This window comes from Convolutriloba macropyga, chromosome 9, assembly GCF_964194025.1.
Source record: "Convolutriloba macropyga chromosome 9, txConMacr16.3, whole genome shotgun sequence".
Taxonomy (NCBI): domain Eukaryota; kingdom Metazoa; phylum Xenacoelomorpha; order Acoela; family Convolutidae; genus Convolutriloba; species Convolutriloba macropyga.
In genome coordinates, this window is record NC_134476.1 from 26,099,726 (window position 1) to 26,243,904 (window position 144,179).

The following is a 144,179-nucleotide window of genomic DNA, read 5'->3' on the forward strand; positions in this document are numbered from 1 at the left end:
TCATGCTGTGCCCAAGTGGCTCCAATCTGTTTATTTCATTCCTCTCAATTTATGCAATTCAATTCAGTTTGTAAAACTACCTCTTGTTCTCTCGCTCTGCAAGTAAGCGAAACAAAAGTTAAAGTAGATTTCGCTCCGCAAATCGAGCATAAACATTCCGTCTGCATACTCGCAACGCGAATCACCACAGCAAAATAATAAAGTACGACAACTCTATATCACAAATAATAACAGATTACAAAACAGAACCAGCGGATCAAATATATTTCTCTACTATGGATCTCAATTATGCGTATAGCCAACTAAATCTTCACCCTGACACAGCCAAACATTATAGTTTTAATATCGTCAGTGGTGATATGACAGGCACATATCAATTTAAAACGGGTTTTTACGGCCTTACAGACATGCCTGCCGAGATTCAGAAGGCAATGGATTATACGTTAATCGGCCTTAAAAACACATTTTGTTTTCGGGACGATATTCTTATTTTAAGTAAAGGTTCAGAAGAAGATCACTTTCAACTTGTATTACATTGTCTTGAAAAACTGGATGCAGATAACCTTTGTATCAATCTTCCCAAATGTCATTTCGCGAAGCAAAAAATTTCATGGTTGGGGTATAATGTTACTCAATCAGGGACATCACCTTTAGAATCTGAAACTTCGGCAATCTTTTCATTGAAACCACCTAATACACATAAAAAGTTATTCTCTTTTCTTGGTTCGGTTCACTATATATATAAATTTATCCCCAATCTAGCTCAATTGTGCCATCCTCTAAGACCCCTTCTTCGTAAATCTACAAAATACATCTGGACTGATGAAGGCACTATACATTTTAATGCTATAAAAATACGAATCGCGAATCACACAGACAACACTCATTATAATCCGCAACTCGAAACACGTATAAAATGTGATGCTTCTCGCTCCGGCCTAGGAGCAGCATTAGAACAATTGACAGTCAAGGGTTGGAAGCCGATTTTTTTTGCATCTAGATTTTTGAATAGTAATGAAGAACGCTACAGCATCAATGAACTTGAACTTCTTGGAATAGTTTGTCCCATAGAATAAAAATTACTTTTGTAGCAAAGCATTTTCTATTATAACTGATCATCGAGCTCTTCTTTTAATCTTAAAAGAACATAGATCAAACAAAAGCTATAACAGTCGTTTATCACGATGGGTTGATTGACTTCTACCCTACCAAGTTAAAATAGAACATTTGCCAGGCGCAAAGATGGGACTTTTTGATTATATAAGGGTTATTGATGTGTATACATCAGTATGTATACGGGATAATGTTGCAACTAACAATTCTTCATCATATTTAGAAATACTTTTTGCCGGTTGATAAGGGTTGTGAGATCCCGTGAGATCGCAAAAGTCACATACCTTAAATAATTCACGTGCCCAATTGACAATCAACAAAAAGCCGCTTTTTGCCCAAACTCACTCTGAAATTCAGATGTCTTCTTCCTCAATTAATTTAATTGAAAATTCAACAAATTCATCAAAAATTAGTCAACAAGTGTCCGCAATGAAAAGCAAATCCACCTCTACTCCTTCTACCGGAACCTCGCATCGCATTTCTTTCACGGATACTGCAAACCCAAACACACCTCGCCCATCACCATCTCATTCCAATATCAGCACCCCGCTCACTGATTGCTCTCAAGTTCTCTCCCTTGACAAAGTGGTTGCTAAAGTCTTCAACAAAGGTCTAATCGCTTCCCTAACGTGTAAAGATGCAGTACTCAAAGAAGCCAGGGACTGCATCATCCGCTCTGACGAGGGCCGTTTGAAAAAGTTAAACCCCTACCTACACAGCTACTGGCGGGACTTACATGTAAGCGGCGGTTGCGTTTGCATTGACGAGAAGATGGCCATCCCCAACGACTTAAAGGATGCGCTCATCGAGGATATCCATGCCAGTCACCCGGGTAGCTGGGGAATGGTTTGTTTGGACCAACATTGTTGGTGGCCATACATGAATAGAGACCTTTTGGTCCGGGAAAAAGAGTGCAAACCTTTCACTGCAATCTATAAAAATTTAAAATCTATAATTCCCTCAAAGCAGTTTCAAGCACGTAAACCATGTGTAGTGCCAAACCAAGAGATACAAATATATTTTGCAGGACCTATTAATGATGAAAAAGATCATGAAGTTTACATGTTAACATGCATCGATAGATTTTTTCCAAATATCCCTCAGCTGAAATTTTTGATAACGCAAACGCATCTAAGGTCATAAAATTTTTAGATAATTACATACACCTTCACGGAGTTCCTCGTTCGTTGCGAATAGATCAAGCCCGTTGTCTTATAGGAAACCAAGTAAAAAACTTTTGCATAAGAAATAATATTAATCTAATCCCAGCCCCAGCAAATGATCACCGAGCTATAGGTTTAGTAGAACGATTAATTAGTACAGTTAAACAGCGCCTTGTATGTATAAAAGAAGCAAATAAAGAATTGAATTTGTTCACCATTAAAACAGCACTAAACTCGATCCTCTACCAGCTCCGCAAATGTAAACATAAAACTACTAAGATTTCGCCTTTCGTATCCAACTTTGGGCGTCAAGCCAATACTCCGCTTAGCAATAATAGTACTAAAACACATTCTTCTGATTTAAGTTATGAGAAAATTTTAAATTATTATTTAGACGAAGAGACGGTGACATCCAATGAATTGCTTCCAGAAGATCATTGGGGGAATTATCGCAGTGACGAAGGTGTTGAGGAAGGTGTTGAGAAGTGTTGACATGTGTGCGGCCAAAAATGACGCTCTCTCTCGCGAACGGCTTGCGGTGACAATGAGTCCAGATTCTTACGCTCGACGAAAGCCCAAGGCCCTATACCTCTCAAGGAACACACAGTACAACTCAATATTGCCCGTAAGAAGCATCCAAATAGACGCTCGAAAAAGAACCTTGACGGGTTATAAGAAGTGTTGGCCCCTGGTTCCGTCGTATAAAAGACATATCAGTTTACGTCGGCGGTTCGTGAACCCGGGAAGCTGGAAGTCACAGTCAGAGATAGCAATATTGCCAAATTTGGCACCCGTGATGAATGGAAAATGAAATTAACAGAATACATCAACTGTAGAGGACCCAGAGTACACGAAAAATCAACGGAGGCCAAAAATCTGAGTCAAAGAAAAGAGTTCACACGAATTCAGAAAGGAGATCGAAAGTTGAGACACCGCAAACGTGATACGGCAAGCGGTGTCTCATCTAACAAATCCTATATTGATCGCGCAATGCGAGTAAGAATGCTAAAAGTGCCACCCAACTTCGTACAGCCAAAGACTCCATCGCAATCAGAAACCAACTCCGATCAGCAAATTGTTACTTCTGAAGTACTCATTGCACCCCCACCAACGAGCCAACGATCGGAACTAACAATACCCTCTACTTCAGCACCAGTAGAAGCAGTGCGCCACGTCCTCCCACGTGCAACTAAAAGGACACGAAAAAGCCCGAAATACTACGGTTATGATAATGAAGGTTGATCAGGCGAATCGACCAATTCGTACCCGCCTGATTTCGTACAGCCCCACAGGCAGGAAACGTCGTGCAGGTGACGTTGAATCTGCGCAACCTTCGGTGATATAGACGATTGTGGATACTTCGGCTCAAGTAGAGCCGATTTCGAATCAATTCCCTTCGCCAGTCATAGGAGAGATGTCGACTACTGACCCCCGCATCTGGCACGCCAATCAGAGTTCTCCAGATGAATTGATAATTGATGAAGAGGATATGTAAACTCAAAACTCTGAATGCTTAAAACTTGATACATTATTAATTATGACTAGCTATGATAACGATTAAATTAATTGTTGATAACTATTTAACCGGTGAACAGGTATTAGTCTATAATCAATATTGTTATTAAAATTTTTATGTTATGCAATTTTAATTATCACTCAAAAGGGAGAAATGTTTTACTTAATCATTTATTTGGTGCAGTAAAATTATTATACGATGTACTTATTTAATGTTGTACCTAATCTTGAAGGACGTATCATAAAATCATCTTAAGTTCACCGTCTACCGCCTTTTATTTCACTTAGTATGTCTGTTGCCCTAATTCCCGCACTGGGAATTGTTTGTTCATATTCTTTATGACTTCTGTCTTGCTGACTGACTATACTTTTCATTCTCTTAGTTTTGAATCTCGAGTAAAGTTGCTCAAATTAATTTATTTCTTGTCAGCCGCATTTACTATCTGAGTAAACTAGACAAGTATTAAACAATTGATTCGCTAAGCGATTCCAAGTACAAAACTGTGTTAAGTGCACTTGGCGCACGAGTAAACGAAACAGAAATTCTAAATGTGATTTGCAGCGCATGTTCAAGTACATAATATTGAACGTGTGCGACAGAGAAAGAGACGAGAAAGCAAAATAAAGTTTATGATTATGGCGCTGCGTTCAGTGAATGAAAGTTTGACTTTGAAAAGAGTTAACCTGAATATATATTTAAACGATTTTAACAATTTTTTCGTCCAACTGGCACCTTTATTTGAATTGCAATTTGGTTTTTCTTTCCAAATTAGTTTTAGTGAATGGTTTTCTAAGTTGTCACCCTCTCAAAGTGATACCACAATATTTTTGAGTCTAACAAATATTTTGAAGCGTTAATTTGGCAGTAGTTCAACTTTTTTTAGTGAAATGTTATTTTTTTCGTTTAGTTCTTCTTTTTGCATCTTCAGGAGTACTTATTTCGAAAATCAATACCTATGGCAACTTCCTTTCATTAAAAGCCTCTTTTTAACGTGGGAAATTTTGTTTCAATAAATTCCGCAAAACAAAATTATCAAAAGTCTACTTTCACATGTCAAGGTAAATCTGAGCGATCTAGCGGTTTTTCTGAGTTCAATTTTCTGAAGAAGCGCAGAGAAAGGATCGAAAAATTTTTCTATAAGCATAGAATAAAGATGTCTCTTTCATCTAAACTAGTATTAGCGTATTTGGAAGCCTATTTGCCCTTCTAACAGAAATGTTAGACTAATAGACAGAACTCGAATTTTTTTCACCATCCCCTCTTTTAACCGTTTTTGTAATTTTATTTCCTTTTTATAGCATCGGGGAGTTTTCAGGTTGAGCTGATTTGCTTTGTGGTTCAGGTTATCGTCGGATTTTATAGATTTTATTTTAAGCTTTGTCCATGGAGAAAGGGGGCATTTTGATCAGTATTTGGCCCATTTTCGTCTCTTTTAAATTCGTCCCATTTTTTCCTGAATTTAGTTTTTCGCTTTTCTTTTAATAAATTTATTGGTACCAAAAATTGACTGTCCACAGTCATCTGCCGCAGTTTTTATTTAACGAAATTGAAAAAAGATATTGAATAACTTTTTGACTAGTTATTGAATAAAGGTGGGGAGAAAGCGATAAAGAGAGTTAGATGAGTAGGCTTCAAGTCAATTTTTCAAACTTCTTTCAAGTTGCAATGAAAAATTACCATTTGAACAAAGTTTGGTTTTTGATATGGCAATATTTCACTTGCATCAATTTGGCATCTTTTCCTGTAATTTTTTTTTGGGTTCTGTTTAATTGATCTATAATTGTTCTTATTGCAATTATGTAATTTTGTTTGAGCTCATCATTTGAAATTTATTGTTTTTTATGATTTGGGCTCTTTATTTTCTTGATATTTTTATGAATATTTGGATCTTACCCTATTTTTTTGTCTTTCTGTTGTTTTAGAATCTTTATTGCCTAACGGTCTTATCACTTAACACTCAGACAGACAAACCTAAAAATTAATGGTTGGACTTCAAAAATAGTGGCTTTAATCGCAATACGTACATTTTATATAGGTGTCTATTCGATTTTAATATTTTTTTTCACAGCTAATGTTCTTTAGCTTTAACAAAATTTAATTCTAAGAACTACTCTTGATTTGTGAGCTTTGCAAAATTTTGGAAAACTTTGAAGTACTCGTTGAATGTCTTTATGTTTTATGTTTATTCGTGGAGTTTTAAGTTATTTAATCAATTTAAATTTGTTTTTGTAGATTATAGGCTACATTTGAACAATTTTTTGGGTTAGTTTTCCTGTTTTGGGGTTGGTTTTTGCTGCGTTGCTTATTCTGAAAAAGTGCAGGATAGGTGGGTACGAAAAAATTTTCGTAAAACGCAAAACGAGCAAGTATTTGTTTATGGGCAGAATTTATCAAAGCAGTTTAGTTTTATCTGAAAACCCGAAAATATTTTAGTGCATTTGGAAGCCTTTTTGACAATGTCACAGAACTATTAGGCAGAATTCGAACCTATTTTGCCACCTTTATAACAGTTTTTGGAAACATTCGATTTTTCCAAACTAGTTTAGGATGCAACGAGAAATTGCTGTTTGAACAAATTTTTGATTTCTAATGTGAAATTTTTCTTGTGCAACATTTTGACAGTTTTTTCCTGTATTCATTCTCCTGCATTCTGTTCAATTGATACTTACATTTTATACTTGCGCCTATTTTTTATACAGATTTAGCTTTGTTTTACAGATTTTGGTTGTTTCATTAGATTTTTTAGACTTCGGATTTTTTCTCTGTCTGCTCGTATTATCTCCACTTTGATATGTATTGTGAGTTAAGCATTCCTGTTGCCTCTATGTCGTTTCTGAAACACATAACTAAAAACGGCCAAAATATTAAAACAAAGCATCTGTAATTAGAACTTCTTAGCAAAAGATTACTAGCAAAAAATTTGTGAATTTGCCTTTCCCCTGATAGTTTATTTTCTTGGTTTGCTGTTTTAAATTGAATGAAATAAAAAGATATGTAGTTTTAGCAATTAGTGTTTGGCTAGGTCGTAGGTTAAAGATTACTTCGAGTTTTTTCTGGAGTCGTCATCTGTCTGTTTGCTTTGTACTTTTACAGGAAACAGTTTTGTTCATGCGGCATTCCTGTATTTATTCTCCTGCATTCTCTTCAATTGATACTTAAATTTTATTCTTGCGCCTATTTGTTATTCAGATTTAGCTTTGTTTTACAGATTTTGGTTGGTTCAATAGATTTTTTAGGCATCGGATTTTATTTCTGTCTGCTCGTATTATCTCCACTTTGATATGTATTGTGAGTTTTGCTTTCCTGTTGCCTGAATGTTGTTTCTGAAACACATAACTAAAAACGGCCAAAATATTAAAACAAGGCATCTGTAATTTGAATTTCCTAGCAAAAGATTACTAGCAAAAAATTTGTGAATTTGTCTTTCCCCTGATAGTTTATTTTCTTGATTTGCTGTTTTAAATTTAAAGGTATAAAAAGATATGTAGTTTTAGCAATTAGTGTTTGGCTAGGTCGTAGGTTAAAGATTACGTCGAGTTTTTTCTGGAGTCGTCATCTGTCTGTCTGCTTTGTATTTTTACAGGAAGTAGTTTAGTTCATGCGGCATTCCTGTATTTATTCTCCTGCATTCTGTTCAATTGATACTTAAATTTTATTCTTGCGCCTATTCGTTATACAGATGTAGCTTTGTTTTACAGATTTTGGTTGGTTCAATAGATTTTTTAGACATCGGTTTTTATTTCTGTCTGCTCGTATTATCTCCACTTTGATAGGTATTGTGAGTATTGATTTCCTGTTGCCTCATTGTCGTTTCTGAAACACATAACTAAAAACAGCCAAAATATTAAAACAAGGCATCTGTAATTAGAACTTCCTAGCAAAAGATTACTAGCAAAAAATTCGTAAATTTGCCTTTCCCCTGATAGTTTATTTTCTTGGTTTCATGTTTTCAATTGAATGGTATAAAAAAATATGTAGTTTTAGCAGTTAGTGTTCGGCTAGATCGTAGGTTAAAGATTACTTCGAGTTTTTTCTGGAGTCGTCATCTGTCTGTTTGCTATGTATTTTTACAGGAGGTAGTTTTGTTCAAGCCGCATTTTGACATAAACACAAAAATCTGTCTCGGAGAAGAGATTTACTTTAATCAATATAAAGTGTATGATCATGGCGCTGCGTTCAGTGAATGAAACGTTGAATTTGAAAGTAGTTAACCTGAATTGAGCATATATATAACCAATTTTAACCCTTTTTCGTCCAACTGGCACAATTTTTCGAATTGAAATTGGTTTTTTTTTGCAAATGATTTTAGTCGATGGTTTTGTAACTTGTCACCCTCTCAAAGTGATACGAGAATATTTTTGAGTCTAACAAATACTTTGAAGCGTTAATTTGGCAGTAGTTCATATTTTTAGTGAAATGTTGTCTTTTTTAGTTTAATTCTTCATTTTTGCATCTTCAGGAGGACTTAGTTTCAAAATCAATATCTGTGGCAACTGCCTTGCAATAAAAGCCTCTTTGCATTGTGGGAAGTTTTGTTTCAAAAAATTCCGCAAATCAAATTTTTGGGATGTCTACGTTCACATGTCAAGGTAATTCTGAGCAATTTAGAGGTTTTTGTCTGATATAAATATTCTGGAAAAGCGCAGGAAAAGTAAGACAACAAATTCTTTTGCTAGCAAAAAATTTTATTCGTGGTCAGCTTTTTCAAAACAGGTTTTTAAGTTTCAATTCCTTTTAATTGGATAAAGATGTCTCTTTCATCTAAATTATTATTAGCGCATTTGAAAGCTTTTTTGCACATCTCACAGAAATATTAGACTAATAGACAGAACTCGAAGGTATTTCACCATCCCCCTTTTAACCGGTTTTGTAATCTTCTTTACTTTTTATAGCATCGGGATTTTTTCATGTTGAGCTGATTTGCTTTGTGGTTTAGTTTATTTTTGGATTTTGTAGATTTTAATTTAAGCTATGCCCGTGGAGAAAGGGGGTGATTTTGATCAGTATTTGGCCCAATTTTGTCTCGTTTTTGAATTCTTTCAACTTTTTCCTGAATTAGGTTTATTGATTTAGTTTTTGTTATTATATAGTTATTGATGCTAAAAATTGACTCTCCAAAGTCATCTACCGCAATTTTTAATGAACTAAATTGCCAGAAAAAATTAATGAAAAACTCTTTGACTAGTTATTGAATAAAGGTGGGAAGGAAGCGATAAAGAGAAATAGACAAGTAGGCTTGAAGTGTAATTTTTCAAACTTCATTCAAGTTGCAAAGAAAAACTGCCATTTGAACAAACCCTTTTGGTTTTTTGATATAAGATTATTTAATGTGCGTCAATTTGACATCTGCTCCTGTATTTCTTTTTTTGCGTTCATATGAATTGATACAAAAATGTTCTCATTGCGCTTACTGGCTTTTGTTTGAAACTCAACAGAAAGTCATTTTTTTTATTCTGTTCTTTGTTTTCTTGATATTTTTAGGAATATTTGGTTCTCGCCTGTCTTTTTTGTTTTTTTTGTTTTTCTGTTGTTTTAAAATTTTAATTGCCTAACAGTCTTTTTATTTAACACTCGGACTGGCAAACCTAAAAATTAATTGTTGGATTTCAAAAGTAGTGGCTTGAATTTCATTTCACTGCAATTAGTTTTTATGTTTATTCGTGGACTTTTAAATTTTTTAAAATCAATTTAAAATTGTTTTTGTAGAATATAGGCAAAATTGAAACAATTTTTTGGTTAGTTTTCCTGTTTTGAGGTTGGTTTCTTCTGCTTTGCTTATTTTGAAAAAACGCAGGATAGGGGGACGAAAAAAATTTCTTAAAGCAAGCAAGTTTATGTTTCTGGACAGGTTTTATCAAAGCAGTTTAGATTTAACTGAAACTCTAAAAATGTTTTAGTGCATTTGGAAGCCGTTTTGACCATTTCACAGAAAGATTAGGCAGAACTCAAAGCTATTTTGCCACCTTTGCAGCGTTTTTGGAAATGTATGATTTTTCCAAACTCATTTAAGATGCAATGAGAAATTGTTGTTTGAACAAATTTTTTGGGTTCTAAAATGCGATTTTTCTTCTGCGTCATTTTGACAGCTTTTTCTGTTTTTATTTTCCTGTATTCTGTTAAATTGATATGTAAACTTTCTATTTGCGCCTATTTGTTATACAGAATTAGCTCTGTTTTACATATTTTGGTTGTTTCATTAGATTTTTTAGACTTCGGATTTTAATTCTGTCTGCTCAGATTAACTCCACTTTGATATGTATTGTGAGTTATGCTTACCTGTTGCCTCAATGTCGTTTCTGAAACACATAAATAAAAACGGCCAAAATATTAAAACAAGGCATCTGTAATCAGAACTTCTTAGCAAAAGATTACTAGCAAAAAATTTGTGAATTTGCCTTTCCCCTGATAGTTTTGTTTTCTTGGTTTGCTGTTTTAAATTGAATGGTATAAAAAGATATGTAGTTTTAGCCGTTAGTGTTTGGCTAGGTCGTAGGTTTAAGTTTACTTCGAGTTTTTTCTGGAGTCGTCATCTGTCTGCTTGCTTTGTATTTTTACAGGAGGTAGTTTGGTTCATGCGGCATTTTGACATAAACTCAAAAATTTGTCTTGGAGAACAGATTTGCTTTAATCAAAATAAAGTTTATGATCATGGCGCTGCGTTCAGTGAAAGAAACGTTGACTTAAGTTGTTCATCTTTATCTTTTCTTGGTTTCCCGCCTCGTGATCAGACATGTCTGATCACACCTTCTTTCTTCAGTTGCTTACAAGCTCTTGAGTTTCATAAGTTCACTTTCTTATTTCAAATTCAATTGTGAACCTCTCTTTGCATCTTGCACCGCAAGTAATGAAAATTGAATAACTTTGGATATCGCTCCGCGAATCGTACTTTTGAAAGAAGTAAGCTAACGCGCTCTGCAAGTGACGGCCGAATCTAAATAGTGTATGACATGGCGCAGTTAGCAAACAAGCGTACACCACTCGGGATAGACGCTCTCTGGGACAAGCGAACACCCGATCCCCCTCTTCGCTGGGAAAAATGGAGAGAGCAATATAAATTGGCGCTGCTGGCAAAGGAGAATATAATCCTAGACATTCTACTTGGACCAAAACCCGAGATGGTGGATCTCCCGTTGGAGCCTATATATGTGGAAACAATAATTTGTTCATCTGCACAATCAGAAAGAGAAAGAAATGCTTGCAAAGCTCAGCAAAAGATGAATTGGCAAAACAAATGCCAACGACTAATCGAAATTGGCATAATGTGTGGAGACAAGCTATGCCCACTGGCGGATCGAAAAACAGTGTCTCTAATCTACTTGAGCATTGGGATGGAAGTACGTCGAAACTAAGCTGTAAGAGCCCGCACATCATGATTGATATATTGTCCACTGTAGAATTTTGGAAGATCTTGGAAGACGCATTCATTCGTCCTCGAAACATCACTTTCGACCGAAATGTCTTTCTCATAACAAAACAATTTCGGGGAGAAACAGTAGAACATTTCTACGGTAACCTAAAAGAATTAGCTGAGAATTGTGACTTTGAGAATAAAGAGGACACCCTGATACATGATGTGTTCATCACTAACTCCTTTGATCCGGAGATCCGAAAAGAACTCCTCAAACAGACAGTAGAGCCGCATCAAGCATTAGAGTTGGCTATTAATATGGAACTCAGGATGCGAAACCAGCATCAAATTCAACAGCATAACAAGACACTAATCCCGGACGCAATTCAGTTTCCGAACAACCCCCGATCATCAAATTGCTCCTTTTCGAATAATTTCTAGAAACCAATCATTAGACCACCTCTATATTGCTCAAATGGTGGTGGGAACTGGCTTCCGAACCATCGCGATAAGTGTATCGCGAAGGGAAAAATTTGCAATAACTGCGGGTTAGTGAACCACTTCGCCAAAGTTTGTAGAAAACAGAAGAACGTAAAACCCCGAAATTCCAAGACGAGAACAGTGAATACAGTAGATGAAGAACCTCACCCGGAAATTTCCTCTTCGGACCACCAATTTATACGAATCTGACTACAGCGGTGGGGAAGGTAATACGGTTGCATTAATTGAGAATGACATAGCAAAGATCGAGCCCGTCAATATGCCTATCAAAATTGGTAACATCTCCAATACTCTTCTCGTGGACTCCGGGAGCGCATGCAGTATTCTTAATAGATCATTCGGTAACCGAATAGTGAAAAGTATTCCACATGCTGTCTGGATTCATGAGAAAGTCAGTTCACACCTTCGAATATTCTCAAACGAACCGATTCATATCGAAGGCAAAATATAGACTCCTATTACAAGCAACGCCTGGTCATCAAATTCGGCAATCTTCACCATCGTTGCGGACGGCCTCAAGTCTTTCATCGGTAGAGATCTGTTTGATCATGTGGGTCTAGTGGTAACACAATCTTCTTCAGAGCAAGGTAATCAGGTCAACACCATTTCGTCATCGTCAGAATTGAAAGAACATATTGCTAATAACTTTCCTAACCTGATTTCGCGTAACGGAAGATCAAAAAATTGTGTGGTTAAATATAACTTTCAAGAAGATTTTCAACCTAGACACCAAAAGGGTAGACGCTTACCAATTAATCTTCAAGATAAAGTCAACAAGGAACTCAAAAAGTTATTAGACGAAAAACACATTATAAAACTTTCTATTTGCCCTGACAAATATTTTATATCCCCCATCGTAGTTACCATAAAGGAAGACCAATCGATTAAACTGGCACTGGACTCGAAAAGATTAAAAAAAGCTATTCATAAAAATTAATATCAAATGCCCAATATTGATACGCTCATCGAATCTATTTCTCAACCAATTATTGCTCCCGCAGCGCAGGACAACATATTTTTCTACGTTGGATTTGAGGTATGCGTACAGCCAATTTAACCTAGATTCTAAGACAGCGAATCACTGTAATTTCAATATAATAATCGGAGACATGACCGGCACATACAGATTTAAAACTGGATTTTATGGCCTAACAGACATCCAGGCAGAATTTCAAAAAGCCATGGATTTTAGTCTCATTGATTTAAAAGGCACTTATTGTTTCCTTGACGATATTCTCATTGTAAGCAAAGGATTGGAGGCAGAATATAAGCAGTACGTTTTGAAATGTCTTAAACGCTTGGTTGATGACAGTCTTAGGATCAACCTTCCAAAAGGTCATTTCTCCAAACTAGAAATTGATTGGCTCGGTTATCATATTTCACAATTAGGTATCTCGCTCATCGCGAGCAAGACCTCCACTTTTTTGTCTCTCGAGGCTCCAAAGACATTAAAGAAACTCCGTTCTTTCTTGGGTTCAGTACGATATATCAGTAAACTTTTAACAAATTTAGCTCAGATTAGCCATCCACTCGGGCTTTTACTAGGAAAGTCATCTAAATTTATCTGGACTGAGGTACATAAGAATTATTTTAATGAAATAAAGAATCGCATCGCGAACGCCACGGAAAATAGCCACTAAAAGCCGCTACTTGAAACGCGCGTAAAATGCGAAGCCACCAGTTCCGCTCTCGAGGCAGCTCTTGGACAATTAACAGTTGATGTGTGGAAACCAATTGAATTTGCATCCCAATTTTTAAATTCACGTGAAGAGCGATATAGCGTCAATGAACTCGAAGTTCTTGGGGTAGTTTGGTCTATCGAATAGTTTAAAAATTATCTCTAAGGCAAACAATTTAAGTTATTACAGATCAAAGAGCTCATCTTTCCATAGTAAAAGAAAATCGATCCAATAAATCATACAACAGCCGCTTAACTTGCTGGATTGATCAGCTACTCCCGTTTCAATTTGATATTGAACACTTGCCCGGCGCAAAAATGGAACTGGTAGACTACATTTCCCGGCACCCAAATCAAAAAGCTAAAATGTTTTCGGCCTATGATGAGGAATTTATTGTGGCAAAACAAAAACTTATCTCTGCATCAGTAAATTCTCTCAATTCAAAACCTAATGAATCTGCTGTTTATTTCAACAAAATAATACAAGCACATGATCTCGCACATCAAATCACACCAAAAACTGATTAGCACACCCGCAAATTGCGTATATAAGCTTGATTCTCACTTATCACCCGCGCCGGGAAATCACATTGCAAATACTAGCGGTAATTTCAACATTTTAAACGCATATCCCGCGTCTCAAATACCAATTACCACTTTACCTGCTAAGCAAAATACAACTCATTGTAAACAATCCTTCCAAAATCGGAATGAATTTTCTGCCGCAACGCGCGAAGCTCAATTCACTCAGTCTAAATTCCCGCCAAGTAGAAGACATTCCACAAATGTCTCTAACATTCACCACCCAAAAATAAAATCAGTGCTTTTTGCCTTATTTCATCTTAGAAATCAGTTGCCCACCTCTTATTCAAATATTTCTTTTCAATCCAAACACACTTTAGAAACTAACTGCATTAACAAAAATAAATACAGCATGCCTTCTAAAACACGTATCACTAGAGTTCGCTTCACTGACGCCTCTCTCACTGCGAATCAACCCTCTACGCCTCCAACTACACCTGGCACCGCAGATCAACGCTCTAATTCACCGAGTAATAGTCGTGCCGCAAGTTTCACCCAAATAATAACACCATTATCCCCAGCCAAGTCTTCTAACGTCAGTACCCCTCTTACGCCTAGCCAACAGATCCCAACATTTGATCAAATTTTAAATAAATTATTCAGTAAGTCTCTTATTGCATCTCTAACAAGCAAAGACGCTGTTTTTAAAGAGGTACGGGATCGTACACTTACAAACAATGAAAACCGCCTAAAAACACTCAATCCGTACATCCATTCCTATTCGAGAGACCTACACGTCCTTTCCGGCTGTGTGTGTGTTGATGAAAAGGTCGCAATCCCGAACGTCTTTCGAGAGGCGTTGATTGATGATATCCGCATAAGCCACCCAGGTACCTGGGGTATGATTTGCATGGCCACGTACTGCTGGTGGCCATACATGAATCGTGAGCTTATTGTTAAAGCAACAGAGTGCGCGCATTGTACAGTGATTGGTAAGAACCTTAAGTCTGTAATTCCTGCTAAGCAATTGCGACCTCATGTACCGTGTGTTGAACCAAATCAAGAATTTCAAATTGATTTTGGAGGTCAAATTTTCCATGAAAAGGATAACGATAATTTTCTTAGCCGCTATTGATCGTTTTTCTAAAAATCCAACTGCATGACAAAGCTATTGGACCGAATGTTTTAAAGTTTTTGGACGTGTATATTGAAAATCACGAAATTCCCCGATCTATTCAACTGGATCAAGCGAAATGTTTGGTTGGTCATCAAGTAAAGAACTTCTGTAACAAAAACAATATTTAAATTATTAAATCTCTCGTAACCGATCATCGTGCTATTGGTCTGGTAGAAAGACTCATTCAAACGATTAAAAGTAGTCTTGCATGTATCAAAGAAGAAAAGTCAGCTAGAAACTTATTTAATGTAAATTATGCATTAAAGATTAACATTCACCAATTGCAAATATGTAAGCAGAAAACAACAAAGATCTCGCCCTTCGACGAACACTTTGGCAGAAAACTTAATGCTCCGCTGAGCGTAATATCGACTCAGCCTAAGTTCTCTAACTTTTCATATGAAAACATTGTAAACCACTATTTAGATGAAGACACAGTCATGCCTGAGAAAATTCTCCCGACGAGAAGTGGATAAATGGTTATCGGAGGGACATAGAGGTAGAAGCTGGAATGACTCGGGCTTCGCAGGAGGCTTATAACAGCGCAAGAAAGAGCACGGACGGCCAGTCTTCCTTTCTTCGAAAAAGAGCCTGCCGACCACTTCCACTTAAAGAACGGGCTGTTGAAGGCTTATACAAGTTTCTCGCTCCTGGTTCCAATATTTTAAAAGTAAGCATCGACTGCATCGACTATAAAAAAGCCTTGCAAAATTATCGTCAAGGTACGAAATAACGACATCGCTAAAATTGGAAGTTTGCAAGAGAGACAGACCCCTTTTAAAGTCTTTGCAGATCGTCGAGGACCAAGAATAGGCAAGAAGTTGGTGGAGGAACATATCCAAAGCCACATTAAACATCTCACCAGGAAAATCAAAGGGGATAAAAATATGAAACATTGCATGCGTGAACCGGGCAGCGGAGTATAATCCTCGAGATCAAACATCTAACGTGTGATGCAAGGGCGCATTCCCAAAGTTCCCAATTTCCTCGCTTCCGGAATCAACAAGGGGAAGAAATCGCTATTTCCTATAGCGAGCAGCCAACTCTCCCTCAGCCTATATCATCGTCCGCACCAGCAGATCCTACTACACAGGCTAAAAGATCTTCGGATGGAAACCGTAGTAGCCCTAGTTACTACGGCTTCGATAATTCGTCATCGGATTCGACAATCGCAGCCCCACCTAAACGTCCGCGCCGAGTGGGAGACGTAGAGAATTTTCAGCGTCGGTTTTCAGCGTCGGCACCTGCATCGGTTGTAGGAACGGTACAGAACATTGCCGAACAACAGCCGGATGGAACTAATATCTCCCCGATAATCGGAGAAGTCTCGCCACCCGCCCCGCAAGCTCCTTCACTCCTAGAACAAGACACCCCGACATTGGTGCGATCTATGGCGGTTTTCGAAGCTGAAAATCAAAAGACACTTGATGAGTAAATTTCGAAAAAATAACTGCATAAGCTATAAACTTTTAATCTAATATTATTCTATTTTTAGCTATGATAACGAGTGCATATATTGTTATTGTTTTTTAACCAGGGACCAATTATTAATGTGTAAATATTGTTACTATTTTATAAATACGAAAGATTGCTAATGTCACAATTTTTTTGTCGCAACAAGGGGTATGTGATACCCATGGATATCATATTTCATTTATTTATTTGATGCAGTAAAATTTCATACGATGCATTTAATTTAGTTCAATTTCATCTGCCCTTGATGATCACAACTTCTACAGTTGCTTACAAGATCTTGAGTTTCATAAGTTCATTTTCTAATTTCAAATTCAGTTATCAATCTCTCTTTGCATCTCGCACCGCAAGTAACAAAGAAAGATTAACTTTAGATTTCGCTCCGCGAATTGTACTTTTGAAGGACGTAAGCTAACGCGCGCTGCAAGTGACGGCCGAATCTAAATAGTGTAAGACACCCCTGATAATTTATTTTCTTGGTTTGCTGTTTTAAATTGAATGGTATAAAGAGATTAGTAGTTTTAGCAGTTAGTGTTTGGCTAGGTCTTAGGTTAAGGTTTACTTCGAGTTGATTCTAGAGTCGTCATCAGTCTGTTTTTTTTTGTATTTTTAAGGCAGTAGTTTTGTTCATGCGGCATTTTGACATAAACACGAAAATCTGTCTTGGCGAACAGATTTACATTAATCAAAAAAAAAGTTTATGATCATGGCGCTGCGTTCAGTGAGTAAAACGTTGACTTTGAAGTAGTTAACTTGAAATGAGCATATATATAACCATTTTTAACCGTTTTTTCGTCCGACGGCACATTTATTTGAGTTGCAATTGGGTTTTTTTTTGCAAAATAATTTCAGTCGATGGTTTTGTAACTTGTCACCCTCTCAATGTGATACCACAATATTTTTTAGTTTAACAAATACTTTGAAGCTTTAATTTGGCAGTAGTTCATTTTTTTTAGTGAAATGTTATCTTTTTTAGTTTAGTTCTTCATTTTTGCATCTTCAGGAGGACTGAGTTTCAAAATCGATATCTATGGCAACTGCCTTGCAATAAAGGCCTCTTTGTATGGTGTGAAATATTGTTTCAAAAATTCCGCAATTCAATTTTATCGAAAGTCTACTTTCACATGTCAAGGTAATTCGGAGCAATTTAATTGTTTTTTTTAGGAAAACTTTTTATTCGCGGTCAGCTCTTTCAAAACAGGTTGTTAAGTTTCAACTCCTTTTAATTGGAGAAAGATGTCTCTTTCATCTAAACTATTATTAGCATATTTGGAAGCCTTTTTGCCCTCACAGAAATATTAGACTAATAGACAGAACTCGACAATATTTCAGCAACCCCGTTTTTAACCGTTTTTGTAATCTTCTTTACATTTTATAGAATCATGGGTTTTTCAGGTTGAGCTGGTCTGCTTTGTGGTTGAGGTTATCTTTGGATATTATAGATTATAATTTAAGCTATGCCCATGGAGAAAATGGGGATTTTGATTAGTATTGGGCCCATTTTCGTCTCTTTCTTAAATTCTTTCAGTTTTTTCCTGAATTTTACTTTTCGCTTTAGTTTTTTTTTATTATATAGTTATCGGTACCAACAATTGACTGTCCAAAGTCATCTGCCGCAGTTTTTTTTAACTAAATTGAAAAAAGATATTGAATAGCTCTTTGACTAGTTATTGAATAAAGGTGGGGAGAAACCGATAAAGAGAGTTAGATGAGTAGGCTTCAAGTGCAATTTTTCAAACTTCTTTCAAGTTGCTATGAAAAATTACCATTTGAATAAACCCTTTTGGTTTTTTGATATAGGATTATTTAACGTTCTTCAATTTGACATCTGTTCCTGTATTTCTATTCTTAGGTTCTGTCGAGTTGATGCATAAATGTTCTCATTGCGCTTATTTGCTTTTGTTTGAAAACCTCAACTGAAATTTATTGCGCTTTTATTTCGGCTCTTTCCTTCTTGATATTTTTATGAATATTTGGTTCTTGGCTGATTTTTTTGTCTTTCTGTTGTCTTAGAATCTTTATTGCCTAACGGTCTTATCACTTAACACTCAGACAGACAAACCTAAAAATTAATGGTTGGACTTCAAAAGTAGTGGCTTTAATTTCAATACGGACATTTTATTTAGGTGGCTATTCGATTTAAATAATTTATTTCACAGCTAATGTTCTTTAACTTTAACAAAATTTAATTCCAAGAACTACTCTTGATCTTTGAGTTTTGCAAAACTTTGTTTACTATGTTGTCTTATCTTAGTCCAATACCTGAAAATTAATGGTTGGACTTCAAAAGTAGTGGCTTTAATTTCAATACGGACATTTTATTTAGGTGGCTATTCGATTTAAATAATTTATTTCACAGCTAATGTTCTTTAACTTTAACAAAATTTAATTCCAAGAACTACTCTTGATCTTTGAGTTTTGCAAAACTTTGTTTACTATGTTGTCTTATCTTAGTCCAATAATGACAGGTCGTATCGGTTGCTAAGGATTCTTAATTTGTTTAAATTAATCATTTCAGTTCGTAGCTAATGCTATCTATGACAAATATACGCTGTTAATTTTCAAAAATTATTACAAAAGTTTTTAGTTTCACAAATATTTGATGTTTTTACTGCTGTCTTATCACTTAATCGCATTAATAACAATTCTCCTTGTTAACTAATAAGATTTTCTTTGATTGAAAATTTTGTTTCAGTTTGCAGCTATTGCTTTCTGTGACTTCATATCAAAAATTACACTATTCATATCAAAAATGTTCGGCAATTTTTTTGGTTTTTCTATTATTTGTTTTATTCATTGATTTCTTTCGATATTTCATTAGTAACAAGCTTCGTAGTTGCAAAAGCTGCTTTAGTTTATCGGAATAATTTTTTCAGGTTGTAATCATTACTTTGTGAGATTTTAACACTATTCGGTTAAAAAATTATTTTGAGTTTCTGCATTTGATGCTCTGCTCTTTTCTTTGATTTTCACCGGAGAAGCTCGTTGTGGTCCAAAACACAAGCGGAATGTCTGTAGAATTGTCAGTAAAAACTTGAAAAAAATTAAAACTGAAACACCGGAAGCAAGCTTTTCACCTCATACTCTACTCAAAAAGAACTTCCAAAAACTGTCTACATTTATCCTCCATTTTTTGTTTCGTAAATGCAGCCTTGCTGTACATTGAAGCGAAATTCATTTGATATGACTTCAGTGCAGTCAAAAAAAGCTAGAGGGATTATACTCAAAGTTTTTAGAGAGCCGAAATTAAATAGGAAAACGATTTTCTCATCGAAAAAGCGTAGCCTGAAAAGTAAGGAACTAAAATCAGAAAATTGAAAAAAAGCATCTGACTACATTGATTACGATTAGTTTTTGGTTTCCAATAATGAAACTAAGCTCAATCAATTAAGAATGAGGAAACAAAAAATGTAATTAAAAATTGTATTAGGTTTCTTAGCTTCCGTATTTTCGCTTTTATACGTGAGATAATCTGTTGAAGCTCAAGCTTCAATATTTCGCAAGTTTCTTAATTTGACTTTTGCATGATTTGATTTCTAACTTTAGCCCATATGTTTCCATGCTAATTTACCGCTGAAACCAAAGTTTGTGAATTTACTATTGTCAAATCGATCTTATAAGCAAGTTGGTCAACATTGGTGACCCCGAAACAACGAACTGCAACTAAAAAACTTCTGAGATAAAACTAAAATTATAAAAACATTAAAAAAATTAACGTAAAGACAGGGAGTACCTTTGAATTCTTTTCAAAACCGAATTTCTGTATTCACATAACTCAATGTTTTCTTTATTTTAGAACAATTTAGAACTGCAACTACAGCCCGTCAACGAATACGAAAAAAGAGAGAGGAAAAATTCAAAACTCACAAAAAAGAAGGAGAACAGAAAAAATGCAGAAATAGCATAATCATATACAAATTCCAAAAGAGTTTCGGAATATGACAAGTGAAGCATAGTTTGCCAGCAACTAATTTTTTATAGTTCTATCTTTCTAACAAAGAACTAAGTAACAAAAGTAAAAGGGTCTCAATCCGAAGTAACCTATATCTATATAAGCCTATTTTACCTATATATATTTGTATACCTAATATCATATTTATAAACAAAAAGACTTTGTCCACGCGTCTTTGTTATCATTGAAAAAGTTTTATTGTGCAAATAGGCCTAAACAGCATCACAACTTATTGCAAAAAAAACCACTGCCTTTTTTAGAAAACAGTTTAATAGCTGTAGATGCGTGTACATCGTTCTTTGCTTTGAAGTAGATAGTGTTCAATCACATACACACATAAAGAAAATAACAACACAATAAAATTTGTTTTTTATCGTAGATAGATATCGAAGTTTTGGAATTTTCAATCTCTTCAAAATGTAAAGCAAGAAAGAACACGGCAATTACAGTCAAACACTTTCTACTTCAGAGGGCACGTTAAACAGTAGACAAAGCTTCGGATTTAGGTTGTTCGTTGCAGAGAAGATTTAAACGTCAAGTAGTAACGCCACGTATCAGAAGTCGGTAAAAATAATTTCTTTTGACATTAATTTTCCTTAAAAAAATTGACGTTCTCTGACCATCTGCAAAGTCCAACAGACCCAACCAAGTTTAGGATAAAAGAACCTCAGACCATACCTTCACTAATATCAGAACAATATAAAAGCACACTCGGGTCTGAGATAAATTTTGCTCTTTTAACATATCACCATAACAAAGGAATTTTCTTCGAAAAAAGTAAAAATAATCGTATATCAGCAAATAGGCTGACAATTAAAAGAACTCACAACCATTACGCTGCATACAGATTGGAGAATACTAAACAAAAAACAGACAACTGAAGTAGAAAGAGCAGCTTCTTTACCAACCTCAAGTAACACTGAATACTCTTGAGCGCAACAATACAGGGGCTCTCATTGATAGTGCTGTTTAAATTTCCATAGAAACTGAAACTGTTCAAAACTGCAAACTAATTAAGCACTAAGCAAGAATAACCCGAACAATTCCAAACAGCAATTAGACCGAAACAAATGGCACCAAAAACAAATAAAAGGAAAGAGACGTTGATCCAACAAATCATGAGACGTGAAGTTGAGTGGGGCTCAGCAGTTAACTTTCTTGAGGAACAGTATCAGACCGATGACGTTGACGTTCTTCAACTCACGTATGACACACTGCTGGAACATAAGGCATACTTGGACAAGCTATTGGATAGTATCTCCGAGTTTACCCTTACAACTAACGAGAACATCACACTTGCCGAACGCTCAGGTGAACGCACAACAACATTGCTGAAATGGAAGAAAATTATAAATGGTTTGTCTAAATCAAAGATGAACACAGTTGGTGCTTCAGGAGACAATCCTATTACAAAAACAACAATGTATGCGCCTTCATCGAAATTATATCAATCAGATACACCAGGCACAAAAAAAATGCAGCCCAAAATCACACGGAGGTACAACTTACGCAACAGACATAATTCATCTAACAACTCGAGAGAATCATCATCAGATAGAAGTCTGCGTAACGCAATCTCTATATCACAGCCACAAGATTCATGCCCGACACTGACCGAAAGAAACAATAACAGTTGTTCTGTCTCAAATGAAATCGGACTCAGCATTGATAGATATCAATCACTGAATTTTCGAAATGACACCGACAATTCTTCACCTGACAGTCATCGAAAAAACGGCAGGGATACAGTTGTGTCGAATAAATCCTGCAAACGTATCATTAGAGAAACTGTAGAAAACACAGCAAACAACAGCATAGTAATTAGTAATCAACGAATAGATTGGGACCGGAACAGTTTACAACAGGGGTCTTCTCGAACATTTGTTGAACAGACCTCCAATAGTGCACCTAAAGATTCAAACGAAGGAAATGAACGACAACCTGAACTTTCCAAGGGAACCCAGAGCAATCAACATAACGAGTGCATTGGAACAAATTGGCATAATCAATTTGCCGAACCATTTCAGTTTGTGAAATCCAGCAAAAGGAATCAGGACCCCCAAACAACATCAATAGTAAATCACTCAGCAATATTTAAAAGCCATCAGCTTCCAGATAAACAACTCAGAAATTCAAAACTGCTCATAGCACAAAAAGGTATTAGCAATTGTCCCTCAGAGGACAGCTGTGACGACAGTGACAGTGACAGCGATGAAGAGACAAACCAACGAAACGATTCGCGTGCAAAAGTTTCCTCAAAGAACCAAGCATCCAAACTACAAATTATTGGGGGAAGCACAACTCACCAACAATCAACACAACAGGAAAGTTGCCTAACAAATTCACGAACTCTTGCTTCGAATAAACAAAAACAAACAAGGGATAGAAACATTTTCTCACCCGAAAATCGGAATCAACCTCGTTGCAATGAGATTACCATGTTAACACAGACAGCCTACAGCCGTCCAACAGTATCAGCAGACACATCTGACACGGAAATACAGACAAGGTCTTGCCGCAACCAGTCTCATGCAATACACGAAATCAGAGAGAACAGTATGGAGAGATACGAAGACAGCTCCAATGTCAGACAACCCACAGTTCACTTCGAATCTGCTACACAACTACATGAAAATCACACAACCAATTCAATCAACGAACATTTTCGCAATCTGCAATTTGCACCAAATCAGAGAAACCCGCACATAAACATCAATTTGCCAAAGACACAACTGAAGACATACAACGGAGACCCCCTCAAATGGCACGAGTGGTATTGTTATTTCAAATCAACAATACATGATAACGTGTATCTTTCGGACGCACAGAAAATCACCTATCTCCAAAACGCTCTCACAGATCGCGCAAAGGAAAGCGTTTTTGGATACTCATATAATGGAGAATTTTACCACGATGCAATAACCGAACTCAAGAGAAGATTTGGAAGACCACAAACTGTTATTGCAGCACATGTTGACAAACTGGAACGCTGGCCCAAGCCTTCGACAGACAACCCACACAGCTTCATTGCATTTGCAGCATTTCTCAGACAATTAGTACAAACTTTTCTTCTTCACGAGTTTACGCCGGACCTGCAATCATCCGCCGTTCTCAGAGTAGCCAAAGAAAAACTATCTCCTGCAATGATAATAAAGTGGAACGAAAATGTCATCCGCAAAGAACTTGTTAACCCAAATTTGATTCATTTCAAAGATTGGATAGACAAGTATGCCGAAGCGTGCGAAGATATGCCACGCACTCACAACAGAAATTCATTCTATGAGAGAACACACCAACGTGGAAAATCTGAACAAAGGATCAACGCCAGAAAGAATTGCCCGCTTTATTCACAAAGCCACAATTTAGGTAAATGTCAAAAATTTTTGAGTGAAAACGTGTACGACAGACAGCAGACAGTGCGACAACTGCACTTATGCCCAAATTGTCTCACCGAACATCCAAAAGGACAATGCAACAGCAAAAACAGATGCCAGGTAGACAATTGTAACGGTTTTCATCACTCAACAATACACCGTAACAATTTCAACACAACACAGCCTAGTAATCAAGGACAAAACCAATCAATATCTGAATATCGACACAACGGAGATAACTTGAACAGAAACCAGTTCAATTTCATAAATAACAGTTCTTCGTGGAACAAAAATTTGAGCCGCAGTAACCCCAACTGCAATCACCAAACTAGACAAAATGGTAACAATGGTTACAACCGGCAACGCAGCAGAAGCCGATACAACAGCAGCAACAACAACAACTACAACAACAGCAGCAGCATCAACAGCAACAGCAACAATAGCACAAATGGTAACTACAACAATAGTAACAGCGACAACAGACATAACCGGAACTTCTATTACGGGCAATCACATCAAGTGCCCAATACGTCCAATGTTCAACAACAGCAGCCAACATCAGGAAACTTTAATCAACAATATCAGCACTCAACAGACCAAATTTCGCAAAGCTTCTCAGGCAGCAATAACCGACACCAGAACTACACTTGCAGTAATAACCAGCCGAGCAGTTGGATCCGACCACATGTTCAGCTCCAAGCAATACCGGTAACAGTGTTTTCGGAGACGGTCTCCATTGAAACTTACGCTCTCCTTGACAGTGGAAGTGACAATACGCAAATTACCAAGACAATAGCAGATGCTTTAGGAATTCGTGATAGGAAATGTGTTACAATACCCGTAGCATCACTATACCAAGAACACACGATTGAAACAACAGAAATTTTTCTTGGGATTGGAGCCATCGACAGCAGTAGACCTATCATTAACTTACCAGTCTTTGCGACTTCTACCACAGACTTTCAAATGCCGACAGTGCCAATTCAGATGCTCAACAGCGTTTGTAAGGACTTCGGTCATTTAAGCAATATCAATTTTCCTCAAATCAGAGACAACAAAATAGGTATTCTGATAGGAGCCGATGCTTTTACAGCAACAGTTCCACTCAAGTACACAATCGGACCACCGGGAACACCGTACGGAGTTCTCACACAATTAGGATGGACAATAACAGGACCAGTCCCAAACAAGTATAGACAAATTACAGAGAAGAACCAATGCAATCGTAATATAACCTTGTTCAATAGGGTTAAGTCAGAAGAGACAATTTTGAACGAAGACATGCTACAATTATTTTGGGCCTGTGAAGGAACAAGAACAACAAAGGCTTCACCTAATACAGTAAACCAAGAAGACAAGAAAGCCCTACAAATTTTCGAGGATACAGTAAAACATAACGGAGAGAGGTATGAGATTGGATTACCCTGGAAACAAAACATACAATTACCTAACCATTACTTTCTAGCAAAAGCCCAATTACGATCATTGGAAAAGCGCCTCAATGAAGACAAACAGCTAGCCGACTTCTACAGCAGCTTAATTCAGAACGATATTGTAAAAGGTTACGTTGAGGAGACGGACCGCGAACCTTCCCCAACTTGCAGCCAATTATGGTATCTTCCTCATCATCCCGTACAGCACAAACAGAAGAAAAAGATTCGTCGTGTAACAAACGCAGCATCTATTTATAAAGGACATTCACTGAATAAAGCGCTTCTAACTGGACCAGATCTTCTCTGCAGTTTAGTTGGACTCCTACTACGCTTTCGACAGTCTGCCATAGCAGTTACCGGAGATATAGAAGCCATGTTTATGCAGATAGCAGTAAGGAAAGAAGATCAAGACGCATTAAGGTTTCTATGGTACAAAAACAACACCGAAACAATATACAAATACAAGTGACTCATATTTGGTGCAACCTGTTCGCCCTCTTGTGCTATCTATGTACTTAGAAAATGTGCTATCGAGAATCACCATTTATCACCTGAAGCCAGTCAATCAATAACGAATAATTTTTACTTGGACGACTTTTTACAGAGTTTCGAGACAACAGACGAAGCAATTGAACAGACAACATGCATCAAAGAAACACTTAAAAAAGGAGGATTCAATTTAACGAAATTCTTCAGCAACGATTCGAGTTTTCCTTTAATTGACGACACTGAAGGAGATAAAGCATTAACGCAACGAGTTCTGGGACAGACGTGGGATGTCAAAAACGACACCTTCATATTTAGGAAACCCAATTTAGACATCAAAATTGAACGTTTACAACAAAGAGAACTCTTGTCAACAGCAGCTTCGCTTTTCGACCCCCTGGGGATGATAACGCCATTTGCGATACGAATTCGAAGCCTTCTTCAAGCAGTCATAAAACAAGGCAAGAAATGGGACGAACAAGTACCAGCCGAATTTCATATTGACCTGAAATGGATTAACGAATTCAACAGCATGCCAGATAATACAACAAAAAGATGCCTTGTAACAGGACCAACGACCAGTCAACAACTTCATGTCTTCACAGATGCATCAAATATAGCAACTTCAGCGGTTATTTATATGAGATCTACAACTACTGAAGGGAATGTCATTGTGAACTATGTCATTAGCAAATCCCGAGTAGCCCCTATAAAGCACACAAGTATACCTAAACTTGAATTAGAGGCAGCCACAATGGGAGCCGAACTAGCTAGTTTTGTAGTCACAGAAATGACATTAAATTTTTCCTCTGGACGGATAGTACTGCAACACTAGGATGGATAAACTCAGACAAACGGCAAAAAGTTTTCGTAGCTAACCGTGTCAACAAAATTTTGGAACATTCTAAAGCAGAGGAATGGAAACATATACCCGGAAAGCTCAACCCTGCCCACCATGGTACCAGAGGTTTGAAACCATCAGAGCTTGAAGAGAAGTGGCTACAAGGACGAAAAATTCTTTTTCAAGACCCTGAAAACTGGAACTTTGATCAAACAAAATTTTTAACAACGACAAATTTAGTATTACCTAAATGTATGCGCCCTGTCATAGAACCATCAAAATTTTCAATTTGGAAACGATTGCTCAGAAGGACAACAACCGTGTACAACTCAACAAACATTTTACGGAAAAGAGATACACTAAACAGTCAGAATGAAGCCCAAAATTACCTGATAAAGATTTCACAACAAAACACTTTTAGAAAAGCAATTATCAGAATGCAAACTGGACAACAACTGGAACGAAGGGATGCAATTCTTCAATTCAATCCATTTTTGGATGGAAAGGGAGTTTTGCGTGCCAAAGGAAGGCTGAGACATGCGCCAATACCTTGGAATCAAAAACACCCCATAATACTAGACATAAAAGACCATGTCACTCAGTTAATTGTTCAAGACGCTCACACTAACAGCTGTCAACACATGGGAACGGAGTTTGTCAGAGCGCACCTACAACAGACATTTTTAATCATTGGACTTCGAAGGTTCCTAAGAAGACTCAGCCGGACATGTTTCATATGCCGCCTATGGAGAGCTCAGAATATTACACCAATGATGTCTGATCTTCCGCACTTTCGCTTTGCTGATGCCGAAAAACAATACCCATTCATTAATGTAGGATTAGATTACTTTGGACCTTTCTACATTGAGGATAATACTCGCAAGCTTGAAAAACAGTACATCTGCATTTTCACGTGTTTAGTAACCCGTGCAGTGCACTTGGAAGTTTGCCATAGTCTAGACTCCGACAGTTGTTTACTTGCAATTAGACGTTTTGTTTCAAGGAGAGGATATCCAGAGAAAATAATCTCCGACAACGGAACAAATTTTACAGCATCGAAAAAGGTTATGAATTTGGATAATATCAGCATTGACAACTCCTATATTGCTCAACAATTATCGCAGCAGAACATAGTTTGGAAAATGAATCCACCACTTGCTCCACACTTCGGAGGTATTTGGGAAAAAATAATTCAAACAGCGAAGAGAACTCTTCTCATAATCTTAGGAAGTCAGCAACTGAAAGCAGAGACTTTCCAAACAATTGTGACAGAAACGGAAGGCATCCTAAACTCCCGCCCCATAACTTACGTTTCTTCTGATAACAACGACGATGAAGCCCTAACACCCAACCACTTCATTCTTCGACGACCACATCTAGCCCTAGCCCCTCTAACATCAAAACTGAAAACTTTCAGGAAGAAAGATTTCAACTATACACAAACGCTTTTGGACCACTTCTGGAAAACACTTCAAAGAGAGTATACTTCAGACCTAATAAGCAGAGCAAAATGGAGAGAGCAGTCAAAACAACTCAGAGTGGGCGATTTAGTCTGGATTCTGAACGAATTTACCCCGAGAGGTATTTGGCCCCTTGGACGGATAACCAAATGTCATTATGGAGCTGACGAAATACCAAGATCATTTGACATTCACACAGCAACGGGTACACTAACGCGCCCTCCAGTAAAATTGTCACGAGTCATAGATGAAGAAGAAGCGGACATCACAAGGAGCGCAGCAACAAACCCAACTTGATTTAAAACTATATTAAAATTATCACCAAATTGTTTTCTTACTCATCTCCTGGAAACCAGTCATTTAACTTTCAATAATATTATTAACCCTTTTCTCTCGTTGTGTGGTAGGATTGTGAATTTTGTCAAAAATTCCAATTAGCTTTTAGATGTCAAGCCACCGCGAGATAGCGAATTGCAACTCAGAACAACATCAGAAGCCAAATAGATCAAACCGGTCCATTCCAAATCAAGTAACCAGCAGCTCACAAGATTGCCTATCATATAATGCAGCTTACAATGCAAAGAGAAGATCAACAACTTCGAAAGAGATTACAAGTCACAAACTCAATATGTTTTATATTAGTTTTAAATTGGTACCAGAGTATTCAGGTCTAGCCCTAATTTTAAAGCGCGCTCTCCTCTCCTCGCGGAGTGTTGAAGCTCAAGCTTCAATATTTCGCAAGTTTCTGAATTTGACTTTTGCATGATTTGATTTCTAACTTTAGCCCATATGTTTCCATGCTAATTTACCGCTGAAACCAAAGTTTGTGAATTTTCTATTGTCAAATCGATCTTATAAGCAAGTTGGTCAACATAATCTTTTGTATGTTCGGTTTCCGAAATTTGGTGTGTTCTGTTTCTCAAATTCAATATTTTTGATATTATCCGAGAGAAGCAGTTAATTTTGTCGGTTTCAAACCACAGGAATTAACGAGAAAATCTCTGATGTATTTAAATTCTAATGGTAATATCAATACTCAGTCAATGTCATTTATTAAACAAGCACAAAATATCCAAAGTGTAAAAGATTTTTTAATTTTAAAACCGGAGAATTCGAATCCCAGGTCTTTGAACCAGAATAGACCAAATTTAAAAGATCAAAAAATGTACTGATGTCGTATGTTTTAGTTCAAGAAATAGGATTATCATATGTTAGTTTCCAGTTGATAGCTTTTTGATCCTTGTGATATTATTAGAAGTCCTTATTATAGAATGCCATATAAATTACTGTATTCAACGTCTTTACGTAGATCTAACGACAAGCACTATTTTCTGTTTTGATACTTTGCCATCTTTCAAAAGTCCAATTAAAAACCCCACTGTTCTTGTCGCACACTGCTTTGCAACTTGTCAATGTTCGAGCTTCACTCTTTATGATTGTTTCTCTTTAACAAGAGGCCAAATCAAACACACTAAAAAACGTGCAGGTAAAATTACCTAAAAATTCAAGTAAATTTACGTGAGCTGTCCATATATTTTGGCGTTTCTGCGCACCAGCTGGACGATAGCTGCACGTACCTGCAATTGCAGTTAATTTCACCTGCATGTTACGAAGTAAATAAAAGAACGAATTTTAGCCAATCACATTCGAGTATTTCGAAACTTTAAAATAAGAATTAAATACGTTCTAATATACGTAGAAAGTTCCGAAAAAGTTCAATTAACCTAATTTTAAGTTGTTGCCAATGTTATTGCCACTTTCAAGATGATTCAAAAACCGCCAAAATTGCAACAAAAACTTGACTCTTTTGTCCAACAACGTGAAACTTAGACGTGCTCTTTTAACAAATTAACAAATGATTAGACTAGAGATATGTTTTAAAACATAATTTTGGCGATCATCCGCCTTGATAATAAGGACATAAAACCTTCTGAATTAAATTTATTTTTTTTTTACAAAGAGGGGGCATGAGCACACCCCAAGACTAATATCCAAGACTACGACAGAGGAAGAGTTTCTTATTGCAGACGAGCCAACCAAAGACGAAGAGTTTTTTTTTCAAGGGTTTTCAGACGTCACCCGATCAAGAAGGCCTGACATTTTTTTGGTTACAGATGTCACCAAGAGATGATCGCCCGAGGTTCCAGACGTTACCTTAGAAGTCCTTTCCCGGGTTAGACGTATCCAAAAAAAACGTGATTTTTTTTGCGACGAAAAATCTCAAACACACAAAAATTGTCCCCCAACGAGCTTTTGGTAGATGGTTTATGAAAGAAATAGCCGTGAGCAAATACAAGTCAGCATGTAACGAAAAAAAAACACAAATTGCCCGAAAAAACGATATAGCGTTTTTTGCATCGGAAAAACTCAAAAACAATTTTCTCAATTTGTCGCAAAAAATCTACATGAAAGTACAATTTTTATTTGAATAGAACACTTCTGTTGGACTTAAAATCAACTTTATTTTGGTTGAACACCTTATGTAAATTTTTTGCTCAAAAGATGAGAAAGTCCCAAAAAAAAGCTTTTTTGAGCGTCAAAAATCAAAAAACGTTTTTCTAACGTCTTAATGAAAACTTTTTATTAAATCCAAAAACCCATTGATTAGCCCCCCTGGGTTCGTTGGAAAAGAAGCTTCAAAATCAATTTATTGAATTTGCAATTTTGTAAAGAAGCAACTCAATTTTGACAAAATTTGCTTCCTTGACTATAAAAAATCAAAAAACGTTTTTCTAACGTTTTAGGGAAAACCTTTTAATAAATCCAAAAATCCCATTGATTAGCCCCCCTGGGTTTGTTGGAAAAGAAGCTTCAAAATCAGTTTCTCGATTTCACAATTTTGTAAAGAAGCAACTCAATTTTGACAAAAATTGCTTCTTTTAATCAAAAAATTCAAAAAACGTTTTCCTAACGTTTTGAATAAAACATTTAATAGTTCCACTGAAACCCATTGATTAGCCCCCCTTGTTTTGATGGAAAACAAGCTTCAAAATCAGTTGATTGAATATACCAACTTATAAAGAGGCAACTTGAAATTTGCAAATTTGCTTCTTTTACTTAAAAAACTCTAAAAACATTTTTTTAATGTTTATTGGAAATTTTCAGTAGATAACAAGAAAGTGTTCGAAATAGCTCCATCTGTTTGTTTAAAAACAATCTGAAAATTTATTTCATCCCCTTGCAAAACTGCAAAGAAGCAACAGAAAAGTGGTAAAATTGTTTCTCTGTTATATAAAATTAAAAAGCGTTATTTCTAACGTTTTTTTTCTTATTAAAGAAAAAATCAATCAATTTTCAAAAAAAGAGCTATTTTATATACCTCCGCCGTTCATTACAAAGCTGAAAAACTATTTAACCATTCTGCAAACCCAAAGAGAACAGACAGAAAATTACTGAAAAGCTTCTGACAAAAAAAAACTGCAAAGAGGTTTCTGTTTTCTTTGATCTTAATTGCATACTACTAGCCGCGAGCCTAGTTAATGGGGTAGTATGCTTTCCTAAGAAAACCCCACATTTACACTTATTTTGTTTTCATTTTGCATACTACTAGCCGCGCATCTAGTTAATTGAGTAGTATACACTGAAAATACCTTCTCAAGAGAAATAAAAGAGAAGATAAGATCTGAAAAAGAAGTAAATCAAAAGCTCTCGAATCATTCCCCACTCAAATTCATTCACGCATATAGTCCCTTTAAGTTGGAAAATTCAAACGTCTCTTCTTTTTTGTCCGCGGTCTCAGAAGTTGCCGAAAGAAGTCCCTTTTCCCCCTTTGGTCTCAGTAGTCACCAACTGAAGAGTAGTGTGTTTCCGTTGGGCCGCAGTAGTCACCAAAGTAAAGATGAGCAATTCATAGGTGGCAGATAATATCCAGAAACAAATACAAGCAGTTTAATGGTAGCAGTTGTCCTTAACTTCATAACAATCGCAAAACAGAATTTCTTGGAAAAGAGCTTCGAAGTAGACCCAGCTTTTAAGCAACCAGTTTTCTCTGCTTGTCTGTAGCTCACGTTGCCTGGTTGCACCGCTTTTTACATTCTAAAAAAGTTAACATATTTTGAAGAAGTTTCAACATAGATTTAGTTTGTTTGGTTTTAGGTTTTGTTTGTTCCTAAAACTCCACACACAAAAAAAAGAAAACACTTCAGTAAAATATTTTCTGGTACTTTGATTGTGATTAAAGGAGAACTAAAATTTACAGGAGAATCGTTGCGAAGTCATATATGTAAAAAAAAATTGAAAGCAATTATTTGGTCCTGTTCAACAAATCAACGGTACACAAGCGCGAACGCTTAGTTTTTCCTTTTTTTAAGCAAATTTTTAGCTAGATTTAGCACCAAAAAAACACCCTTAGGATTCCTGTTTTTGTGAAAATTTGCTTTGCTACTTTTGAACGAAAAGAGCTAGGCTGATTAGCCTACAAAAACTTAAGAGGTTTTTAATTTACCAAAAAGTCGTCGCTCCGTAAATTTCGAGCCGTTCTTTACATTTACTTTAAATACAACAGAACCATTACGAGTTGACTACAGCCGGTTCATCAAGATGACAAAAGAAAACAGCCAGAAGTTACAATACGCATTGAACAAGTTCAAAATGACTGAGCTCAACATGAAAAATTAGCTTGATCTGTTACAGACATCCGTTGAGCAGAGAAAAAGCTTCCGCAATCTTTCTTTGTTGATCAACAAAATCAAGGAGAGCGTTGAAGAGCTGAAGACAAACCTTGACAGCATCATGATTGAAAAAGTAAGCTCCAGTAGCATAAATTCGGTCATGAAGCGTCAATCGAACTTGATCTCTCGTCTAGAAAATTTGGAACTAGAAGTCAACAGTCTCGACGATGATGGTCAATTGAGTCAATCATCAACTCGAGTGCGCGATGACATCAGCTGCATCTCACAGTACTCAAGAAGACAACTCGAGTTGCATCAATTGACACCGGTTTCCCAAAACTCAGAGCAAAACAACATGAGAGTAAAGAACCCTGCCAGCGATTTCTCCCCTCCAGTGCCCCCAAGACCGGCGAAACCATCGTTTTTCCTTCCGCAAGGAGAAAATAAACCCAACCTTCTCTCCAAATTCCTTCAGAGCAACAGCCAATTTGCGCAGGATACTAGAGAATTGACTGAAGAATCAGTAAAAAATTTTACGACAGTTGAACACATAAATCAGTCAATGTCGTTGTTAGCAGCCCCAACACCAGCATCAACCCTATTATCCAGAGCAAACATTCAGGACAGATTTGTCTTGAGTAATCCTCAATCCCCAGTACACAAAGTTGTTCTCAGAGAGCAAGAGAACACTTTCAACCAGTTTGCTTCAATTCAACAACCCTCCATTCCAATGAATCAAACTGCAGTCTTATTTCCTGTTGAATCTATTGATAACCAGCCGGAATTAATTCACTCATCAATTGGAGAATAGGACCAGTTCTCTAGTTCAAAGCTGATCACATTGCCCGAAATTCCAATAAATCAACCAGCAAATGCCACAGTTAGACCAAAAGAAAAGTCTTCTGTTCCCTTAAATAACAAAAGAGAAGATCAAAGCATACAACGTCTTGCATTAGATTTACAAAACTCAATTCAACATAACTGCCCAGTTAACAAAACCAATACATACCAAACATCAAGTTCATGCAATTTGAATGAGCAAATGCTTCAGCGTCAATTTCATTAAGAAAAAAGAACAAATAGAGTGACAAATGAGACCACGCCAAATCCATATTGTTACGAAGACAGTCGACACAATCCCCTACATTTTGACAACAATCAAAGTGCAACTGCTCAAACTGTTTCAAACACTCAATTTTCAGCTGTTCCAATAAGTGAAAACCAGAACAGCGTAAAATTGGCGTCAGCAATGTCGTTACCAACATTAGCGCAAACAAACGTTTCCCAACAATTTCAGAACCCACTTTACCCAACTGGAGTTCATTTTAGCAATGGAAATCGAACGGAAGAACCAAACAATGGAATTATTTTCCCCTCCAATACAGCACTCAACAACCAAGGTACCAACCTTGTTTGCTGTACATCATCTCAGCCACCTAATTGTCCGCTTACTCCGGAAAAACCCTTTACAAACTACCAAACAGCCATTCTTCCCCCTTTACTCAATATATTAGACAACCAAACATTTCGGGAAATTCGAAACAAATTCCAAATTGGTCTTTTTCTGGAAAGCAACTGTTTCAGCCACGAACTGAAATACAAACAGAAACAATCCCGTTTGAAAATAATTTTAATTTACAAACCACAAACAAAAATTCCATTAAACTTCCACCAATAACAATATCAAATTTCAATGGTAACCCACTGAAATACCATGAGTGGATAAACAATTTTTTCAACCTAGTTCACAATAATACTAGCCTTACGGATACACACCGTATAACATACTTACAGAACTCGGTCGTAGGAAAAGCCAAAGAAAAAATTCAAGCCTACTCGTGTGACCCAGCTTACTACGCGATTGCTTTGAAAGAGCTCATGGATCACTTTGGAGATCCCAGCATTGTTGTGAATGCTTTCACCAATCAACTGGAAGCCTGGCGTCGGAACAATGATTACAACAAACAGAGTTTCGTATCTTTTGCTTCTCTTCTCAAACGATTAGTGCAAGCTTTTGGATATTTAGGCTTCAAAGCCGACTTGCAAATTTCAACATTGATGAAAAAGGCAAAAGAAAAAATTCCACATAATATTCTGATAAAATGGACAGAGTATACAATAACATCAATTGGAAATCAACCAACCGTCTCTGATTTTCAGAAGTGGCTTGAAGTACAGGCCCAAGTATACGACAAAATCAACAGAGAAAATGTTCATAAGCCGTTTAATAATTGGAACACTTTCGGTCACAACAGTAATAGCATTAGCAGAATTAACAGCAACAATGATAATAGGAACAGCAATGCTATGAATCAATTTTCTAATACTTCACAAAACAATTGGAAACCGAATTCATTGCACTCAAGTCGCCCTGCAAACCAGCATGGTCAACCACCTTTTCCTCCGCGTAAAGATGCTGATCAGTCAAACAGGTCTTGCGAGAAATGCAAAGGAAGTCACATACTCGCAACATGCCCTGAATACCAGAAAAGTGCGCCAGACCAAAGGTATGACATTGTGAGAAAGAACAATCTTTGCTCGAACTGTTTAAGCAACAAACATTTTAAGCAGTCATGTCCGTCCACAAAACGATGCCAAACATGTAAAGGATTTCACCACACAACTTTGCATGATCGTTCGAAGCAAGTTAAGCGGCCCACCGCTGCCTTCTCAACAAGCAATCCCAATCAGCCGACACAAAATCTAGCAAGCCCCCAATCACAGCCATCCTTTCAACAACAAAATCAAAACAAAAGTACTGACACTGTCAGCAGTACAAAGAGCCAGCAGACCAGATACGGTCAATCGTTTTCTGGTAAAAGACAATCACAGCAACAAAATTTTCAACGCGCCCATTTGAGTGCTTCGAATCCGACCCAAAACTTCAGTATCAACCGAAATACAATTCCTCCTCCTGAATGGTATGAACAACTACAAATAATACCAGTTTCATTTGTAAACGGAAGTAAAGTGTTTGATACCTATGCCTTGATTGTCCCCGGAAGCCAGTTCACCTTCCTGCTGGATAAAGTTACTAGCTTTCTTGAGCTTCCCTGCGAAGCACAAGCATCAACAACTCTGCAGTACCTAAACACCGACCATGAAATGCCACTGTCCAAAATTAGTGAAACAGTGACAGTAACGCCCTATGACAAAATCAGTCAACACTTCAGCATTGCAAGAGCCTATAGCACGCCATGTCTCAATGTATCACCCGCTAACGTTCTTGAACTCAATCAATTATGCGACACCTTCAAGGAACTTAGTCACATTTATTTCCCTGACATAGCCAACGGTGCAATAGGCGCCCTTCTTGGTGTCAATACGTTTCCCTTCACATATCCAGTCGAGGTAATCCAAGGTAGCAAAAGGCGTCCATTCGGCGTAAAAACAAAGCTTGGTTGGACTCTCGCTGGAGAGTACGAGCTATCTCCTAAAACAATGAACTCAAACAAGCCCCCTCGCCAACCATTCATTTACCATGTCTGCCGGAAAGACACTGAAGAGGAACCATTGCACGAATTAGTTCAAAGATTCTGGAAAATAGAAGCTGAAGGTACATTACCCGAACAGAATGAAGACAGCTCACTAGACCAATTAGCAGTGCAAACAATGGAAAACTCAATCTGTCACAACGGTGAAAGATATCAGATTGGCCTTCCTTGGAAACCTGTAAAGAAACTCCAGAATAACTATTTCTCAGCAGTCAGTCAACTAAAAAGTCTACAAAAACGACTACAAAACGATCCCGGTCTCTATCAGAAGTACAACCAGACACTCCAAACAGACGTGGATAAAAATTTTGTCAAGCCAGTCGAAATGCAAGCACCACCCCCAGAGTCAATATGGTACTTACCTCATCATCCAGTCACTAATCCAAACAAACCCGGAAAAGTTAGAAGAGTTGCCAACGCAGCATCAAAATTCCGCGGTGAATCACTGAACTCAAATCTTCTAACTGGTCCTGATTTGCTAAATAACTTAGTTGGAGTGCTGTTGAGATTCAGAGAACACCCGGTTGCTGTTTTGTCAGACATCGAAGGAATGTTTATGCAGATTGCCGTGAGACAAGAAGACCAGTCTGCTCTTCGTTTCCTTTGGATGATAGACAACTCCATTCGACAATTTCAATTCACTAGATTAATCTTTGGCGCAACATGTTCACCATTTTGCGCAATTTATGTGCTCAATAAATGTGCAGAAGACAACAAAAGTGAATTTCCAGCCGCCTTGAACGCTATTAAACACCACTTTTATATGAATGACTACATTCAGTCCCTGCCAACAATTTCAGAAGCCAAAGAAGTCATATCACAGACAACAAGATGCCTGAAAAATGGTGGCTTCAGGTTGACAAAATTTGTTTCGAACCAACCAGATGTACCTGCTGAAATCTCTTCCGACGACAAAGACGAAGCAAAAGAGATCATAAGAGTCCTTGGTCAAAAATGGAACATAACAACTGACGATTTTCTCATGTTTCCCCTACAACAATTTCCTAAAGATGCAACAGTGTACACACAAAGGAAAATTTTCAGTTTGGTATCTTCAATCTTCGATCCCTTCGGCCTGTTGTCTCCCCTGACAATTAGAATCAAAATGGTTTTGCAGCAGATTTGGAAACTTGGAAGAAAATGGGATGATTTGATACCACATGAACTACACCATAACCTCCAGAAAGTTCTAAACAGCTACTTTGCCATGCCCGAAATCCGAATACCAAGAACTGTTCACAATTTCAGTAAAATCACAAGCAGCCAACTTCATATATTTGTGGATGCCTCAATGGCAGCTATGGCAGCCGTTGCTTACCTCCGTACAACCAATAGTCAAACCACTCCGCCACAAGCATGCTTTCTCATGGGAAAATGCAAAGTTGCTCCCATTAAACAAATAAGTATGCCAAAAATGGAACTAGAAGCCGCTGTTATAGGAGTGCGCCTTCTACAACTGATCCAAAGAGAAATGACACTGACATTCGACCAAATTTTTCTCTGGTCCGACAGTCAAGTAGTTTTGGACTGGATAGCCTCAAATAAGAAGCAAAACGTTTTTGTTTCAAACAGATTGCGAGAAATTCATAAAAGTTCTTCACCCCAGCAATGGCATCACATCTCAACTTATCTCAATCCCGCCGATCACGGAACTCGCGGTCTTGAGACAAACGAAATTCAGCAGAAATGGTTAGATCCACCCCAATTTCTTTGCCAAAGCGAGTCGACCTGGAATGAGATAAACAAACCACGCGCAACATGTGCGGCAGTCACGAGAAGTCCCAAGACAATTAAACCTATAGTCGATCCGAGTAAATTCTCAACATGGAACAAACTTCTTCTGACAGTTGCAACAGTTTTCAAACTAATTAATCGTGCAAAGAAAATGCGAGCGAACAATCACCAATACACAACTGAAGGCATTCAATTATCAAGAAATTATCTCCTGAAATTATCTCAGGACAGTTTTTTCCATTCGACCGTTAATTCGTTACAACGTGGAATCAAACTAGATTCTAAGTGCAAAATACAATGCTTAAATCCGCGGTTGGATGAGGACGGATTACTCAGATCTTGTGGTCGATTGCAGTATGCACCAACACAACTGGATTTGGAAAAACGTCCAATAATTTTGCACGCCAAGGACAAAATTGTTCGTTTGTACTTGGAACATGCCCATCAAATATGTATTCACCAGTCCACAGAACCAACAAAAGCATTCATTCAACAACGTTACCAAGTGATTGGCCTTCGGAAAGCGTTAGCAAGCGTACGGTTTCATTGTTTCTTATGTCGACGCGAAAAACACGAAAAACACTTTCACACGAAAAACATTCAACCAATTATGGCACCATTACCTAGTTTTCGTTTTCCAACAACAAAAACACAGTTCCCCTTTGCTAATTCTGGTGTAGATTTCTTTGGACCCTTCTACATCGAAGATTCCAAAGGCATTTTAGAAAAACATTATGGTCTAATATTTACATGCATGGTGACTCGAGCAGTTCACTTAGAAACGTGTCCAGACCTCAATACAGATACGTTTCTCAATGCCTTCAGAAGATTTTGCAGTCGTCGATGCTAGCCCCAACTTCTCTACAGCGACAACGGGAAAACTTTCGTTGGCGCTTCTGAAGAACTGAAGAAAACTGTTAAAGCCTTGGACAATGACAGAATCTACAAAGCTTTAGCAGTAGCCAATACAACGTGGATATTCAATCCCCCATACGGCCCTCATTTTGGCGGTGTCTGGGAGCGTTTGATCCAGAGCGCCAAAAGAACGCTCCTCCTCATTCTAGGATCCAGAAGACTCTCTTTTGACACTTTCCTAACAATTATGGTGGAAACAGAATCAATCCTCAACTCCAGACCACTGACTAATGTTGCTGAGCAGCCTGACAACGAGGAACCTTTGACTCCAAACCACTTTCTTATCCAGCGTCCCTTCAATAGCTTGCCACCAGGACAATTTGGAGACCAGCAACCTGCAAGCTTGGACGAGATGGAGAAACGAGTCGTAAAGGTAAAAACGGCTTACGGCACGTTCGTTCGCCCCGTCTCCGGTCTCGCACGCGTTTTTTCTCCGTAGTTTTTTTTTAGATTTTTCTCGCTCCGGTTTTAGGCAACGTGACTTACCCCTTTCCCACAAATTGATGTACTGACCATATTGACAACATTTCAGCCTACAGTTTCAGAGCCAATTTCAAAGAAGATGAGAAAAGACTTCAATCAATTGATGCCTCCGAAAACCCTTGATGCCCCCTTTGTGCCCTTGCAGCATGTTGCCAATGTTATTGCAACTTTCAAGATGATTCAAAAACCGCCAAAATTGCAACAAAAACTTGACTCTTTTGTCCTACAACGTGAAACTTAGACGTGCTCTTTTAACAAATTAACAAATGATTAGACTAGAGATATGTTTTAAAACATAATTAAATATAACCACGATATGTACCGATTGAGGTGGTTTTCGGCTTAGTATTTTTAGGTTTTCTAGACAATTGCCGATTGAATACGAACTGATTTTACGTCAATAACATCAGACAAAAAACCAGTAAAAGAGCATCGAAAAAACCTTGCGGCCTAAGTTTCACTTGCTGCATTGATCGTTAATGCTTACGTTGTATGATTGTTCGTTTGATACTTATACGTTGCTTACTTTTTGCTTTATCTTTTACAGATGAATTGAACTTTCGAACTACAGGTTTACTGATTTAATATGGTACCGCGATAATACTGTACTTTCGCAGGAAAATGAGGAAGCTTCAGATTAATGACCTTTCATTTTGCCTAATAGTTAACAACGACCAATCGACAAATGGTAGTGTATCCAATCCCCCGTTAGTAACGGCAAAGAACGGACACGCGCCTCTTGCAATCTACTTAATAAACAAATGCGCAAATGTCAGACAAGTGGATATGGAGGGAGACACTGTTCTCCGCTGGGCAGCTTATGCCGTACAGACAGACCTCGTCCAATTCCAATGCAGGTTCGAACTCAATCCAGCCCAAGTGGACACTTTTGATCAGACGCCTCTGCACAAAGCGTGCGTCAAAGGAAGTGTCAATACCGTCCGAGAAGCATTAAAAAAGATCGAAAGATGTGTGATTCATTGGTTGCCTTCTAGGATAAGACTTAAGTTTATTCTCGAGTTACGGTCTCGTTGCCTTCTAGGATAAGACTTAAGTTTATTCTCGAGTTACGGCTGGATTGCTCGTGACTTTTCCAACTGTCTTAGTCTACAAATACACTATTGTAGTTTTTTCGATTTTGACGCAGTTTGTTTAATACCGTTAGCATGCTGATTGTTTGTTTTGGTTTGGGTTTTGCTAGGATGTGACTTAAGTTTATTCTGGAGTTACGGCTAAAAAATTTCTCGACCTTTTCATCCTTTTAGTGTACTCCTGCATTGCCGTAAATTAGTTTGTCGTTAAATTTGTCGTTATAGCCCCATAATGAACTATATTAGATTGTCTTGCAGTAACTTCTCTCCTTCTTCCTAGAGTGTGACTTAAGTTAGGGCTTAAGTTAGGACTTAAGAGTTACGGCTAGTTTGTTTGGATGAGTTTTTGCTGTAGTCTGCTAACATAGTTCTTTCCAACCTCATTTCCCGCCCGTTCTTTCCCACCGTCCCGTTTCGTTGCGTTGCACGTTTTTTACCCGCTTTCCCGCACATCCCGTTTCCGTTCCGTCGCGCACTGCTTGCTCGACTTCTCGTCTGTTCTGTTCCCGTTGCGTCGCGCGTTCCTCGCTCGACTTCCCGTGTTTCCGTTGTCTCCCTCTGCGTTGAGCGCATAGCGTTCAGCGCTCCACTTCTGTTTTTGTCGGGCACTGTGTGCTCGACGACATTTTCTGCTCTTTGGGCGGTTTGTTTTACAGAATGTCTACAGTGTGCTGTGTTTGGTGTCTTTTGCGTTGGGTTTCATTTGCGTGGGTTTGATTTGTTTGGAGTGTGCTTATAATAGATAACCGTGTGCAGTGGTAGTTTTGGTGGTATTTGAAAATAATAACCTCGTGATGTCTAATAGTCTTGATCAAAAAGTCAAAAAGTTGTACGCTGCCAGGTCAAAGCGTGAAGCTGAATTGCATGCTATACATGAAGATATTCTTCTTTGTATAAATAGTCAAAGTAGGCGAGTGAAAGTTGAACGCCTAGTAACAAAGTGCAACGAAGCATTTATGACTGTTGTAGACAAAAATGAGGACCTGATTGCATTTGCTGGAAAAATGGAAGATCCAAGCGCACTTGTTCCTTCATTAGAGTCTTTCTTGGAGGCAATGACAACTAAGAACGACAAGATACTCGCTTCAGCACGAAACTACATCAATTCTGCTGATGATAAAGTGAGTGAGTTCCAGGAACCAAGGGCTTCCATACGTTCTAGACTTCCCTCACTGATGACCTCGTCAAAAACATCAAGTCAGCGTAAAAATTATTACGTAATTGCTAAAATGAAGCGCGAAGAAAATGAAAAACAGAATGAGGCAGCCATTCGCCTTGCTAAACAGAAAAAGCAAATGGAATTAGATGAACTGGAGGAAAACAACAGGAAACGTTTGGCAGAGGCAACTCTGCAAGAATTTGAATTGCTGGACGCCGTTTCTAAAGGTAGCCAATCTGAAACAACTGGAAGTACTAGGAGCTCAATGAGAAGTTAAAAGGCTGTCCAAGACTGGATCAACACCTCACTTGCTTTAAGTTTTCACAATGAGGAGAAAACTAGCGAACCACAGGTTATGATTGACCCTCCAGAATGTTCTAGCCACAACAACGGCAAAACAGTGGAAGATCAGAACACTGAAATTTCAAGGCATTCCATTCCAAAAAATTGTCGAGGCAATTACATTTTAAGCATTGAGACCTTGCAGCAACTCGACCCCTATTATACTGCACCTGAAAATTTTTTGGCTGCTGCTAACACACAGGCGTTGCACCAGGCGCACCTAAGGGCGCAAATGAATCAAACAGGCCAGCAAGGCACGGCGCTCCCAAGCATAACTAACCAAGGAACCGCGGATAGTCAGCCGCCTTCTGTACACGCCCCAGGGGCTTCTTCACCACCCATTCAACAGCCCATTCCACAGACGTTCGCACCACAAGAAAATCAAAATAATGCATCCGAGTTTTTTCCACACGCACAATCCAGGGGACCTGAAACATCAAGTCTGCCGAAGAATAATTTGGCCCAGCAAATATGCTCCCGACAACAAATTAATTGTGTCCCCCGAGCCACTCTTCCTCCTTTCCCGACAACAAATCATCCAGCTCCCGTAATAAACGTTCCCTTGCACCCAAGCGCCCCACCAAGTCCAAACACTCAACAGCACAACACCGTCCCGCTCATCCTAATGACCTTCCCATTCCGAACCCAGTCTTTGCACCTAACCTCACTGCTCCCATCCCACACGCCCCTTTGATCAATCAGCCACCCGCTCACAACAATTTTCAAAATAATACTAGCCAAGTACACAAAGTCGTACGTTCCGTTGCTCCTCCTTTCCCAAATATGCCCAATATCCCTCTTGGCCAAAGTTTTGTGCCAAATTTGAGTCATTGGCGTTTTCCACAGCACAGACCGTCATTAGTCAACCAAGACATTACTACCGTAAATAATGTTGCTCCAAATGTACAGGCACACATCGCACCATCAGTTACTAATTTTCCACAGCAAATATATTCGAATTCACCCCTTTTGATTGATATGCAATCACCATCCGGCACACATCAGGAAAACCCGATTGCAACTACAAGTATTATTGTACCTGGTCTGGCCACTCCGGTTTTTCAGCCAACATACCCTTATGTTGGGCCCACTCCGTTGAGTTGGAGTGGTCCGCAGGTGTCTGCACCTGCCCCTCCGATACCGGACAATGCGTCATTGATTAGGGAATTAGCTGATGCAATAACCAGCAAAAAAATGACTCCTTGCCAGAACGGAAACTTGCTCAGTATAATGGCGATCCATTACAATGACACGAGTGGTATGGTCAATTCAAAAGCGCGATTGACTCGCAAACGCTCACTGATGACGTTAAATTGACATACCTTAAAACACTCGTCACCGGTAAAGCAAAGATTGCAATCACCGAGTTTGCTTAATGTGGTTTAATGTACAAGGATGCACTAAGGACTTTAGAACGTAAATTTGGCCAGCCACAGGCAGTTGTAAGTGCACACTTGGATAAACTAAGCAATTTTCCGCCTCTTAAAATGCACAAAAGTGATAACATCATCAACTATTCTGCAGCCATATCCAGCCGCATTGGGGTTTTCAAGTCACTATCATATGATGCTGACTTGAAGAGCGCTTCCCTACTTAACCAAGCGGTACAGAAGTTACCACCAAACATGAAAGAGTCATGGTCGATCTTTACGGTTAAAAAGCACTGGATTAAGCCTACCCTCCTTGACTTTAACAATTGGCCTAAAGAAAAGGCAGAGGCCCATGATCTTATGAAACAAAGCGCAACCAAGGCAAAACCTGAAGATAACAGCACTTCAGTAACCAAGACCAAAACAGCCTCAAAACTGTTTGCATCAAATTCACAACAAAGGGAAACAAAGAAGCAATTGCCATCTTCTTCCACAAACACTTACTCTCGGTGCATTGTATGCAAAGGTAACCACCGGCTATGGGAGTGCCGAGTTTTCAAGGAAAAGACTCCAACCCAGAGAGCTGAATTGGTGGCGGATAACAAACTTTGCTTTTCGTGCTTAAGGGACAAGCACACGTTCCGCCAGTGCCCTCAGCCAAGAAAGTGCCGAGCAGAGGGGTGTAATAGTTCGCATAACTCACTATTGCATGGAGCAGATAGGGTTTTCCCAACAAAACAGTCAACAAATCCCAATACTATCCAGTCTTCTGGCAACACAGGTCAAAGTAAAGCAACTACTAGTCAACAGCCGTCTAATAAGACCACAACAATGTCATATGTTACTGATGTTAAGGGGCTCCTTCAGGTAACGGAATTGCAGTTGGTCAATTCGTCCGGTTTAGATACAAAGGCTTTAGGTTTGTGTGATACCGCCTGCAGTAACTCTTGGGTGGCCGGTAGTCTCATAGATAGACTCGGTTTGCACGATAAAGCACTAAAGCTAACTGTCAAGGGTATTAATACCGAAGAAGTAGTTGATACTAGGGTTGTTGAAGTTACTGTGAAACCAAGAGAACATCAACATTTCGAACCATTCACCGTCAACCCTTTCGTTAAAGAGAGTCTGAACGTCGGCGCTGATATAATTAATGTACAGGCCCTGCAGGAGACTTACCCACACTTAGCGGTCCTTGATCCCGTGACATATTCCTATAAAGACATTGAGATAATACTCGGACAAGATGTCTATCATGCCATCCGCCCGTTAGAATACTTCTCTGCCGATGAGAAGCGTTCACCCGTTGCCGTACGCTTACCCATAGGTTGGGTCTTAAGCGGTCCGTTACCATCAAGTTCTTGTTTAAACTCAACGTGCTTTAAAGTGAATATCGAACATGACAATGAGTTAGCAAGTCAAGTAAAGTCATGGTACGACATTGAATCATTCGGGGCAAACAAGCAGGTCGACTCAAGATCTGCAGCAGACGCAAGGGCTCACGAGATCCTTGAGAGTACCACCATACACAATGGCCTGAGATACGATGTCGGAATGCTGTGGGCAGCAGACAACATCCAGCTCCCAAATAATTACTTCTCCTCCCTTGTGCAACTAAAATCGCTCGAAAAACGTTTGGCCAAGGATGAAGACCTCAGAGAGAAGTATACTAGTACCATCAAGGAATACGTAAATAAGGGGTAAGTAATTGAGGTTCCGGACGCTCACAAGGTTGAGAGCCGGTCCGATAAAGAGTGGTACCTACCCCACCATCCGGTTTTAAACCCGAACAAACCAGGTAAGGTGCGTAGGGTGCTCAATGGAACAGCAAAATTTCATGGCGCCTCACTGAATAAATCTTTGCTCACTGGCCCTGATCTGCTCCAAAATCTTATTTACGTACTTCTTCGCTTCCGACAACATCCATATGCCGTCTCCGCCGACATCGAGGGAATGTTTCTACAGGTTGGCGTGTTACCATCGGATCAACCATCACTTCGATTTCTGTGGCGGGAGGACCCCACAACTAACGTTGTAGTGTATCAATATACGCGCCATATATTCGGGGCTAAAGACTCGCCCACATGCGCCAACTATGCATTACAACGCACTGCGGGAGACAATGCCAAGTTTTACCCCGAAGCTGCAAAAGCCGTCCTTGAAAATTTTTACATGGACGATTACCTTGACTCAGTGGAGTCTCCTGAGAAAGCCATCAATAGATCGAAGGAATTGGTACATCTTCTCCATCTCTGTGGGTTCAAGCTTACAAAGTTTGTAAGCAATGTGCCAGATCTAGCTGATCGAATTGATGGTTCTTCTCAATCTACTGAGCACAAGGTTATTGTTTTATGTCAAGAGGATTCATCGCACGTGCTTGGGCTAAAATGGGACCACACTAATGACACTTTAGGTGTGAGTCGGGGTACAAGCTGCGCTATCACCAAGTCCCTCACGCAACTCTTGGTCCTAAGTCTTGTTTCGAAAGTCTTTGACCCCATTGGTCTTGTCGCACCGTTTACCGTCGGTGCGCGACTGCTCTTAAAAGACATCTGGCGTGTCACAGGACAACAATGGGATGACGAGCTCCCACAGGACATGGTTCAAAGATTTTTTATTTGGAGTGCGGACTTACCAAAGCTTGAAAACATCAAAATTCCCCGAAGTTACTTTAGTGGATCCTTTGATAATATAGAGTTGCATATGTTCGATGACAGTTCGCAGGATATTTTCAATGCGGTCGCATTCTTGCGAGCCCGTGTAAAAACACCTACGGGCGAAAAAAAACAGAGCTTGCGTTTGTTTTAGGGAAAGCGCGCGTGGCGCCAATGAAAGTAATGACTGTCCCAAACTCGAATTACAAGCAGCTCTACTTGCCGCTCGACTGAAAAAGGAAATTACACAAGCACTTACTGTAACTGTTAACCAAGTATTCATGTGGACAGATAGCACGACCGTTCTCCGATGGATTAACTCTAATGAAAAGCAACCAATCTTTGTTGCAAACCGCGTTTGTGAAATTTTGGAGTATACCAGCGTTGACCAATGGAACCACGTCGCAACTAAGGATAATCCAGCTGACGTTGGCACGCGTGGAATGTCCGCTGAGGTTTTGCAACCAAGCAGTTGGGTCAATGGTCCACATTTCTTAACTAACTCAAGTTTCCCTTTCGTGCCGAACAAAGACGTCATTAATAACATCAAACTTGGCGTCAACCAAGTAGTCATTATAGAAGACACTGTTTCTCTCGCTACATCTGTTAAAAAACAGACAACTCCCGTTCCGTCGTTATTCCCATTTGATAAGTTTAGTTCTTATCAAAAGTACTTGCGCATTGCCGCATACGTTCTCCGGCTTTTGCCGAAACATGCCGGCTACCGTAACCCCGATGGTAGCATTACCAACCCTACTGAGCTTGACGAAGCCGAGCGTCATCTACAGTATTTGGTGCAAGGAGAGTCTTTTGAAGCCGAAAGAAAAGATCTTCTTGGCAATAAATTCGTTAAATGGAGTAGCCGAATTGCTCCACATTCACCGTTTATTAGTCCAAATGGGCTAATCCGTTCCTCGGGCCGCATCAAGCGGTTAATTGAAGTTGGGTTTAACGTAAAGTACCCAATCATCTTAGATGCACGTCATACGATTGTAAAACTGTTCCTTGAACACACGCACGTAAAGCATTATCATCAGGGCGTTGAATACCTAAGATCAATTGTGCAGGAACACTATACAGTATTGAAACTAAGATCATCCTTGCGATCCATCAAAGCACACTGCCTGAGATGCCGCGAATTCCAAGCTGTAACTAGGCAACCAATCATGTCTGACTTAGCTAAGGAGAGACTTGCTTACCAGTCTCCTCCCTTCACGAACACTGGCGTTGACTACTTTGGGCCGTTCTATGCTACTGTCCGCCGTACTACTGAGAAGAGGTGGGGCTTCCTCTTCACCTGTCTCACTACTCGCGCTGTCCATGTCGAGATAGTTACATCCATGGACACCAGTTCTTGTGTTATGGAAGTTGAGCGGTTTGTGTCACGTAGGGGTACACCTGCCATGATTTGGTCAGACAATGGCACTAACATTATTGGAGCGGAGAAAGAACTCCGAGAAAGTATTGAAAAGTGGAACGTTGTCAACATTGCAGCTGAGCTCGCTCACAAAGGCATAAAGTGGAGGTTCAATCCACCCAGCGCACCACATCAAGAGGGTATCTGGGAGAGGTTTGTACGCAGCTTCAAACGCGTGTTGTATACTATTCTTGGCACGCGTCGCCTCACGGATGAGGTACTGCATACTACCTTTTGTCTCGTGGAGAATGTTCTCAATTCGCGTCTTTTAACACCCGTAAGCGCCGATCCGTGCAATTTGAACGCTTTAACGCCCAACCACTTTCTTTCAGGAGAACACTCTGCCGGTATTCCGTCTGTTGTCGGCAACAATGAGTTCGACCATCGTAAACGTTACGCCCGTGCGCAGTCGTACGCTAATGCAATCTGGTCCCGTTGGATCAGAGAGTACGTACCGACGCTGAACCGACGCTCTAAGTGGCAGACGCCTGCCGAGCAACACCTTAAGACCGGTGACTTGGTTTGGATAGTTGAAGAAACCAACCCTAGGGGTTACTACCCAACCGCTCGGATTGTGGAACTCCGTTACGGCTCCGATAGCGTCGCGCGCTCCGCCGTTTTACGTACGTCGACCGGTTCACTCGTCCATCCGCTTGTAAAACTTGTAACAGTTTTCCCAACATCGTCTTCCGGGCCCGAGGATGTTACGAAGTGAAAAAAGAACGAATTTTAGCCAATCAGATTCGAGTATTTCGAAAATTTAAAATAAGAATTAAATACGTTCTAATATACGTAGAAAGTTCCGAAAAAGTGCAAATAACCTAATTTTAAGTAAATATAACCACGATATGTACCGATTGCGGTGGTTTTCGGCTTAATATTTTTAGGTTTTCTAGACAATTGCCGATTGAATACGAACTGATTTTACGTCAATAACATCAGACAAAAAACCAGTAAAAGAGCATCGAAAAAACCTTGCCGCCTAAGTTTCACTTGCTGCATTGATCGTTAATGCTTACGTTGTATGATTGTACGTTTGATACTTATACGTTGCTTACTGTTGAATACCTTTTGCTTTATCTTTTACAGATGAATTGAACTTTTGAACTACAGGTTTACTGAGTTAATACCTGCATGTAGTCCTCCTGCACAATTTACATGAAAATTACCTGAAGAGTCCGAAATTCAGGCAATTTTACCCTGCACAAATTTCCTGAACTTTTCACGTAATTTACCTATATGGTGTGTGTACTGTAAAGGTAAATTACCTGCTTTAAAAATAAAAATAAAAGTTGCAGCTAATTTACCAAAATAGTGGGCAGATAAGCAATTTTTGGCAAATTTGTGCAGATAAATTTTACATGCACATGGCCTTACCTGCATTGTGCTCAGGTAAATTTACTTATACATTATTTAGCGTGCACAGCGAGCAAATGACAACCAATGGCAACAGATAAAAATCACACAAACATGAATGAGTCCTGACTTTAACGGTTCTGGTTTTTTGCTTTCTAAAAATGGGGTGTAGTGGATTGGCCAAAAAAAACGGTCAAAAACGAATGTTGTCATAAATTTGATGTCTAAGCAGAAAAAAGTTCGGAAATTGCTTTTTGTCTGTCATAGCAAAAGGAAGTTTATTCAGTGTTAAACCTAAAACAATCTTCAGTATGTTCGGTTTCTGCGATTCGGTGTATTACGCTTCTTATATTTATTATGTTTGATTTTAAACAAATGAATTAGCCGGTATGGTTGGTTTCAAACCACGAATAATCTTGCGAAAATGATTGATGTATTTAATTTCTCAGTATCTTTTTGAGAGTCAGTGATTGTGATTTAATGAAATGAATCCTCGTCCATGTTCAACTGTTCTGCTGTTATCCTGAGAGACAAACAAAAAGTTTTTATTTGTTCAAATAGTTTTTTTAATGAGCTCAGAAAGAAACAATCAATTTCCATTTTCTTTGAACCTCAAAAACTCCTCCAATTACAAAAAAAAAATTAAAACATTTGAGTACAAAATAACCAAAAAAATTTTATGTCCGTATGAAAAAAAAATTGTTACGTTTCAAACCAAACTTATTGAATGTAAGAAACCAAACATCCCGAAGATAACGCCGATTTCTTAAGTTTGGATTGGAACATCAGAAGACTAGGAAACTTAAGTTTCTTAGTCTTAGTAACTTCTTAGTAACTTGTGTTTTTAAGAAATTACATAATTGACAATCAAGACTTTTCAAGTTATTTCTTTTAAGTACGTCTAATTGTAGCCCCTGCACTCAATTATCGGTTTATTTATTTTTTTTTGTTTTAACCATTCATGATTTATAGCTCAATTACTATAGTAATTTTTCTTTCGGTTCGTAATCAACAGTTCTTTGATATTCCTACATTGTGAGGCACCTGAAAACGGATCAACTGATGATCTAATGGTGTTCTCTTTTTTCTGTTGAACTTCATTGTACGTATTTTGGTGCACAGTAAATAAACTTCTTTTGTGTTGCTCGATAACAGAAAACGAACAATTTATTATTTATTATTATTAATTTATCAACGATGAAATAAGTTTAAAACCAAACATATCGAGTCTCAGGAACCCTTTATTACCCTTTATCATTTTCATAGTAAAAAACAATTTGAGGATAAATTATAGTTGCAACTATAATTTATCCTCAAATTGTTTTTTACTATGAAAATGATAAAGGGTAATTAATTAATAATAAAACCAAAACCAATTTTACTGCATCCTTGTCATCAAGAGAGAATTTTGGTAATAAAATTGATTAACTATTTCATCTTTTTATATGTATTTCTTTTTTTCATCATTTGTTCTCTTTTTTTTCATTCAACTGGCCTTGATCCAGTAAATGCGAGTAAATTTCACAGAAGCCACATTCATACATTTCTGGAAATGAAAGAATAATTACTATGCAACGTTTGTTGCTAATTCAAGTTCGAACACCAGCGTTTCAAAACTCCGTCTTGTAATAGCTGAATGCTTGTGGGCAGTGTTTTGGACCCAAAAATGAATAGGCATCTTTTGTAGGATCACCAGATACCTAAAAGGAAATACTCCTCAATTTAACATTTCCATCTTGTCTTGAATGCTGACAAAACTTTTCGGAAAATATTGATTTGCATTTGTTTAGCATAGAAAGGCAAGTAAAACCTCTGTAGCAAAAGTTTACATTTGTTCACGTGCGCTAAAAAGGGAACTAAAACAGCATGAGTTAGGAATCTAAATTAGGTTCCAAAGTTTACAAGCATAGTTTTTTTTATAACGATACCTTACGGAGAGTTAACTATTCTTTTTTGTAGAACAATTGAAAAATCTAATTTACTGGCACTGTATTTAAACTATTTTAAAAAAGAAAATCCAGATATGTATTTCTCGCTACATTTCATCAATTAAGGAAAATCTGCTACATCGTCCGAATAACTTTTGACAAACTTTTTTAGAATGCCACCTGAAAAACGCGTAGTGACTACTGACTAGACGCTATGCTATTGCAAAAATTCCTTACAAACTATTCATTAATTTTCTTATTAGCTTTGGCGTGACTAAAAATATCACTTAGGTTTGTTCTCTTTATTCAATGTTCATCTCAAGAAACATCACTCGACAATTTCAGGCCAATAGGAATGTCTCATAAGCACTGTCTGCACTAATGCAATATACTATTTACACAGCGTTTGAAAATTCAATACTGATCTAATCTAATCTAAACTTAAAAATAGTCAAAAGAAAGATGAGTTAGTATATTCATATACAGATGAGATCTTGAATTACACAGCAGGACATTTGCATTATCAAGCTTTTAGTGAATGATTTTTGAATTATCAGGTATAGACCACCACTGCAAGGAAAAACGCACAATTTTATCAGGCAAATTTAATCCGGGCAAAAAAATATCAGAAATTTAATGACGCAGTGTTTAAGGGTAGAGTTGTAAGCTAGCCTTGAACAAGACCAACAGTGAGGAAAATGCAGTTTACATCCAAATTGAAAATTTCAGTATTTTTTATCAAAAATTCGTATCATTTTGCCTTGGAAAGGTTTAATATTAGTGGCTCAAGGTTATTGGTTTCACTTCATTTTCTTCTCTTCGATAAAGGAACCTAATTTCACGATCTGTTAGTATCTTGCCAATTAGACAAGAGAAATGAAATAAAGACTATATTTATTTTTCATGAGAGTACTTTATTCGTACAAATGAATTGTAGTCTGTACTACTAAAAGCGAGACTCAACATGAAACACTTTGACATTAGATTCCCCCCAATCTTTCTAGGTTTAAGACGCATTAAACAGAAAAATTATAACCGCAATTCGGCACGTGGCATTCAAATCTCTATTTGTTAACAAATTATATACCTGGGCATTGGCTCGGAATACGAATAATCAAAAGCACGGAAATTTGATTCATGACGTTATGCTTTCCAAGTTGAGACCCGTACTAATGAAAAGATCATGATCGACCAAAAAGTTTCAAAAGACCGTGCTCGACCCAAAAACCTATGATATGACTTTAGCTTGACTTAAGTGAACTGCTTTACGTAGACGCGAACCATATGGTCAAGCTCGACTTTTGTTTCGGTCTAATTAATCGCGTTATAGTTTAGCTTTAACCAATTAGCGCTGCTTGACTTTTGCTCTACTCAAAACAACGAATTACAAATATTGGGTTGAGTTATTGTCAAATCATGACTCAATCAAAAGTCTTTTCATGGGTCTGCAGATTGGTCGATAGTAGTGGGAAAAAGGTGCTATTCCGTCAATTCCTAATCGGAAGATGACTAAATACCACCTTTTTCCCACTACTCTATATATCTACTACTTGTTTATACCCCCATTTTACTCACTACTACATATTACCTTAATATTCACTCAAAAATTATTACTTCTTGTCTCACTTAGTGCAAACCACTAGTGTCCTAGTGTCGAGTTTAGCTGGTAATTAACTGTTATCAGACGGATAGTTTGGGTTCTATCCCCACTGACTCCAGTGGACGTCCCAGATACTAGTATAAAACTAATCAGTGAAACTGCTTCGCAGATGAGACCGTGTAAAAAGCACGTAAAACCAACTTGCGAAAAAACTTGAACAAAAATGAAAACTTGAACCAAAATTGAAAGAAATATTGAAACAAAAATAATTTTCATATAACTCCCTAATCAATATTTAATCAATCTAAAACTAAAACTTTCTGTCTCACTTGGCGTAGTGGCTAAATCATCGAGTCTAGTTAAGTTGCTTTAGCAAACGGAAGGTTTGGGGTTCCTTCCTCACAGTGAACGTCCCCCGATCGGCGATGCCGCCTTTCAGGATTTGATGTGATTTACTATGAAACTAAGTGAGAAAAAAATAACCAAATTCACAGTTCTTAAAAAGGATGATCCCTGCTGTGAGACTGTATATGGAACACACTGTGACGGGTATACAGTCAAAAACACTGAGATCGGTGGAAACAAAGTGATTAGTGTTTTTCAGTATAACTAGTGAGATCGTGTAAAAAGCACGTAAAACAAAACTTGCGAAATTTGTTGTGACCACTTCGTGGATAACTTGAACAAAAAGAGCACAGTCAAAAACACTGAGATCGGTGGATACACAGTGATTAGTGTTTTTCAGTGTAAGTTGAATAAAAAACAGGCTTAACTCTTTTATAAATTTTGCTAATATTTATATAATATTAAGATCCTTGTTTTTATTTACTACTTGGTTAAGTCATAATTAAGCTAAAACACAAAGCAATAGCAAAATTTAATAATATACAAAAAAAGCAAATTTCAAAAAAGAGAGAAATCCCTCTTTTAAGAACGAATCACTCTTTAGGAGCGAAATCGCCCCTATCGGAGTGATGCCCCAGTAGAAAGATCGCTCTTTTTCGCTCTTAAAGAGTGATTCCCTCTTTTTTGATATATTTTTATTTTTTTATACTTTTATTTCAAATTATCTATACTCTTCAAAAAATTTTTATTTTCTTTTACTTTTTCTATATTTAACCCATTATTAATAAGAAATGATACAAAATTATAATATTTACACGAACAACTTTCCTCAGTTTGGCTAATAACTAAAGGACTTACAGTCTTGCTTTGCCAACTAGGATTAATTGTTTTCTCAGTTAAACTTCTACTAAATCTTCTAGTTAATTCTACATCTGAATGTTGTTTCTTTACATGAGCCCGTATCCCATCATATCTCACAACAGAAGCACAATATGTACAATTAACTTTAGCTGAAGTACAACTTCTGCATGTATACTTACTCTCATCAAAATGAGTTAGTGGTTTTATATAATTACATTTATTACAACTTCTAATTAAGACTTCTGGGCTAAAGTTAAGGTTAAGGTTAAGGTTAGGGCTAGGGTTAGGGTTAGGGTTAAGGTTAGAGTTAGTGTTAGGGTCTGAGTTAGAGTTAGAGTCATAGATAGAACTCGAACCAGAACCAGAACTAGAACTAGAACTAGAGCTAGAACTAGAACTAGAACTAGAACTAGATTCATTTTTTAAAGAACAACTCCATGGAGAAAAATTATTAGCACAAATATCACTTAGTATTATATTACCATACACATAATTATCAGTTTTATCTTTATGACATGATTCATAACGATATTTTAAACAAGCAATGATTCCATATTTATAGCTACACTCTAAACATTTTAAAAACATTTATAATAGGGTAAACAATAATATTTACCTAATCATCTCGCAGATCAGTGAACGAACTTTGCTCGTGGTTCTCCAACGAGCTTTGCAGATAATATTCAACCATGATTTCAATTAAATCTTTAGTATTATCTTTAGATGTGATACACTCTGCTAAATATTTATTTCCTAACGTATTGAGTGTATTAGTTTTACATCTCTTATCTAAAATCAATTCATGGTCTAATTCTTTTTTATCTCTAACAAAATTTTTAATCTCTTCTCTAAATTCTTCATTATTTCCATATAGTGTGGTAAAAACTTTCCTCCCTTTCTATTCAAAATTCCCATCTCTTCATTTATATATTCTTCTTGTAGTTTTTCCAAGGGTGTAACAAGTTTACGTGCCCCATTAACTAAACTATTTTTTAGATCGCTGAAACTGCTTCGCAGATAGGATTTTGTCCATGTTTCACTATCAGTGTAACTGGTTCCCAGATCGGTATAATCACTTCGTAGATCATCATAATCATTTCCCATATTAGCAAAGCTACTTCGTAGATTGGACTTTGTCCATGTTCCACCATCGGTGTAACCGCTTCGCGGATAGGGCTTCGCCCTTGTTTCCTTATCAGGATACCTGCTTGGCAGATCGTCTCCATATCCAACGTTAACCAAAGTGTTTGCTCTATTCAACATATTGCTTGCACTCATTGCCACGGCTCCAACAGTTTTTATTATTGAATCAGGATAAATATAACTAGTTATAACTAAACCCCAACCTATAATTCCACCAATATTTGATAATTGTTTTAAACCTTTTTCTTTAACCATCTCTTTTGTTAAAACATCATTCTGAATTTTAATATTATTTAAAGTAAGAAGTTTATTAAAATAAAACTGATAATTATCATGATTAATGGTATTTCTATCTGTTGCATTCATCATGAGTGGTTTCATATATGCTATAAGTATATTTATATCTTTTCTTTCTAATTCATCTTTTAAACTAAGAGTTTTTAAATCATGGAAACCAACTCTTGAATCATATATCATTGTTCTATTACTATTAATAACAATAAAAGTATTTTCCTTCTTATTATATTTAATTATACCATAACGAAGTTCATCTGACTTTCCCTCTGTACGATTATAATGATTACTATTTAACTCACTAACTATTTTACTAAAGTCATGTTCACATTTATATATCTCATTAAAGTTTTTAATTAGAACAGGTCCATTATAAGTTGTTAAATAAATAGTATCACAACTCATTCTTGCCGTATAAATTGTTTGAGGTGGTTTATGACACATTACAATGATTTGAATATTATAATGTCTACCTTCAGTAAAATAATAAGCTATATCCTTATTTAACCTATCATCCATATCATTAAGTACTATTACACAATTTTGAAATTTATGCATATTGTTTTTTTGTGATCAAATTTATATCACATTTATTAAACCCAGTATAAAACTTATTAGACTCAGGATCTATCCGGTCTCTGTCATCTTTACACACTATAGCTATATTTTTAGCTTGGTCTTGGTTGTGTTTTTGGTTTTGATCAGTGAAACTGCTTCGCAGATCTTGGTTTTGGACTGAGTATAATTTTAAAAATTGTCTAACAAAATATGTTTTCCCTGTACCAGTTCCACCATAAACAATAGTATTTAATGGTGACTTTTCATATTCAAATCTAACTAGACTCCTATTCATAAATCTACCAGAGCTTTCTTCTAGTTTTGTGTATTTACTCGGTATTGAATCATATATTATAAAACAAAGTATAATTATTAAAAATAAAATAAAAACTACACTAACCATCTCCATTTTTATATATAAAATATAGGCTTGATTTAGACTTAGACTTAGACTTATTAAATTTATCATATAAAAATGCTTATTCTAATTTTTGAGGAATTCAATAATAAATTTAATATTGATAATAGTGCTATGAGCGATATTAGAATAAAAGATATAGGAAAAGATATAAGTCTAACTCCAATTGAAATAGTAATGAGAGATCAGACTCTAGATAACACAAGTGAACCTAACTCCAACATTATTTTAAATTTATATCCAACTGAAGGTACACATTGGGTTTTAGTTATGAGAAGAGATGGTGGTCCTGTGTATTACATTGATAATTTTGTTGTTGAGACCCCACCATTATTTTTAGAAGAATATGTTGATCTAGGCTCTAATGATAGAATACAACAATATGATGAATCTTATTGTGGGTCTTATTGTTTATATATGATCTATCTTATTGGTTCAGGATTTAGAAATAAAAGTGCTTTGAATATTCTAGTTAATCAATGTAAATATCCAGGAATATATAATGAGTGTTTTTGTTTAGGTTGTAATGTTAATGATAATGTTAATGTTAATGATCTACGAAGTAGCTTTGCTAATAATGTTATTGATAATGTTAATGATAAGGATAATGTTATTGATAATGATAATGATAAAGATAATGTTAATGATAATGATAATGTTAATGATAATGTTAATGATAATGATAATGTTAATGATAATGATAATGTTAATGTTAAGGATAAAGATGATGTTAATGATAATGATAATGGTAATGTTAATGATAATGTTAATGATAATGATAATGTTAATGATAATGTTAGTGATAATGTTAATGATAATGATAATGTTAATGATAATTTTAATGTTAAAGATAATGATAATGTTAATGATAATGTTAATGTTAATGATAATGATAATGATAATGGTAATGATAAGGATAATGATAATGATAACTTTATATATCTATTGGATGAAAAACATGGTGAAACGTGGGCGAAGCCCCATCAAAAGGGTAAACCCAACAATAAAGAATGTCCTACTAACACTATCTCTATAAACATAAAAGATGACCTACAATCCTGGCTAAATGATGATGATATAATTACTGAGGTTGAATTCCCAGATAACTTTAGATGTATAATATCTGGTCCTAGTGAAAGTGGTTGGACATTCTTATTAAAAAAAACTAATTCTAGCTAGTATATATTTTGATAAGCTATACATCGTTGGACCTACTGGTGATCAATACAATGACTTAGAAAGTTATAATCGACGAAGTCGCAACTCTGTTGACGGAAAAGCAATTATAGAATTTATTAAAGATAGAAAAGATTTACCATCTCTTGATAAACTACCCAAAGACTTAAAGAAACTAATGATATTCGATGATGTTAGAGCCAAAGAACCAGTTATTATTGAATACTTTTGTAGAGGTAGACATAATAATTGCAATATGATATATCTTAATCAAAACCTGTTCTCTCTGGATAGGCAGAGTGTTTGAGAGAACTGTAATCTATTTATTTTATTCGAACAGAGAGTTAAAGTCCTAGCATCGATATACCAAGATTTCTTTAACTTAGTTATAATGATTTTGCTAATCTATATATATATATATATATATATATATATATATATATATATATATATATATTTATATATATATATATATATTTATATAATAAGTTATGGAAAGAACCTTATAATTATTTTGTCATTGATATAACTAAAAACAAAAATATTAATGGTAAACTAAGAATTAATTGGGATCGGAGAGTATTGTAGTTAAATTATTTCTATGTCCATGGCTATTATTTTAGATAGAGATTGAACTATAATCATATCATTAACTATCAGGGAACCTGCTTCGCAGATAAAAATATTCTAAATCAAATGTAAAGTAAAACTCAATACATCGCCATTAAAGTCTATAGGTCTTCCATGCTCATCTTTAATATGAAATTCTGTATATTCTATTCTATCTTTAGTTACATTTTGATACAAGATATAAGTTCGTATAATGTTTATCAAGTAACCTGGTGGTTCTGTTAGAGTAAAAGTATATAGTATGTCTGTGTTATTCCCATTATCTTTAACACCAGATATCACATTTCAATGAATGTTAATAGTACTAAAACCCATAATATCAACAATTTTCTGAGATGTATATTTACTTTTTTATAAACTGTTTTTCTAAATCCTAGTAATGGGGCTATTGAATTTTCTATGTCAAAGTTAATTGCACCTTGTTTTATTTCCATTAAACTTTTCATTGTTTTCTCATCAGGTTCTATTATAACATTACCATTAGTTTCTTCTTTTATTAATTCTGCTATTTCGATTAATTGATATGCACCTGGTATAACAGCTAAAATACGGGTATCTGTCCATGTTTCGCCTTGGGTATCATATAAGAATTGATTGTTCCTTTTGTTCACATCAAACACTGAATTATAAACAGATAATCTAATTAAACCTAATTTTGTTGTATTAAGTATAGGTTCACTAAAGTTAAACTTTTCTGATGGTTTTATCATTCTAAAACTAAGTGTATGCTCTTCTTTAGTTTTAGTTAAAGCTTCATGTATTTTTTGTAGTTCCCATAAGATTAAACTGTCTGTCATTTTTTGACTTATAAAAATGGACTTTAACTTGGATACAACTTATGGTTATAATAATGATATACACAAAAATAAGATTGTAAAATATAAACCAAATAGTCTGGCAACAGTGATTACGGTTAATACGAATATTAATATCAATCTCAATAGAGAAAAGAATCACTTAAATTTGCGTGATTCATGTCTAGAGATAGAGTTTGTTTTATCAGATGATGCTGGTGGTGTATTTGCTAATGATGCTAATATCAGATTAGTTAATTACGGTTTGATGGCATTGTTTAGTTCAATTAAGCTTGAAACTAGTGGTGATAGGACTATTGAATATATAGATCATTGTCATCCTAATCTATTGATGTATAAGTTATTAACTCTTATTGGTGATGAATATGAGAGTGGTTTTGTTAGAAATCAGGGCAATAGAGATAGTCAACTTAAAGGTGGCCATATTGCTGTACAACGAGGTCATATGTATATGATGATTAAGATGAGTGATCTATTTGGTTTTGTAAATGATTTACAAAAGATTAAATATGGTTTAGGATTTTGTATTTTGTACTAATATTGAAAAGAAACAATAATGATAGAGCTCTATTTAGAGTTAATGCTAATCGTGGTGCAGTTGCTAATGATGCCAATATAGAAATTAGAGATATATCATGGTGTGTGCCTAGTTTTGATCCTAGTAATGTTAATAGAATTATTGTGCAAAAGGGTTTAAGTTGAAAGAATAATGTAGACTTTAGCTATTATGACATTTTATAAGAATGTACCCAATGCTACTAACTTCTTGTTTGATCTAGGTATGGAAAGTGGGATGGAAAGACCACAATATATAATAGTTGGTTTTGAAAATAATAAAGTTAATGAACAAACTCATGATGCAAGTACATTTGAAATAGTGAATGCTACTGAATCTTATTGATAGTGCGTTTTATCCTGAGGATAGAATGAATATTAATTATGGAACTAATAATTATAATGAGGCTTTTAAAGAGATTGTTAGCTTTAATAAAGATTATAATGGGCTACCACATAATATAAAAACATATATAAATCATAGACCATTCAAAAGTAATTATAGAATATATGTATTCGATACTAGATATCAAAGCGATCATATAGGCCCACAACCAATACAAATTAATTTCAAATTTAGTGCTGCAGTTGCAGATGTTATTTGTCATGCATTAGTATTAACTAGAAAGGTTATTAGTGTGAATAGTGATGGTAATAAGATGGTTGATATTATATCATAATTATAATTATGGTGAAACATGGGCGAAGCCCCATAGTTAATGACTTAATCAATAACTAAATCCATGACTAAATCAATGACCAAATCAATGACTAAACAATGACTAAATCAATGATAATCAAACTATTTCCTTCTAGTCTTAACAAAACCTTTCGCATTAATAGTATCCAGTTTCTTTTTATTATCTAGAGTCAATCCCCTAGCTTCAAGTTCAATTTTAGGCTTCGAGCTTCGCACGCGAGTGGAACCCTGTGGCTGAATCTTAGCCTTAGGTAATGGTTTAATAACAACAAAGGGACTATACTTTTTAACTTCCATTATTTTTTATATATAGAAATGAGTCTTTTGAATAAGTTCAAAACTAATTCTTATTGTGTTGGTGGTAGACATTATAGTGGTACTAATAATATAAGTGGAGCTATCACTTCAAAAGTTACTAAAATGTTAAGAGGATCCTGCACTAAATGTAGAAGGAATAAACCAATGACAGTATCTGATGCAACAATAGAAGCTGAGGGATTGAAAGATTTCTTCAAAAGTGTTGGTAGAGCTACGGTTTACTTTGGAAACAAAGTTGCTAATAATCCAGTAAGAGCTTTAGAAATAGCAAGTAAAATAGGAAGTGCAGCTGCAAGTAGAAACCCTAGAGCAGCTCTAGCGGCTACACCTGATTTATTTAAATTTGCAACTACTGGTGATGGTATAAAGGTAGTACAAAAAGGAAGAGGGTTATACTTAGGTACTAAAAAGAGATAATTATTTGATTATAGTCATGATTAAATTTATGATTATGTTTATATTTATGTTTATGATTATGATTATATTATATTTATGATTATGATTATGATTATATTTATATTATGTTTATGATTATCGATAAATATTAATATTAATATTGTTATTACTAAATAAATTATTATAACTAAACACTAACAACTTTAGTTTTAAAAAACACTCAGCTTGTTTTTCTTGTTCTTCTTATATTCTTCATATACCTTAACTAATTCATTATACTCATCATGATCTATTTTATTATCATTCATTGATTTAGTATATAGTCTATTAAAATTGTCGCTAAATTGGTTACTTAAAATATACATTTGTGAATACTTTATAATTTTGTTTCTTATTTTAGTATTAATTGCTTTTGATAATGAACCACAGACAGTTGCTGTAGCAAAAGCTGTTGGTATAGAATAAGGTAATCCCATAACTGTTAATTCAACTGATGTTGTTGTTGCCGTTGTTGCTATTGATGATAATACTATTTCTGTTATCTCAGCTACGTTAATATAATTTTTATATCTAATTAACTTCTTATTATAGTTATTAGTTTCAATTTCATAGTAATTTCTAATACCTTTTATAATATTAATATTGTTGTTACATTTATTATTGGGTTGAATCTTCTCATTTATCAGTCTTTCTGATACTGATAACAAATCTGGGTAAAGTAATCTCTCACTAGGAGCTGTTGGGTTAGTCATAGTTTCGGTTATTTTAATTAGTAAAAATTATTTCTATTTCTTTCGTTATATCTTCTTGTTTAAAACCATAATGCTTCTCTAGTCTTTCTTGTTCTTTATTATCAACTAACGTACTTCGTAAAATTATAGCAATTATATATTGTACTATTGTTCTTTTATTCTTTAAAAGGGCTTCATCTATAAAAAATTAGTCTTTTTGTTAACTTCTCTAAATTCTTTTAGCCCAGTAGTAAACATTTCATCTAGTTGTATGTTAGTGATATTTTGATTAAATTTATTATTATCAATCTCTAGTTTTAATTGATTATATTTAGAGATAGTATCAGCAGCAACTTTATTACAAAACTTAACAGTATTTGTGACTTCATTTGCTGATTCAATAAACGCATAAATTAGTTCATCATTAATTTGTGTTTCATTTAGTTGTAATGTTTTAGTTGTGACTTTATCAAATTCACCTTTTCTTAGCTCAGTTATGTTTCTACTTAAAATGTCTATTTTATTAGAAGAGGATAATAAGTTATTGTTACAACACTCTTTATTAACAACATCTTTTTCATCTATCGGAGGATTTATATATGTAATTTTATAGGTATCCTTCATATCAATATTATCATTATCTTCTAGGAATAACGCACGAGCCTTACTTAGTGGTAAGTTGTTTCCATTCCCCATATGATGTTTCGCTTGGTTGAATCTATTTCTTGTCATTATTTATATTAAGAAATAAATCCGGCTTGCCGGCTTAGGACCGTAGGTCTATATTTAATGATTCTAAAACTTAATTATTAGATCCAAAGTCAAACACGAATTTTAATAATTCCTGTTCGTAATATTTACCCTCTATTATCTCTCTATTCATGTCTTCTATCTTATAAGTTGGTGGTTGTGTTTTGAAAATCTCATTAACTTTAAACAACTCTCTCTTCCAATTAGAAGTGTATCCCATAGAGAAGATACTACGTTTATCTGCATTTCTAACATAATCACCAACTTTACGTCTAGGTTTAATATTACTATAAAAGAATGAGGATTTAACCTTATCGGGATTATTAGAAGCATCAACAGGTGTCATATTAATTGTTGAATGAATGTTATATAATTGTTATATGTTACAACAGCATCCTTTAATATATTTACCCAATTACCATCGCCATTGATAAACATAGATTTATTTATTATGTGTAATAATGTTCTGTTAAATCTCTCTATGAATACAGCCTTTAAATCACTATAAGTAGAATATAGTTTTGTTTAATATTCTTTAAGTAAAGATTTAAAAGTTTTATTGTAAAACTCGCTACCTCTATCTACCGATAACTTTTCTGGTTTTTGAACTTCGAAGCCATTTTGTGGACTTTCAGAGCCACCCTGTGGATGTTCACTTAATACTATTTTAAAACCATTAGTTATAGATAATCCAGACTTATTTTTCAATGGAATAGCCCAAGCATTTTTTGTGAATATATCTATAACAGTTAAAATAGACTTAGAATTATTATTGTATTTACTTAGAGATGACTTATCAATTAAATCAGCTGACCATGTTTCATCTTTATATAATGGTATTATTCTTTCTCTTCTAAACTTTGTTATTTGAGGACTGAATACTTCTTTAGCTAATAGTTGTTGTTTAGTTTTAATTGTGTCTTGTTTACTTGTGGATGTAGTCATCTGCAAAGCGGGTTCCCTGATCTGTGAAACAGCTTCCCTGATATCTTTGTTCATTTTTGTTTATTTACCATAGTTAAAGACAAAATTTTCTAGTTGCTCTTGAATAATAATTTTCATAGATAATAGTTGCTTAGATATATCTAGCATTTCATCATATAATCCATCATGACCATCGTGGCAAGTCAATTTGCAAAACAACTTCGTTGAGCAGTTTCCCTGATCTGGAGTGCTATTTAATCCCCTGCCATATACATCAAATTTTACCCCTATTATACGTTTTATTGCTCTATATCTAGCACTTTTTTATCCCCTTTTCCTAAATCATATCCAATATTAAATAAAAAGCTTTTAATTTTGTTTTCATCTTCCTCGATTTCACCATATTTTATATTTGGGTTAGTAGGAAAGAAAGTTTATAAACACATCTGAAAATTCATATATATTATCCTTAACTATAAATGCATTTTCTTGATAAATTAGTTTAACACCATTCATTTCAAATTCAGCAATATCTAAACTTCCGAACTTTAACTTTAATTGAGGGTTAGATTGAACTGACATCAAATTAATAATTTGAGCTGTGTCTTTATCTACTAAAAGTCCTGGTTTATCTCGAGCTTCCTCTACAGCTTTGCCATTGGACTTCATTAAAGTTTCATTAAACTGGGAGCCAGCTTGCTGGATCATCTTAGTTTGTTTATCTAACTCTTGATTTTGCCAATCTATTGCCCTTAATGTTTGTTCACTTAATGCTAGATTGTGTTCACTGTTCGCATTTAAAGTTTTAGTTAAAGGATCAAATATTTCTTCTATTTCACCATTCTATTTCACTCTTCTATTTCTTGTTGTTTTAATTTATCTTCTAATCTATTCTTTCTGTTTTGTTTTTCTAGATAGTTTAATTCTATAAGTGTTTCTGGTTCAGTCATTTATATATATATATATATATATATATATATATATATTATTATATTAAGTAGGTAGGTTATTATATAATCTAATAGTGGTTTCAATAAACTTTCTGTCTTCCTTAATTGTTAATTCTTTAATATTATTTATTAGTGCTACTAATGATTCTTTACTTACATCTAACCCTAACTTTATTAATAGCTCTAAAGTAGTATTATTAATCAGGGAAAGGCCTTCGGCCTTGGTTCCCCAACCTGCTTGGCTTGCCACAGACGAAGTCCGTTCGCAGATTTTATTTACTAGATCTCTCTTGAATAGATACATGTTCTCATCTAGGGGATAACTTTTTATATTATTTACATAAAATCTTTTATCATCAAAATTATCTAAACTTCTTTTACTTATCTTAATTGTGGCCATACAACTTCCTACTTTTTGAATCCTGCTTTCCTCTACTATCCTTTCCTTATTATCTATTAGAGCCTTATAATGTTCTTCGTGCTTTCCATTACTTTCTTTCTTTATTCCTTTCTCTTTTGTCCCATAGTTCTTTATACTATATGTTTTGGTTTTTAACACCACGAATTCTTCTATAAACTTACTACCTAATTCGTGTTTAAATTTGCCCGGTATCTTATTAATAGGTTTTTTGGTTTATCTAGATTACTGAGATCCATGTGCTCCTTGTCGACATTGCCCTCGCTAAAGCTTAACACGAAGCTATCCGTGTCCATGTATTATAACATTAGATCTTTAAGCGAGGGATTTAATACATTATAGAAGAATTTATACATATGAAGCTTACTGAGCTCTAGTACTGTAGATCCTAAATAAATCGGCTTATCAAATTGTATTTCCTTTTTATAGAATTCTATTAGAATATTGTTTTCATATCTATTTACATCTTTACATGTTGGTTTACTAACATCTTTAAGTATTTCATAGTCATTGGTTAGAATCTTAGCTTCTACATACTTTAATGGACTCTAACAACTTTTACCAAACAATGAATTATTCATTAACTCAAATATATCTTTCTCAGGTTCAGTTTTAGCTTCAGCTCTCATTTTAGTATTAAATTCAATGTAGTCTCTAATTATATAATCTTGTTTAAATTAAGTTATTCTATGAACTTAAGTAACTTTTATACCCATCTTAACAACAAACTTTATCATCCGATAGTGTATTGGGTATTCATTTTTTTTATTCTGATCTAATATTAGTTTCTTGCTTTTTGATGAAGTTGGGGGTCTTTGTTTGTATCTCTTTTCATTATTCTCTACTTCTCTTCCATCGGGTAGTAGTTGGAAGTTGCTAGTTCTTTCTTTACATTCATTAGTATATTCTAAATCACAGATAAGCCAATAGCCATAATCACTATCATCTGAAGTATTTAACACTTCATCTAGAGTTGTATTGGAGTACTCAAAATCTTTATGTGGTAGCTTTTGCTTCAGTGCATAACCGTATAAGTTATTGGCATCGATGTACCAGATAGACCTTTGGTCATGGGAATTCGTCCATGCTTCGCCATGCTCTGCCATTGGTGAAAGCACTTCGTGGATCTCCGAAGCATGTTCCTTGATTGATGTTTGACTCTGACTCTGACCCTGACTTCTAATATACCTATCACCCATAACACCACCTATGCCACCTCTCATTGCACTAATGAAGTCTGTTAGTATTTGCTCATCTTGTATTGCGTCTAATTCAACTTTGCTTAGTTTTAGGAAACAATCGAAGCTGTTGCTTGGTAGACAAATATAATGTAGAGGATTGAGCTTTAATGTATTCGTGTGTAACTTAACGAATAGATTGAAGCAGTGTGAATATATCAATGTGAATATGCTAATATGAATATATCATTTTCCATATATTCTAATGTAAATTCTTTACCTGTTTTATTACTATTAGAATTATTAAAATCATCTACTTCATCTTGAGTTGGTAACTTAGTTGTTAGTGATGATCTAAAGTCTTGAATTGATAGATTACCTAGTTTATTATTATAGCTATTCTCAACCTTAAAGTATTCATAAGGATATAATGTTTTATTTTTTATGTTGTAAACCTTTGCTATTTTATCAAGAGACATTATCAAGAAACTGTAACTATCTATAAACTTTAATATACCCACTCTAAACATTCTAGTTTTACCATTAGCACCAGGTAAGATATCAATTCTTCTCCTGCTATTATTCTGTTTAAATATCTCATTAAATAAAATATTGAAGTCATAGCCTTTACCATTATGAAATATTACTGGAATGAAGTTTTGATGTTTAAAGTTCAAGTTACAAATATTACATGCTGGACCTCTATATCTACCTGTTTGATGACAGTGATCTCTAACTTTATTAACACATTTTTTATTACAAATGTGGCATATATCATTAGCATCATGATACAATTTATCTTCTTCTGTAATTATCATTGCTTTGTTTATCTTAATACTATGTTTTGTTTCTGTTTCTAATAAATTTCTAACATAATCTTTGATGCAGTCTGGACCAAAGTATGATCTGTTATATACTTCATCTTTGCTAAGCACTTCATCTTTGCTATGCCAATTATAGCCAATAGCAATAGGTACATGTTCAGATATCTTATATGTATTGCTACCAATCTTTTCATCTGTTCCTTTCATGTAACATTCAATATCACTAAATATAACATTGTTCACTTCTTGTTGTTTATATTGATTCTTGAATTTAATTTGTTTTAACTTAGGACAAACAATCTTTGGTTTGATTTGGACACAGCATTCACGGATTTCATATATATGTTGAGAACTAAACCAATAGGTACAATTATCACAAAACCAGAACTTGGCATGTTTGGTGTTAGGTCTTTCTAGTAATACTTCTACATTTTTAATTAGGGCACAGTGTTCTTCCCAGACTAGGATCCTAACATTTTGTCTATCTTTTACAAAGTTAGGACATTTCTCTAAGCGTTCTACTTTGGCTATGTTACTATCTTGAGCAGACCTGTGATGAGGCACGACCGTAGGTCTGTAAAACCAAATATTGACATTATATTTATTTTGGATTTTTGTTATATAATCATATGCAGTTTCATTATATTCCCAGTAATCGACTAGATTATTAATATAATTATTTTCTCTAGTTGCATGTTCAGTTACAGGATGCAATGCAGCTGTAAAACATTATCGTAGACAGTCAAATTTATTACTTCTAATATTTAAAATCGCTTTTGTTTTATCTCTTAGACCTGGTGGCAGTTCAGTATAAGATCCTAATGATGGTTTAGTCCTTTCTATGTTTATTTGCATGTCTGTTATTCCAATAAACTCATAATCGTAGCCGTAACCCTCATACGTTTCTCTAACATGATCAAGCCATTGGTTTAGATTCAGTCGATGATCTTTATCCATATATTCATCGGTTCTAAAGTTTATATTAGTAGTCTTTTTTTCTTCTGAGTCTCTCTTCTTATACAAGCAATTGGCAGTAACTTTATATTTATCTGATTTAGATGGTTTAAAATCGTCTAATATGTAATCAACTGGTTCATTAATATCCTTGATATTTAGTAATATATAACTGCCTTTGATTAAAGCTTGATTTAATATTATAATTATCGTTTAAGACAACGTTTTCTCTCCAGTGTTTATTCATGTGAGTTTGTAGACCTATCTGATTTTTAAACTTATCGCCACAAACCCAGCATGGTTCAGTTTTAGTTTCAGTTTCAGTTTCAGTTTTAATAATATTCTTAGTTTCAATAATATCCTTAGTTTTGGTCTTAGTTTTAATAATATAATCATCTTCATCCGAATTATACACCCTCTCCGAGATTTCTTCTTCTTCAGACTCAAACATTTTCTCCAATAGTTCCTTATGTTTGAGATTGTATGATTGACGCCTGCATAAACCCTTCTTTGATTCAAAGAATAGATTACAGATGTCGCAGAAGTTTATGACAATAGTGTTAGTTGATTGAGACATGATGTATTTATTTAGAGAAAAATTTGGAAAAAATAACTTTTCGAAAAATGAATATGAAGTGTGATAAGTGTTTAAATAAGTCTTGGAAAGAATGTTGTAATAATTGTAAAGAATTAGAATATTCTTGTTATGTATGTAAAAATATGGTTAAAGTGAAAGATTATAAAGAACATTTGGGATATCATTATTCTGATCCTGATCAATATCTAACATGTAGTATGTGTAATGTTTATAAACATATATCATTATATAGATTTAGAAATAGGAAATGTAGACTATGTATTTATTTCCATAGATATAGATATGGTCCTACTAGAAATCAATTCAGAGAGCATGTTTTTAAGTATAATATTCAAAAAGCTAATTCTCCTTCTTTAAATTTATCTGTCATGTAGTTTTTGGGTTTTAATGATATTTTAGATTTAGACCTTTTTTCTTAATTAATACCAGATTTGAAATAAATAAAGAGTGAAAATCACTCTTAGAGTAATTCATAAAATAATGATTGATTTTGATTGATTTCTTGATTTTGATTGATTTTTGATTGAATATAGAGCTAATATATAGTAGTGAATAAAAGGGTGGTATAAGCAAGTAGTAGATATATAGAGTGGTGGGAAAAAGGTGGTATTTGGTCAGCTTCCGATTAGGAAGTGGTGGAATAGCACCTTTTCCCCCACTACTGTCGATATTTACGTGCAATTTGGTCGCTGACTAATGAAAAATCGGCATTGTGCTGAAACAAATGATAATTTTCAATTTCGGATAGGATATCAACTGATTTTTTTATCATAGCTGATGGAAGACTATTACAATTAAGCTACCTAGTTTCGTATAATCAAATATGGTATTTTAACCCAGCTGTGATAACTGCTGTTTCTTAGAAATTGAAAATATAATTTTAATTCTTTTGACAGTTTTCAAATGGTCTTTTAAGTTGGACTGTTTTAGTGCAATACTGTTTAGTCTTGCTCCGTTGTTGCCTCAACATAGACAAAAGCAAAAAACAACAAATTTTTCCAATTTGATCAATGAAAAGACTTTTGATCGACCCATGCCATGGAAACACCATGCTCGACACGATAAATCGTCTTTGGCAATTTATCGACTCATGCTTCACTCAAAAATTCCATAAAATCACCATGATTGATCTAATATGCCCATTTTATTCAATAAGGCCCTCTTAATGAGAATTTTTGAGTCTTTTTATAAGTTGAATCCTAATTCTTGGTTGTTTTGACTTCACGTAGCCTTTCACTTTTTCTGGTGAATCTGGTCATAAACTTCTTCCAGCGCTTGTCCTTTGTAGTTACTGGCCCAGGGCCTGGCCTTGGATCTGTTCAGTCTGGCCAAGGGTCCAATCTGGATCTGTTCAGTCTGGCCCAGGATAGTCAAATTGTGTTGGATCTGGCCCCGTGTCTGGCCCTGGGTCTGTTCGGTCATGACCAGGGTTGTCAAAGTGCGTTTGGTCTGGTCATACATGATTTGTTGTCTGCTCTGTTTGGTCTCCCCGGGAAACTTCGCCCGCCCTTGACTGTGAAGTGCTGTTTGTTTTGCTAATATTGCGTCTCGTCCTCCATCCGACTTGACTATTGCCTTAGAGAGTAGACGATAACAAAATTTCGTCCCAATTAATCGCTGTGCGAATAGGTGGAAGCTATATTGAAGCCATTCGGTTCGCGCTCCAGTTCGAGATGTCCAGACCAACTAGAACTCTGATCAGACCGTCTTGGAGCGCATACCTGCGCGTCGTGCGCTCGTATTACATGATCTCAAAAAGTATTCAAGTGCAAGTACAATTGTCTGGAATCTGTATGATCAGAGGCGTATTCGAGTGGACACTAGTTTGATCAGAAACCACTTCAATTTCGTTTTCGTCTGGCAATCTTTGTTGTATTTTAATACTGAGATATGTTGCCTCTTCAAAGAAGTACCAGTACAACAGCGTTCTGATCAAAAATTAATCTAGAGCCTTATGTCGCTGATGAGAACCAAGGGAGTCCAACTGATTCCAAATGCCGGTCCTCTTTAAAGTAATTTTGATTAACTGTAGATCAGAACTTTTTTGGAAAGCGATGTGGAAACAAGCCGTCGTGATTTGATTGATTCAATCGGAACACAATCGTGCACGTGCATCCCTATCAAGTTGTTCCCATCGGGCAATACTTTTTCCCGTAGGATGCTTCAGCAAACACAAATGGGATCTTTTCCGTTTTTGCCCCAACCCCCAGTACATTATGCACCCCCCCCCCCGTTACAGAGCACGTGCCATCACATAGTAATTTATTATGTGAAAATGTGACACGTGCCTTTGGGGGCTGCAAATAATATTCACCCACTAAGCTGGGAGGCAAAAAATAAAAAATCCCAAAATGTCTCAAGAATCATTCCAAATCGTTGGGCGGCCCTCCACAAGACCACCTGCTAAATTTCACCAGAAATCTTGAACTATGTCACCAAATTTTGTATTTACTCTCCTACCTTTTCTAGTAGTTCACTACAAAAAACTAGCAAATTCTTTTTGGTAATTACCTTTAATTGATATATTTTCGACAAGAGATGAACTATAACTTCAGTATGAAATTTATACGTTATTTTGATACCTTTATTTTCCTGACACTGAGTTCAATTATAAATTTTTTGACGTTTCAAGTTCATTCACCTCAAATCATTAAGCGTATTGTTACTGCAAAATAATTTCCGTTAACACAACTTCTTGACTTTGACACACTTCTTTCCTGATTTTGACACATGCATTTGAACAGATGGCAAGGAATCGTTTTCTTTCCAAAAAATAGTCAAACTGCACACTTTGAGGTACACGATTGTTTACAAACAAAAAGAACTACTGGCTGTGTTTCATGCTATTAGCATCAGACCAACTTATAATTGTATACAACAAACAGTATGTCTTGTTAGAACTTCTAACCATTAAATATCAGACACACATCTACAGGATAAGAAAATTTCAGGACAGAAGTGCATATGAAAAGTTTCGAAAAATATCCTCAAATTAGAAGTTGCAAAAAAAATTACGGAAACTTGTTAAGTGTTTTTACGTTTACTTTATTGCATCCCAATAGTCTTTTGGCTGATTTACAAATTAGCATAAGAATTGCATGAATGTTTTTTTATTTGATGGATTAGGGTTTTCAATTTTGGAAGTCATTTATCAATGTCCATGGCACATACAAAACAGTCCTAAGTACTGATTAAGTGACTCTGCTTGAAGTCACTGAGAACTTCTGGCGTTTATCGAGAAACGCGAGGTGGTTCGAGATATTAAGTCAAAATTTCGAAATGACTTCAGCAGAGTCACCTAACCATGCTTAAAACACTCACATTATAACAAGACCTAGACTGATTTATCTCGGACTGTTTCGCGTGTTTACTTTTGGAACTTTTTGTCGGAGAATGCTTTGCCTGAGAATATTTCATAACTTAAAACACTCACGTGCACATTTTAAAATGCCGAAAGTCTTCAGTGCCACAAGTTAAAAGGCCAGAAGTTGCTACTTAGCCAGAAGTTGACTTCCGTTGACTTTCGTCATTTTAAAAGGTGCGCGTTTCGTGTTTTAAGCATGGTTACGTGACTCGGTAGAATTCACTTCGAAATTCTGACTTAAAACCCCAGAATTTCTCAGTGACTTCAAGCAGAGTCACGTAACCATTACCTAAAACACAAAACGCGCACTTTATAAAATGACGAAAGTCAACGAAATTCAACTCCTTGCTAAGTAGCTAATTCTGGTATTTTAACTTCTGGCACTGCAGACTTTCGGCACTTTAAAATGTGCACGTGAGTGTTTTAAGTTATGAAATGTTCTCAGGCAAAGCATTCTCCGACAAAAAGTTCCAAAAGAAAACACGCGAAACAGTCCGAGATAAATCAGTCTAGGTCTTGTTATATAGATCAAAAAGAAAACGAAGCTTTAATCTTCCAGAAAATCTTTGAAGTTGAAAGAACAAAATCACCGTAGAAAATTTGGGTCTTTCCCATTATAGCTCCCCATGAAAATATAGCCCCCCATTATGGTATATTTACCATGATTGGGGGGCTATAGGTTATCTGAACACTAAGTTGGCGGGCTATAATGGGAAAGACCCGAAAATTTGATATTTTCTTGCACTATCAGACGGATGTGGCGCATGCATCAGAGTCCGAGTGGGAAAAACAATTTCAATATTAAACGAAGAGGGCTGATCGGATCAGAAAATGGTGGCAGTTAATGGGAAAAGAGATGAAATATGGAAAACCAGCCGTGGGTTGGTATTGGAGACAAGAAAAGTTGACGAGAGAGATTTTGATCAACTTCTTGCAATAATCAAGTCACTGCTTGCATTATTTTGAAATTGAATATTTAAGTATAAAAAATGAACACTGAAAGAGCAGGATCGCTACAACATAAGCAAAAATTCGTAAGGTTCCGTATCATAACAGCCGCCTCTCAAGAAACTAATCGTTTTGTGATTCGGGTACTTTTTGGAAAAATTCCTATAAACGTGCATCATTTTTGCACCAGCTGTTTTTTCTCTACCATTACTTCTTCTTTTGTCTGATCCTCTTCAAAATTTGACACCGAGGGGTGTCTTTTTTAAACTAGTTTTGCGAAGTTAACGTTTCTTCAACTAAATTTTGAACAAAACACTAGTTGATTGACCTAGCTGAGACCAATTATTCGCTTATGTTTCATGAAAGCGTACTTGCATTACATACTGCTAATTTGCAATCCGATTATTTAACGAGAAAATCGACGAAAATTTATTGAATACAAAATTTGCTTATGTCAATCCTTGGTTCAAAAATAGTAACTTGGCGGACAACTATTGCTGCGCTCTATGAAACCTTTACAAAACAATTAATGAGTTTATAAAAATGTCTGTTGGAAAATTCAATAATTAGAAAACTAGCACAACATAGCTGGACGTATTTAATACAACTATCCTGGTTAATGCAAGAGCTTTGACCTTTTCCTAAGATATTAAAAACAATTTTCTCTTTTTTGAACTTAATCATTTAAAGCATTTTGCTTATTTCTAAAAGATAAACAATTTTTAATTTTCTGTAGTTTTACCAGAACTATTTCAATGTCCAATATTATTGCTTAAAGCATGTGGTAAACATTGTTGTAAATGTTTACGTTAATAGTAATTGCCATACAGCCGAAGTGTAGCAACATAGGTAGTTTAAAACCACATTAAGATGACTTAGAAAACATTATCTCAGTAGCATTTTTATCCATCTAAGACAATTTTCTGCCCAAAACATTCCCTGTTAAACGTGGTAATTAGAAAACTAGAGAAAACGTACATTTCTGTGATCATTATAGTGGGAGTAGAAATGAACAGCGTAGGCACATCTGAACACGTCTTCCCATTGTTGAGGAGTTTTTGGATCAGCTGACCAGAGAATAGATTTGGCTTGGTGGTAAACAACCGGCAAGAATGTGTAGTCCGGAATCAATGTCACTTCTCGATGGGCTGAAAGGAAGCATCCAATCATGATACAGATGAGAGCGCATTTTAAACCATGATTTTGTACAACTTACGCAGAATGCCTGAATGTATCTGAGAAAAGCGCTAAAATTTGCTGAATTTTGATTAATCGGTGTATTCTCATCGGTTTTTCGACCGCAGTTCTGCCATCTATAGCGCGTAAATATGTCAATACTATGCGCTCAGGGTTTTGAAACGGTGAAAACAAATTTTCAAAAGTTTATGTGATTAATCTCAGCTATCTTTCATTCCTATAGAAAGGAATTGATGATACTTCTCAATAATGAAATAAAAAAGTTTGAAAAAATATCAATTACAATTTATACTTCAAAAAGGGTGTTAAGTGTTTGTGCTCTAAGGATAATAATTTGCCCGATTAGTTAAACATAGTGAGAAAATTTCAAGTTGATAGTTGTGAGAACAGTAATGAGAAAAACACGTATAATTAATTTTAAAAAATTAGTTATTTCATTGATTTATAGCTTTGAACCAGTTGAAATCGTTTTTGAACAGTGAGTACATTTGATTTTACAATTATGCATAAACACCAATAAAACCGTTTTCTTGAAAGTTTCTAAAAGCAAACACTCTTAGAACAAAATTTTACGAAAAAAGTGACAAAAAAGTGTCTAACGAAAAGGGCCGCATATAGTATCGAAACAACAAGAAATTTTTTTGAGGTGTTAAGGAGGTTTGAAAATGGGACACTGGGGCTTCTCTGGTCCCAATTCTGGCGCATGCAACGGCTTTCGAATAAAAATTCTCATTATGGCCTCCATTGTGTTTCACAGTTTCATCTAACTAAAACGAACTTGAAATGAATTGAAACGAGACATAATGATACCTTGTCTACCACAATACAGACCATAATTGCAAAATAGCAAAAGAAACTGAGCATGTCAGCATCAAGGATTTAATATTTGAAGACGTTTTGTTAAATTTTATTTAAAACTACCAATCATAGAACGCACCATTGTGGAAAATTACAAACCCTAGCAAGTTCATAGAACGGACTTTTTATGGTCTTTATGGACCACTATGTTCCGCTTTATGGTTGGTAAGTTTGGTCAACTCGGGTACGTTATAAGCGTAGATCGTACATAACTTTGCGTTTGTAAGCGTAGATCTTACATAATTTGGCGTCGAATTTACCGTAGATCCCCAGTGATTGTGGAATTTTTATCGTGTAAGATCTGATAAGATGCTGACTAAGAATTTTTATCGTGTAAGATCTTATCAGATCTTACACGATAAAAATCCCTCTTATCAGATCTTACACGATAAAATTCTGGTAAGAGGAATTTTTATCGTGTAAGATTTGATAGGACATCTTATAAGATAAACATTCCTCTTATCAGAGTTTTTATCGTGTAAGATCTGATAAGACGGAATTTTTATCGTGTAAGATTTGATAGGACATCTTATAAGATAAACATTCCTCTTATCAGAGTTTTTATCGTGTAAGATCTTATCAGATCTTACACGATAAAAATCCCTCTTATCAGATCTTACACGATAAAATTCTGGTAAGAGGAATTTTTATCGTGTAAGATTTGATAGGACATCTTATAAGATAAACATTCCTCTTATCAGAGTTTTTATCGTGTAAGATCTGATAAGACGGAATTTTTATCGTGTAAGACCTGATATGACATGTCTTAATTTTTTCAATATAATCGTATAACGTAGTCAAGGTCCTATGAATGTAAAAAAAGAATCGGTCAGCTAACCAATTATGAAACAAAAAAAAGCTTGTTGATTCTGTTTTGGCGGAAGTTTTAGTGTGAGTCTTAACTGTGTACTATGGCTAAACTTAGCAGTCCAAGATAGTTTTGGTCTTTGAAAAAAAAATTCAGCCTAGTTTGATAATTACCGCTTCGGAGAAAGCCCCTGCCACTCAAATAATCGCTTTTACAATATCTAATAAGTCTTACAAGACAGTATAAGATATTTTTCTCTTTGTTGCTTGCTCTGACACTTAAGTGTTGCATGCTGTAGATTTTCGGCTACTGCTTGAGAGCAACTCTGAATTGTCTTCAATATGAAAAATATACCATACTTCAGGAATTTATATAAGAGGAATTTTTATCGTGTAAGATCTTATAAGAGGAATTTTTATCGTGTAAGATCTTATAAGAGGAATTTTTATCGTGTAAGATCTTATAAGAGGAATTTTTATCGTGTAAGATCTTATAAGAGGAATTTTTATTGTGTAAGATCTTATAAGAGGAATTTTTATCGTGTAAGATCTTATAAGAGGAATTTTTGTTGTGTAAGATCTTATAAGAGGAATTTTTATCGTATAAGATCTGATAAACGTCTTATCAGATCTGATAAGAAGATGCATCCCCTTACAGGCTATTAGCAAGATGGTTTTGTCAGAAATTTGTCAGATCTTACACGATAAAAATTCCACAATCACTGGGGATCTTACAAAAATACAAAGTTTAGAGCTTTTTTGTGCGACTAGAACCACTGACCTACGGCATGCTTATCGCCTCTTCTACCACCGAGCCACCGTACACTATTGGGTTTAAAAACAACTTTTTTAAAATAAGTTATGTGAAATCCACGCTAAATTCAACACAAATTTATTTATCTACGCCATATTCAACGCAAAGTTATGTAGAATCTAATTATGTAAGATCTACACTTAATTCAACGCAAAACTATGTAAGCGTAGAGCGTAGATATGTTGAACGCTTTCACAGCGAATCTTACATAATTTTGCGTTTTTTCGCGTTGACACCTTGGCCAAGGGGGTATAATAGGAAAAATCTGATATTTTAAGTGAGAGACCCAAACTAACGCTTTCCTTTATCCAAAATTCTGTTAGTTAGTCTTGTTTTGTACATTTGTGTTGCAACCAAAACTGCGTGAGATGGCCCCACTTGATTTCTCTTGTCGCTCATTGGGTCATACGTTCTGTTTGCACTCTCCATGTATTGAAGTAAGAATTCATGACCAGCTGGGAAGCCGAACTCACCATTATGTATTGATATAACATCCAAAGAGCCCTCTCGAATGTTGCATGTCTTGTTGTCTGGCCTAAAAGGTTCACATTTGGTCACACACATTGCGCAAATCCTTGAATCAAAAATCTTAAGAGACAAAGCCCAGATCCCACAGGTACCTCTTTTCAAAATATTGATTTTTTTTTGATTTTTTGTTCCATTTTGGTTTCTGTTTATAGTGCCTTGAATCACTTCTTATTAAAAAAGCGTTGAGAAATACTGTTGATTCCATTTGCCGCGTTTTCAACTGTAAATGTGATTCGGAAAATGTTTGTTTTTATTTCTTTCCTTATTTGCTTCAAATTTTACTTTTATACCCTATAGTTTTATACCCTTAAACTTTTTGTATATTTTAATTGCGAAGGTTTCCAGATTGAGATCTGAGACGGGATTCTTTCCGGCTGTGAGGCGGAGTCGTCACTGGTTTTATTACAAATGATTCGATACATTTGGTTTACTCAGGTTTCCATTTGACTCTCAAAGCCTGAGATCGGTCAATTGGCATACATAAGTACAGTCCTTACATTCCAGATTACATACAGTCTGTGACTATAAATTATTGGCTGCAAATACCTTTTGAAAATCGGCGTGAACTTTACAGATTGTTTTATGACATGTCCATTTTTGCGCTTTTCCTCTGTATATATATATATATATATATATATATATATATATATATATATATATATATATATATATATTCTTTTCCTCTGTAACTATAGTGAAAAAGTTTCAAGATCCTTGAAAATTGAACAAATTTCAAATAAGAGCTTGGAAACGAATCGAATAAGTTCAAAAACGTCCTGGTTGTGTCGATTTAGTATCTTACCTTGAAGATCGGACATATTCTTTCTGGATCATACGAACAAATTATTATAACAATTACATCCGAAAAAATTTCGATGAGAGCATAAAATCATGAACTCCAAAGTTCTCTAATAGGAAAATTTGCCGACTATTTTTTTTGCATCTTCAGGACGTATTTTGTACGATTTCATAGCAATTTTTTTTGTTTCCAGGGTTACGTTGGACGATTGTCGGCTATTGCTTGCGTTTTGTGGACCTATTTTGGACATTTTTTAGACTTTTGGTTATGTACAAAGCAAGGCAAAAAATTAGAGTTTTCAGCACCTACTGAAACTGAAGAAATTGATAAAATAGAGTGCGGAACCTGCAATGGCGAGATTTCTATTTGAGCAATTAGGACTTCTATACTAGCAACAATATGGCAAGTGATATTAAGAACTTTTTGTTGCTATTCGGTGATCAAACGGAAACCATTCGAAGCAATGTCCAGAATTAACAAACTTCATGTTACTGAAAATTTATGATTATCCTGCTTACACACTAATTGAGAAATCATTACGAGGGAAACATGATGGGTCTTTAAAGAAGGTAATATTCGGAATCGTCAGATAACAATAAAACATATCGTATAAGCGTAATGAAAGAAAAAAAAACATTTAAAGTTAGAAGGATTAGCAACAAAATTAACAGACAGGAAATGCAAAACAAAAAGTCATTGAGTGGGAGATAATTTGAGGTTAGAACAAAAAACAGATCTGAATCTGGCAGAAATTCTAGGAACATAATAAAGGATAATGTGCTACCCAAGTCCACTGAAGAAAAAAATACAAAAATTGGTTTGAAGCAATGCAAATGGAGAATCATTAGGCAATGCAAAAGAACGTAGATAACTACGTAGATAACTACAATGCTAAAGAACGTAAAAATTTGTAGATAACCAAAAAATCAAACATAATGGACGCCGTTTAAATTTTGCTCTGAAAACTGGCCTAGCGGGAAAAGAATGAGATTTAAAGCGAGGTTGGCGGAAAACGGTTTTGGCCAAGTTCCAGGTAGAGGTTACAAGGAAACTTTCTTGTCAACAACGAGCCTCCCCACTATCGCCCATATTGAAGTTATGGAGTGTGTAAAGACTCTGAGCTCAAATGACATTGAAATAACATATTTAAACGCTGATATTTACGAAGAGATATTTGTGCACCGACTTGAGGGTTATGAAGAATACAATGAACAAGGCAACCCATTAGTCTAAAAGTTAAACGAAATTTTCTACGGTTTGAAACATTCTGGCGGGAGCTGGTATTCAAACAATAACTGTATCTGTGTGGTTAATATGGCTATATAGGGAGTGGAAAAAATTTTTGCAAATTTTTCGAAAATATTGTAAGTAAGAAGTTCATGATAAGTAGCTTTGGTGACGTGATCTGAATACCGAATATAAAAATTGAGAAGATAGGAAACGGAATACTGCTAAGTCAAGAGGCATATGTACAAAAAATGACTGAACAAAATATATTGAGAGACTGTAACATTTGACATTTGAAAATCCCTTCAGTTATGCTCCAAAATTTTTAAAAGTTAACTTAGAAAGCAACAAACATAAGAAAATGCAGTATTGTAATTATAGGGTGATAGTAAGATTTTTGTCTCTTGGCGTTGTCTTCTAGACCAGACAGTTGATTTTTCGAAATTGTTTGTAGAACATCCGAGGGCAAATGATGAAAAGTTGCAAAAAGTTACTTGAAGAGTACAAAGTCTGAAAACCTGATTTATAAAAAAATTGACGAGTTAGAACTCTAAGGGTTTTCTGGTTCTGACTGGGCGGGTAACCAAGATAACAGAAAAAAAACCATGAGTGGTTATTGTTTCAAGCTTGAATATAGTTGCGGAGCAATCAGCGGGGCTAGCAAATGCAGAGGCAAGTATCAACTTCCAAAGCTGAATCTTAGCTGAATGCTGTAGTACAGAAAATTAAAGAGGCGGTACATTTGATAAATCTCTTGAGAAAAAATGGACATAGATGTTTAGCACCCTTTGCAAGTGTTTGTACCTAATCAGGTTTGTATTACTCTCAGAAAAAATCTCTGAACCATGACAAGACTAAGAACTTTGCCTTAAAAGTGCACATCTATGGGAATTTTGTCTTAGATAGACTATTAGACTTCAACTAATTGTCTACCGGTTTCATGCCCGCAGACACCTTTTCAAAAACTTATGGAGAGATCAAAAGTTTTATTTTATTGTGATGTTTTTCGGGGTTCAAAAACTTAGTGTGATAGGAGTGGTATCAAATGCAAAATATCAATTGTTTGAATACGAAATGTACACGCGCTTGGATACCTACACACGCTGTGTCACATTGTTTTGAGAAAAAAATGCTTATTTCACGTGCCGTTTGCACTATTTTGTTCCACAAATATTTGGCTTCAGCATGTAAATTTATTACTTTTAACTTCCGCTCGTGATTGATCGCTCTGAGAAAATGCTCTTAAACATCGCATGTCACCAAAATTCATAGAAGTCATAAATCAAAGACGGTTGTGTGGAATGTAAAAAGCAGGTAATAACTTGTTATTCAAATGGGCTAAGATTTGTGTTTATTGTCACTTTTGTCAGCCATCAATTCTAGTTAAAATTTTTGACTTTAAGATTTGTCTATGCGTTCTGGTTAACCGAAAACAAGTATTGGCCTGGACTTGGGTTTTGATTTGCCAAGTATTAGCCAGGACATGGATTTAGACTTGCCAAATTTATATAATGTGATTCTTTAAGAAATTTGTTGATGTTTATTATTTTATTTTGTTTGAATGATTTGAAGTATTTTTTTTGTTTCAAACATAATTAACCGTATGGTTATAATTTTAATTTAATTGTTGCAATAAAGTCTTGGTCAAGACGTGCACAAGTCTGACCAGGTTATAAGTTGAGATGATCATGATTCTGAATTAGTACTGATTACCGGGAAACACCTGGGTTGTAGTCTGATTATAGAGATCATTTTGATCTTCACCAAATCATCTGCTAACAATTCTAATGTATTTTGGAATAGTAAAGGAACAGTTGCCTATTGAATTAACGAAAAAAAAAACGAAAAATAATTATTTCACATCCGACGTTGGTTATTCAAAAAAGGCAAAACTTCTTCTTGTTATACTCCCCAATCGCTCCCCTCTCCCCCTTATCAGCGTATGGTAACATATAGGCGCCACCCCCTCCATTACCGTAATTTCTCGGCTAATCATTACAGTCTAGTACAGACACCTATAACAAGCCTACATCGAGCAATCTTGCTTCTTTTTGTAAAATTGTCTATTACAGGCCTTGAAATACATAATTGTTCCGACCCACTTTTGTGGGGGAGGAACTATATAAACAAATGGTTTTTTTGTTCAGACAAATTTGGCCGATCGATATAATCATCGTAGAGAGTTGTGAGTGGTATCATTAAAAAGATCGTCCATCGTAGAATATGGAATTAAAAGATTTTTCAAATTTTGCTTTTTATAGGAAGTTATTGAGGTTTAAAGTGTTGTGAACATTAGACGTAATTCAGCTGCTTTTTTTTCACATCTTCGGTAATTTTGACCAAATTTTTGTCACTTTTGTTCAAATTGTTAACTGCAGTTTTATTCATTTTATCTGTAAAGATAGAGAGGGGTTGCTGAATTGTTCGATCCGAGTTTTTTGGCTAGAATTTATGCTAAAATTTTCAAAATTCAGACTTTTTTCGCGACCAAATTTGCTTTTTTAGCCCACTTTCTTTAATCTTTCTGGAAGTAGATACCTTAAAACTGAGGCCATATTCTTTTTAAGCTGACAAACGAGTTAAAGGAACTACCGGACGCTTTGAGAGTCTTCTGGAATTATATTTTTGCCAAGTTTTGTTCCAAATATAAACTCTATAATTAAACAAAATGAATTTTTATTTTTGACAAACTGAATAACTTTGTTAAAAAATTGATCTGCTTCGCAACCATATGAACAAAAGAGAATTTTGATAGACGCGCAGTAATTATAGGGTTGATTTTGACCACGGCATAGATCCTTACGATAATGTTTTAGATTTTATTGAGGCGCGACTTTTTAAAAAAATTTTTCCGCTTTGTAAATTGTTTTTTTTTTGTAAATTACTGACAAAAAACTCAAATCAGGGCTCAATTAAGGAAATATAAATAGACGACAAACAAAAAAAATGAGGTCCAACGAGTTTATATTACGGTTTCAGAATTATGGTCATGGTTTTTTTTTAGCTCTGACAAATTGTTTCCGTAAAAAGTTGTTAGACTTTTTGAGTTTTGCGATCAATTTTTATCTTTTTTGTAGCCCAATGATTTATCGCCCCCAATCAAAGATCCAGATATCTTTTAGAAGGTAAAAATGAACCTAGACAAAACTTTCAGTTGTTATCTATTATCTTATGACTTTGAATATATCTGTATTAAGAAAATATTGGTTAATTTTTGAACTTTGACACTATTTTGTCTTAAACTCTTTCTTTCTAGTTTTCTTTCTCTTTCTTTTTCTTAAATTCTGTCTTCTTAAATTAGTTTTTTCTTTCTCAACTTCGGGTGCAGTCGCAGCAAAAACCGATTTCTTGTGGATTATAAAGGTTTCCGTAAAGGTTTCATGCTCAACTAACGGTTTCTTTGTTTTGGTACTACGCGTTTTTGAGGTTTTTTTAAAAATTTTTAAGCATGATTACATATTTCATTTTGTTTCCTTGTCAAATTATCACTTTATTGACAAGTCCAATTGAAAGAAAGCAAAGCAGAGAAAATGCACAGCGTTGAAAAAGGCTTATCTGATTACGTTAATTGTTTTTGTTATATAGTTTATGCTTTTCGAACTGAGACAAAGTTATCTCGCAACATTTTATGGTTTTTTTTGTTTTTGCCTATGTTTGTCTTTCCTTTTGTTTTTGTGCGCCATATAACTGAGAACGATAGGTCTCAATTGCTTTTCCAGGACGTTCAACTCAACCTCGTAAAGATTTCAATTTATAGCTGTTTGTTATAATTATTTTCAAATTGAATTTTTTAAAAAAATTCTCAACTCTACCTTTTTTCTTTTGATTTTCGTAACTGTTTAACTCACTCTCACTAATTGAACGTCTTAATTACTTTTGTTGATTCAAAATTTTCTTGTGTGCTCGGTTATGCGTTGTGACTGATTGCTTCGACGATTAATTTCATAAAATTATTTCGAGATGCCTTTACTGTTCATTTTTTCGGTTTTCTTGTTGTTGTCTTGTCTACAAAATTCCTTATTAGGAAGAATTCTTGGTGTTAAAATGAGGAGAAAGTGACCATTTACAGTTCTTGCTTGTAACATCATATAAATATTGTGCCTTGTACAGTGTGCTCTCGTAAAGTTGAAGCTTTTTTTATGTTTGTTTTTTGCGGGGTCGTGACTTAGTCTCAATTTTAAAAAGCCCAACTGGCTTCCTGATGTGTTGCAGTTTAATGCATCGCTGTTTTTTGAAAACCTAAGTCTGTTATGACTTTTGAAATTATTTATTTTCAAGAGCATAATTGGGTTTTTGAGCTTTGTCATTTTTTCGAAAAGGTTTTCTGTCAATTCGTAGCTCAGTTTCTGTAAACACAGGTCTAAACCCGTTTCCAGTGAGCTGTTAGTTAATCTCCTAAAGGTTTTTAGCTTCGAACATTTGCTTCTCGGCTTTGTTACTACTGTTTCTACAAGATTTCCTAAAATTTTTGAGGTATTTTATATTTGTACATTTTATAGGATTTTTGTTTTCTTTTTAATTTTTAAAAATAATCGTAGGTTCCATTGGTTTAAAAATTTTGCGCAATTGCAAATTGGATAAGGACGTGTCTCAATGGCTTCCTATGGAGATATAAATGAACATTTTAGGGATTTCTGTAGAAATCTAATGACAGCAATAACGGTGAAATTGATTGTTTTCAAAAAAAGGAACGTAATTTTAATTTTGTATTTCTTTGCTCTTTCTTGTCGACCTGTTAACCAGTCGCATTGAAGACAGGTCCCATATCTTTTCTCTTGAAGTATAGGTCAATTTATTTCGTTGAGGTTTTATTTGATGCGAGTTTGATTTTGTTCAGATTTTTTTAATTAAAGACATGGCGTTTTGGTCGTAAATAATGTTTCTTGTTTGAAATTTATCATTGTTTTTTCTAGTAGTCTTGTTATAGTATGTTTTTTCTAGTAGTTTCCAGTAGTCTTAGTAACTCAACCTCGTAAAGATTTCAGTTTATAGTTGTTTATTTTAATTATTTTCAAATTGAATTTTTTTAAAAAAAATTCTCAACTCTACCTTTTTTCTTTTGATTTTCGTGACCGTTTAACTCACTCTCACTAATTGAACGTCTTAATTACTTCTTCTGATTCAAAATTTTTTTGTGTGCTCGGTTATGCGTTGTGACTGATTGCTTCGACGATTAATTTCATAACATTATTTCGAGATGCCTATACTGTTCAATTTTTCGGTTTTCTTGTTGTTGTCTTGTCTACAGAATTCCTTATAAGGAAGAATTCTTGATGTTAAGATGAGGAGAAAGTGACCATTTACAGTTCTTGCTTGTAACATCATGTAATTATTGTGCCTTGTACAATGTGCTCTCGTAAAACTGAAGCTTTTTTTATGTTTTAAACAAGCCCAACTGGCTTCCTGATGTGATGCAGTTTAATGCATCGCTGTTTTTTGAAATCCTAAGTCTGTTATGACTTTTGAAATTTTTTATTTTCAAGAGCATAATTGGGTTTTTGAGCTTTGTCATTTTTTCGAAAAGGTTTTCTGTCAATTCGTAGCTCAGTTTCTGTAAACACAGGTCTAAACCCGTTTCCAATGAGCTGTAAGTTAATCTACTAAAGGGTTTTAGCTTCGAACATTTGCTTCTTGGCTTTGTTACTACTGTCTCTACAAGATTTCCTAAAATTTTTGAGGTATTTTATATTTGTACATTTTATAGGATTTTTGTTTTCTTTTTAATTTTTAAAAATAATCGTAGGTTCCATTGGCTTAGAAATTTTGCGCAATTGCAAATTGGATAATGACGTGTCTCAATGGCTTCCTATGGAGATATAAATGAACATTTTAGGGATTTCTTTAGAAATCTAATGACAGCAATAACGGTGAAATTGATTGTTTTCAAAAAAAGGAACGTAATTTTAATTTTGTATTTCTTTGCTCTTTCTTATCGACCTGTTAACCAGTCGTTATTGAAGACAGGTCCCATATCTTCTCTCTTGAAGTATAGGTCAAATTATTTCGTTGATGTTTTATTTGATGCGAGTTTGATTTTGTTCAGATTTTTTCAATTAAAGACATGGCGTTTTGGTCGTAAATAATGTTTGTTGTTTGAAATTTATCATTGTTTTTTCTAGTAGTCTTGTTATCAACAACGTTCATTGGCCCTCTAGCGTGGCATTACTGAATTCCATTGGTTCTTTATCGAATGATATGTATGTTTTTGAAAGTTTTCTATCTCTTTATCATTTGGTAGCCAATTAAGTCAAGAATGTGGATGAGCGGGGTCGGAAACGTATGTGCGTACGCACATTACCAAGCCTCCTTGTTTTGATCTGGATTTCACTTTATGAGACATTTTTTCGATTGGCCTAGTTCAGAAGGTTATTTCAGAAGTAAATGGGTCCGCACTTTCATTCCTCTTCTGCTTTTCGCGTTCAATTAGTGATTACAAGATTTAAAAAATACTAGAACCAAACACTTGCAATGATATCCATGTTAGGCTTATAACACTGGTTACGGTTATCAAATAATATAAAATGAGAATTAACAGAAAAAAAGATAAACATTCAATTGTTTCAAATACTTATGTATATACCGGGGGATGTTTGTGAAATTATTAAATTCTGTCAAGCACAATTTGACATACCGTTAATTGATAATTTTTGATACTTTTGAGTAATATTTCTGCTATATTTAGTTTCATTTTAATGACTGCCCTAAGTCATGGATATTACTTGCATATTTTTTCAAGTAAAACCACATTTTTGAAATCGAAATCTTCATGCTATTTAGCTCAAAACCGACCGATAATTGTGATCTGTACCAGCTACTTATGACTGGAAAGACACCAAAAATCAGAGCCCTTTTCAAACTAACTTAGTTGTTTGAGGCATCTCAATGACGAGGAAAGTGGTAAGAGGTCTCATGTCTTTAGTGACGATGACATCCAGATCCATGTAGTATCCACCATACTTGTAAACAATGGCCAGACGACCAAGGTCACTGTAGTGAGTAAATTTGTGACCACCCGCCACCCTATCTAGTCGTCCAGTTATTCCCTCAACTGGGGTGTTTCTGTTGTCATTATGGCAATGATGAGCAACTGTTTTCCGACTTTTAGTTTAAACACGTTACCGCGTCCAGTCAGACGTTAGTGCATTCGACGTGACCTCTGATCAGATTTTGTCCTGGCCATTGGAGAGATTTCATTGCGCTTTTTGAAAGTTAAACAGGATCTTATTTTCCAGTCTGCGAACTCAAAGTGCGCTCAAAAAATATCCAGGTCACAAGTTATTTATTCCAGAGTGCGAAACTGAGAAAAATTGTTCTTCCAATAGTGTTACTTTACAAAATGTTTTCGTAATGTTTCAACTAGCCCCCATTCATCGCCAAATTTCTTCAAAACATCTGCTTTTGAGCTATTGTGATTCTGGTTAATTATAATTGCTTGCGCATGGCAAAAATCAAAGTGGTTTCAGTAGCTTAAGATGTAATTTTGTTACAATCTTGGTTTCAACAGCTCATTTTGTCACTTTTCAAAATTTTGAAAACTCCAGTCTTATCAAGAAATCATATTAAATTGCAAAGAAGCGGTAAATAATGCGGACATTCTATACGTGAACTGCATGCCCTTGTCGAGAAAAATGTGGTATTTAAACATTGTCCGTATCGTCGGTTTTTTCTTGCCAAAAATGACAAAAATTCTTACGTTTTTTAGTTGGCATTATCGCTTTTGTTCGGTATGTATCATGAAAAGGATTCGGTATTGGCATTTTAAACACCAGGCAGATTTGTATCGACATTTCATAAACGTAAACGCGATTCAGTATCGTCGTTTTTAAACGTAAGGAAGTTTCTGTATCGTGAGAGAAATACCATGAAGATTTAATAGCTGCGATTTAAAAGGAGAGTCCAGCAAACTAAGAAAAATAACCAACAAACGTAACCAAACGTCAAAAACTTTGCTTTTAAACTAATAGAAATAATGCCAAAACTCAGTGAATGTGAATTTATCAACACAATTCTCATCAATGATCAACTAGTATGGCACATTTTTTTTGTGTTCCAAAATATCCAAAATTTTTTATTCGTTCATTTATTTTATGAGCGAGCTAACAAAAGTTTAAATAATTTTTCACATTCTCTCGGAATTTTTTGCTAGAAAAGATTGAAAAGCCTGCAAAAAGAATGCCATCGTAATGTTTGATTAAATTATCAATGGTGAAAGGGGATCTTCTCGACTAGGGTATGCTGAGTACGGTAGAAAAACGCTTTGATGGAATTAGTCGGCTACTAAAAACAAAAATGACAAACAAAAAACCCATAGTGTTTTTTCGTGAAAAGAAAATAAAGTACTAGAGTTTGTTGAATTGAGTGACAAATTTTGTCGCTAATTCTAACCACTTTTTTCAAACCCTTTCAACACATTGCCGGCAATCTAAAAGTGAGCGGAACCGGATTCTACAGAAACAAAACTTAAGCAATAAAAAGAATCATATTACTTTGATTTGAACTGATAACAAAAAACTTACAAATGACTCACTTTTGGTATTGAATTCGTGGTGTAAGCAAATTGTTTTTGGCAAGAATATTTGCTCCTTTAGGATGCAATTTGTAATTTATAGGACCATTTTTAGAGATTTTTTTTTGTGAAAAAGGGCGCGTTTCATGGCCAGGTTGGGCTACTTTTTTCCTTTCAATTATGGCAACCATTTAAAATCATTTCGCTATTCAAAATGTTTGATTTGGGTTTTGTTTAGACCGTTTTCACAAAAAGAAACTGTTTGTTAGCAAAATATCAATATGGAACTGGAAACTTCCTTTCAGAAAATTCTGTAGAGAATGACTTTGTAGAGCAAATTCCAATAAAAAATTTCCAAACATTCCTTAAAGTCTGAGAATTAACGTCGGGCTGCCAGTGGTTTGCATCTTTGAACAGTTTACAAAAAAATGCATTTTTAGCTCACACATAGTTCTTTTTGAAGGAAAAAACGAGCAGAATCACGGTGTCTCAAAAACAGCCTTTGCTACAATTGAATTCTATGTGAAAGCGCAAAATGTGGTTCAAACTAACAAGTTTTAGAAAATTGTTTGCTGAAAATTAGTTATTGTTAATGTTCAAACACATTTTTTAAAAAAATAACAGAGGAAAATGGCTGTGGCCCAGCATTTCTTATATCAATTGTTTTCTTAATCAATTCTATTCATTTAAAACAGTCATCGAAATTAATTAATAATACATCAAAGATACAGAAAACCTTTTTTTAAGCTCTCCTTGAACACAAGCAAATAAAAATACCAGTGAACTGATCATAAAAAATATAAATTTGGTGTTAAAGAACACCGCAATTTGATCATTTTTCCATATGATAAAGAAGTCGTTGAGAAGGATTAGAAGAGGTAGAGCACACTTGTTGGGGGTCTTCAAATTATAAAACTAAGGAAAAATTAATATAAAAAAAATTCTATCGTACTGCTCGATAGTACTGAAATCTTTATTTCTATAAAAGTTACATGAGCAAAACTATTTCTCTGCTTTAAATATTTTCCTGGTCAGGAGAGGTTGATAAAATTTTGCTGCCTAAGAGCAAAAAACAAGGCCAAAAATAAAGCAACTATGTTTTGAAGTGTTATTACAGGCTTAAGTATAGGCGTTCTCTTGCTCCAATTTAGGTGGAGGCGACAAGTATCAGTCTTTTTTAGTCAAATGAACAGAGTTGCTTTAGATGGAGACTGGATATCTTCTGTGTCCATCTATGCATGTAATGGTAGTGGCATTGAATCAGCCTGCTTTGAAACACACCAGTTTTGCATATGGACAAGGAATGTTTTTGTTCTGTATGTTTTTAGCATTCAGTTGCAACTTTTCCTGTCAATGCATGGCCTGAGCAGGTTAAAAAATTGAATGGTCAAAAATTCTAGCTAGCCTAAAAATTGTTGGTTGTTCTGGTTCTCAATTGTCAGTCATTACGGCAGCAAATATCGGCTTAGCAGTTTTCAAATGAGAGAAAAATAGAGATCAATCCAAAGACTGTAAAAACACTCTTACGGATATATCTCTAATCATGTCTTCAAATCCAAAAATTGAATTGAAATGTTTAGAGCGACAAGAAAGTAACTTCAATATTATATACATGCAAGGAACTAACTGCAAAACAATCCAAGAATTTGAAAACCATCGAGTACTCTTAGTTAGAAAAAATCAAAAGTTTCTTTAATTAATGAGCAACTCAACCTTTGAATAGATATTGTGAATTGTTAATTTACCATAAAGAAAAATTCTTTGGGGTTGCATCTTTTGAGATATACCGTTGCCCTGATAATTTTATACCTCAACGTCAGTTGTAAATGAAAAAAAATTTGCTTAATAAATAGCAGTAATTAGTTTTAAAGTGAAAAATGTAGGCTTATTTCGTTTAACAAGGCAGCTGAAAATTAGTTATTGTTATTGTTAATGTTCAAACACATTTTTTAAAAAAATAACAGAGGAAAATGGCTGTGGCCCAGCATTTCTTATATCAATTGTTTTCTTAAACAATTCTATTCATTTAAAACAGTCATCGAAATTAATTAATAATACATCAAAGATACAGAAAACCTTTTTTTAAGCTCTCCTTGAACACAAGCAAATAAAAATTCGAGTGAACTGATCATAAAAAATATATAAATTTGGTGTTAGAGAACACCGCAATTTGATCATTTTTCCATATGATAAAGAAGTCGTTGAGAAGGATTAGAAGAGGTAGAGCACACTTGTTGGGGTTCCTCAAATTATAAAACTTAGAAAAATACATATCGAAAAAAATTCTATCGTACTGCTCGATAGTACTGAAATCTTTATGTCTATAAAAGTTACATGAGCAAAAACTATTTCGCTGCTTTAAATATTTTCCTGGTCAGGAGAGGTTGATAAAATTTTGCTGCCTAAGAGCAAAAAACAAGGCCAAAAATAAAGCAACTATGTTTTGGCGTGTTATTACAGGCTTTAGTATAGGCGTGACTATATAGGCGTTCTCTAGCTCCAATTTAGGTGGAGGCGACTAGTATCAGTCTTTTTTAGACAAATGAACAGAGTTGCTTTAGATCGAGACTGGATATCTTCTGTGTCCATCTATGCATGTAATGGTAGTGGCTTTGAATCAGCCGGCTTTGAAACACACCAGTTTTGCATATGGACAAGGAATACTTTTGTTCTGTATGTTTTTAGCAATCAGTTGCAACTTTTCCTGTCAATGCATGGCCTGAGCAGGTGAAAAAATTGAATGGTCAAAAATTCTAGCTAGCCTAAAAATTGTTGGTTGTTCTGGTTCTCAATTGTCAGTCATTACGGCAGCAAATATCGGCTTAGCAGTTTTCAAATGAGAAAAAAATAGAGATCAATCCAAAGACTGTAAAAACACTCTTACGGTTATATCTCTAATCATGTCTTCAAATCCCAAAAATTGAATTGAGATGTTTAGAGCGACAAGAAAGTAACTTCAATATTATATACATGCAAGGAACTAACTGCAAAACAATCCAAGAATTTGAAAACCATCGAGTATTCTTAGTTAGAAAAAATCAAAAGTTTCTTTAATTAATGAGCAACTCAACCTTTGAATAGATATTGTGAATTGTTAATTTACCATAAAGAAAAATTCTTTGGGGTTGCATCTTTTGAGATATACCGTTGCACTGATAATTTTATACCTCAACGTCAGTTGTAAATGAAAAAAAAATTGCTTAATAAATAGCAGTAATTAGTTTTAAAGTGAAAAATGTAGGCTTATTTCGTTTAACAAGGCAGCTGAAAATTAGTTATTGTTATTGTTAATGTTCAAACACATTTTTTAAAAAAATAACAGAGGAAAATGGCTGTGGCCCAGCATTTCTTTTATCAATTGTTTTCTTAAACAATTCTATTCATTTAAAACAGTCATCGAACTTAATTAATAATACATCAAAGATACAGAAAACCTTTTTTTAAGCTCTCCTTGAACACAAGCAAATAAAAATAACAGTGAACTGATCATAACAAATATATAAATTTGGTGTTGAAGAACACCGCAATTTGATCATTTTTACATATGATAAAGAAGTCGTTGAGAAGGATTAGAAGAGGTAGAGCACACTTGTTGGGGTTCTTCAAATTATAAAACTTAGAAAAAAACATATCGAAAAAAATTCTATCGTACTGCTCGATAGTACTGAAATCTTTATTTCTATAAAAGTTACATGAGCAAAACTATTTCGCTGCTTTAAATATTTTCCTGGTCAGGAGAGGTTGATAAAATTTTGCTGCCTAAGAGCAAAAAACAAGGACAAAAATAAAGCAACTATGTTTTGGCTTGTTAGTATAGGCGTTAGTATAGGCGTGAATATATAGGCGTTCTCTAGCTCCAATTTAGGTGGAGGCGACTAGTATCAGTCTTTTTTAGTCAAATGAACAGAGTTGCTTTAGATGGAGACAGGATATCTTCTGTGTCCATCTATGCATGTAATGGTAGTGGCATTGAATCAGCCGGCTTTGAAACACACCAGTTTTGCATATGGACAAGGAATGCTTTTGTTCTGTATGTTTTTAGCAATCAGTTGCAACTTTTCCTGTCAATGCATGGCCTGAGCAGGTGAAAAAATTGAATGGTCAAAAACTCTAGCTAGCCTAAAAATTGTTGGTTGTTCTGGTTCTCAATTGTCAGTCATTACGGCAGCAAATATCGGCTTAGCAGTTTTCAAATGAGAAAAGAATAGAGATCAATCCAAAGACTGTAAAAACACTCTTACGGTTATATCTCTAATCATGTCTTCAAATCCCAAAAATTGAATTGAGATGTTTAGAGCGACAAGAAAGTAACTTCAATATTATATACATGCAAGGAACTAACTGCAAAACAATCCAAGAAATTGAAAACCATCGAGTATTCTTAGTTAGAAAAAATCAAAAGTTTCTTTAATTAATGAGCAACTCAACCTTTGAATAGATATTGTGAATTGTTAATTTACCATAAAGAAAATTTCTTTGGGGTTGCATCTTTTGAGATATACCGTTGCACTGATAATTTTATACCTCAACGTCAGTTGTAAATGAAAAAAAATTTGCTTAATAAATAGCAGTAATTAGTTTTAAAGTGAAAAATGTAGGCTTATTTCGTTTAAGAAGGCAGCTGAAAATTAGTTATTGTTAATGTTCAAACACATTTTTAAAAAAAATAACAGAGGAAAACGGCTGTGGCCCAGCATTTCTTATATCAATTGTTTTCTTAAACAATTCTATTCATTTAAAACAGTCATCGAAATTAATTAATAATACATCAAAGATACAGAAAACCTTTTTTTAAGCTCTCCTTGAACACAAGCAAATAAAAATACCAGTGAACTGATCATAAAAAATATATAAATTTGGTGTTAAAGAACACCGCAATTTGATCATTTTTCCATATGATAAAGAAGTCGTTGAGAAGGATTAGAAGAGGTAGAGCACACTTGTTGGGGTTCTTCAAATTATAAAACTTAGAAAAATACATATCGAAAAAAATTCTATCGTACTGCTCGATAGTACTAAAATCTTTATGTCTAAAAAAGTTACATGAGCAAAACTATTTCGCTGCTTTAAATATTTTCCTGGTCAGGAGAGGTTGATAAAATTTTGCTGCCTAAGAGCAAAAAACAAGGCCAAAAATAAAGCAACTATGTTTTGGCGTGTTATTACAGGCTTTAGTATAGGCGTGACTATATAGGCGTTCTCTAGCTCCAATTTAGGTGGAGGCGACTAGTATCAGTCTTTTGTAGTCAAATGAACAGAGTTGCTTTAGATGGAGACTGGATATCTTCTGTGTCCATCTATGCATGTAATGGTAGTGGCATTGAATCAGCCGGCTTTGAAACACACCAGTTTTGCATATGGACAAGGAATGCTTTTGTTCTGTATGTTTTTAGCAATCAGTTGCAACTTTTCCTGTCAATGCATGGCCTGAGCAGGTGAAAAAATTGAATGGTCAAAAACTCTAGCTAGCCTAAAAATTGTTGGTTGTTCTGGTTCTCAATTGTCAGTCATTACGGCAGCAAATATCGGCTTAGCAGTTTTCAAATGAGAAAAGAATAGAGATCAATCCAAAGACTGTAAAAACACTCTTACGGTTATATCTCTAATCATGTCTTCAAATCCCAAAAATTGAATTGAGATGTTTAGAGCGACAAGAAAGTAACTTCAATATTATATACATGCAAGGAACTAACTGCAAAACAATCCAAGAAATTGAAAACCATCGAGTATTCTTAGTTAGAAAAAATCAAAAGTTTCTTTAATTAATGAGCAACTCAACCTTTGAATAGATATTGTGAATTGTTAATTTACCATAAAGAAAATTTCTTTGGGGTTGCATCTTTTGAGATATACCGTTGCACTGATAATTTTATACCTCAACGTCAGTTGTAAATGAAAAAAAATTTGCTTAATAAATAGCAGTAATTAGTTTTAAAGTGAAAAATGTAGGCTTATTTCGTTTAAGAAGGCAGCTGAAAATTAGTTATTGTTAATGTTCAAACACATTTTTAAAAAAAATAACAGAGGAAAACGGCTGTGGCCCAGCATTTCTTATATCAATTGTTTTCTTAAACAATTCTATTCATTTAAAACAGTCATCGAAATTAATTAATAATACATCAAAGATACAGAAAACCTTTTTTTAAGCTCTCCTTGAACACAAGCAAATAAAAATACCAGTGAACTGATCATAAAAAATATATAAATTTGGTGTTAAAGAACACCGCAATTTGATCATTTTTCCATATGATAAAGAAGTCGTTGAGAAGGATTAGAAGAGGTAGAGCACACTTGTTGGGGTTCTTCAAATTATAAAACTTAGAAAAATACATATCGAAAAAAATTCTATCGTACTGCTCGATAGTACTAAAATCTTTATGTCTAAAAAAGTTACATGAGCAAAACTATTTCGCTGCTTTAAATATTTTCCTGGTCAGGAGAGGTTGATAAAATTTTGCTGCCTAAGAGCAAAAAACAAGGCCAAAAATAAAGCAACTATGTTTTGGCGTGTTATTACAGGCTTTAGTATAGGCGTGACTATATAGGCGTTCTCTAGCTCCAATTTAGGTGGAGGCGACTAGTATCAGTCTTTTGTAGTCAAATGAACAGAGTTGCTTTAGATGGAGACTGGATATCTTCTGTGTCCATCTATGCATGTAATGGTAGTGGCATTGAATCAGCCGGCTTTGAAACACACCAGTTTTGCATATGGACAAGGAATGCTTTTGTTCTGTATGTTTTTAGCAATCAGTTGCAACTTTTCCTGTCAATGCATGGCCTGAGCAGGTGAAAAAATTGAATGGTCAAAAATTCTAGCTAGCCTAAAAATTGTTGGTTGTTCTGGTTCTCAATTGTCAGTCATTACGGCAGCAAATATCGGCTTAGCAGTTTTCAAATGAGAAAAAAATAGAGATCAATCCAAAGACTGTAAAAATACTCTTACGGTTATATCTCTAATCATGTCTTCAAAACCAAAAATTGAATTGAAATGTTTAGAGCGACAAGAAGGTAACTTCAATATTATATACATGCAAGGAACTAACTGCAAAACAATCCAAGAATTTGAAAACCATCGAGTATTCTTAGTTATAAAAAATCTAAAGTTTCTTTAATTAATGAGCAACTCAACCTTTGAATAGATATTGTGAATTGTTAATGTACCATAAAGAAAAATTCTTTGGGGTTGCATCTTTTGAGATATACCGTTGCACTGATAATTTTATACTTCAAATGTTGTAACCTCAGTTGTAAATGAAAAAAAATTTGCTTAATAAATAGCAGTAATTAGTTTTAAAGTGAAAAATGTAGGCTTATTTCGATTAACAAGGCAGCTCGACAAAGGCAGCTCAAAGTGTTCCAATGCATCTCTACATATATAGGAATTTTTAAAAAAAACTCAAGGCCTTATAACATAAAACTGGATAAGTTGCCAAATTAGGACACTCAAACAATACAGTAACCTTTATGCCCTTCTTGCTGTTTGTTTTGTCACTAGAGCGAAAAAAAACTTAACTCTGCAAAACATTTAAAAATAAATTGATCAAAAATTCAGCAAAAGTAACAAGCAGCCATTCAGAATGTTGCACGAAATTGAACTCAAATATCAAGAATGCAAATTCGGCAGAGTGTGAAAATTTAACAACGAAATCTGTTTTTTTTTAGTTCTCAGCTCGTGGTACAATATTCGTAAGTAAAGTTGATGTAGATGACAGATTAGAAAAGGAAACGATCAGATGTCCCGATTAAGATCCAATTTTTAAAAAAAATTCTCGATTTTATTGCTGTTAAATGAAAACTCAGCTTTTGATGGCGAGTAGCATGTAAGACGCAAAAATAGAGGCATAAAGAAGCTGAAAATAAATCTGGACAATTGAAAACTCTTTTTCGTCGAAACGTGATGATGTTAAAACTATTTAAAGGAACTGATTATGTTAACGAAATTCACACAATGTAAGCGCATAATTTAAATTTTTACGGCAAATAGCAAGAAAAAACATCAATTAAGGAACAAAAAACAGCCCATTCGCAAAACTGAAAATTTCTGAAAATTAATTGCATCAAAGTTAAAAATAACCTCACCTCATGATAAATCACGTAATCGCAAATCAAAATCAGTTACAAATACAGCATTTCAATAACTAAAAACTCCAAGAACTTGTTTTTCTATTGCACTTAGCAACCAGTTCATGAAAAACACAAAGCCAAGTAAAAATACTAACGAATAATGCCACCATTTATAAACCTATCAAAATTTTCAAAAATTAAAAACAGTCTTAGACAGAAACATCCGCTATAAATTGAATTCACCAAATCACCAGGGCTGTGCCAAAAATATGGTGTAACCTTTGAGAACAGTTAAAATCAAATACCAACTGAACTCAAAAATCCGCTCTGAAAAAAAACAGCATAGAAAAATAAAGTGTCCTAAGAAACTAAAATCACAACCCAGATTCACTTAGTTTTACCATAAAAATCACAAGAACTCTCAACTGTTTCAACCCTGCAGAGTTAAATTGATGGCTTCTTGAACACCCAATTGTCTTCTCATGTTTCAATCTGACTAATTGCACCACAAAGCAACAAAAGTTACACGCCGAACTCAAAAATTCGCTGAGAAACTTAAGAGAACCTTACGTCATTTTAATAAAAACCAAACTGCTCAAAGAAAACCTTTTGTAGATTAACTCACTTTTTCATGAGAAACGTCAATGAGTCTTTTTTTGTTGATGCTATCTGATCAAACAAAACTATTATAGCAATTACAGTAAAACAAAAAAGTTCCCAAAAAAGTCGATGACTTCCAAATGTGCTCGAAAACCTACCGATTGTGATAACCAAAAGAAAATTAATAACAGTCTAGTTTTTAGATTGGGTCGCTTGGTAATTAACGCTTGGTAACAACCAAAAAATGTTGTTAATTTAAAAATAATTTGGCAAAGTTATCTTAAAATGATCAAAAATTACGCTCAAAATGTACAACATTACGGTAAAATGTCAAATGTACAAAAACTTTAAACCTTGGTAACTCCTCCAAGAAAAACAAAATTTGAATTTTCTCTATCTACAATTCCGCGCTGAATAGACTTTATAATGATAATGCTAATGTCTTTTTACGTCAAATACATCGATCGGCCAAAATTGACTCAACAGAACAAAAACAATTGAACATATATATCATCCCCCAATTAAGTGGGGCGGAACAATAAGTTAAGGTGGAAACAATTAAAAGTGCGATTGAAGGATAATTTAACTCCTAATGATAAGCAGTTCAAAATTCTACAAAAAATTCCAACTGATATGTTTTCTTGGTGAAAACAGTTGCTAGCCTGAATAATTCTTCGTAATTGATTGTGTAGAATTGGACATTTTTGTAATTATGGAAAAGATCGCAGAAACTCTTTCTTTTTGACAAATCCAAGTACGAGCTTTTCATAATAACCTTTGAGATCAAACCTGACTTGATGGCTGCTGACTCAACTGAACATACTTGTCTTCCCTTTAGATAAGGTCTTCCAGAAGTTTCTAGAAAGAACACTTGCAATTTTTCTGAATGACGTTTGTCAAAAACCGGAAGATTTATTTTCGCACTGCAGTTCCTCTCAGCAACTGTTGCAAAGTTTTTGCGACTGGAATTATCGTTTGTGTGATTAACGAAGAGGATTTGATATTGAGGTTGTAATTTTGCCGAATACAACACATTGTATAACTCGTATAATGCCGTCAGAACAACTACAGCAGTGAATAAATTCAATCTTTTTCCACCAATTGTATGCAAATTCTGAAGAAAAATTGGTAATCGTAACATAATGAACCAGAATTTGGTCTCCAACAACCAGTTTTTTGCTGGCTCAGCAAACGCCTTATCCAGGCTCTCGTTAGCTAACAAAATATCAACATAAAATTTCTGAATCCCAAGTTTAGCTTTTTTAGAAAACTTGCAGTCTTATGGTATCAAAATTTCGCGCTTATATTCCGCTACCCCCCCCCCCCCCGTGCGAAGTACATTATCCAAACTCAGTTAGAAGTTCCAGCCATTATGTGACCAATCATTATATGACAAAATAGATCAATCACAAAATTTGCTGGTTGCATATGCATCCACTAACCCGGATGGTCGCAGTTGGCAATGATCCAAAAATTTTAATTGACCATTATTTCACTGTAAAAACAAGAAAAGATACGACTTTAACAAAAATGTGACGTTTAGCACTAAGACCCTCTGAAGCGAAAATAAAGCATTTTTTTGAACTACAGTCACTACGGTTTTTTCCCTTGTTTATTCTGGTAATTGTGAATTTGTTTCCTTATTTTCCATTTCAGTCAGTTAAGTTAGATGTTATACAGTGACAAAAGTGATAACTTAAATAATCACAGCAAATAGGCGATGTTTTCTTTGTATGCGCATTTGTTGCATGGGTCATTGTAGCTCACTTTTTGTAGATCTTAGACTCATTTATTCATGTGGCAAGGTCTCATCAAGAACAAAATGGAATTGAGAATCAATTAAACTCAGGCATTGTTTTGCTTGTCGATGTTAAAGTAGATTAGTTGAATATAGTGACCTGGGTTGGTTTTACAATATCTCCTTTCCCCAACATTTTTGCAATTTTACGTCAAACAGTTTCTGGATCGCTTCTATTGAATTACAATAATCTCAACATATAATTTCCTATAGAACTTATTAGGCACATTTTGTTGATCATCAGCTCCCAGAAAGCAAAATCATACAGGATTTATTGATTTTCAATTTTTTCGAGGAGTTATCGAGAATCAATTCTACAACAATATTTAGCTGTTTTTCTCTTTTTAGAGCCCTCTTGATCGTTCTTTTGAGCAATTTTTAAATTTGTGTTTTTATCTTTTAATGAAAGTAATGGCTGTTGTATAGATGTTCGATTTAGATGATCGATATAGACCTTTCTTAATGAAAAAACCGGCTGAATTTGCCCTAACTCAGCATTCTTAAGGGCGTCAAATCTGTATTTACCTTGATCTCTTTTTTTTCTACAGTGTTTGGACTTTGAAACAATGTTTTATTAAAGTTTCGGAAAAATGAAAAATAATGATATTAAATTCATAATTCTTTGGGCAATTTCGCACTCGTTTTTTAACCATTTTACCAGTTAGAGTTGTTGCAGTCGTTTTATGCTTGATTTTGTTCCAATTGAGCTCCTTTTGCTAATTTTTGTGTGCGTATTTTGTATATTTGACTGATTTATTTCTTTTCCAGTGTTTGAAAGAGTTTTTTAATCCAAAAATGAGAATTACCATTTCAGTTTTTCAATGTCATCTCAAAAATTCAAAACTTTCCTCAAATGTACAAAAATTAGCCTGAAGTATCATCTGGAAAAATTGGGATCACTAAATTCTGGGATTACTGAATTCTGGGATTCCTGAATGACAATTAAGTAGTTATTTCCGCGTTTAAAAGCAACCTAGTGAACCGAAACTCTCTACTCCTTGATAACATGATCATTATTCTGACATCACTTGCAAAACATTCTTTCACAGCACTTGAAATACGAATTTTTCGAGTTAAATTGGCCACGTCTTGGTAAGATCTCATCCCAAGAAAATTTCTTGACAAACTGATGAAAAATCTTGATAAAAATTTTCATCACTTCCAATTGCCATTTGTTGAATCTGGTCCGCCCTCAAGAAAAGAACATCTTTTATGATGGCAATCAATTTGATCTCTTTTGCGTCGTCATCATGTATTTTGTCTCAGGTGAGTCTTACGATCGTTTTTTCTATAGTTGAGTATACTGGATCAAAGAGGTTCAACGGTTGATATACTGGAACAAGTAGGTTCAATAAAAGTTGACTCGATACTCGGAAGGCTCAGCAGAGTATACTGGTCTACAGTATACAGTCTCAATGTTGACTCAAGGATTGATTGCTCATTACCATCTCAACAAAATCTATGTCCGGAAAACACAAAATGATGCTTTTCACTTGTGTGCATAGTGTACAGATTGTGATTGGCATATACGACGAAACAGACACGGTTAAAACTGAGCTTATCAGATGTAAACCAAACACAAACAAAAAGAGGTTGAATTAACAGCAAACTAGAATTGTGAGCTGAATGTGATTATACCACTCGACAATCAGGTGAACATTCGAAGCAACAAAGATGAAAAATGACGCTAGCTGAATCACGGCAATTGATATTATACAAAATTGTGTAGAACACCGCTCGTTTAGTCTGTCGCTCGCATCGCTTTGCAATTCTTCTACCGAATACAGGTAATTTCTTTACACCGCAATTGACTCTGACCTATTTTTGTTTTCTGGGCAATTTTTGCCTGATCTGTTTATCAGTTCTTGGAGGTTTGTTTCTTTTTGTGCCTTTTCCCAAATTTCTCCCGATTGCGTTATGTGACAGTTCCGTCCAGTTGACCCAGATATCGGATTTTCAAAAGTGTGTGCCTTCATTATCACAATGACAGGCCTTTGTGGTACCGGCAACGTTCTTTTTGGGCCGCCTTTGGTGGATCTTTTTTGGGGCAGATCTGCATGCTCTTTCAAAGGTTTTCCAATAATCGGTAGGCTCAATAGAGTATACTGGAACAAGCAGTCTCAATGTTGGCTCAAGAGTTGATTGCTCATTACCATCTGAACAAAAACTATGTCAATGGTGCTTTTCACTTTGTCGTACACTACTGTGCATAGAGTACAGGTTGTGATTGGCATATAAGACGTAAAATTTACATACACGGTTTTTGCCCTTCGACATTTAAAACAGAATTTATCAGATGTACAACAAGCACAAAGAAAAGGAGGTTGAAATTACAGCAACCCAGAATTGTGCTTTTGAACAGGAAGTGATTTTATAACGCAGGAGAGCTGTGGCACTTGACAATAAGGTGAAGATGCGAAGCCAAATAGATGAAAAAAGTGCGCTAGGAGAATCACGGCAAATGAAATTGTATAAAATCGTGTACAACACCCCTGGTGTAGTCTGTCGCTTGTGGGTGATCTCTTTAAACTGCAAATTGAGTCTGACCTAGTTTGTTTTTCGGGCATTTTTTCGCCTCGCCTGTTTATTAGTTCTTGGAGGTCTGTTTCTCTTTGTGCCTTTTACCAAATTTTTCCATATTGCATTTTCTGACAGATCCATCCAATTGCCCCGATTATCGAAATTTGAATATGCGTACCTTCGTTATCTCAATGGCAGGCCCGTGTGGTACCGGCAACTTTCTTATTGAGCCGCCTTTGGTGTGTCTTTTTGTGAGCGGGCCAATTTGAGCTGATCTGCATGTTCTTTCAAAGGTATCTTGAGGCACACTTTTTTGAATGAGAAAAGGCGATATCTTTGGTCGTCCCGCCCTCTTTCTTGGTTAGAGGCATCGTCTGCCCCTCGGCATATATAGCTCTAATTTTCTTCGCCGGCTTTTCTGCCAATCATTGTGTTCTTCAGGGAAATGTTCGTTGGGTGTTAAGGTTTCCTCAGCTATGTAGTGTTTTAATATGTTGTCACAATCAAGTTCACTATACAATGGACAAGCACCCTTTCTTCTCGGTGGGACGCTCACACTATGCTAATGCGTCTTCAAGGCCGAAAGTTTAATTGATTTTTGTTTTCATATAAAAAGTTAATGTTATCGAATTGAGCGTCTTTAAATTGAATGACTTCCTATCCTTTTTTGGTTTACGGTACATGAAAGACTTTGTTTGATAAATTGAATAAGTCACTCTGTTAGAACTATTGCCCGATGAGCTTTAGCTGGGCTTGATTTATTTTAATATTGATCTTTTCACAGAATGATTCTACCTGCTCGCGATTTGAGCTCGTAACACTGTGGAGTTTTAAATATATATACAAAAATGAGTACATTGTCTTTAATAGCAATTCTGATTATTTCAGTAGTGTTAAATATGAAGAATCGATCAATGCAATCATCAGAATTAATCAATAGCTTGTATATTTCATGTTCTGTTTTTCCTAGAAGTGAAATTGGTTAATGGTAATCGCTTGGAAAGTATATTTGTAAATCGCGTTTCACGATTTCCCTTCTATCAAATGTGCAACAAATTTGCACTTCATGTGCAGCCACCAGAAGTGCTAGGCCTTGAAGATCATGCGCTAACTTTGAGTTGACTGGAATGCAGGTCCTCTACAAAGTCTGCTTTGAGGCCTTGTGGTATGGCCACCTTCTCGACAGAACACTCACATCCATTCAGAGCAAAGGTGTAGATCTTGACAAATAGAGGGAGACAAGAGCTACTAAACTTTTGTTGTTCCTGAGGACACATTCAGGTTCCCCTTTTGATTCCACTTCTTTGGCTGTTCGGTAGGTAGACAGTGAGTCGTGTCTTTTTGAACAATATCTTTTCTACCATGTAGAATGAGAGCATAGAGAGCAGTTGAGGCTGGGCCGTGATGTTATCGGACGATACTAGTGGAGATACTCAATTGGAGCTTTTAAATCGTAATGTTGACGGACTTTTCAATGATGATTGGTTTGGTTGTGTTGTTTTGTTGTGAATTATGAGGGCTAAACAACGCCTGATTTCTTAAGTTGATTTCGGCATCGTGCATTGTTTTTTTTGTGAAATATTTAGCTAGTTTTAGAGTGGAATGTGAGTTGTGACGCTTGTAAAATCTTTGCATTGAATAAAAAAATTTGAGAACGCAAAATTTTGTCATTTTAGCTTGTATAGTTTCTTTATATGGAATGAATTTTGCAAAACGAGATACGCAATTGCTGGCATTGTCAATTTGAAGTATTGGAGCGTGTAGTGGAATGCTTGAGGTGTGTTTTGGCGGAGCAAGTGAATTTATGTTTCGAAACAAGCCTATGCTCGAAGCACAATCAGTGATTGTGAACAGGTTCATGACAACCTGGAACAGAGACAATTTCTGCGACATTCAACAGGTTTCTACTACATCATTGGCAAGTCTTTGTTTTGATGGTTTGGCGATGAAATCAAGCGTGCTATTTTCTAGACATTTGCAACTTGTTATGCTATCGATTGATCAAAGGTAACGCAATCACTTCCGGAATCGATGAGTTGACTAACTTAAAAATTGTCAATCTTGAGGGTAGTTTTTTTCAGGATTAATTTTGAATGCAGGTTGCAGGATAATCGCAATTATGTTGTCGTCAGAACTGTTGTATCTGGAGAACATTTTAGGGTTTTAATCTTCTGCAAAGACAGGACTGGCCGTTTCAATGCACGATTGATTGAGTTGTCAGACGGGCGTTTACAGGCGAGCAAAACTAATGTTGAGTAGCGTTTTTAAGCTTGCATAAAGCACGCGCAAAATTGTTTTGAAATTGTCATTTTTTACAATTTCTGCTTTGGCGATGCATTTATCTTTATTGTTGAAGGTCCAAGCTCATGAGACCACAATTTTTTTAGTGTTGTTGAAATTTTGTCAATGATCCGATTTGCGGAAGGAGAGCAATTTTGATATTGTAGTGAATGCTTGTAGTTTGCATTTGGATGCTTGTAGTTTGTATTTGGATGCTTGTAGTTTGCATTTGGATGCTTGTAGTTTGCATTTGAATGCTTGTAGTTTGTATTTGGATGCTTGTAGTTTGCATTTGGATGCTTGTGTTTGCATTTGGATGCTTTTAATTTGCAATTGGATGCTTGTAATTTGCATTTGGATGCTTGAAGTTTGCATTTGGATGCTTGAAGTTTGCATTTGGATCCTTGTAATTTGCATTTGGATGCTTGTAGTTTGCATTTTGATGCTTGTAGTTTGCATTTGGATGCCTGTAGTTTGTATTTGGATGCTTGTAGTTTGCATTTGGATGCTTGTAGTTTGCATTTGGATGCTTGTAATTTGCAATTCGATGCTTGTAATTTGCATTTGGATGCTTGTAGTTTGCATTTGGATGCTTGAAATTTGCAATTGGATGCTTGTAATTTGCATTTGGATGCTTGTAGTTTGCATTTGGATGCTTGTAATTTGCAATTGGATGCTTGTAATTTGCATTTGGATGCTTGTAATTTGCATTTGGATGCTTGTAATTTGCAATTGGATGCTTGTAATTTGCATTTGGATGCTTGTAAATTGCAATTGGATGCTTGTAATTTGCATTTGGGTGCTTGTAATTTGCAATTGGATGCTTGTAATTTGTATTTGGTTGCTTGTAGTTTGCCTTTGGATGCTTGTAATTTGCAATTGGATGCTTGTAATTCGCATTTGGATGCTTGTAGTTTGCATTTGGATGCTTGTAATTTGCAATTGGATGCTTGTAATTTGCATTTGGATGCTTGTAGTTTGCATTTGTGTGCTTGTAATTTGCAATTGGATGCTTGTAATTTGTATTTGGTTGCCTGTAGTTTGCCTTTGGATGCTTGTAATTTGCATTTGAATGCTTGTAGTTTGTATTTGGATGCTTGTAGTTTGCATTTGGATGCTTGTAATTTGCATTTGGATGCTTGTAGTTGTCATTTGGATGCATGTAGTTTGCATTTCGATGCTTGTAATTTGCATTTGGATGCTTGTAGTTTGCATCTGGATGCTTGTAATTTGCAATTGGATGCTTCTAATTTGCATTTGGATGCTTGTAGTTTGCATTTGGATGCTTGTAATTTGCATTTGGATGCTTGTAATTTGCAATTGGATGCTTGTAATTTGCATTTGGATGTTTGTAATTTGCAATTGGATGCTTGTAGTTTGTATTTGGATTCTTGTAGCTTGCATTTGGATGCTTGTAATTTGCATTTGGGTGCTTGTAGTTTGCATTTGGAAGCTTGTAATTTGCAATTGGATGCTTGTAATTTGCATTTGGATGCTTGTAGTTTGCATTTGGATGCTTGTAATTTGCAATTGGATGCTTGTAATTTGCATTTGGATGCTTGTAGTTTGCGTTTGGATGCTTGTAATTTGCAATTGGATGCTTGTAATTTGCATTTGGATGCTTGTAGTTTGCATTTGAGTCCTCGTAGTTTGCATTTGGATGCTTGTAGTTTGCATTTGGATGCTTGTAGTTTGTATTTGGATGCTTGTAGTTTGCACTTGGATGCTTGTAATTTGCATTTGGATGCTTGTAATTTGCAATTGGATGCATGTAATTTGCATTTGGATGCTTGTAGTTTGCATTTGGATGCTTGTAGTTTGCATTTGGATGCTTGTAGTTTGCATTTGGATGCTTGTAATTTGCAATTGGATGCATGTAATTTGCATTTGGATGCTTGTAGTTGTCATTTGGATGCTTGTAGTTTGCATTTGGATGCTTGTAATTTGCATTTGGATGCTTGTAGTTTGCATTTGGATGCCTGTAATTTGCAATTGGATGCTTGTGATTTGCATTTGGATGCTTGTAGTTTGCATTTGGATGCTTGTAATTTGCATTTGGATGCTTGTAATTTGCATTTGGATGCTGGTAATTTGCATTTGGATGCTTGTAATTTGCAATTGGATGCTTGTAGTTTGTATTTGGATGCTTGTAGTTTGCATTTGGATGCTTGTAATTTGCATTTGGATGCTTGTAGTTTGCATTTGGAAGCTTGTAATTTGCAATTGGATGCTTGTAATTTGCGTTTGGATGCTTGTAGTTTGCATTTGGATGCTTGCAATTTGCAATTGGATGCTTTTAATTTGCATTTGTATGCTTGTAGTTTGCATTTGGATGCTTGTAATTTGCAATTGGATGCTTGTAATTTGCATTTGGATGCTTGTAGTTTGCATTTGGATCCTTGTAGTTTGCATTTGGATGCTTGTAGTTTGCATTTGGATGCTTGTAGTTTGTATTTGGATGCTTATAGTTTGCATTTGGATGCTGTACTTTGCATTTGGATGCTTGTAATTTGCAATTGGATTCTTGTAGCTTGCATTTGGATGCTTGTAATTTGCATTTGGGTGCTTGTAGTTTGCATTTGGAAGCTTGTAATTTGCAATTGGATGCTTGTAATTTGCATTTGGATGCTTGTAGTTTGCATTTGGATGCTTGTAATTTGCAATTGGATGCTTGTAATTTGCATTTGGATGCTTGTAGTTTGCGTTTGGATGCTTGTAATTTGCAATTGGATGCTTGTAATTTGCATTTGGATGCTTGTAGTTTGCATTTGAGTCCTCGTAGTTTGCATTTGGATGCTTGTAGTTTGCATTTGGATGCTTGTAGTTTGTATTTGGATGCTTGTAGTTTGCACTTGGATGCTTGTAATTTGCATTTGGATGCTTGTAATTTGCAATTGGATGCATGTAATTTGCATTTGGATGCTTGTAGTTTGCATTTGGATGCTTGTAGTTTGCATTTGGATGCTTGTAGTTTGCATTTGGATGCTTGTAATTTGCAATTGGATGCATGTAATTTGCATTTGGATGCTTGTAGTTGTCATTTGGATGCTTGTAGTTTGCATTTGGATGCTTGTAATTTGCATTTGGATGCTTGTAGTTTGCATTTGGATGCCTGTAATTTGCAATTGGATGCTTGTGATTTGCATTTGGATGCTTGTAGTTTGCATTTGGATGCTTGTAATTTGCATTTGGATGCTTGTAATTTGCATTTGGATGCTTGTAATTTGCATTTGGATGCTTGTAATTTGCAATTGGATGCTTGTAGTTTGTATTTGGATGCTTGTAGTTTGCATTTGGATGCTTGTAATTTGCATTTGGATGCTTGTAGTTTGCATTTGGAAGCTTGTAATTTGCAATTGGATGCTTGTAATTTGCGTTTGGATGCTTGTAGTTTGCATTTGGATGCTTGCAATTTGCAATTGGATGCTTGTAATTTGCATTTGTATGCTTGTAGTTTGCATTTGGATGCTTGTAATTTGCAATTGGATGCTTGTAATTTGCATTTGGATGCTTGTAGTTTGCATTTGGATCCTTGTAGTTTGTATTTGGATGCTTATAGTTTGCATTTGGATGCTGTATTTTGCATTTGGATGCTTGTAATTTGCAATTGGATTCATGTAATTTGCATTTGGATGCTTGTATTTTGCATTTGGATGCTTGTAGTTTGCATTTGGATGCTTGTAGTTTGTATTTGGATGCTTGTAGTTTGCATTTGGATGCTTGTATTTTGCATTTGGATGCTTTTAGTTTGCATTTGGATGCTTGTAGTTTGCATTTGGATGCTTGTAATTTGCATTTGGACGCTTGTTGTTTGCATTTGGATGCTTGTATTTTGCAATTGGATGCTTGTAATTTGCATTTGAATGCTTGTAGTTTGCATTTGGATGCTTGTAATTTGCATTTGGATGCTTGTAATTTGCATTTGGATGCTTGTAATTTGCAATTGGATGCTTGTAATTTGCATTTGGATGCTTGTAGTTTGCATTTGGAAGCTTGTAATTTGCAATTGGATGCTTGTAATTTGCATTTGGATGCTTGAAGTTTGCATTTGGATGCTTGTATTTTGCAATTGGATGCTTGTAATTGGCATTTGGATGCTTGTAGTTTGCATTTGGATGCTTTTATTTTGCAAATGGATGCTTGTAATTTGCATTTGGATGCTTGTAGTTTGCATTTGGATGCTTGTAGTTTGTATTTGGATGCTTGTAGTTTGCATTTGGATGCTTGTTTTGCATTTGGATGCTTGTAGTTTGAATTTGGATGCTTGTAGTTTGCATTTGGATGCTTGTAGTTTGCATTTGGATGCTTGTAATTTGCAATTGGATGCTTGTAATTTGCATTTGGATGCTTGTAATTTGCATTTGGATGCTTGTAATTTGCAATTGGATGCTTGTAATTTGCATTTGGATGCTTGTAATTTGCATTTGGATGCTTGTTGTTTGCATTTGGATGCTTGTAATTTGCATTTGGATGCTTGTAATTTGCATTTGGATGCTTGTAATTTGCAATTGGATGCTTGTAATTTGCATTTGGATGCTTGTAGTTTGCATTTGGATGCTTGTAATTTGCAAATGGATGCTTGTAATTTGGATTTGGATGCTTGTAATTTGCATTTGGATGCTTGTAATTTGCAATTGGATGCTTGTAATTTGCATTTGGATGCTTGTAGTTTGCATTTGGATGCTTGTAATTTGCAATTGAATGCTTGTAATTTGCATTTGGATGCTTGTAGTTTGCATTTGGATGCTTGTATTTTGCAATTGGATGCTTGTAATTGGCATTTGGATGCTTGTAGTTTGCATTTGGATGCTTTTAATTTGCAATTGGATGCTTGTAATTTGCATTTGGATGCTTGTAGTTTGCATTTGGATGCTTGTAGTTTGTATTTGGATGCTTGTAGTTTGCATTTGGATGCTTGTTTTGCATTTGGATGCTTGTAGTTTGAATTTGGATGCTTGTAGTTTGCATTTGGATGCTTGTAGTTTGCATTTGGATGCTTGTAATTTGCAATTGGATGCTTGTAATTTGCATTGGATGCTTGTAATTTGCATTTGGATGCTTGTAATTTGCAATTGGATGCTTTTAAATTGCATTTGGATGCTTGTAATTTGCAATTGGATGCTTGTAATTTGCATTTGGATGCTTGTAATTTGCATTTGGATGCTTGTAGTTTGCATTTGGATGCTTGTAATTTGCAATTGGATGCTTGTAATTTGCATTTGGGTGCTTGTAGTTTGCATTTGGATGCTTGTAATTTGCAATTGGATGCTTGTAATTTGCATTTGGATGCTTGTAGTTTGCATTTGGATGCTTGTAAATTGCAATTGGATGCTTGTAATTTGCATTTGGATGCTTGTAGTTTGAATTTGGATGCTTGTAGTTTGTATTTGGGTGCTTGTAGTTTGCATTTGGATGCTTGTAGTTTGTATTTGGATGCTTGTAGTTTGCATTTGGATGCTTGTAATTTGCATTTGGATGCTTTTAGTTTGCATTTGGATGCTTGTAATTTGCATTTGGATGCTTGTAGTTTGCATTTGGATGCTTGTAATTTTCAATTGGATGCTTGTAATTTGCATTTGGATGCTTGTAGTTTGCATTTGGATGCTTGTAATTTGCATTTGGATGCTTGTAATTTGCAATTGGATGCTTGTAATTTGCATTTGGATGCTTGTAATTTGCAATTGGATGCTTGTAGTTTGTAATCGGATGCTTGTAGTTTGCATTTGGATGCTTGTACTTTGCATTTGGATGCTTGTAGTTTGCATTTGGATGCTTGTAATTTGCAATTGGATGCTTGTAATTTGCATTTGGATGCTTGTAGTTTGCATTTGGATGCTTGTAATTTGCAATTGGATGCTTGTAATTTGCATTTGGATGCTTGTAGTTTGCATTTGGATGCTTGTAATTTGCGATTTGATGCTTGTAATTTGCATTTGGATGCTTGTAATTTGAAATTGGATGCTTGTAATTTGCATTTGGATGCTTGTAATTTGCAATTGGATGCTTGTAGTTTGTATTCGGATGCTTGTAGTTTGCATTTGGTTGCTTATACTTTGCATTTGGATGCTTGTAGTTTGCATTTGGATGCTTGTAATTTGCAATTGGATGCTTGTAATTTGCATTTGGATGCTTGTAGTTTGCATTTGGATGCTTGTAATTTGAAATTGGATGCTTGTAATTTGCATTTGGATGCTTGTAGTTTGCATTTGGATGCTTGTAATTTGCAATTTGATGCTTGTAATTTGCATTTGGATGCTTGTAGTTTGCATTTGGATGCTTGTAGTTTGCAATTGGATGCTTGTAGTTTGCATTTGGATGCTTGTAGTTTGTATTTGGATGCTTGTAGTTTGCATTTGGATGCTTGTAATTTGCATTTGGATGCTTGTAATTTGCATTTAGATGCTTGTATTTTGCATTTGGATGCTTGTAGTTTGCATTTGGATGCTTGTAGTTTGCATTTGGATGCTTGTAATTTGCAATTGGATGCTTGTAGTTTGTATTCGGATGCTTGTAGTTTGCATTTGGTTGCTTGTACTTTGCATTTGGATGCTTGTAGTTTGCATTTGGATGCTTGTAATTTGCAATTGAATGCTTGTAATTTGCATTTGGATGCTTGTAGTTTGCATTTGGATGCTTGTAATTTGCAATTGGATGCTTGTAATTTGCATTTGGATGCTTGTAGTTTGCATTTGGATGCTTGTAATTTGCAATTTGATGCTTGTAATTTGCATTTGGATGCTTGTAGTTTGCATTTGGATGCTTGTAGTTTGCAATTGGATGCTTGTAGTTTGTATTTGGATGCTTGTAGTTTGCATTTGGATGCTTGTAATTTGCATTTGGATGCTTGTAATTTGCATTTAGATGCTTGTATTTTGCATTTGGATGCTTGTAGTTTGCATTTGGATGCTTGTAGTTTGTATTTGGATGCTTGTAGTTTGGATTTGGATGCTTGTAATTTGCATTTGGATGCTTTTAGTTTGCATTTGGATGCTTGTAGTTTGCATTTGGATGCTTGTAATTTGCATTTGGACTCTTGTAGTTTGCATTTGGATGCTTGTAATTTGCAATTGGATGCTTGTAATTTGCATTTGAATGCTTGTAGTTTGCATTTGGATGCTTGTAATTTGCATTTGGATGCTTGTAATTTGCATTTGGGTGCTTGTAATTTGCAATTGGATGCTTGTAATTTGCATTTGGATGCTTGTAGTTTGCATTTGGATGCTTGTAATTTGCAATTGGATGCTTGTAATTTGCATTTGGATGCTTGAAGTTTGCATTTGGATGCTTGTATTTTGCAATTGGATGCTTGTAATTTGCAATTGGATGCTTGTAATTTGCATTTGGATGCTTGTAGTTTGCATTTGGATGCTTGTAATTTGCAATTGGATGCTTGTAATTTGCATTTGGATGCTTGTAGTTTGCATTTGGATGCTTGTCATTTGCAATTTGATGCTTGTAATTTGCATTTGGATGCTTGTAGTTTGCATTTGGATGCTTGTAGTTTGCAATTGGATGCTTGTAGTTTGCATTTGGATGCTTGTAGTTTGTATTTGGATGCTTGTAGTTTGCATTTGGATGCTTGTAATTTGCATTTGGATGCTTGTAATTTGCAATTGGATGCATGTAATTTGCATTTGGATGCTTGTAGTTTGCATTTGGATGCTTGTAATTTGCAATTGGATGCTTGTAATTTGCATTTGGATGCTTGTAGTTTGCATTTGGATGCTTGTATTTTGCAATTGGATGCTTGTAATTGGCATTTGGATGCTTGTAGTTTGCATTTGGATGCTTGTATTTTGCAATTGGATGCTTGTAATTGGCATTTGGATGCTTGTAGTTTGCATTTGGATGCTTGTAGTTTGTATTTGGATGCTTGTAGTTTGCATTTGGATGCTTGTAATTTGCATTTAGATGCTTGTAGTTTGCATTTGGATGCTTGTAGTTTGCATTTGGATGCTTGTAATTTGCATTTGGATGCTTGTAGTTTGCTTTTGGATGCTTGTAATTTTCAATTGGATGCTTGTAATTTGCATTTGGATGCTTGTAGTTTGCATTTGGATGCTTGTAATTTGCATTTGGATGCTTGTAATTTGCAATTGGATGCTTGTAATTTGCATTTGGATGCTTGTAGTTTGCATTTGGATGCTTGTAATTTGCATTTGGATGCTTGTAATTTGCATTTGGATGCTTGTAATTTGCATTTGGATGCTTGTAGTTTGCATTTGGATGCTTGTAATTTGCATTTGGATGCTTGTAGTTTGCATTTGGATGCTTGTATTTTGCAATTGGATGCTTGTAATTGGCATTTGGATGCTTGTAGTTTGCATTTGGATGCTTGTAGTTTGTATTTGGATGCTTGTAGTTTGCATTTGGATGCTTGTAATTTGCATTTAGATGCTTGTAGTTTGCATTTGGATGCTTGTAGTTTGCATTTGGATGCTTGTAATTTGCATTTGGATGCTTGTAGTTTGCTTTTGGATGCTTGTAATTTTCAATTGGATGCTTGTAATTTGCATTTGGATGCTTGTAGTTTGCATTTGGATGCTTGTAATTTGCATTTGGATGCTTGTAATTTGCAATTGGATGCTTGTAATTTGCATTTGGATGCTTGTAGTTTGCATTTGGATGCTTGTAATTTGCATTTGGATGCTTGTAATTTGCATTTGGATGCTTGTAATTTGCATTTGGATGCTTGTAGTTTGCATTTGGATGCTTGTAATTTGCAATTGGATGCTTGTAGTTTGTATTCGGATGTTGTAGTTTGCATTTGGATGCTTGTACTTTGCATTTGGATGCTTGTAGTTTGCATTTGGATGCTTGTAATTCGCAATTGGATGCTTGTAATTTGCATTTGGATGATTGTAGTTTGCATTTGGATGCTTGTAATTTGCAATTGGATGCTTGTAATTTGCATTTGGATGCTTGTAGTTTGCATTTGGATGCTTGTAATTTGCGATTTGATGCTTGTAATTTGCATTTGGATGCTTGTAGTTTGCATTTGGATGCTTGTAGTTTGCAATTGGATGCTTGTAGTTTGCATTTGGATGCTTGTAGTTTGTATTTGGATGCTTGTAGTTTGCATTTGGATGCTTGTAATTTGCATTTGGATGCTTGTACTTTGCAATTGGATGAATGTAATTTGCATTTGGATGCTTGTAGTTTGCATTTGGATGCTTGTAGTTTGTATTTGGATGCTTGTATTTTGCATTTGGATGCTTGTAATTTGCAATTGGATGCTTGTAATTTGCATTTGGATGCTTGTAGTTTGCATTTGGATGCTTGTATTTGCATTTGGATGCTTGTAGTTTGCAACTGGATGCTTGTAATTTGCATTTGGATGCTTGTAATTTGCAATTGGATGCTTGTAATTTGCATTTGGATGCTTGTTTTTTGCATTTGGATGCTTGTAATTTGCAATTGGATGCTTATAATTTGCATTTGGATGCTTGTAGTTTGCATTTGGATGCTTGTAGTTTGCATTTGGATGCTTGTAATTTGCATTTGGATGCTTGTAATTTGCAATTGGATGCTTGTAATTTGCATTTGGATGCTTGTAATTTGCAATTGGATGCTTGTAATTTGCATTTGGATGCTTTTAGTTTGCATTTGGATGCTTGTAATTTGCAATTGGATGCTTGTATTTTGCATTTGGATGCTTGTAGTTTGCATTTGGATGCTTGTAGTTTGCATTTGGATGCTTGTAGTTTGCATTTGGATGCTTGTATTTTGTATTTGGATGCTTGTAGTTTGCATTTGGATGCTTGTAATTTGCATTTGGATGCTTGTAATTTGCAATTGGATGCATGTAATTTGCATTTGAATGCTTGTAGTTTGCATTTGGATGCTTGTCGTTTGTATTTGGATGCTTGTAGTTTGCATTTGCATGCCTGTAATTTGCATTTGGAAGCTTGTAGTTTACATTTTGGGTGCTTGTAGTTTGCATTTGGATGCTTGTAATTTGCATTTGGATGCTTGTAGTTTGCATTTGGATGCTTGTAATTTGCAATTGGATGCTTGTAATTTGCATTTGGATGCTTGTAATTTGCATTTGGGTGCTTGTAATTTGCATTTGGATGCTTGTAATTTGCAACTGGATGCTTGTAATTTGCATTTGGATGCTTGTAATTTGCAATTGGATGCTTGTAATTTGCATTTGGATGCTTGTAGTTTGCATTTGAATGCTTGTAGTTTGTATTTGGATGCTTGTAGTTTGCATTTGGATGCTTTTGCATTTGGATGCTTGTAATTTGCAATTGGATGCATGTAATTTGCATTTGGATGCTTGTAGTTTGCATTTGGATGCTTGTAGTTTGTATTTGGATGCTTGTAGTTTGCATTTGGATGCTTGTAATTTGCGATTTGATGCTTGTAATTTGCATTTGGATGCTTGTAGTTTGCATTTGGATGCTTGTAGTTTGCAATTGGATGCTTGTAGTTTGCATTTGGATGCTTGTAGTTTGTATTTGGATGCTTGTAGTTTGCATTTGGATGCTTGTAATTTGCATTTGGATGCTTGTACTTTGCAATTGGATGAATGTAATTTGCATTTGGATGCTTGTAGTTTGCATTTGGATGCTTGTAGTTTGTATTTGGATGCTTGTATTTTGCATTTGGATGCTTGTAATTTGCAATTGGATGCTTGTAATTTGCATTTGGATGCTTGTAGTTTGCATTTGGATGCTTGTATTTGCATTTGGATGCTTGTAGTTTGCAACTGGATGCGTGTAATTTGCATTTGGATGCTTGTAATTTGCAATTGGATGCTTGTAATTTGCATTTGGATGCTTGTTTTTTGCATTTGGATGCTTGTAATTTGCAATTGGATGCTTATAATTTGCATTTGGATGCTTGTAGTTTGCATTTGGATGCTTGTAGTTTGCATTTGGATGCTTGTAATTTGCATTTGGATGCTTGTAATTTGCAATTGGATGCTTGTAATTTGCATTTGGATGCTTGTAATTTGCAATTGGATGCTTGTAATTTGCATTTGGATGCTTTTAGTTTGCATTTGGATGCTTGTAATTTGCAATTGGATGCTTGTATTTTGCATTTGGATGCTTGTAGTTTGCATTTGGATGCTTGTAGTTTGCATTTGGATGCTTGTAGTTTGCATTTGGATGCTTGTATTTTGTATTTGGATGCTTGTAGTTTGCATTTGGATGCTTGTAATTTGCATTTGGATGCTTGTAATTTGCAATTGGATGCATGTAATTTGCATTTGAATGCTTGTAGTTTGCATTTGGATGCTTGTAGTTTGTATTTGGATGCTTGTAGTTTGCATTTGCATGCTTGTAATTTGCATTTGGATGCTTGTAGTTTACATTTGGGTGCTTGTAGTTTGCATTTGGATGCTTGTAATTTGCATTTGGATGCTTGTAGTTTGCATTTGGATGCTTGTAATTTGCAATTGGATGCTTGTAATTTGCATTTGGATGCTTGTAATTTGCATTTGGGTGCTTGTAATTTGCATTTGGATGCTTGTAATTTGCAACTGGATGCTTGTAATTTGCATTTGGATGCTTGTAATTTGCAATTGGATGCTTGTAATTTGCATTTGGATGCTTGTAGTTTGCATTTGAATGCTTGTAGTTTGTATTTGGATGCTTGTAGTTTGCATTTGGATGCTTTTGCATTTGGATGCTTGTAATTTGCAATTGGATGCATGTAATTTGCATTTGGATGCTTGTAGTTTGCATTTGGATGCTTGTAGTTTGTATTTGGATGCATGTAGTTTGCATTTGGATGCTTGTAATTTGAATTTGGCTGCTTGCAGTTTACATTTGGATGCTTGTAGTTTGCAATTGGATGCTTGTAATTTGCATTTGGATGCTTGTAATTTGCAATTGGATGCTTGTAATTTGCATTTGGATGCTTGTAGTTTGCATTTGAATGCTTGTAGTTTCTATTTGGATGCTTGTAGTTTGCATTTGGATGCTTTTGCATTTGGATGCTTGTAATTTGCAATTGGATGCATGTAATTTGCATTTGGATGCTTGTAGTTTGCATTTGGATGCTTGTAGTTTGTATTTGGATGCTTGTAGTTTGCATTTGGATGCTTGTAATTTGAATTTGGATGCTTGCAGTTTACATTTGGATGCTTGTAGTTTGCATTTGGATGCTTGTAGTTTGCATTTGGATGCTTGTATTTTGTATTTGGATGCTTGTAGTTTGCAATTGGATGCTTGTAATTTGCATTTGGATGCTTGTAATTTGCAATTGGATGCATGTAATTTGCATTTGAATGCTTGTAGTTTGCATTTGGATGCTTGTAGTTTGTATTTGGATGCTTGTAGTTTGCATTTGCATGCTTGTAATTTGCATTTGGATGCTTGTAGTTTACATTTGGATGCTTGTAGTTTGCATTTGGATGCTTGTAATTTGCATTTGGATGCTTGTAGTTTGCATTTGGATGCTTGTAACTTGCAATTGGATGCTTGTAATTTGCATTTGGATGCTTGTAATTTGCACTTGGGTGCTTGTAATTTGCATTTGGATGCTTGTAATTTGCAACTGGATGCTTGTAATTTGCATTTGGATGCTTGTAATTTGCAATTGGATGCTTGTAATTTGCATTTGGATGCTTGTAGTTTGCATTTGAATGCTTGTAGTTTGTATTTGGATGCTTGTAGTTTTATTTGGATGCTTTTGCATTTGGATGCTTGTAATTTGCAATTGGATGCATGTAATTTGCATTTGGATGCTTGTAGTTTGCATTTGGATGCTTGTAGTTTGTATTTGGATGCTTGTAGTTTGCATTTGGATGCTTGTAATTTGAATTTGGATGCTTGCAGTTTACATTTGGATGCTTGTAGTTTGCAATTGGATGCTTGTAATTTGCATTTGGATGCTTGTAATTTGCATTTGGACGCTTGTAATTTGCAATTGGATGCTTGTAATTTGCATTTGGATGCTTGTAGTTTGCATTTGGATGCTTGTAATTTGCATTTGGATGCTTTTGCATTTGGATGCTTGTAATTTGCAATTGGATGCATGTAATTTGCATTTGGATGCTTGTAGTTTGCATTTGGATGCTTGTAGTTTGTATTTGGATGCTTGTAGTTTGCATTTGGATGCTTGTAATTTGAATTTGGATGCTTGCAGTTTACATTTGGATGCTTGTAGTTTGCATTTGGATGCTTGTAATTTGCATTTGGATGCTTGTAATTTGCATTTGGACGCTTGTAATTTGCAATTGGATGCTTGTAATTTGCATTTGGATGCTTGTAGTTTGCAATTGGATGCTTGTAATTTGCATTTGGATGCTTGTAATTTGCAATTGGATGCTTGTAATTTGAATTTGGATGCTTGTAATTTGCAATTGGATGCTTGTAATTTGCATTTGGATGCTTGTAGTTTGCATTTGGATGCTTGTAATTTGCAATTGGATGCTTGTAATTTGCATTTGGATGCTTGTAGTTTGCATTTGGATGCTTGTAGTTTGCATTTGGATGCTTGTAATTTGCATTTGGATGCTTGTAATTTGCAATTGGATGCTTGTAATTTGCATTTGGATGCTTGTAATTTGCAATTGGATTCTTGTAATTTGCATTTGGATGCTTGTAGTTTGCATTTGGATGCTTATAGTTTGCATTTGGATGCTTGTAATTTGCATTTGGATGCTTGTAATATGCAATTGGATGCTTGTAATTTGCATTTGGATGCTTGTAATTTGCAATTGGATGCTTGTAATTTGCATTTGGATGCTTGTAGTTTGCATTTGGATGCTTGTAATTTGCAATTGGATGCTTGTAATTTGCATTTGGATGCTTGTAATTTGCATTTGGATGCTTGTAGTTTGCATTTGGATGCTTGTAGTTTGCATTTGAATGCTTGTAGTTTGCATTTGTATGCTTGTAGTTTGTATTTGGATGCTTGTAGTTTGCATTTGGATGCTTGTAATTTGCTTTTGGATGCTTGTAACTTACATTTGGATGCTTGTAGTTTGCATTTGGATGCTTGTAATTTGCAATTGGATGCTTGTAATTTGCATTTGGATGCTTGTAGTTTGCATTTGGATGCTTGTAATTTGCATTTGGATGCTTGTAATTTGCAATTGGATGCTTGTATTTTGCATTTGGATGCTTGTAATTTGCAATTGGATGCTTGTAATTTGCATTTGGATGCTTGTAGTTTGCATTTGAATGCTTGTAGTTTGTATTTGGATGCTTGTAGTTTTCATTTGGATGCTTGTAATTTGCATTTGGATGCTTGTAATTTGCAATTGGACGCATGTAATTTGCATTTGGATGCTTGTAGTTTGCATTTGGATGCTTGTAGTTTGTATTTGGATGCTTGCAGTTTGCATTTGGATGCTTGTAATTTGCATTTGGATGCTTGTAGTTTACATTTGGATGCTTGTAGTTTGCATTTGGATGCTTGTAATTTGCATTTGGATGCTTGTAGTTTGCATTTGGATGCTTGTAATTTGCAATTGGATGCTTGTAATTTGCATTTGGATGCTTGTAATTTGCATTTGGATGCTTGTAATTTGCATTTGGATGCTTGTAGTTTGCAATTGGATGCTTGTAATTTGAATTTGGATGCTTGTAGTTTGCATTTGGATGCTTGTAATTTGCATTTGGATGCTTGTAGTTTGCATTTGGATGCTTGTAATTTGCAATTGGATGCTTGTAATTTGCATTTGGATGCTTGTAGTTTGCATTTGGATGCTTGTAATTTGCATTTGGATGCTTGTAATTTGCAATTGGATGCTTGTATTTTGCATTTGGATGCTTGTAATTTGCAATTGGATGCTTGTAATTTGCATTTGGATGCTTGTAGTTTGCATTTGAATGCTTGTAGTTTGTATTTGGATGCTTGTAGTTTTCATTTGGATGCTTGTAATTTGCATTTGGATGCTTGTAATTTGCAATTGGATGCTTGTATTTTGCATTTGGATGCTTGTAATTTGCAATTGGATGCTTGTAATTTGCATTTGGATGCTTGTAGTTTGCATTTGAATGCTTGTAGTTTGTATTTGGATGCTTGTAGTTTTCATTTGGATGCTTGTAATTTGCATTTGGATGCTTGTAATTTGCAATTGGACGCATGTAATTTGCATTTGGATGCTTGTAGTTTGCATTTGGATGCTTGTAGTTTGTATTTGGATGCTTGTAGTTTGCATTTGGATGCTTGTAATTTGAATTTGGATGCTTGTAGTTTACATTTGGATGCTTGTAGTTTGCATTTGGATGCTTGTAATTTGCATTTGGATGCTTGTAGTTTGCATTTGGATGCTTGTAATTTGCATTTGGATGCTTGTAGTTTGCATTTGGATGCTTGTAATTTGCATTTGGATGCTTGTAGTTTGCAATTGGATGCTTGTAATTTGCATTTGGATGCTTGTAGTTTGCATTTGGATGCTTGTAGTTTACATTTGGATGCTTGTAATTTGCATTTGGATGCTTGTAGTTTGCATTTGGATGCTTGTAATTTGCAATTGGATGCTTGTAATTTGCATTTGGATGCTTGTAATTTGCATTTGGATGCTTGTAATTTGCATTTGGATGCTTGTAGTTTGCAATTGGATGCTTGTAATTTGAATTTGGATGCTTGTAGTTTGCAATTGGATGCTTGTAATTTGCATTTGGATGCTTGTAGTTTGCATTTGGATGCTTGTAATTTGCAATTGGATGCTTGTAATTTGCATTTGGATGCTTGTAGTTTGCATTTGGATGCTTGTAATTTGCATTTGGATGCTTGTAATTTGCAATTGGATGCTTGTATTTTGCATTTGGATGCTTGTAATTTGCAATTGGATGCTTGTAATTTGCATTTGGATGCTTGTAGTTTGCATTTGAATGCTTGTAGTTTGTATTTGGATGCTTGTAGTTTTCATTTGGATGCTTGTAATTTGCATTTGGATGCTTGTAATTTGCAATTGGATGCTTGTATTTTGCATTTGGATGCTTGTAATTTGCAATTGGATGCTTGTAATTTGCATTTGGATGCTTGTAGTTTGCATTTGAATGCTTGTAGTTTGTATTTGGATGCTTGTAGTTTTCATTTGGATGCTTGTAATTTGCATTTGGATGCTTGTAATTTGCAATTGGACGCATGTAATTTGCATTTGGATGCTTGTAGTTTGCATTTGGATGCTTGTAGTTTGTATTTGGATGCTTGTAGTTTGCATTTGGATGCTTGTAATTTGAATTTGGATGCTTGTAGTTTACATTTGGATGCTTGTAGTTTGCATTTGGATGCTTGTAATTTGCATTTGGATGCTTGTAGTTTGCATTTGGATGCTTGTAATTTGCATTTGGATGCTTGTAGTTTGCATTTGGATGCTTGTAGTTTGCATTTGGATGCTTGTAATTTGCATTTGGATGCTTGTAGTTTGCATTTGGATGCTTGTAATTTGCATTTGGATGCTTGTAGTTTGCAATTGGATGCTTGTAATTTGCATTTGGATGCTTGTAGTTTGCATTTGGATGCTTGTAGTTTGCATTTGGATGCTTGTAATTTGCAATTGGATGCTTGTAATTTGCATTTGGATGCTTGTAGTTTGCATTTGGATGCTTGTAATTTGCAATTGGATGCTTGTAATTTGCATTTGGATGCTTGTAGTTTGCATTTGGATGCTTGTAGTTTGCATTTGGATGCTTGTAATTTGCATTTGGATGCTTGTAATTTGCAATTGGATGCTTGTAATTTGCATTTGGATGCTTGTAATTTGCAATTGGATGCTTGTAATTTGCATTTGGATGCTTGTAGTTTGCATTTGGATGCTTGTAGTTTGCAATTGGATGCCTGTAATTTGCATTTGGATGCTTGTAGTTTGCATTTGGATGCTTGTAGTTTGCATTTGGATGCTTGTAGTTTGCATTTGGACGCTTGTAGTTTGTATTTGGATGCTTGTAGTTTGCATTTGGATGCTTGTAATTTGCATTTGGATGCTTGTAATTTGCAATTGGATGCATGTAATTTGCATTTGGATGCTTGTAATTTGCAATTGGATGCTTGTAATTTGCATTTGGATGCTTGTAGTTTGCATTTGGATGCTTGTAATTTGCATTTGGATGCTTGTAATTTGCAATTCGATGTTTGTAATTTGCATCTGGATGCTTGTAATTTGCAATTGGATGCTTGTAGTTTGTATTTGGATTCTTGTAGTTTGCATTTGGATGCTTGTAATTTGCATTTGGATGCTTGTAGTTTGCATTTGGATGCTTGTAATTTGCAATTGGATGCTTGTAATTTGCATTTGGATGCTTGTAGTTTGCATTTGGATGCTTGTAATTTGCATTTGGATGCTTGTAATTTGCAATTGGATGCTTGTGTTTTGCATTTGGATGCTTGTAATTTGCAATTGGATGCTTGTAATTTGCATTTGGATGCTTGTAGTTTGCATTTGAATGCTTGTAGTTTGTATTTGGATGCTTGTAGTTTTCATTTGGATGCTTGTAATTTGCATTTGGATGCTTCTAATTTGCAATTGGACGCATGTAATTTGCATTTGGATGCTTGTAGTTTGCATTTGGATGCCTGTAGTTTGTATTTGGATGCTTGTAGTTTGCATTTGGATGCTTGTAATTTGCATTTGGATGCTTGTAGTTTACATTTGGATGCTTGTAGTTTGCATTTGAATGCTTGTAATTTGCATTTGGATGCTTGTAGTTTGCATTTGGATGCTTGTAATTTGCGATTGGATGCTTGTAATTTGCATTTGGATGCTTGTAGTTTGCATTTGGATGCTTGTAATTTGCATTTGGATGCTTGTAGTTTGCAATTGGATGCTTGTAATTTGAATTTGGATGCTTGTAATTTGCAATTGGATGCTTGTAATTTGCATTTGGATGCTTGTAATTTGTATTTGGATGCTTGTAATTTGCAATTGGATGCTTGTAATTTGCATTTGGATGCTTGTAGTTTGCATTTGGATGCTTGTAGTTTGCATTTGGATGCTTGTAATTTGCATTTGGATGCTTGTAATTTGCAATTGGATGCTTGTAATTTGCATTTGGATGCTTGTAATTTGCAATTGGATGCTTGTAATTTGCATTTGGATGCTTGTAGTTTGCATTTGGATGCTTGTAATTTGCAATTGGATGCCTGTAATTTGCATTTGGATGCTTGTAGTTTGCATTTGGATGCTTGTAGTTTGCATTTGGATGCTTGTAGTTTGCATTTGGACGCTTGTAGTTTGTATTTGGATGCTTGTAGTTTGCATTTGGATGCTTGTAATTTGCATTTGGATGCTTGTAATTTGCAATTGGATGCATGTAATTTGCATTTGGATGCTTGTAGTTTGCATTTGGATGCTTGTAGTTTGTATTTGGATGCTTGTAGTTTGCATTTGGATGCTTGTAATTTGCATTTGGATGCTTGTAGTTTACATTTGGATGCTTGTAGTTTGCATTTGGATGCTTGTAATTTGCATTTGGATGCTTGTCGTTTGCATTTGGATGCTTGTAATTTGCAATTGGATGCTTGTAATTTGCATTTGGATGCTTGTAGTTTGCATTTGGATGCTTGTAATTTGCATTTGGATGCTTGTAATTTGCAATTCGATGTTTGTAATTTGCATTTGGATGCTTGTAATTTGCAATTGGATGCTTGTAGTTTGTATTTGGATTCTTGTAGTTTGCATTTGGATGCTTGTAATTTGCATTTGGATGCTTGTAGTTTGCATTTGAATGCTTGTAATTTGCATTTGGAAGCTTGTAATTTGCAATTGGATGCATGTAATTTGCATTTGGATGCTTATAGTTTGCATTTGGATGCTTGTAGTTTGTATTTGGATGCTTGTAGTTTGCATTTGGATGCTTGTAATTTGCATTTGGATGCTTGTAGTTTACATTTGGATGCCTGTAGTTTGCATTTGGATGCTTGTAATTTGCATTTGGATGCTTGTAGTTTGCATTTGGATGCTTGTAATTTGCAAATGGATGCTTGTAATTTTTAATTTGGATGCTTGTAGTTTGCATTTGGATGCTTGTAATTTGCATTTGGATGCTTGTAATTTGCAATTGGATGCTTGTAATTTGCATTTGGATGCTTGTAATTTGCAATTGGATGCTTGTAGTTTGTATTTGGATGCTTGTAGTTTGCATTTGGATTCTTGTAATTTGCAATTGGATGCTTGTAGTTTGCATTTGGATGCTTGTAATATGCAATTGGATGCTTGTAATTTGCATTTGGATGCTTGTAGTTTGCATTTGGATGCTTGTAATTTGCAATTGGATGCTTGTAATTTGCATTTGGATGCCTGTAGTTTGCATTTGGATGCTTGTAATTTGCAATTGGATGCTTGTAATTTGCATTTGGATGCTTGTAGTTTGCATTTGGATGCTTGTAATTTGCAATTCGATGTTTGTAATTTGCATTTGGATGCTTGTAATTTGCAATTGGATGCTTGTAGTTTGTATTTGGATTCTTGTAGTTTGCATTTGGATGCTTGTAATTTGCATTTGGATGCTTGTAGTTTGCATTTGAATGCTTGTAATTTGCATTTGGATGCTTGTAATTTGCAATTGGATGCATGTAATTTGCATTTGGATGCTTATAGTTTGCATTTGGATGCTTGTAGTTTGTATTTGGATGCTTGTAGTTTGCATTTGGATGCTTGTAATTTGCATTTGGATGCTTGTAGTTTACATTTGGATGCCTGTAGTTTGCATTTGGATGCTTGTAATTTGCATTTGGATGCTTGTAGTTTGCATTTGGATGCTTGTAATTTGCAAATGGATGCTTGTAATTTTTAATTTGGATGCTTGTAGTTTGCATTTGGATGCTTGTAATTTGCATTTGGATGCTTGTAATTTGCAATTGGATGCTTGTAATTTGCATTTGGATGCTTGTAATTTGCAATTGGATGCTTGTAGTTTGTATTTGGATGCTTGTAGTTTGCATTTGGATTCTTGTAATTTGCAATTGGATGCTTGTAGTTTGCATTTGGATGCTTGTAATATGCAATTGGATGCTTGTAATTTGCATTTGGATGCTTGTAGTTTGCATTTGGATGCTTGTAATTTGCAATTGGATGCTTGTAATTTGCATTTGGATGCTTGTAGTTTGCATTTGGATGCTTGTAATTTGCAATTGGATGCTTGTAATTTGCATTTGGATGCTTGTAGTTTGCATTTGGATGCTTGTAGTTTGCATTTGGATACTTGTAGTTTGCATTTGAATGCTTGTAGTTTGTATTTGGGTGCTTGTAGTTTGCATTTGGATGCTTGTAATTTGCATTTGGATGCTTGTAATTTGCAATTGGATGCATGTAATTTGCATTTGGATGCCTGTAGTTTGCATTTGGATGCTTGTAGTTTGCATTTGGATGCTTGTAGTTTGTATTTGGATGCTTGTAATTTGCATTTGTATGCTTGTAGTTTGCATTTGGATGCTTGTAGTTTGCATTTGGATGCTTGTAATTTGCATTTGGATGCTTGTAGTTTGCATTTGGATGCTTGTAATTTGCAATTGGATGCTTGTAATTTGCATTTGGATGCTTGTAGTTTGCATTTGGATGCTTGTAATTTGCATTTGGATGCTTGTAATTTGCATTTGGATGCTTGTAATTTGCATTTGGATGCTTGTAGTTTGCATTTGGATGCTTGTAATTTGCAATTGGATGCTTGTAATTTGCATTTGAATGCTTGTAGTTTGCATTTGGATGCTTGTAATTTGCAATTGGATGCTTGTAATTTGCATTTGGATGCTTGTAGTTTGCATTTGGATGCTTGTAATTTGCAATTGGATGCTTATAATTTGTATTTGGATGCTTGTAGTTTGCATTTGGATGCTTGTAGTCTGTATTTGGATGCTTGTAGTTTGCATTTGGATGCTTGTAGTTTGTATTTGGATGCTTGTAGTTTGCATTTGGATGCTTGTAATTTGCATTTGGATGCTTGTAGTTTGCATTTGGATGCTTGTAGTTTGCATTTGGATGCTTGTAATTTGCACTTGGATGCTCGTAGTTTGCATTTGGATGCTTGTAATTTGCAATTGGATGCTTGTAATTTGCATTCGGATGTTTGTAGTTTGCATTTGGATGCTTTTAATTTGCAATTGGATGCTTGTAATTTGCATTTGGATGCTTGTAGTTTGCATTTGGATGCTTGTAGTTTGCATTTGGATGCTTGTAGTTTGCATTTGGATGCTTGTAGTTTGTATTTGGATGCTTGTAGTTTGCATTTGGATGCTTGTAATTTGCATTTGGATGCTTGTAATTTGCAATTGGATGCATGTAATTTGCATTTGGATGCTTGTAGTTTGAATTTGGATGCTTTTAGTTTGCATTTGGATGCTTGTAGTTTGCATTTGGACGCTTGTAATTTGCATTTGGATGCTTGTAATTTGCAATTGGATGCTTGTAATTTGCATTTGGATGCTTGTAGTTTGCATTTGGATGCTTGTAATTGGCAATTGGATGCTTGTAATTTGCATTTGGATGCTTGTAGTTTGTATTTGGGTGCTTGTAGTTTGCATTTGGATGCTTGTAATTTGCATTTGGATGCTTGTAATTTGCAATTGGATGCATGTAATTTGCATTTGGATGCCTGTAGTTTGCATTTGGATGCTTGTAGTTTGCATTTGGATGCTTGTAGTTTGTATTTGGATGCTTGTAATTTGCATTTGGATGCTTGTAGTTTGCATTTGGATGCTTGTAGTTTGCATTTGGATGCTTGTAATTTGCATTTGGATGCTTGTAGTTTGCATTTGGAGGCTTGTAATATGCAATTGGATGCTTGTAATTTGCATTTGGATGCTTGTAGTTTGCATTTGGATGCTTGTAATTTGCATTTGGATGCTTGTAATTTGCATTTGGATGCTTGTAATTTGCATTTGGATGCTTGTAGTTTGCATTTGGATGCTTGTAATTTGCAATTGGATGCTTGTAATTTGCATTTGAATGCTTGTAGTTTGCATTTGGATGCTTGTAATTTGCAATTGGATGCTTGTAATTTGCATTTGGATGCTTGTAGTTTGCATTTGGATGCTTGTAATTTGCAATTGGATGCTTATAATTTGTATTTGGATGATTGTAGTTTGCATTTGGATGCTTGTAGTCTGTATTTGGATGCTTGTAGTCTGCATTTGGATGCTTGTAGTTTGTATTTGGATGCTTGTAGTTTGCATTTGGATGCTTGTAATTTGCATTTGGATGCTTGTAGTTTGCATTTGGATGCTTGTAGTTTGCATTTGGATGCTTGTAATTTGCACTTGGGTGCTCGTAGTTTGCATTTGGATGCTTGTAATTTGCAATTGGATGCTTGTAATTTGCATTCGGATGTTTGTAGTTTGCATTTGGATGCTTTTAATTTGCAATTGGATGCTTGTAATTTGCATTTGGATGCTTGTAGTTTGCATTTGGATGCTTGTAGTTTGCATTTGGATGCTTGTAGTTTGCATTTGGATGCTTGTAGTTTGCATTTGGATGCTTGTAATTTGCAATTGGATGCTTGTAATTTGCATTTGGATGCTTGTAGTTTGCATTTGGATGCTTGTAATTTGCAATTGGATGCTTATAATTTGTATTTGGATGATTGTAGTTTGCATTTGGATGCTTGTAGTCTGTATTTGGATGCTTGTAGTCTGCATTTGGATGCTTGTAGTTTGTATTTGGATGCTTGTAGTTTGCATTTGGATGCTTGTAATTTGCATTTGGATGCTTGTAGTTTGCATTTGGATGCTTGTAGTTTGCATTTGGATGCTTGTAATTTGCACTTGGGTGCTCGTAGTTTGCATTTGGATGCTTGTAATTTGCAATTGGATGCTTGTAATTTGCATTCGGATGTTTGTAGTTTGCATTTGGATGCTTTTAATTTGCAATTGGATGCTTGTAATTTGCATTTGGATGCTTGTAGTTTGCATTTGGATGCTTGTAGTTTGCATTTGGATGCTTGTAGTTTGCATTTGGATGCTTGTAGTTTGCATTTGGATGCTTGTAATTTGCATTTGGATGCTTGTAATTTGCAATTGGATGCATGTAATTTGCATTTGGATGCTTGAAGTTTGAATTTGGATGCTTTTAGTTTGCATTTGGATGCTTGTAGTTTGCATTTGGACGCTTGTAATTTGCATTTGGATGCTTGTAATTTGCAACTGGATGCATGTAATTTGCATTTGGATGCTTGTAGTTTGCATTTTGATGCTTGTAGTTTGTATTTGGATGCTTGTAGTTTGTATTTGCATGCTTGAAATTTGCATTTGGATGCTTGTATCTTGCATTTGGATGCTTGTAGTTTGCATTTGGATGCTTGTAGTTTGCATTTGGATGCTTGTAATTTGCAATTGTATGCTTGTAATTTGCATTTGGATGCTTTTAATTTGCATTTGGATGCTTGTAATTTGCAATTGGATGCTTTTAAATTGCATTTGGATGCTTGTAATTTGCAATTGGATGCTTGTAATTTGCATTCGGATGTTTGTAGTTTGCATTTGGATGCTTGTAATTTGCAATTGGATGCTTGTAATTTGCATTTGGATGCTTGTAGTTTGCATTTGGATGCTTGTAGTTTGCATTTGGATGCTTGCAGTTTGCATTTGGATGCTTGTAGTTTGTATTTGGATGCTTGTAGTTTGCATTTGGATGCTTGTAATTTGCATTTGGATGCTTGTAGTTTGTAATTGGATGCTTGTAGTTTGTATTTGGATGCTTGAAATTTGCATTTGGATGCTTGTATCTTGCATTTGGATGCTTGTAGTTTGCATTTGGATGCTTGTAGTTTGCATTTGGATGCTTGTAATTTGCAATTGGATGCTTGTAATTTGCATTTGGATGCTTGTAATTTGCATTTGGATGCTTGTAATTTGCAATTGGATGCTTTTAAATTGCATTTGGATGCTTGTAATTTGCAATTGGATGCTTGTAATTTGCATTTGGATGCTTGTAATTTGCAATTAGACGCTTGTAATTTGCATTTGGATGCTTGTAGTTTGCATTTGGATGCTTGTAATTTGCAATTGGATGCTAGTAATTTGCATTTGGATGCTTGTAGTTTGCATTTGGATGCTTGTAATTTGCAATTGGATGCTGGTAATTTGCATTTGGATGCTTGTAGTTTGCATTTGGATGCTTGTAATTTGCAATTGGATGCTTGTAATTTGCATTTGGATGCTCATAGTTTGCATTTGGATCCTTGTAGTTTGTATTTGGATGCTTGTAGTTTGCATTTGGATGTTTGTAGTTTGTATTTGGATGCTTGTAGTTTGCATTTGGATGCTTGTAATTTGCATTTGGATGCTTGTAGTTTGCATTTGGATGCTTGTAGTTTGCATTTGTATGCTTGTAATTTGCATTTGGATGCTTGTAGTTTGCATTTGGATGCTTGTAATTTGCAATTGGATGCTTGTAATTTGCATTTGGATGCTTGTAGGTTGCATTTGAATGCTTGTAATTTGCATTTGGATGCTTGTAATATGCAATTGGATGCTTGTAATTTGCATTTGGATGCTTGTAATTTGCATTTGGATGCTTGTAATTTGCAATTGGATGCTTTTAAATTGCATTTGGATGCTTGTAATTTGCAATTGGATGCTTGTAATTTGCATTTGGATGCTTGTAATTTGCAATTAGACGCTTGTAATTTGCATTTGGATGCTTGTAGTTTGCATTTGGATGCTTGTAATTTGCAATTGGATGCTAGTAATTTGCATTTGGATGCTTGTAGTTTGCATTTGGATGCTTGTAATTTGCAATTGGATGCTGGTAATTTGCATTTGGATGCTTGTAGTTTGCATTTGGATGCTTGTAATTTGCAATTGGATGCTTGTAATTTGCATTTGGATGCTCATAGTTTGCATTTGGATCCTTGTAGTTTGCATTTGGATGCTTGTAGTTTGCATTTGGATGCTTGTAATTTGCAATTGGATGCTTGTAATTTGCATTTGGATGCTTGTAATTTGCATTTGGTTGCTTGTAATTTGCAATTGGATGCTTTTAAATTGCATTTGGATGCTTGTAATTTGCAATTGGATGCTTGTAATTTGCATTTGGATGCTTGTAATTTGCAATTAGACGCTTGTAATTTGCATTTGGATGCTTGTAGTTTGCATTTGGATGCTTGTAATTTGCAATTGGATGCTAGTAATTTGCATTTGGATGCTTGTAGTTTGCATTTGGATGCTTGTAATTTGCAATTGGATGCTGGTAATTTGCATTTGGATGCTTGTAGTTTGCATTTGGATGCTTGTAATTTGCAATTGGATGCTTGTAATTTGCATTTGGATGCTCATAGTTTGCATTTGGATCCTTGTAGTTTGTATTTGGATGCTTGTAGTTTGCATTTGGATGCTTGTAGTTTGTATTTGGATGCTTGTAGTTTGCATTTGGATGCTTGTAATTTGCATTTGGATGCTTGTAGTTTGCATTTGGATGCTTGTAGTTTGCATTTGTATGCTTGTAATTTGCATTTGGATGCTTGTAGTTTGCATTTGGATGCTTGTAATTTGCAATTGGATGCTTGTAATTTGCATTTGGATGCTTGTAGGTTGCATTTGAATGCTTGTAATTTGCATTTGGATGCTTGTAATATGCAATTGGATGCTTGTAATTTGCATTTGGATGCTTGTAATTTGCATTTGGATGCTTGTAATTTGCAATTGGATGCTTTTAAATTGCATTTGGATGCTTGTAATTTGCAATTGGATGCTTGTAATTTGCATTTGGATGCTTGTAATTTGCAATTAGACGCTTGTAATTTGCATTTGGATGCTTGTAGTTTGCATTTGGATGCTTGTAATTTGCAATTGGATGCTAGTAATTTGCATTTGGATGCTTGTAGTTTGCATTTGGATGCTTGTAATTTGCAATTGGATGCTGGTAATTTGCATTTGGATGCTTGTAGTTTGCATTTGGATGCTTGTAATTTGCAATTGGATGCTTGTAATTTGCATTTGGATGCTCATCGTTTGCATTTGGATCCTTGTAGTTTGTATTTGGATGCTTGTAGTTTGCATTTGGATGCTTGTAGTTTGTATTTGGATGCTTGTAGTTTGCATTTGGATGCTTGTAATTTGCATTTGGATGCTTGTAGTTTGCATTTGGATGCTTGTAGTTTGCATTTGTATGCTTGTAATTTGCATTTGGATGCTTGTAGTTTGCATTTGGATGCTTGTAATTTGCAATTGGATGCTTGTAATTTGCATTTGGATGCTTGTAGGTTGCATTTGAATGCTTGTAGTTTTAATTTGGATGCTTGTAGTTTGCATTTGGATGCTTGTAATTTGCATTTGGATGCTTGTAATTTGCAATTGGATGCATGTAATTTGCATTTGGATGCTTGTAGTTTGCATTTGGATGCTTGTAGTTTGCATTTGGATGCTTGTAGTTTGCATTTGGATGCTTGTATTTTGCAATTGGATGCTTGTAATTTGCATTTGGATGCTTGTAGTTTGCATTTGGATGCTTGTAATTTGCAGTTCGATGCTTGTAGTTTGCATTTGGATGCTTGTAGTTTGCATTTGGATGCTTGTAATTTGCAATTGGATGCTTGTAATTTGCATTTGGATGTTTGTAGTTTGCATTTGGATGCTTGTAGTTTGTATTTGGATGCTTGTAGTTTGCATTTGGATGCTTGTAATTTGCATTTGGATGCTTGTAATTTGCAATTGGATGCATGAAATTTGCATTTGGATGCTTGTAGTTTGAATTTGGATGCTTCTAGTTTGCATTTGGATGCTTGTAGTTTGCATTTGGACGCTTGTAATTTGCATTTGGATGCTTGTTATTTGCAACTGGATGCATGTAATTTGCATTTGGATGCTTGTAGTTTGCATTTTGATGCTTGTAGTTTGTATTTGGATGCTTGTAGTTTGTATTTGGATGCTTGTAATTTGCATTTGGATGCTTGTATCTTGCATTTGGATGCTTGTAGTTTGCATTTGGATGCTTGTAGTTTGCATTTGGATGCTTGTAATTTGCAATTTGATGCATGTAATTTGCATTTGGATGCTTTTAATTTGCATTTGGATGCTTGTAATTTGCAATTGGATGCTTTTAAATTGCATTTGGATGCTTGTAATTTGCAATTGGATGCTTGTAATTTGCATTTGGATGCTTGTAATTTGCAATTAGATGCTTGTAATTTGCATTTGGATGCTTGTAGTTTGCATTTGGATGCTTGTAATTTGCAATTGGATGCTTGTAATTTGCATTTGGATGCTTGTAGTTTGCATTTGGATACTTGTAATTTGCAATTGGATGCTTGTAATTTGCATTTGGATGCTTATAGTTTGCATTTGGATGCTTGTAGTTTGTATTTGGATGCTTGTAGTTTGCATTTGGATGCTTGTAGTTTGTATTTGGATGCTTGTAGTTTGCATTTGGATGCTTGTAATTTGCATTTGGATGCTTGTAGTTTGCATTTGGATGCTTGTAGTTTGCATTTGTATGCTTGTAATTTGCATTTGGATGCTTGTAGTTTGCATTTGGATGCTTGTAATTTGCAATTAGATGCTTGTAATTTGCATTTGGATGCTTGTAGGTTGCATTTGAATGCTTGTAGTTTTAATTTGGATGCTTGTAGTTTGCATTTGGATGCTTGTAATTTGCATTTGGATGCTTGTAATTTGCAATTGGATGCATGTAATTTGCATTTGGATGCTTGTAGTTTGCATTTGGATGCTTGTAGTTTGCATTTGGATGCTTGTAGTTTGTATTTGGATGCTTGTAATTTGCAATTGGATGCTTGTAATTTGCATTTAGATGCTTGTAGTTTGCATTTGGATGCTTGTAATTTGCAATTCGATGCTTGTAATTTGCATTTGGATACTTATAGTTTGCATTTGGATGCTTGTAGTTTGTATTTGGATGCTTGTAGTTTGCATTTGGATGCTTGTAGTTTGTATTTGGGATGCTTTTATTATGCATTTGGATGCTTGTAATTTGCATTTGGATGCTTGTAGTTTGCATTTGGATGCTTGTAGTTTGCATTTGTATGCTTGTAATTTGCATTTGGATGCTTGTAGTTTGCATTTGGATGCTTGTAATTTGCAATTGGTTGCTTGTAATTTGCATTTGGATGCTTGTAGTTTGCATTTGGATGCTTGTAATTTGCATTTGGATGCTTGTAATTTGCAATTGGATGCTTGTAATTTGCATTTGGATGCTTGTAATTTGCAATTGGATGCTTGTAGTTTGTATTCGGATGCTTGTAGTTTGCATTTGGATGCTTGTAATTTGCATTTGGATGCTTGTAGTTTGCATTTGGACGCTTGTAATTTGCAATTGGATGCTTGTAATTTGCATTTGGATGCTTGTAGTTTGCATTTGGATGCTTGTAATTTGCAATTGGATGCTTGTAATTTGCATTTGGATGCTTGTAGTTTGCATTTGGATGCTTATAATTTGCAATTGGTTGCTTGTAATTTGCATTTGGATGCTTGTAGTTTGCATTTGGATGCTTGTAGTTTGCATTTGGATGTTTGTAGTTTGCATTTGGATGCTTGTAGTTTGTATTTGGATGCTTGTAGTTTGCATTTGGATGCTTGTAATTTGCATTTGGATGCTTGTAATTTGCAATTGGATGCATGTAACTTGTATTTGGATGCTTGTAGTTTGCATTTGGATGCTTGTAATTTGCATTTGGATGCTTGTAATTTGCAATTGGGTGCTTGTAATTTGCATTTGGATGCTTGTAATTTGCAATTGGATGCTTATATTTTGTATTCGGATGCTTGTAGTTTGCATTTGGATGCTTGTAATTTGCATTTGGATGCTTGTAGTTTGCATTTGGATGCTTGTAATTTGCAATTGGATGCTTGTAATTTGCATTTGGATGCTTGTAGTTTGCATTTGGATGCTTGTAATTTGCAATTGGATGCTTGTAATTTGCATTTGGATGCTTGTAGTTTGCATTTGGATGCTTGTAGTTTGCGTTTGTATGTTTGTAGTTTGCATTTGGATGCTTGTAGTTTGTATTTGGATGCTTGTAGTTTGCATTTGGATGCTTGTATTTTGCATTTGGATGCTTGTAATTTGCAATTGGATGCATGTAATTTGCATTTGGATGCTTGTAGTTTGCATTTGGATGCTTGTAGTTTGCATTTGGATGCTTGTAATTTGCTTTTGGATGCTTGTAGTTTGCATTTGGATGCTTGTAGTTTGCATTTGGATGCTTGTAGTTTGTATTTGGATGCTTGTAGTTTGCATTTGGATGCTTGTAGTTTGCATTTGGATGCTTGTAATTTGCATTTGGATGCTTGTAGTTTGCATTTGGATGCTTGTAATTTGCAATTGGATGCTTGTAATTTGCATTTGGATGCTTGTAATTTGCATTTGGATGCTTGTAATTAACAATTGGATGCTTGTAATTTGCATTTGGATGCTTGTAATTTGCATTTGGATGCTTGTAGTTTGCATTTGGATGCTTGTAATTTGCAATTGGATGCTTGTAATTTGCATTTGGATGCTTGTAGTTTGCATTTGGATGCTTGTAATTTGCAATTGGATGCTTGTAATTTGCATTTGGATGCTTGTAGTTTGCATTTGGATGCTTGTAGTTTGCGTTTGGATGTTTGTAGTTTGCATTTGGATGCTTGTAGTTTGTATTTGGATGCTTGTAGTTTGCATTTGGATGCTTGTAATTTGCATTTGGATGCTTGTAATTTGCAATTGGATGCATGTAATTTGCATTTGGATGCTTGTAGTTTGCATTTGGATGCTTGTAGTTTGCATTTGGATGCTTGTAATTTGCTTTTGGATGCTTGAAGTTTGCATTTGGATGCTTGTAGTTTGCATTTGGATGCTTGTAGTTTGTATTTGGATGCTTGTAATTTGCATTTGGATGCTTGTAGTTTGCATTTGGATGCTTGTAATTAGCATTTGGATGCTTGTAGTTTGCATTTGGATGCTTGTAATTTGCAATTGGATGCTTGTAATTTGCATTTGGATGCTTGTAATTTGCATTTGGATGCTTGTAATTAACAATTGGATGCTTGTAATTTGCATTTGGATGCTTGTAATTTGCATTTGGATGCTTGTAATTTGCATTTGGATGCTTGTAATTTGCATTTGGATGCTTTTAATTTGCAATTGGATGCTTGTAATTTGCATTTGGATGCTTGTAATTTGCAATTGGATGCTTGTAATTTGCATTTGGATGCTTGTAGTTTGCCTTTGGATGCTTGTAATTGGCAATTGGATGCTTGTAATTTGCATTTGGATGCTTGTAGTTTGCATTTGGATGCTTGTAATTTGCAATTGGATGCTTGTAATTTGCATTTGGATGCTTGTAGTTTGCATTTGGATGCTTGTAATTTGCAATTGGATGCTTGTAATTTGCATTTGGATGCTTGTAGTTTGCATTTGATTGCGTGCTCCTCGCTCCAATTTGGTTGCTGATTTAAGCGCATGTCTTGAATCTACTGTTTTTTAGAAGCTCTTTTGTTTTTTTTCAGCACGTTACATGCTGGCGCGGAAAACGTCATGGATCATTGTGTCTTCTTGATTATATTGATCGCAAATTTCTGAAAACTTTTTCAACGTTGCGATCAAATGTTGATTTGTATGTGTTCTGCAAAGTCTAATGAAAGCGTCCTTCATGAGAAGCCAGAGTCCGGTTGTTGTAAAAATGAGAATCATGAGATGCTGCTGCTAACAATATAGCGTCCTTTAGTCCCCGATACTGAGATATATTATGAAAACAATTCGTAAATCGGTTTTATTACAAGGGTTATCATCGCACATTTTTCCGAATTCTGTTCTTGTTTGATATCAGTTCTACCCCTTCATCCTGTGTTGGACATTTCATGCATTGTGCTTGCGCGCAGATTGTGCAGAAGCCCCGACGGTTGGTTTATCCTACTTAGGTTTGAAAAGCAATTACACGTCCTCCTGATGTGGGCTTAGAAAGAAGAGTGTCGTGTGCATTATTCTTTTTTGCAAGGAGGGCCAATTTTAGTCAAATCCACCATTTTCCAAATTGAGAGATAGTCAGAGGTTATATTTACCACTAAAACTTTGGGTTACCGCTAAATGCACAACTAAACGCACCATGTCATTAAAGCGGTGTTTTCGGTCAGCGTGTAAGCTGTAAAATTTAGCAACCCAGATTTCGCTTTCCCAGATTTTCCAAAAAAAGGAATTCTCAAAATATTTGAAGCTATTTTTGTCTTCTCTTTTTTGCACGTTGTTTTAGCACTTTTGTTTTGCAAAATTTTGTGGTTGTTTTTGTTTTCCTCACGCTTAGTCCTTTTTTTGAGTGCTCTCATCGGCTTTTGCTTCTCTTTTGGTCAGTTTTCTGATCTTGAAAATTGGGTTGTTTTTAAGGGAGTTTTTAGTTTTAAAATGCTGCCAATTAGAACAAAATTAATTTCGGAAACTGAGTTTTTGTTTAAGTTACTTTTTATGAAACAAAATTTAAAAATTTTTTTTAAAAATGTAAATTTGTTTAGCAAACTTTTCAGTCCGCATCATCAACCACAAACATTACCAGAGATCACCAGGATGAGTAGAGCAAATTTAGTGGAAAAACATTTTGGTAAAGGCGAGTGGAATTATTTCATTTCAACCCTTGCGCAGCGTGCATCCAAGAATTTATTCGCAACAAAAAGCTTATCTGTTGATTGTATTTTTTTCTGAGTGTTTTATATAGAAAAAGCAGGAGATAATGAGACAAAAACTAAGAAGGAAAGAGAAGGAGGGAGAAAGATAGAGAGAGAGAGAGAGAGAGATAGAGAGAGAGAGAAAAAAGAGAGAGAGAGATAAAGAGAGAGAGAGAGAGAGAGAGAGAGAGAGAGAGAGAGAGAGAGAGAGAGAGAGAGAGAGAGAATAAGAGAGTGATTGAAGAGGCCTGTTTTTCTGTGAGCTCTTGAAAAAATTATCAACGTTTGAAAGCAATTGTTTTGGCTTAAAATTTTGGTTAAAGTGCCCAACACATAGATTTCAAACATTTAACGCCAGTTTTATCTAATAGTTTTCAAGACGATTGTAAGGGGATAATTGGTTTTCCTTTGGGTTCTTTAAACAATTTAATTTTCCCATCATAGAACTTTATGGAACTCTCAATTGACTACAAAAAATTGTGACAACGATAATTTTGTTCTGTTGATATTTACAACCAAGGTTCTATATAAAAAACAGTTTTTCGGAAGCCTACAATGTGGTAACAAGGCGACGGCGATCGAAATTAATGAACATCTCTATTTTTATCAATTTTCCTATTTATGTTTTCTCTATTTGACAGTTTCTCACGTTTTTTGTTTTGCTCAAATTCGAAATTCTTCCTGTTGTCCTCTCTCTTAGGATCTTTTTTTTGTTTTCAATTAAAAATAATTTTTTTTCATCACGATTTTCAAGTGTTGTTCTTTGTGTTGAATAAAAAATAATGTTTTTCATAACGATTTTTGCGTGTTTTTTTTTGTTCTTCAGACCCGTTTTTCATCTTATCATTTTCTGTTCTCATTCACTCTATTAAGAAGAACAATAGAAGTTTTTTATCTGCCTTAAATCTAGAGCTGTGTTCTGTTGATTAAATTGAATAATAATAGTATGATGAAACACCTCTGAAACTTGGAGGGCGTGCAGAACAAATTTTGTTAGTTAACAGGATGAAAAAGGAATTTATGTATACAAAAGAGCAACAGATTTTTGTCTGGAAATAAATTATCCTCCTTTATATTCCAGAAATTAAACTATCAGTCAAAATGTTTATGTTCCACTTCCCAGGTTTAGGTCCAGACCCAAATTGAGCTATGATCAGACTATCCAGACTGAAATGACCTCTGATCAGACCGAAATCAGACCATGGTCCAGACTATTGTGCGCTCGAACCGCTTTCCAGACCCCGTAATTTCGGTCTAAGAATACACAGGTGTGCGCTCGATTGGGTCTGATCATAGCTCAATTTGGGTCTGGACCTAAACCTGGGTTATCTTTATTGCAAGCGTTTCAGGTTGCAAAATTGAGCAGCATTATTCGTGGTACGTAAAGTGTGTTGGATGAATAATTGAAGTAATGCACATAATCCATGTAAATGAATAATATTGTATTTGCGTCAATATGTTGGTCGTTATCTTTATTTCACAAAATGGCTAAAAAAATTGACGACAAACTATAGTGCAGAAACGGAGGAAAAGCTCAATAAACAACTCAAGAATTTTATTTAGGAGAAATAGAGAGAGCTTTTTGGGAGAACTTAATTTTTTCTGAACAATTTTCTGTCATTTCTCAAAAGCTCAATAAACAACTCAAGAAATTTATTTAGGATAAATAGAGAGAGCTTTTTGGGAGAACTTAATTTTTTCTGAACAATCAAGTCATTTCTAAGCGTCTTCTTTCTTTCATTTATATGACTGATTATTTTTATTTAGCAAATTGATTCTTCATTTTATTTCTTTCATGTAGTGAAAAAATAAGTTTCTGCAAAATTAAATTTTTAATATACGTGACATTATGAGTTGTCCGTTTTCATTGTGTATTTTCCTAAAATAATGCAAAAATAAGCTATGGTGTCATTGACAGCATTATTTTGTCCGTTTTGTTATGTAATTCCGTTTTGTAGTTTAAAAAAATAAGTTTTCGACATAATTAACAGCATGATTTTGTTCGTTTTTTTTATGTATTTTCTTAATGTAGTGAAAAAAGCTTCTGGTATAATCGAAAACATTTTTTCTGTTTTTTTGTTATGTATGTTTTATGTAGTGAAAAAAGAAGTTTCTGATATATTTGACAGCACTATTTTGTCCGTTTTTTTATACATTTCATCTATGTAGTAAAAAAAAAATGTTTTTGGTATAGTTGACAGCATTATTTTGTCCAAATTTGTTATGTATTTCCCTTATGTATTTAAACAATAAGTTCCTGATATAATTGACAGCATGATTTTGTTCTTTTTTATATATTTTTTTAAAGTAGTGAAAAAAAAATTCCCGTATAATTTACAGCATAATTTTCTGCTTTTTCGTTATGTATTTTCTTTTTGTATTGAAAAAACTAACTTTCTGTTGCACTTGACAGCATTATTTTGTTCGTTTTCTTTATGTATTTTGTTTATGTAGTAAAAAAAGTAAGCGTTTGATATACTTGACAGCATGAGTTGTCCGTTTCAATTGTTTATTTTCTTAAGATCATATGGTATAATTGACAGCATTATTTTGTTCATTCTTGTTATCTATTTCCTTTATATAGTAACAAAAAAAAATTTCGATATAATTGACTGCATGATTTTGTTCGTTTTCTCTATGTATTTTCTTACTGTACTGACAAAAAGTTTCTGGTATAATTTACAGCATATTTTACTGCTTTTTTAATGTATTTTTTTGTAGTAAAAAACGAAGTTTCTCATACATTTGACAGCATTATTTTGACTACTTTCTTTATATATTTTATATATGTAGTAAAAAAACTAAGTTTTTGATATACTTGACAGAATGAGTTGTCCATTTTCATTGTGTATTTTCTTAATGTAGTGCAAAAATAAACTTCTGATATAATTGAGAGCAAGATTTTTTCCATTTTCGTTATGTATTGCCTTTTTGTATTTAAAAAATAAAATTCTGATATAATTGATGGCATGATTTTGTTCTTTTTTCATGTATTTTTTTGTATTGAAACAAAAGTTTCTGGTATAATTTAGAGCATAGTTTTCTGCTTTTCCGTTTTGTATTTTTTTATATGGTGAAAAAATTTTTGTGACTTAATTGAAAGAGTGGTTGTCTTCATTTTCGTTATGTATTTTCTTTAAGTAGTGAAAAAATAGTTTTCTGTTATACTTGACAGCATGATTTTGTCTGTTTTCTCTATGCATTTTCCACAAGTATAACATTCTTTTGTTTTTAGTACCAGGAACTGCAGAATAAAGTAAAACAGTTCAACTGCTGACAAAAGCCGAGCTTTTGATGTATTACGGGATTCCTGGAGTTGTGTCGAGACATTGAAAGCACTCGGAAAAATTGAGCAAAAAAATGCAGGAACAAATTTTCTGATAAAATTGACAGCATTATTTTGTCGCATAATTTTCTCTATGTATTTTGCTATGTAGTATAACTTGCCCTTGCATATATTCCCGGCAAGTATAGTTTAGTACCAGGAACTGGAGAATGAAGTAAAGCTGTTCAGCTGCTGACGAAAGCCGAGTTTTTGATGTTTTACGGGATTACTGGAGCTTGTGTAGTCACATTGTAAGCACTAGGTAAAATTGAACAAAAATAATAAGGAAAAGAAATTTTGAAACCTTTAAACAAAAGCTGATTTCTGATGCGAGATGTTTTTGTGGAATATTGTTCTTTAAAAATGTAATGTAATTACAAAAAGCGTTCGACGGCCGACTTTGTTCTACTACAATTAACTTTAATCCGTATGATGTAATTAAGATATGTTTTTTTGGGGCTTGTACTTATGATACTGAATGCATTCTTAAAAATTAATCTGAAGTTTAGCATTTATAACTTTATTTATTACTTTTCATTATAAGTAAACGAGCTCAGTCCATGCCAACTTAGAGATGTCTACGTTAGCTGAAAGTCTTTTCTCTTAAAATATTCTGGTTTTAAACCACTGTACAACAACGGCGCCGTCATCACTTGTATAGTTTAAACTGAATTAAGCATATATTACCTTGATCATTTACAATCTTATAAACAACAATCCTTGAGTACGTTTAGCTATGTACCCACGCATGACAAAACGAATCGATGGTTTTTTCTTGCGTGCCTATGACCACAATTAAAAATTACATTTGCTTTTCTTAAGCTTTTGGTCTCTGCGATGTGCTTTCTTAAACTCATTAGAAAGCATGATGGTTTGAAAAAAACATGGTTCTATAGCATTTTGACTCACCACCAACAGTGAACAATTGACAACTCAGCACGCAAGTAAGCTAAAATTCTCGTAGAAGGATTAGCCGAAGTGAGATGTGATTCTCAAACTCGGACAGTTTTATTTAGAGACGTTGCTGGATTCAGCAAAGACCATGCAAATGACAGTGACCTTGGAAAACCTTTCAGAAATTAGTTTGTATTTACGCATTTTACTTGATAACCTGATGTGCATATAGATTTTTGATAACAGAAATAACGTTTTTTGTTTTTGGACAAAAAAGTTGATATTTTTTGTCTTTTTCCAGCTAAAACTAGCCAAAAACTTAACCTTGCACCCCACCCCATCAATAATAGCCATTAGAGTCTGAACAGAAAAAAAATATCGTTTTAGCATTGCCAGGTTAAGCAGGCCCATGGAATTCTAGTTAGCTACGAAAAAGCGAACAGAGTCAATAATAGGTAAAAGCCGACATCATATATATTTATATCTGTTTTCTTACACAAATTGCGTGAGGAAAGTCGACAAGCTCATAAAACAGAACGCAGCGAACCAAAGAATCATCAAATTGTGGCAGAAAAATTTGGAGGAAATGTTTTGTATTGTATCAGAAAAGGTTAACAAACATCTCCTATACGTCCATAAATGTTTAAAAAAATTGAATACCCATCCTTAGTTCCTTAATTATCTTTCATCTTATTTGATAAACATTATAGTTGGGAAAAAGTTATGAGAGTTAGTCAGTTTATTTGTTTAATTGGCAAAGACACATACGCGGAAGGTTGCCGGAAAATAGCCTCCCTTGATTCCCTTAACCCCGATTGGGATCGAAAGAACAGAAAAAATGAAAAAAAAAACTGATTGATGAAAAAAAAACATTCTTGAATTGCAAAACATTTTGATTTCAATTTGTTTGTAGATATACTCAACTACTGAATGAGAGGATACAGGATGCAGTGGTTATTATCAAAACCAATAGGCGCTAAAGATTGTAACTAAGGTTTACAAGAACAAACCAAGTGGCGGAGATCAAAAATTGAGCTTTACAGTTTCATCCCGTCTCTAATTGAAAACCCGTGCTTTGATACTGATTTTGTTTATTTCATTTGGCTCTGTTGAGCAACTGCTGTTTAAAAGTACTTTGAGCAGAATGAGCGAACATTGAAATTAGCCTAGAGAAGTCAAAACAATTTCTCCAGTCAAAAAATGTCTAAAAGCGGCAAAATGAGGTATTGCAAAACAAAAATTTATTCGACGAAGTATAAAAACCCAAATAAAATCCAAAGAAATGAATGCAATAATGAAACTGCTGTATTTGACCCACCTATCAATTGACCAACGCCAGCTGAAAGACAAACAACCTCAAGAATTCTCTCAAATAGACGCAAAACTAAAATTATCAAACTAAACAAAATAATCATGGCTAAAAATCTGGAAATTTTTACCCATCTGGATCAGTTTAATTATACTACTAACCCACACAAACACCCTGAAAGGGTTTTATGGGCCACTAAAGATAGAAAAACTCGAAAAATTTCAAATAGTTTTTTAAAAAATATTGATCATTTTTCCAAAAATTTTAAAAACTGCCCAATTACAACGTTTGAAACAATTTTTTGATTCTCCAATATACACAATATCTCAACTGCTTGAGCTGGAAAAGTTTTTTGGCCCTAAAGATCTATGAACTCAGAAATTGACAAAAATGAAAAAGAGTTACAGTTTTTTATTAGAAATTATGCTAAACGTCTTGATATAAATATCTTCAAAACCATTTTTTGTCTCAAAAAATTATTGAATACTTTAATTTACGAGACCATAAATTTTGTTTGGTTGCCCAAAAAGATCGATGAACTGGGAACTTGACAAAAACTTCAGAACAAATTTTTTTAAATAGCAAAAAATGTGTACAAATAAAATGTAGACAACCACTACATTACACCTATCATCTAATCAGTAAGCGATTATTAAACCTCAGAGGAGATTTTGTAGCCCCCGCGGCTGGAAAAACTCAAAAAACAACAAAGTTTCAATGAACGTTTGAAAAAAATTAGTAATTTTGTCATAAAACAGCAAAAATGCCCGTTGTTCCGTTGTTAAAATACTTAAAACAATTCCATTGCCACTAGAATCAATGCAGTAGCCTATTAAAAAACCTATAGGAAGCTCTGTTGCCCTTGGGTCTGGATAATGAAAAAAATGACAAAAATTGTCCAAAAAAATTCAAAGCAATTGCGAGTTATATTTTTTAAAAAAATAGCTAAAACTCGTGACATTAAAACGATGAAAAAAATTCTGTTTCTAATAAAAAATATGCGGTAATCTATTGTTTAACCCTAGAGTTAGTTTGCTGACTTATAAAATTTTGACAAATTTTGAAAAATGACAAAATTTTCAGAAAAAATGAAAAAAAAAAGGAAAAATGCTTTGATTCCGATGTTAAAGTTGGACAACAATAATAAACCAAAAATATTTGGAAAAAAAAGTCATGGAGTTTGATTAATATTTGGAAAAATATTTAGAAAAATATTTGAAAAAAAGACATTTGCGTGGAGTTTTATCCAAATAAACTTTTGTTGACGATCAAAATAACCAAATTAAAAAAAATCAAAGAAAAATGAAAATAAAGGGGCAAAACTGCTGAATTCAGGGCACAAAAACAGCGAAAACTGACATTTTCACATTTAATTGAAGCCGTACAGTAGTTTCAGCACATTAAGCACCTAAAAAGATACTAAATCCAGCTAAGGTCTTCTATCGCAACTGAATTTCGTTTCGAGTTCGTCCTGGAAAAAAGAGCAACAATACAATCCAAATTATTTGGATTTTAAAAAAATAGGAGCGTAATAAAAGCTTGCTCAGAAGATGAGGGCGGCTGTTAATAAATGCAAAACCGATATAATGAAAAAAAACTGCTGCTAAATGACTCTAAATACATTCACTTGTACTCCAATTACAAACGAATGTTTTTTGGTTTAAATGATAATCGTAAGACGTCCATTCATCAAGAGAGGGCACTGCGCTCTGATAATTGATATAAGTGAGGTTTTTTATCTTGAAATTCTAATTTGTTTTATTGTATCGCACAAAGTAAAAATACAATCAGCAAAAAAGCAGAATACACCTTTAAAAAAGAATGAACTTCTTCTCTTCAAGCGAACGCTGAGAGAAAGTAAACTGTGCTCAAGACACTAGCCAAAGAGTTGAAACCAAATGGGCCAAAGGTTTTTTTCACAAAGCAGACCCTACCCGGACTGAACGTGAAGTCTTAAACAGTAATGATTCAGTAAAATCGCAAGTCTTGAATCAATACTATCAGAGCTTTGATCATGTCACTTTTTAGACCCAGCATTTCTTCAATAAAGTCAAAGGTCTTGGCAAGTCTTGAGTTCTTAGCCGAAACTTGACAAGTATTGTGCAAATGTAGGCGAAAATTTGACATGTCTTGCTTCACGTATTCAGCACAGATTTATTGTTGGTTTATTTTTGTTTTTTAACGAAAGAAAAAAGCAGGCACTTACAGTGGCTTGCTTATAAAACTCTGCAAAATGGAAAAAGAAGCTTATGACACCGCAAGCACTTCCACAAAGCTCACATGATAGAGATTGAAATAATTTCCGATATCGCCCAAAGATACGCGCTGTGGCCAATTGTTACCGCCCATTGAAAAAAATTTGGTTTTGAGGTGAAAATTTGGGACATTTTAAGTTGGTATATGCTCAATTCAGATATAGCTTGGCCAGAAAAACAAATTTCTCGTTCAAAATTTGGACCTATTTTTGCTAATTTTGAAATGCATTAATCATAATTAACTTCTTCTTAAAACTCTACTTTGCTTATTAACTGCATAATAATCAAGATTTATCTCAAGACTGGCCAGAAAACGTCTCTGTTTCTTATCAATTGAAATTCAGTTAACATTTTTCAGAAAGAACCAATGAATTTGAACACCAGATTATATTACCCAACAAGCAAACCAATATGAAAGGTCCACAGTTGTTGAAAACTCAATTCGAAATCCAAACAATAAATTCAGGATAAAATTTCAATTAATCATCGTTTCAAACTTTATTGTTTCAACATTTTTGCAAAATAGGAAAATATATATGCGAGGCTGGTTTTCTCTTCGGTCCAGTTATGACTTGTACAGACGTGTACAGACTTGTAGTTTTACGCATTGTACAAAAAAAAGAGAAACATCAGTTTTTAGCTTTCGGTATATAATTTTGACTTAGACAAAAAATTGATTAAAATTTGAAAAAGAAAAACTCTGAAATTTCCAATGTAAAAGGAAAAATGGAAAAGGAAAAACATTGATGGGGGGGGGGCACATCGCGTTAAATTTTCAGATAGGAACAATCGTAAAAATTAATGAACTTTGTTAGGTTTAAAAAAGTTTGTCTGCAATTCTTCAAAGTTTCAAGACTAAACATCAACAATTTAAACTATTTGAACAAATATTTAAACTTTTCAAAAAAAGTTACCTTTTCTTTTTCTCAGAATCTTACTGAAAAAACTTCTTTCATCCGTCTCTCTGTTTTCTGACTGTTAAAAAATATTGAACCAAAAACAAATTTCTATATCAAAATTTTTTCCGGAATATAGAAGACGACTTCAAACAGTTTAGAGCTCTCAAAGTAGCAAAAATCAACTATGCATAGTAAAAATAAAAACTGAATCTTTTTTATTTGCATTCTTTTTATTATCCGGACAGACAGTTCGAATTATTCTCACCTAGTAAAAAGAAACACAGACGAAAGACAGAGTTAAAAACTTTATGGATTTCTAGTTTGAAAATTAAAATAAATTTCTTAATATCTTTTTTGAAACTGAAAAAATTCTTCATTTCTCTGTATTTTGAAATTGTTCATCGAACTCATTTTTTTTCGTATTTTGGTCGTTTCTGTAACTACACTAACCAAAGTCTGTTTGAAACATGAAATTCCTCATTTGAAGGACGAAAAAAATTGAAATAAGAAGAAATTTCGTTTTATTTTTCAGTTCTCAAAAAAAAACATTTAAAATTCAAATTTCTTTAAAAAAACATTTTACTTAAAAGAGCAAAAAATCCTCAGCGCTACCACATACGATTACCGAAATATTTGATTGGAGAAGTTCTCACCTTGTTTTCCACAAAAAAAGCAATCAGGTTGTAAGCGAACGGTGACAAACTTTATGAAAAGATCAGATGACGAAAACATTTTTTGAAAAATGATTTTCTGGTGCTGAGGGTTGTATTTGGGTGTGCTCGCTTTTGTTCTCGCTTGTATGCATGTATGAATGTGCGTGTTTTTAGTGATTGTGATAAATTTTTGTAAGTAATAGAGAAATAAAGAAATAGTTATTGTGAGAGAAATAGCTTCTCTAGACGTTGGACACAAATGGAGGCAGAGCACAAATACTGTCAGAAATAAACAAAAATTAGAAATTTTACTGATTTTTTGTTACAAAATGCGGCATTAAAAATGTCCAATACCAAATTGTGCGAATGAGTTGTGGGAGACTTTGAGTAGAGATCAGATCCCAAAAACAAATTTTTAAGTCTTTGCGTTTATTTGTGTGTATGCGACTGCGTGGGTTTAAGTAAGTGTCTTTGTGTTTTAATCTGGTCTATTAAGGATTGATTCCGTTTGTGTTCGAAACAAGAGTCGCACTGGTAGCTGGGCATCGGGATAGCATAAATGCCCCCAACAGCAGAGCCCTTAATCAACATATTAAATCTATTAGCAATATTGGTAATATGGTGAACCAGGAAATTCTGAAAAAAGATGAATTTGGCTATTTTTGGGCTTAAATGGCTTATAAACAACTAAGAGTAGCTCAAAATGACCTTATCTGGTCTTTTTGACTTCCGGGGGTCCTTTATTTGTGTTTGATTTTATCTGGTATCAGTTCTCAAGACGCCAGGAAAATGAGTCAGTAAAGCTTTCTCAAAATTTTCAAAATTTTCAAAATACTTCAAAATTTTCAAAATTTTTAGTCAAATGTTTTTGAAAAATGGATTTGACTTGATAAACACTGGAGGATTTAACCAATTGTGACGTGACTTTAACTGGTAAAAAAAAACATATAACAAACGACTTGAATTGGAATTAGACCTATCTATAACTTATTTAGAATTCACATAGCCTCTTGACAGGATCGTTTCGCGGTATCATAGTAGTGACTCATGAATCAAAAATCTGTTTTCACACTGTTACAGCTTTTTGGTTTGTAATCAGTAGCTTTAGGGATACAACCTAAAAAATCGTTCAGAACACATATAACTTGGCAAGAAGACATTGAGAGCAGTCCTACCCTAAATTTATGTTGCAATTTTACATTCATCCGTAAGTTAATCTCACAGTCAATATTATAGCATTTGTTCTCAATTGAATTTTATGAACAACGCTTACCTTAAATTTAATTGCCCGTTTTTAAAATATATTCACGAAAAAACGTAAGCAGA

The 144,179-nt window shown here is 35.0% G+C and overlaps 2 protein-coding genes across 2 annotated transcripts; one reads left to right on the forward strand and one right to left on the reverse strand.

Moving 5' to 3' along the window:
- The first annotated feature begins 27,014 nt into the window (after positions 1-27,014).
- LOC142346165 (uncharacterized) lies at positions 27,015-28,334 on the forward strand. Its single transcript, XM_075398673.1, has one exon. It carries the CDS (start codon positions 27,015-27,017, stop codon positions 28,332-28,334), a length of 1,320 nt encoding a protein of 439 aa, XP_075254788.1.
- A 21,675-nt stretch (positions 28,335-50,009) lies between these two features.
- LOC142345292 (lactosylceramide 4-alpha-galactosyltransferase-like) lies at positions 50,010-98,215 on the reverse strand. The gene is made up of 6 exons (XM_075397280.1): positions 98,207-98,215; positions 96,098-96,650; positions 85,127-85,324; positions 76,008-76,246; positions 73,014-73,183; positions 50,010-50,359 (listed from the first exon to the last, which is right to left on the reverse strand). The coding sequence occupies exons 2-6, from the start codon at positions 96,574-96,576 to the stop codon at positions 50,270-50,272; spliced, it is 1,176 nt and encodes a 391-aa protein (XP_075253395.1). The 5' UTR covers positions 96,577-96,650; positions 98,207-98,215; the 3' UTR covers positions 50,010-50,269.
- Between the last annotated feature and the right edge of the window lie 45,964 nt (positions 98,216-144,179).

Bases quoted from the DNA above. Each gene is read 5' to 3' on its own strand.
- LOC142346165 (XM_075398673.1), top strand. From the start codon at position 27,015: ATGCAAACTGGACAACAACTGGAACGAAGGGATGCAATTCTTCAATTC.
- LOC142345292 (XM_075397280.1), bottom strand. From the start codon at position 96,576: ATGTTACGATTACCAATTTTTCTTCAGAATTTGCATACAATTGGTGGA. The intron at 76,247-85,126 runs GTTAGTTTGAAA...TGAACCTTTTAG, and splicing joins GAGATGCCTCAAACAACTAA to GCCAGACAACAAGACATGCA. The intron at 73,184-76,007 runs GTTAGTTTGGGT...GCTTCCTTTCAG, and splicing joins AATTTTGGATAAAGGAAAGC to CCCATCGAGAAGTGACATTG.